At 47.9% G+C, this 141527-nt stretch overlaps 3 protein-coding genes and 1 long non-coding RNA gene across 16 annotated transcripts in view; 3 read left to right on the top strand and 1 right to left on the bottom strand.

Moving 5' to 3' along the window:
* Positions 1–16136, top strand: part of Il1rn (interleukin 1 receptor antagonist) — a 16534-nt gene extending 398 nt beyond the window's left edge. The window contains exons 1-5 of one of the 3 annotated variants that reach the window (XM_005083745.4): positions 10575–10671; positions 10823–10874; positions 12509–12597; positions 13557–13669; positions 14714–16136. In XM_005083745.4, the coding sequence (XP_005083802.1) occupies positions 10653–10671; positions 10823–10874; positions 12509–12597; positions 13557–13669; positions 14714–14929 (489 nt within the window). In that variant the 5' untranslated portion in view covers positions 10575–10652 and the 3' untranslated portion in view covers positions 14930–16136. The other 2 variants (XM_021235051.2, XM_005083743.4) reach the window with 2 other exon arrangements.
* A 14790-nt stretch (positions 16137–30926) lies between these two features.
* Positions 30927–68888, top strand: Psd4 (pleckstrin and Sec7 domain containing 4). Of its 7 annotated transcripts, XM_040745287.1 has the most exons (20): positions 30928–31142; positions 35005–35088; positions 41121–41191; positions 42460–42521; positions 54526–55560; positions 56759–56887; positions 57116–57200; positions 57611–57941; positions 60681–60857; positions 61281–61361; positions 61487–61599; positions 61806–61864; positions 62045–62134; positions 63076–63119; positions 63443–63603; positions 64620–64690; positions 64953–65116; positions 65521–65665; positions 65926–66069; positions 67256–68888. In XM_040745287.1, exons 5-20 carry the CDS (start codon positions 54637–54639, stop codon positions 67511–67513), a joined length of 2976 nt encoding a protein of 991 aa, XP_040601221.1. In that variant the 5' UTR covers positions 30928–31142; positions 35005–35088; positions 41121–41191; positions 42460–42521; positions 54526–54636; the 3' UTR covers positions 67514–68888. The 7 variants fall into 7 exon arrangements, with proteins under 7 accessions (XP_040601226.1, XP_040601221.1, XP_040601220.1 ...); XM_040745286.1 differs by lacking the exon at positions 35005–35088; XM_040745292.1 differs by lacking the exons at positions 35005–35088; positions 56759–56887 and having other exon boundaries at positions 30927–31142.
* Positions 68889–80846: 11958 nt separating this feature from the next.
* On the bottom strand, positions 80847–139377 carry Pax8 (paired box 8). 4 transcript variants are annotated; one of them, XM_013123335.3, is made up of 12 exons: positions 139278–139377; positions 138822–138929; positions 105737–105902; positions 104043–104243; positions 102712–102800; positions 102252–102377; positions 101826–102001; positions 97569–97689; positions 96886–97092; positions 89302–89403; positions 83362–83448; positions 80847–81921 (listed from the first exon to the last, which is right to left on the bottom strand). In XM_013123335.3, exons 2-12 carry the CDS (start codon positions 138844–138846, stop codon positions 81845–81847), a joined length of 1377 nt encoding a protein of 458 aa, XP_012978789.1. In that variant the 5' UTR covers positions 138847–138929; positions 139278–139377; the 3' UTR covers positions 80847–81844. The 4 variants fall into 4 exon arrangements, with proteins under 4 accessions (XP_012978789.1, XP_005083798.1, XP_021090712.1 ...); XM_005083741.4 differs by having other exon boundaries at positions 104043–104240; XM_021235053.2 differs by lacking the exon at positions 96886–97092.
* On the top strand, positions 101573–106366 carry LOC110343467. Of its 2 annotated transcripts, none has more exons than XR_002385749.2 (3): positions 101573–101719; positions 103989–104129; positions 104761–106366. It is a non-coding gene; the product is annotated as an uncharacterized LOC110343467 (long non-coding RNA). The 2 variants fall into 2 exon arrangements; XR_002385750.2 differs by lacking the exon at positions 101573–101719 and adding an exon at positions 101969–102100.
* Positions 139378–141527: the final 2150 nt, after the last annotated feature.

The raw sequence follows: 141527 nt of genomic DNA, 5'->3' as shown, positions 1-141527 counted from the left end.
GGAAAGATGTGCGCATTCAGTCAGAGCTATTGATGATAGAAAGCAGCCTTTGTCCACAAGGCTGAAGAATGATGTGGATGGGTGGGGTCTGCAGAGAACTGGAGGACTGACGCTATAACTCCAAGAGATGTTTGCCATAGAGAATACAGGCTCTGATCTGCTGCCCAAGGCTCAATAGATTCCCTAGGCCTCTTCACTGACACCCAGATTCAGGGGGTCTTGACAGGCTCTGGTCACACACTAGTGGTGGACACTTCTTAAGAAAAAGCCAGATATTATCTGTGATGCTCTGATTAAATATAACAACAAAAACAAGCCAACAAAATATAGGTTGCCATCTTTACCCAGAACACATTTGGTGCAAATAGTTCTTAGGATTTTGGTCTGAAGGTTCAGTTTCTAATTTCAGTTTAGCTTTTGCTAAGCCAACCATTTATCAGGGAAGAGGTGTCTTACTACTCTTAATGTTAAGAAACAGCTAACAAACCCTTGCTTGGACATAGACACTTTCATGGTGCTTGCTACAAGCCAAGCACTTGGCAAAACTCTCAGGTGGCTTATGGGTTTAATACTCACAATACCGTATGAGGAAGGACCTTAGCGTCCACATTTTCAGAAGAGGAAATAGATGGAGAAAGATTAAGTAACCTGCCCAAGGCCATGTAGCCAGTATTAAGGGAGAAGCTAGTGTTGACTGTGAATGAGTGTATCTCTAAGCCACTGCTCTGTGCTGGTAGGACAGCCACTGGGTGAGATCCCAGAGCAGAAGTGCTTTGTTAGGAGAATGAAAGAAACACATCCTCTCTTTGCCCCAGTGGGTGCCTTGTCTCTTGTGGAAAGTATGACAATGTTAGACTATGCTTGTACATATTTTCAAATGTTGTGAAGTAGAATGCTAGGGTCATTTTCAGAACCAGACAGAATCTTATTTTAAAATAGTTTATTTGAAAATATTTAAACTGGAAAACACACAGGTTCTACACACTGGTGAACAGGAATTGGGTCGAATTCCGGAATCAGGGCAGACAAGCCTAAGATGGACACCGCTGACCTTGGAAGAAGGAATCAGAAATGCCATCAATAGCCAAAGAGATGGGAGGTTCCAGATGTGACGAAGCAGAGAGCATGGCTCTAACAATTGATAAGTTAAATGTGTAGTTTGAGTGAGGGCAGGAACAAGGATATACGTTTGCCTCTCTGGACCTTTACTTTCTCTCTGTCCATGGAGTCTTCCTACTTACCTCACAGGTGATGTTTCTAAAGAAAGAAGGGATAAAGATGAGGAGGACACAATGGTGATGGAGATGATATGTCCTGTTTAGAACCTGCACTTGAAAATAGTTTTTAAAACTATTAGAAACTAAGTTTATAATCTTAAGAACTAAATAGTTATTTAAAAACTAAATGTCAACATCTTAAGATGAGTGGCTTACCTTGAAATGAGTCAAAGGTGACGTGATTGTTCTTTTGTTTACTGTGGTCTCTTCCTGGGTGAGAAACTCATCTGATTTTGTATACTTTCGAGTTATCTATTAGTCTGTTTGTCTTGATCATCATCTGTGCCTTTTTCTGTCTAGATATCATCTAAACTATCTATCATCTATCTAAATGGATCATGCCTCTACAAATAAGGAAAGCAAAATTGGCAAGAGACAGTCATTAAATCAACTGTGTCTAAAATTTGTGGCACTGTCCATGAGGTACAAGTTCATTTTAAGGGCTCACAATTTAGAGTGAGCAAAAGATGGGGGAGTTCACTGAGATACAGATATCCAGTAATAAAACTAAACTAGTCTCTGAAAACCCAAGGCAATTTGTCATCCTAGTCCACAGCCAGGTAAAATGGCTTTCACTATAGCCTATACAGGTTTAGAATCACTGTTTCCTTATGTCCCAATGCTTTCCCATATCTTCAAGCAATTATGAACTAACTAGCTACTCCATACATATGAGTTAGAATAAGCATAAGTAAAAGGAGAGTTCTTGCTTGTATTAATCTTGCAATGAAGCAAAGAAGGGAAACATCTATGACCTCTTTAGCAAGACTGTAGTATGGAAAAGAATGAAAGAAAAAAAAACAGAGTTCAAACCTTGCCTTAGACTGTGTCTAGAGTAAGTAGTCTTTCTGAGCCTTGAGTTTTGCTCTACAAAGTATCTGGGCACATTCCCATCATGAAAGTGGTGATATGGTGTCTACTTTTCACAGAGGAGATTGGCATTAAGAGTAGTACAAAATAGGGATCACTCGGTGGCACAGAATATTTGTGGTGACTTGAATGAGAAATGTCCCCTATAATTGACCTAGGCATTTGAAGATTTGGATCCTGGTTGGTGGTGCTGTTTGGGGAAGTTTAAGATGTACAGGCTTGCTGGGGGAAGAAGAGTTTAAAGCCTCACCCTGCTCCTAGTTCATTTCTGCTTTGTGTCTGTGGTTGAAGATGTGGGCTCTTAACTGCCTGCTCCAACCATCATGCTTCCCCTACATGATAGACTTTTATCCCCTCCAGATCCAAAATATATTCTTTTTTCTTCAGTAAGTTGATTTTGGTTATGGTGTTTTGTCATTGCAAAATAAAAGTGGCAAATCAGTAACAGAGACTGGGGTCCAGCAGATGACAGCACAGCTGTGCCCTCTCTCAGAATTCCTGTCCATGTCCATCATCTCTTGCCCTATGAAAGTTAATCTTCAAAGAAAAGAGTGAGCATGTGTAGGTGGGCTTTTTCTTCCCACCTTCCAGTTCCCAAATAACAGACACAGAGACTTAATATAACTTATAAGGCTTGGCCAGTAGCTCAGGCTTATTACTAACTAGCTCTTACATTTTAAATTAACACATATTTCTTATTTACACTCTGCCACATGGTAGTACCTTTATTAGCATGGCACGTTCATCTCCTGCTCCTTCTTTGTCTGGCTGGAGACGCTCTGACTCCACCCTTCTCCCCAATGTCCTTAGTTTGGTTGGTTCCACCTATACTTCCTACCTGGCTACCAGCCAATCACCTTTTTATTAAACAACCAGAGTGACAAATCTTCATAGTTTACAAAAACGATTTATTCCACAGCAAACAGGTACCTCTGAAAAATTGATAATTAGACTTTCAGAGCCAATTACATATTACGCCAATCCATATCACACCCACATACCCTGGAAGTAAAAGCCATCTGGGAAGACTTGACGTCAAAAAGGATTCAGAGGAGGCTTCCTGTTTGGATATGGAAAGAGAGTAAGCCTTTTGCAAAGCACTGCTCTACCGTGATTGGTTTATGCCCTACCTCCTGAATGACCTTTACTATCCAGGAGAGAAAAATGTGATCACCCTGACACTAGAAAGCTAGGGGTTGAAGCTTGAGTAGACCCTGCCAGGATAACAGCTGTCTCCAAGCCTGACTTGCTGCCTGAGGGAGCTTCCAACAAACTTTGGGGACTTATTAAGATGAGCTCAGATACCTGACAGGGGTAGCTAGGAGTAGATGGATGAAGAAAGCATAGGCTGTATTGTGAGGTGATGTGTGTGTGTGTGTGTGTGTGTGTGTGTGTGTGTGTGTGTTTCTATTTCTTCTCATATTAGTATATTTATACATGACTTGGAAAGAACAACTTTAGGCCATTATTTTAGTAAAAATTAGCCAGGTTGGGACAATACTGTCACTGCTGTGTGGTACACTTTAATGCTCAGCCATTCAAGTGTTGGCTAGAGGCTATGAGGTGATGCCGTTTCAGCTCAGACCGCATGCTTGTTCACCCAAAGCCAAATGCATGCATCTCACAAGTGCGGCTCCAACAGGCAGAGTTAATGCTCACATCAGGATTCGGGGCAGCCAGATGCTCCCGCCTCTGTGGGGCACTCCATCTGGAAACACCCTGTTGCCAACTTCCCATTCGCTGACAGTGTTGGTGCCTTTAAATCATCCTTGGTGGGAGAACTTCAGCCACAGCAATTGGGAAACCCTATAAATAAAATTTACAGGGAGACAGAGCGGTTAAACACAGCATCCTTCTGGCTTACTCACCCCATTTCACGTGTTATCTATCTTCTGAGCCAAGGACTATTTGAATAAAACAAGCCTGACAGTACTCTCCAATGCGATTTTCTTTAAGACAGATCCTAGATCCTTGGGGTAGCATTAACAGCCTTTCTCGCATTCAGCTTTTTCCATTACTTTCTACTGACTCTACCCCTAAACAGGGTGAGCGTGAGTGCTAATACTATCCATTTGGTAAGATTAGAGTCACCTAGAAGACAAACCTCTGGGTCTGTCTGTATGGGAGTTTGGAGACTGAATTAGTTGAGGCAGGATGATTCACCCATCTGCCTTAGTTATGGTCTCTATTGCTGTGAAGAGACACTGTGACCACAGAAATCTTATAAAGGAAACATTTAATTGGGGTGTCTGGCTTACAGTTTCAGAGGGTCAGTCCATTATCATCATGACAGGGAGCATGATGGCAAGCTGGCAGGTGTGGTGCTGGAGATGAGAGTGATACATTTTGCAGGCAACAGGAAGTAGACCGACAGTCACACTGGGGGAAACTTGAGCAAAAGAGACCTCAGTGCCCATCCCCCACAATAACACTCTTCCTCCAACAAAGTCACACCTCCCTATGGTGCCACTCCCTTTGGGGGGGATCATTGTCTTCCAAACCCTCACACTATCTGTGGCCATCCCCAGCCTATGCTGGGCCTGGGAATCAATATAAGGAAAACAAGGAGTTGAGTACCCGCAGTCATTGTTCCCAGCTTCCTAACTGAGGATGAATGTGACTTGCTACCTCACATTCCTTCTACCATGCATTCTCCACCACGACGTACGTGCAAACTGTGATCCTCAAGTTGCTTTAGCCAGGTGTTTAACGTAGGAATGAGAAGACAGGGAAAAGGCAGGTGCTATGTATCTTTACAAGATCTCTTTCAACCTGTGACAGAATAGCCAAGATGTAATTAACCAGTGGGGTCGGAGGAGGTGGAAGCTAGCTTTGGGCTTCTTTATCCCCTGGGCATCTATAAGCTTCAAAGTCTGCAGATTCACTGGGAGTATAGCTCAGTGGTGAAGCATGACTTTAGCATGTGAAAAGTCCTGGGTTAAATCTCTGGGGAACCTCTCTCCAAGCTGAGGTTTTGAGGATTCAGGGGCCTTGGTTTGGAGAGCTCAGAACAAACTGATTTATGCATTATGTTCTGCTTAGGAGAAAGGGTCCTGATAAACCCCATGTAGTCTGGGGTCTGATTCTTGGAGAGGTAGAAGTGAGCCAAAAGTGGAACAGCCCTCTCAAATATCCAAGTCCATTTACAAATGAGCTAAAGTCTTATTTGGATAAATGTTACCTGGGACTTCAGTGCCCAGTTTCCCAGCAGGAGCAAAACGACCCATATCAGGATGATGATAGCAGCATACACAGCCTTTAAAAAAACTCTACAGTTTAAAATATACAGTAACCCTGCATAAATATAAAAAGCAGGCATGCTGTGTTAGTTCATATAATAAAATGCCTGCTATAGTTAACTTATTGAGAGAAGGGATCTAGCTGGTTCACAGTTTTGGAGCCTCTAGTCCAAGATTGGGTGGACTCGTTGCTTTGGTGTTTGGTTTGTTTGTTTGTTTGTTTTTGTGTTATTTGTTTTGTTTTGTTTTGGGGGGAATTTGGTTTTGGTTTTGGTTTTTGAAACAGGGTTTCTCTGTATTGTTTTGGAAGCCATCCTGGAACTCGCTTGGTAGACCAGGCTGGTCTCTAACTCACAGAGATCTGCCTGCCTCTGCCTCTGCCTCTGCCTCTGCCTCCTGAGTGCTGGGATTAAAGGCATGCACCACCACCGCCTGGCCATTTTTTTGTGAGTGTGCCAGATATCAATACTGTAGAGCACTCACCTCATCAGCCAGGATGGAAAGAACAAGAAAAAGGCAGAGAAATTCCCTCTGAGAGTAAACCTCCAGTGGCCTAAGGATCTCTGGCCTGTGCTGGGTCTACCATATCTCACTAACAGCATTCTGGGAGTACTTAAACCAAATATACATGCAAGGCAGTTTGTGCATTAAAGAAAATGGAAGCCGGGCGTTGGTGGCGCACGCCTTTAATCCCAGCACTTGGGAGGCAGAGGCAGGTGGATCTCTGTGAGTTCGAGGCCAGCCTGGTCTACAAAGTGAGTTCCAGGACAGCCTCCAAAGCCACAGAGAAACCCTGTCTCGAAAAACCAAAAAAAAAAAAAAAGAAAAAGAAAAAAGAAAATGGAAAATAGGAGAAAATCTAGGAGAGATTCAAATAATGGAGTTACCAGGGGCAGCCTTTAAAAGGCCCATGCAGGGATGGGAAGGTGGCTCAGTTGGTACAATGCTTGCTGCACCAGCATGAAGAACTGAGTTCAGGGCCCCCCTACCCATGTTAAAACTGGGTATCTCCTTGTGAGCTTGTAATAGCACTGGGTAGGTAGAGGCAGGAGGAGGGTCTCTGTAGCTAAATGCATTCAGTGAGAGATCATGCGTCATAAAAACTAACGCAGAGAGATGGAGGAAGACACCCAACATCAACCTTCTCTCCCCCCTCTCTATCTCTCTCTCTCTCCATCTCTCTCTCCATCTCTCTCTCTCTCTCTCTCTCTCCATCTCTCTCTCTCTCTCTCTCTCTCTCTCTCTCACACACACACACACACACACACACACACTCAAATACATAGGCCCAGGTATAATATTTCCAAAGGTTTGGAAGACAGGATAAAATTCCATAGAGAGCTATAAACTCTACAAAAGGGGTATCAAGTGGTGATTCTAGAACCGAGAAACATCATCAACTGAAGTTGAGAAGCAGCGAAGAGTTATCAGAGACTTCCCATGTGGCCAGTGCTGTGATTAATATATCACGGGACTCAGGGTAAGACATTTGCGAAGGTGGTCCTTCCTTGCAACCTGATGCAAAGGATTCCTAAGGACCTGGTCCATGTGGGGGACACTTTCGTTTATACCCTGCTCTGTCCTTTAAGCTGCCTTTCACTGTCTGTTGTCACTCCCAACATGTGGAGAGCTTGGGTTTTCTATCTCCCTGCCTCTACAGAGCCCTTTGAAGCTGTTGTCACCAGTGTCTAGTAGCACAAGGCTCAGCCAGAGCTAGAGCTCAGAGGGAAGTCACTAGGCTCTGTTTGTGTTGACATCCTTAAGCTTTGCTCAGGAAATGGACTTTGGGCTGAGCCCCCAGAATTGAGAACAAGGCTAGGTAGACGGTGAGCAGAATTGCCAAGACCACCAACAATAACACCATGAGAAAACAACTGAGTGGAATTGAGACTAGGAGGTGAGGAAAGAAAAAGAACTTTTTCCTTCCTCTTTTTCCCCCTCTAGTGGGGAGATGTGCTCAGAATCACCACTGGAAACCCAGGAGCTTCATTCAGTACGGAAGGAAAGGGGCCTGGATGAGTAACAGGGAGAGGAGGGCTTGTACATGCTTGCACTTGTGGGATAGGGTTGTAGGGGTAGTAGGCACTGTGACTCATCTCTCCCATTTTATTTGAGGTAGAGAAATGTGTGCAATCATTACTGTTTGAGTAATCCCCACGTGCCAGAGTCAGGGTAAAAGTACATCATGTGAGAGTCTTTATTTCATTCCCATAGCGATCCACGACGTGGCTTCCGTTATTAAAATTGGTTCATGGATAATGAAACTGAGACCTAGAGTGTCTTCGCACCTCGTCTGGGATAGCACAGCTCAGACTGTGTGAGAGGATTGAGACTCGGGGTCTTCCCAGGGGCTCCTTCTCTGCACACTCGGATAGGATGGACTGCAGGCCTTTGGTGGAAGTGGGCGTGGTCCAGGAAAGACCGCGCGGGCCAGGGAAGTCTGGGAGCCTAATGTTTCAGATCTCTAGAACTAATCTCCTTCTGTTTGAATCTGGGCCGAAATCAGAGAAACATTTACCCAGCAGCTGTGATTTGGGTGCGATTTTACTTGAACCACTGTCTGAGGGCAGAGGCTAGCACATAGCTCCTCCACACAACTTGGAAAGTATTTGTCTTCCTCGATCTTCAAGGATGTTTGAGACAACACTGATTTGTTGTTTTAACGAAGTTTCACCAGTTTGCTAAAAGTTGGCTATTTGGGACATTTATTTTCGTTAAGAAGTCCCTAGTTTTTCATTGGTTGTTATATTAGTAGCTGCCAAAAGCTTGGGGGAAATAAAAAAGATCTGTAAAAGCCTGAAAATGGAATGGGGAAAAAAAGCAAATTACAAAGTAAAACACAGACAAAATATTTACAGTTTAATGGCATTCTTGTATACTACATATAAAAATCACAGCGTTCGTAAATATAACCATATTTACAGAACAATGGTATCCAAGTATTTGTGCCTCAGTTGGGGTTAAATTGTCTTGCATTTCTTGTGTTATTTTTGTTTTCCTATGAATGCATAATTGTCACCACAGTCAGGCTAATTAACATATCTACCTCCTCGCCTACTTATCCCTCTCTCTCCCCTTCCTTCTTCTTCCCTCGTTTTCTCCTTCTGTCTCTCTCATTTTCCTTCTCCTTTCCTTTCCATTGAAGGGGAAGAGACAGTGAGGCTGCTTAGCAACCACTCTCAGCACGTTTCCACGAGTAGTAAGTACCACTGCTGTTACCATACGACCCACGGATACCCAGAGTTCACTCCTCTCGTCAACTTGGCGTATGTTAGATTTCTGGAGCAGCGTAGAGATAGAAGGGAGAGAGGTACCTGACCTTCAACTGATGCTACTGTGTTGTTAGTACAGGGGGCAGCCTCTCTCCCTCAGGAAATAGGGATCTACCAGGAGGAAAAGGTGTTGTACCCTTCACGGGGGGGGGGTTTGAGGAGCTGGGAATGAGGAAATTGTTCCAGCTGTAGTAGCCTACGTGTTGTTGCTCCTGCAGTCTCTCCTTCCTGAAATTGTTTGCCCAAGGCCAGACAGACTATCGTTACTGGAGTGACTGATGACAGTTGAACAAAGCCATCTCTGCTCTCCTAGGAATCCTGCTTTACAGCAGAGGCATTCCATCTGCATAGTTCACTCCTTATTCATTCCCTATCATCCATCTACTGCCTCTGGCAACTGGCAACCTATTGCCTGCTTCTGAGTCTTAATGTGAATTGTGTTAATATGTAAGATGCAGCATTTGTACAGATAAATAAATAACTAATATAAGAGTCCCGGGCAGCTTCAGAAATACTGTAAGACAAGCATGATGGAGCTTATGATAGTTGGGTACCAGCTACTTCCCTCTTTCAGCAGGTATGACAGCATTAAGCACCTGATGACTAATAAACCTTCCAGAAACTTCAAAGCTTAATTAATTCAGCAGTTTCTGGAAGTTGTAAATAACTAGACAAGTTCATACCCATGCACCTCCTTCAGCCTGGTCTACAGAGCAAGTTCCAGGACAGCCAGGGATACGCTGAGAAACCCTAGCTTGGAAAAAAAAAAAAGAAGGTCAAATGCATCAAGATCAATGGGTGATGTAGGACAACCTGGTCACAAGACCTGGGTTTCTGGTCCCTTGCCATTAGCAAGCTCTATGACCCTTCCTTCTACTAATCTTTCTGAGTGTCTTTGTGGGAGGCGGAGATAAAGCGAACACTATGCTCCGATCCAGTTCTGAAAACCCTACAGCTGCATTCCTGTGATAGCACTGTCCCCCGGGGGAGCATAAAACAGCTCTTCACCTTTCATAATGTAAAGCAGGAAGCTCCGTACCTTCCCACCACCTGTCTAGAAAATTGCATGAAAGGAACTTAATGCTTATTAATGTCCACTTGGGGCCAAGACTTAGCTTCCTTCTTTCCTTCTACCTTCAAGGAAGACTCAGTCCTCCTCACTCTGGGATTGAAGAGACAGAGACATAAATAAATGAAGTGACTTTTTCAGGTCACATGGACGGCAGTGACAAGTGACAGAGAAGGAACCTGGATCTGTTGTTGTTTGCATGATTCATCCACCTTTCCCAGGCCACGATTCAGGAAGGAAATCACTTCTCAAAGGCTCCCAACTTTCCAGACCTGGGGCTGGGGAAGATGGCTGATTTTCAAGCACCCCTTGGGAGGGACTCCCTTCTCTAGAGCAGGGATCAGCAAACTTGTGGGCAACACGTGACCAGTCCTGTGTTTTATAAATACGCTGTGTTAGAGCAGAGTTGAATTTTCTGGCTTACATATTGTTTGTAGGTGCTTCTGCACCACGGCAGCTGAGCTGAACGTCGCGTGGAGCTTGGATGATCCACAAAACACCAAATATTTACTATCCGGTTCTGAACATAATGTTTATCCAGAGTCTGGCCAACTGTCCCTTCTCCAAAGAACACAGTAACAGTGACGTGAGACTGTCCTTTGTCCACCAGGCCCTATCACTTGCCTTCCGATGAAAAGGGGACATTTCTGCACACATCTGTTTTGTGGGAGGGAAAAATCAGCAAACAGGCTCAGGATACCTGTCATGCAAATGAGAGCGTCTGGTTTTCATCGTCCTCTCCTTCCCAGGAACACCATGAAGGGGAAATGGAGAGCTCAATTTTGGGGAAATTGCAAAGGGCAAAAGGGGGAGGAGATCAGTTACAACACACTATTGCGACACTCAGCAGGGTTGAAAGTGACAACAGCAAGGGTTTCTCTTTTTGGAAATATGAGGGTTTTTCCGCTTCTGACAGTGGGACGAGATGACAGCACCGCGGGCCGGTGAATGACTACTTTCTTTATAAGCAACCACCCTGAGCTGGAAATGGCAGTCTGTAGTCTCTGCTGCCTTGCTGCGGACTCAGGATGGAAATCTGCAGGGGACGGTACAGTCACCTAATCTCTCTCCTTCTCTTCCTTCTGTTTCATTCAGAGGCAACCTGCCGCCCTCCTGGGAGAAGACCCTGCAAGATGCAAGCCTTCAGGTAAGTCTTCCGAAGACACGGGGTTACATAAAGACACATGGCATGTGTACAGGGCACTGGATCTGAGGGACAGGATGGAAAAGGATATAGATACTTCATTCAGGAACAGTTTGATGCATACACGGCCTTTAAGGAATATGTTTTTAAAATGTTCCATGCATGGTGGCAGTCAACTGCACTCACTTTCCCAGATACCAGTAAGTGGTAAAAGAGAAGGCACCCAGGAATGATGCTAGCTTTGGGATTCTAGCAAAGAGGAATGCTGCAGTTGGACACAGTCAAAGGCTCAGACCAACAGTCTATACACACGCTGTGTCTGTGTTGACTTGGAAGATATGTCTCGTTGAAGTCCTTATCTGTAACATGATACTGGTTTAAGATATACCCCTTGTGTACCTAACGGGGTTGTGAAATTAACTGATAAGGTAACCATGTTCTGAGACCTATGTTGTGAGAACTGCAAAGTGCCTGAAAAAAAAAAGACTTAAGTTTAAAAATTGGGTCATGAGACTTAGGAGATGTTATCCACCGTATCGTAAAAATGACAGCCCTTTATTTTGATTGAAAAAATAAATAAAGAGATTGTTGGCGCATGCAATCTGTCCTTGACCCTCCCTGAGAATGAAGTCTGTGTTGAGTCACTTCCCCTTTGACCCTGTCTGCTCTGGACCCACAGCTGGAGGCTGGGTCTCTGGATAGGAGTACATGCATCCATCCCAAGGATAGTCTGTCCCACAGATCCAGGGACAACCTCTTAGCAGCCCCAAGAGAAGTTGCTAGAGTCCTTTTAGCAAGGTTATTGTGTCCCTTCAGTTTGAAGCTCACCATAGGAGAAAAGGTGTAAATACCCCTTCATATGGAGAGGACTTGATTTGTCCTTGGCCCTGCCCTGAGCTCCTGGGCTGCCCCAAGCTACCCAAAGGAGTCCCCTGACAGGTAAAGAGATAATGTATAGATTCAAGGTGATGTCAACAGGGCACTATTACCACATCTCACAGCTGCCTTTCTCACAGCCAGGGAGCCCTTCACCAAGAAGACAGGGAGTGACCACCAGGCTACTGGGTGAGCTAGAGAGGAAGCTGACCTGCTCCCAGGGACAGCTGTCCTTGCCAGAGCCAGAGCAGGTGATTGGCAAGAGAAGGAAAGGTTCTAGTTCCAGACTTCCAGGCCTAAGACTCGGAGTATCTTGGTTGTGATGTATTCTAACCTTTGAACTTACAATACTGTGACTAAGCACCAGTTTCAAGTGGCCATCTAAGTTACACATAAATGCCTGAAAACAGAAGAAAGTCTATGTGTAGCTAGCAGCTCCCCTATTGAGTAGGATGAATATAGGATGTGTTTGCATTGCCTAAGATTCTGCCAGATAGGGATGCTCTAAAGAAAATTCTGCTGAAGCACCAGGCGTCTATGCTGGGATTCTGGGGTGAGGAGCAAGAAGAAGAGGTTTTCTGTTCACCAGCTGTAAGCGATGAACCCATCTCTTGTGTAGTATTGGCATGCATCTTCTCATCTGCATTATGAACTCTCTAAGGACCACACTTCCAGCAGATCTAGAAGTACACTAGATGATGCTGAGAAAGTAGGACATAGTGCTGCACTGCCTACTACAGCTAGGCCATTTTGCTTTTCAGAATCTGGGATATTAACCAGAAGACTTTCTACCTGAGGAACAACCAACTCATTGCCGGCTACTTACAAGGATCAAATACCAAATTAGAAGGTGAGTGGTTAACAAGGAAGCTAACGTAATATGGACGTGGGGTCACTTTACCCTGCTCCTCCGGCTGTAGGTGGGATGTCCTCATTTCTGTAGAGTTTGAAATGAGAGACATGACCACCAGAGGGTACACATGGGAGTAGCCTGAAGAGTGGGGAAAGGTAGAGCCTAGGTCACAATGTCCCAGGGACACAGCTAGAGGGGTCACAGCTTCACGTCCTTGGTCCTTCTGTATTGGTAGATCACCTGTGTTCCTGTGTCATTCAAACCCTAGCCTCACTCTAGGCCAGCACTCAGGAGGCAGAGGCATGCAGATCTCTGTGAGTTCGAGACCAGCCTGGTCTACAATAATGAGTTCCAGGACAGCCTCTAAAGCCACAGAGAAACCCTGTCTTGAACCCCCCCCCAAGAAAAGTTTTCACATCTCTGTTTTCGAGAGAGGCATTGCCTGTATCTCCTCATTATTCCCCAAGCCCTTTCTCTGCTTTCCTGTCTTATTCAGCAGTTATAAGACTGGCTTTTCCTGTCTTTCTAGCAATTTAGCAGTTCTCCCATGAACTTGCTCAAGGATAGGGAGGCTGGGTTTGCTACTGCTACCTCATAGGAGGTGAGAAAGTTGGCCTGCAAGCCCACAGGCTTCCTGGAGGCCTACTCATGGGCCTTGTGAGCTTTGTGGTCTGTCTACTAACAGCATGTCTATTGACCAGGAAGACAGGCTTCCTGGAGAAAGTAGAGAAGGTTGGGAACAGTGTGGAGCAGAGTCTGGGAGGCTGGTCCTTAGGGATAACTAGGTAGAGTGTTGGGTTGGATTTCTGGTGTGGATGCAGACCAGAAAGATAGATCCTTCCTGACCTTCTGACCTCAAAATTCTAGTTAAAAGAGGAGGCAGGAAATGCCCGCAGGCTCTTCCTCGCCCTGCCTCCTCTTCTCTCTTTCTGACCCCACCTTCTGCTCTTCTCCAGAAAAGATAGACATGGTGACCACTGACCTTCACAATGTGTTCTTGGGGATCCATGGGGGGAAGCTGTGCCTGTCCTGTGTCAAGTCTGGAGATAATATCAAGCTCCAGTTGGAGGTAAGAATCTGGTTATCTATCAAAGCATTACAAAACCCAATGGCTTCTAACAACCCTGGGTGGTTTTCATAACTCTGAGTGTGTGTGTGGATGAGGGTAGCACTTTGTTCCTCAGAGAGTAGTATTCTGGGGTCACTCCTGAAGTAATTTCCACAATGTTCTTGGTTGTTATTGGATGTCCTCCCAAAGCGGTTTCTCATCCGCTAAGCCATCATTTCCATAACTCAAGCTGTAGATATTCTACGCTTCCTTGTAGCATGATGGCCAACTTCTATGAGAGATTATTCTGGAAAGATGGGCCTCAGTGTGAAAGTGCTTATTAAACTTGGACTTACATGAGTCTGTCTATTGGCAAAATTATGGACTCATTGTAGAAAGGCGCCACACAGGCACAAGGATTTAAACTCACTCTAGGAGGAAACATTTTTCATGGAGGACCACCTCTATGACACAATCACCCATGAGTCTTGTGCTGGGGCCCCTAACCCACTTGCACCTACCTTCTTTAAGCAAGACCATGTACTTCCAATCATTATATATGCTACTAGTTTTAACCCAAGTGCAAGTAGCTACAACCTTGAGTTTGTAACTAACACTAACCAATGGACAGGGCCACCTTTGGGGGTGGGCAGAGAAGAGTGACTATCTAGTCTGAATATAATACGGATGGCCAGGTTATTTTATACAACACATCATATAGGCTTTGAGACACTCTACCTTTTCTTTACAGCCCTCTTGCCTTGAAAGAATCAGGTCCTGGCCAATCACTGCCCCTCTGGCCTTAGTCTCTGCTTATGGGGCCATGCATTTGCTAGACTTACTGTCCCATGGCTACAGTAGCATAATTTTCAGTGCAAGAGATGATAGCAGGACAACCCTTTCTGTGTGTTCTATCTTAAGAATCTGGAGCCTGTATTATTTGGTCAGATTTCTGAGAGATCATGTCTCTACCATCAGAGGGGAACAGCCTTACAAGAGGTATAAAGATAGATAATCAGGACCTCTGGGCTCCCAGAAATCACATGATTACTTCCTGACTTCCAGGAAATTAACATCACCGATCTGAGCAAGAACAAGGAACAAGACAAACGCTTCACCTTCATCCGCTCAGAAGAAGGCCCCACCACCAGCTTTGAGTCAGCCGCCTGTCCAGGCTGGTTCCTCTGCACAGCACTAGAGGCTGACCGGCCTGTCAGCCTCACCAATAAACCTGAAGAGTCCCTTACAGTCACGAAGTTCTACTTCCAAGAGGACCAATAGTACTCCCCAGGCCTTCCCCCATTCCCAGGCCATCAATGACTCCGTCAACTGCCTCTCCACTCTGGCCATCACTGGGTCTGAAGATCAACTTTTGCAGGGTGTACAGTAGCAGGGGGTAGAAGAGCCCTGATAACATATTTCTGCCTTCACCCTGTTGGCTGACCCAGTCCCCATGATGCTTCCAGAATGATCTTTCAAATTGGATCATGGCAGGCCCTTGCTGAAAACCCTTTCTCATTGCCTCTGCCCTTTGAGTGAATTCTAGACCACTTGCTTGGCCTAGGTGTCTTCTTCTCCCCATACCTTCCTTTTCTTCCCTTGTTCTGCAGGTCCACAGCCCAGACCAATCAACTCGCTTGACCACACCCCTGAAGTGGCTCCCTTACCCTGTTTTATAGACTTCTGCTGGTCTGTGGAGAAGGTTTTTTATTCTCCTTGCTGTCCATTTGGTTTTTGGTGCTTGGAATGAAGCCCACCAGGGCCTCATGTATACTAAGTATGTGTCCTACCACCAACTATGCTTCCAGCTCACAGGGAAGTTTCTAAGGATCCAGAAAGCAGAAATTAAGGATCTCATAGTTATTTTATTAGGCCAGCCTTATTCCATGTGGGGGAGAGTCCTTCTTGTGGAGGTGATGTTCCTACATTTGTGAAGTGATGGTACACATGGGGAAATAGATAATAGGTTTTCCTCTTTTCCTTTTTTGCGTGAAGTCCTAAACTGAAAAATTAAAATTTAGTAGACTATTTCATCCCTATAATCCTTTTTTTCTTTCTCATTTCTTTTTTTGGGGGGGGGAGGAGGATTTCAATAGTCTGAATCCCTCTGTCCAGCCCAAATACCATCTCCACTCCAAACTCCCCCACAGCTGCCTGCAGATGTGCCCCACCATTGCTGTGAAAATGTCTGTCAGGCCCCTCCTGCTGTGGTAAATGAATCTCCTGATCATTTCTTGACCATGTTAGCACTTCTAACCTTGAACACTGGTGTGGAAGTAGCTATGGCCTCTGTTTCCTCTGTGAGCTCCAGAGAGCAGGGAGCAGTGTGTGTGTGTGTGTGTGTGTGTGTGTGTGTGTGTGTGTGTGTGTGTGTGTACTGCTTTGGCTCATGGCAGGCAATGACTATGTGTTATATGTGCTGGGTGGAAAGTTTCTTACTCCTTCCTGTGACTTTAGCTGTATTTTACAATAAAACACTGAAAATGTCTACTTTGTTGGCTGTGACCATGTGCCCAGGCATAAGGCATAGGGTTCTGGGGAAATGGGGAGGTCAAGGGTTCTTTCTAGTTCTGTGGCTACAGAAGAGTTGTCTCCTCTCTGAAAACCTTCTTCCTCATTGGTTGTCACTTCCTGGGTAACAAGGCACCAAACACTCTTGCCTTTAAGTTATAGAGTATTGTTGTCCACCATGAAACCCCCAAGTTAAAACAACACAAATACCTCTCATGGGTGAAAAAACATACAAGTATCAGATCTGCACCCAACTCAGTACTCCACAATGGCAAAGATGACAAATGAGCAGCACCCAGCTTCACCCAACACAATGGGAGAGTCTTAATAAACTGGCTCAACTTACTAAAGCTCAAACGCTTCCAGGGCAAACATCAGTTAACAAGCTAATCATCAACAAAGAGGAGACCAAACACTCCTGTGAACCTGTGGTCATGTTTTAATCTCCTGTTCGCCATGTGTGCTCGGGGTGAACTAGTTAAAACTCTCAGGGGTTCAGTTTCCCCATCTCTCCCAGCAAACGAAAGCTAATGCAGAATGAGTTGCCACCTTTAACCTTTGTAACACCTTCTCTGCTGAGTAGTAATGTGGTTGCCATCATCAGTCCTGGAGGAGCCAGTGCTCAAGGACTACTTCAAAGCTCCCTTGCTTCAAGTATGACCCGTGATTTGCAGCACTTGAGAATAAAACGCAAGCTCCCGGCTTAGGCGCTCACCTTAACCAGACCCCCAGGTAAATCACACAGGCTAAAGTTTGCAGAGCACTGCTTCTGACAGCTGTGGAGGCACACGCCTTTAATCCCAGCATTTGCAGGCAGAGGCAGGCAAATCTCTGAGTTCAAGACCAGCCTGGTCTACAGAGTGAGTTCCAGGACAGCCAGGGCTACACAGAGAAACTTTGTCTTGAAAGGAGGAAGGAAGGAAGGAAGGAAGGAAGGAAGGAAGGAAGGAAGGAAGGAAGGAGAGAGAGAGGGGGGAGGGGAGAGAAAGAGATGAGGGGAGGGGAGAGAAAGAGATGAGATGACAAGAGGGGAGGGGAGGGAAGGGGAGGAGAGAGAAGGGGAGGGGAGGGGAGGGGAGGGGAGGGGAGGGAGGGGAGGGGAGGGGAGGGGAGGGGAGAGGAGAGGAGAGGAGAGGAGATGAGAGGAGAGGAGAGGAGAGGAGAGGAGAGGAGAGGAGAGGAGAGGAGAGAAAAGTGCTGCTTTCCCAAAATGCTGCCATGCAGTGTATAAGCTCTGGCACGCTTCCCAACATGGTTAGCTTGATTAAAAATTCAGCCTTCTTCTTTCTCCACAACCCTCCAGCTCATGACCACACCGAAACCTCCACTCTTATTGCCTTACTTAGACCTCAGGTGCTCCTTAAATTCTGAGGGGAACGCTTTAGTGCCCAACAAATCCAAGGGTTTCTGTCTCATACATATATAATGCCAACTCTCAGTGTTACAGAGAATGACTGAATCTGATTTAAGAAAGCAGAGTTCCTGGCACTCAGAAAGCACCCTCCCTTTGTTTTACCCATAACGCCTTTGCTTGGGCTTTGTTTTCCAGAGCCTATATTTAGGAGGAGAAAATTAGCCACTCCACACCTCGTTAGGAATTCCTGGATTACATCAGCCAACAAAATCTGCACTCAGACCAGCTCATAAACCCGGGAAAAGCCAGGAGTTGAGCAAAGAAGATATGAACACCAGGTGGCGGTAGCACTCATGAGCTTTAGCGAGCTATGTTCTTTCAGGTTTCTAGGTGGTCCCTCACCACCAGGATGGGCCCAAGCCTGATTGATGGAAGTGAGGTCCCATACAGAAAGGGAAGAGAGCAGAAGAATCCCCAGGGTAGGTAGGAGTTGAAAAGGGGTTTCCATGCCTAGGGAACGTTCTCAGAGACACAGCACGGAATCTCTGACTCGGACTCCAAAGCGGAAACAACTATTTTTCGTAGGGCTTAATCCTTAACATAAAGATACTGAGTCTCATGGGATCTGTATCTTGGTAGCAGATGGGGTTCGTAGTGGACAAACACCTGATTATTTGGGCTATATTTAAAACAACAGGATGTGCAAACATTTGAGTTTGTCATTGACTGGAGTTTAGATCTCTTGGCTTGCACTGAAGTAAACAGCCATGTATGTATACGTGCCATCAACACAAAAACCATCTTTGGTTCTTTTATATTACACAAGAAATGGGGCACAGCTCATGGAGGCCAGACTTGGGTAGCATATCCAAGAGAGGTCTCTTTTCAATTAGGAGACAGTAAAACAGCAAGGCTGGGTGGGGGGAGGGGACTCAGACAAGTGCCTATGAGGACAATGGTCTTTTTTCCCCACCTCTAGGTCTGACCTATTGAAACAACAGAGAACCCCAGAAAACCTGGCTCAGAAATCTAAAACCAGGTCAGCTAGAGTGGTGCACCCCTGTGACCTCAGCACTCTGGAGAAGGATCATGGGTTCAAGGCCAGACTTATTAAATAGACAAAATCCCAAAAGCGGTTTTGAGGCTTTCGACATTTCACAGTCTAGTCAGTATCCCTACCTACTGCAGTGGTGGCCTTGGTCAGGCAACCCTGGCTCCCGGGTCCTCATTTGAAAGGCAAGGACTGGACTCGATCTGTGTTGCGAGGGTAACCTGACGTTTCTTATGAAAGGGTGCAATGCCTAGCTTCTGGCTCTGCATGGAAACTCTGAATCACTTGGACTAGGGGTGGCTTGAGGTATGCTAAGGCTGAAACCCTCCAGGAGCCCGGAGGTCAGGCTCCCCCAATTGTTCCTGCCTGGCAGTAGCTGTTGACACAAGGCTGGAGATGCCATCTCCCTTACGGAAAAGGCTCCTTACTAAGTCAGCCATTCATTTCCACTGTGCTCTCAGATAGACTGAATGCCAGCGACAGGGTGCTTGGCCAGCGTCTGTAAGGTCGTGGGTTTAACCCCAGTAGGAATGCATGCCTTGCCGATTCTTCAAAAGCATGGGGTATGCACCTGCAATATCACCGCTTGAGGGGCTGAGGCAGCAGGATTGCGAGCCTGCATGGAATTGAAAACTGAGATTGCCTTAAGGATAGTGAAATGTGATAATTTCCTGATTTCTCAATCGTAAGGTTGGCTAAGATCCTTGGCGTAGCAGCACAGTCTGGAGTGAGCACTGGAGAAATGAGGACTGTCGGTCATACAGGCCTGTCTTCTTCAACAGAAGGAAATAATGGTGCCTACCTGGAGTGCTGAAGCGCTGTGGCCAGACAGCCTGTGACCCTTTGCTATTGTTAGGAGCCAACCCTCTTCTGAATCCACCCTGAGAACGGTTTAGGCTTTAATCCTGGGCTGTGCCACTCAGTGAACAGCACTCACTCTTACGAAGAAGGTCCCAGGACTTAGCATCCTCCAGTAGCATCTTCTCACAGATTCTTCCCCTAGGCCCTGCCCAGCGCTCCGTTTATCAGCCAGTAGAACTCATTCTTATTGTAAAGGTCACAGTCGCTTTTTTACCCAGCTAGGGAGGTTCAGTGTAGCTATGCCCAAAGCTTTGTTGTGATAATTACCGTGTGGGGACCTTTTTCAAATGTTTTACTATGCCTAAATGTGTAAGAATAAAACATGAGGTGAGACAGTAGTGGGTTAGACCCAGTGCCTGCGGAGAGTTTCACCCTTTACCTACCGTGGATCGCCTGCCTCCCCAGCCATGAGGCTTGCGGGGTACCCAACAGCCTGTGTCGTCGATTTTTTTGGCTTGTATTAAACAATGTTAAATTGGTGTCGATTTTTGAAAATCTTGGGAAGAGCAAATAATGTTGTGGCTTTGTGTATAAAATCTCCAAGCCACAGAAGCAATTGTCAAAATGTTTCATATCAAACCTAGTTATCAGAGAGGTATGGAAAGATGGTGAAATAGAATCGGGGTTCTTCCCAGTGACAGAGAGGGAGGAGTGATGAGCAAAGTGGTCAAGACTGGGCTGGTGAAAGCCAGAGAAACAGCTGACCTGACAAGGGGAAGATCTCAGACCCCAGGCTGAGGACTAAGAGGCCAGCGTGGGGCTGATCCAGACTCCCTGAATGTGGGTGTCAGTGAGGAGACCTAGGCAATCTATGTGGTTTTTGGGTAGTAGATCAGTATTTATCCCTGGCACACAAATGGACTTTGGGTGCCCATCCCACAATGAGGGATGATCTCTCAATCTGGACACTTGGGGGAGGGCCTGGGCCCTCCCCAGAACGAAATGACAGACTCTAGAGATTCCCCCAAGGAGGGTCATACCCTCCCTGGGGAAGGGAGTGGGAATTGGGTGGGGGGTGGGGAGGTTGGGGAGGAGTGGGGGGAAGAAGAGAGATCTGGGACTGACATGTGAAGCAAGCTTGTTTCTAATTTAAATATATAATAAAAATAAATATTAAGAAAAAATATTTCATTTAAAAAAAGAATTGGGGTTCTTAGCTTAACGAAGTTAAATAGAGTAACTATGGGCTTTGGGGCTCCTGCACAAGGGGGCAAGAAAAGAACTTCAGCAAGTTTCCACCAGAGGGCAGCCTTTCAAAAGAGAACCCTGGGTAGACATTTCTAATTAGTTTTGTAAGCATTCAGGCAGTATTCTGGCCTGCCCCTGCCACCTGGCAGAATGCACTCAGGCAGTACCCTGGTCAGCCCAGGGTTCCATGACTCCCAGTCTGCATGCAGGTGCAAAGGACCCCTTCAACAGACAGACCCCGGCCTACTTAATGCTCTCTTTCCTGCTGTTCCCCCGGGACAGACAGGACTTTCCTTGTCTCCCTCTTCTCTTCCGTCCTCTTTTCTCTTTCCTTCCCCCTCCCTCCCCTTTTTAATAAAACTTCTCACTCAAGCTCTGTCTTCTAAGAGGAAACTGGCATCTCTCCCCCCTACCATTCAAAGGATCAAAGGGACCTCAGAGCATCTTTGGCCCTACAAACAGAGGACAGACTGTGTGTTCCAGGAAAAGAATTTGAAAATTACAGTTCTAGCCGGGTGTGGCTTGTAGCTGTAATTCCAGGATCCCAAAAACGGTTCGAAAGCCCCATTCGCATCAGTGGGTTATATTTATAGCCGGCCAAAAGGAAATGGCATACAGAAAACGGAAGTGATGCACACAGACCACGCGGAGTGGTTCCCTCTGGCATGGTTTTGTTTGAGCCCGGTCTGAACAACTGGCGGCCCCCTGCCCCTTTGATTGGTCGACACCCTTACAACAGTGAATCATTCGTATTCATGTTAGGCTGCGGTTTGCCACACATAGAGAAATCTTTAGAGCAGACTTAGGAAATGCAGAAACAGCTTTTTGTTAAACAGTTCAACTTAACATGAAGTAGCGTCTCCTTGTTAGTTTGAACTAGTATGTTAGGTCTTTCACTGCGTCATCTTTTATTGTGGTGACTATTTTAATCTTGCCATCATCATTTTTAAATTAAACTTTTTGAGAGAGAGAGAGAGAGAGAGAGAGAGAGAGAGAGAGAGAGAGAGAGAGAGAGAGAGAGAGAGAGAGAGAGAGAGAGAGAGAGAGTCTCACTACTGGGTTCTACCTTGAGATCCTCTGGTCTCAGCCTCCCCATCTCTGGAATCTCTTGTGTATACTGCCATGAACGTCCTTTTGTGGTTTTGTTGGGTTTTTTCTTGTTTTGTTTTTGCTGTTTTAAACTGAGTGGTCTATTGTTATTATTACTATTATTACTGTGGTTTTTTCTGTGTGGTGCATGCGTGGTATCTCTGTGTGTTTGTGCTCAGCTGTGTGCATGTGGAGGCCAGAGACTGACTTTGAACGTCTTCATCTGTTGTTCTTTTCTTCAACTGTTGGGCAAGGGTCTCTCACTGAACCGGAGTGACATGTCCGCTAGACTATTTGGCGTCCTAGCCTCAGAGATCAGTCCAACTTTGTGCTTCCAGCCGTAGGTTACAGGCAAGCACCACCATGCCCAGCTTTTAAATGGTGTTGGGTCTACACTCAGGTCTTCATGCTAGTACAAACACACTTCACTCACCCAGCCATCTCCTCATCTCCATAAGCAGATTTTTCCTTGTTGATGTATGAGATGTGTATACTTTAGACGTGCTGATGTGCATATGCATATTCTTCTGTCTCTAGCCGGTCTGTCCTGCCAGCAGGCTCCCTTATCACTCAGGCTAGCCTGGGTTTGCTTCCTTCTACACTTCCTTTCCAGCTGACTCCACTGCTGCTGATTTCTTTATATTTTTATGAATGCTTTTCCCAGTCTGAAGACTACTTACTCATATTCTATACAGGGCAGCGTTTTAAAAACCATGATGTCCCACTTACAATTATTTTTCTTCTGAATTTTTCGTCTAAGAAATATTGCCTTCCAAAAAGGTTCATTTTGTTGTGTTATTTTGTCTAAATGGTTTTTGTTGTGTCATTGGGGTTTTTGTTGTTGTTTTTTCTTTTGTTTTTGGGTTTTTTTTTTTTTTTTGGTTTTTCAAGACAGGGTTTCTCTATATTACTTTGGAACCTGTCCTGGAACTCGCTGTGTAGGCCAGGCTGGCCTCGAACTCACAGAGTCCGCCTGCCTCTGCCTCCCCAGTGCTGGGATTAAAGGCATGCGCCACCAACGCCCGGCTGTTTTGTGTAAATGTTAAAGCTTTAGATTCTACATTTACACCTGTGAGTCATTTTAGGAATAATTTTCATGTAAGGGTTATGGGGAAAGAATCATGCACAATTCTTTTATTAAATCACAATATTTGATTCATCCATTTGCTGTATAATTTAATAGCTTTAGTAACCGATAGAGCTGAGTAATAATTGTCATAAATGATAATAATATTTAAAATTTTAAAAATGTTATCACCGTGGGAGCTGGGGAGGTGTGCAGAAGTTAAGAGCACAGGCTGATCTTCCAGAGGACCTGGGTTCCATTCCCAGCACCCACTTAGTGCCTCACTCATGTCTATAGTCCAATCACAGGAAATTCAGTCCAATTCCAGGGAATTCAGTGCTCACTTCTCACCTCTGAGGACACCAGACATGAATGTGATGCAGACCTACATGCAGACAAACACACACGAATATAAAATGAATAAAAATTAAGAAGAAATTATCACCCAGAGAGGAATTAAGTGCTCATCAGAAGCAGTCTCCCATCTTCCCTTCCAGGCCCAGACATCTTCCCATTCACACTCCAACTCTGCACTTTGAACATCTGACATGAATTTCATTATGTGAAATATAGTCTTTCACAGTTGAGTACATTGTTTAGCATATTTTCAAGATTCATTCATATTACAGAATGTAATAATCAATATTCCGTTTTTTATAAAAATAGTAATTAAAGAGTAGTCATTCTTTACATGGATATACTGTATTTTGTTACTACCACAAAATTCACTATATTTCATGGCTACATTTTAGTTAAGTGTTATATTGCTCCAAACAGCAAAGCATAGATTTTGCAATGGCAAATACCTTCATTGCCCTTGGTATACATCTGATTAGAATCACTGAATCACATGAACATTCTTTGTTTAGTGTTCTTAGTCATGGCCAAACTGTTTTCCAATATGACTGCTGCATTTTACAATTCCACCAGCTGAGAATGAACATTTGACTTTTCTATAGCATTGCTAACATTGGTTACTATCTATTATTCAGTTTTGAAATTTTTCTAAAGTACTCTAGCACTGAGCTACACCTCTGGCCCTGCTTGTTATCAGTTTAGAATTATAGCCAGTGTATAGATACATCACTGTGACTTCGTTTTGCATTTCCCTGCTAACTAATTGTAGTCAGAGTTTCTTTCCTGACTGTCCCGCAGGTGTCTAGCGCCAATTAAACACACTGACGCATATTAATATATTCTGTTTGGCTGATGGCTCAGGCTTCTTATTGGCTACCTCTCTCTTAATTATTAATCCATAACTACTAATCTATGTATTTCTACACGGCCTTATCTTACCAGAGAACACCCAGTGCATCCTGTCTTCCTAGTATCTACCTGGCCTCTCCTTAGCAGCTCACTCTCTCCTTCCTCTACCCAGCATTCTCCTCGTCTGGTAGCCCCGCCTAGCCTGCACTTCCTGCCTGGCTACTGACCAACCAGTGTTTTATTCATCAACCAATAAGAGAAACAGATATACAGAAGCACACCCCCTCCTCATCAGCTAGTGAAGTGGGCATCTTTTCGTGTGTTTATTGACCATTTGATTATCTTACTCACACATATTCTGTTCAGGCTCTTTGCCTTTTCTTTTCTTTTCTTTTTTTTCCGGTGCTGGAGATTAAACTTGGGGCTTCTTGCAGGCTAAGGAAACACTGTACCGCTGGGCTACATATCTACCCTTTTTTGTGTCCAGGCAGAGCCACACTAAGTTGCTCAGCCTTTTAAGCAGGCCTTTGACACCAGCCCTGGGTGTTTGCCTATTTTTAAAATTGGATTATTCTTTTTATATTGAGTTACGAGACTTAGATATTAAACATAAATCCTGTTTACACCAGAACCACCTACTGAAAAGGCTTTTCCTTCCCTAAAAAATTATCGTGTTATTTCAGTTAAAATGTTTACCCCAATGCTGTTTTGTTAGTCTGTTTTTCTGTCATTTCGGTTTGAAATGTTTCTTAATATTACCCATAGCTTATTCTTTGACTCATACCTTGCTTAGATGTGTATTGCTCAATTTCCAAATGTCTTATGTAGTTTCCTGCTGTGTATTGTTGACTTAAAGTCCTTGTGATTAGAAAATATGTCCATATGATTTTCTCTATGGGAATTTTGAGTCCCTGGTAGTCCTGCATCTTATCTAAAAGTTTATTCACTAAAAATAGTAACATATCATGATGAGCTTTATTAACTTATATAGAAGCAGAATCTATAAAAAAAATCACCAGGAACAAAATGGGAATTCAAATGGAACAATCCATAACAGGAGATAGTGAATAAACTTTTATATAATGTAATAGAAACAAGAACATCCAGCAAGATGCATCTTGTGCCATGATATTGGTGTAAAATTTCATAAAGTCGGTTTGGTCGAGTTGGGTGATAGTGTAGTTTAGTTCTTCTGTATCCTCAATGCTACTTTGGCATCTGGTTCACTAGTTATAAGAAAGGGGTTTGGGATTCCACAGATATGGCTGTGGTTTTTCTTTCATTTCACTCAATGCTGTCAGTTTTGACCTGGTGTATTTGGTAATTCCATTGTTGGGCTCACATATATTAGGAATCTTATGTCCTCTTAGTAACTTGACACTTTTATCATTTTATAATTGACCTTTCTATGGCATTATCTCTGGATTAAATTTTGAAATTAAGCATTACATAATATACTCCCCCCATTATTTTAATTTCGACAAGTGTGCATATTTGTAGAGAGTGTATCTCTTGCCACTACAGCGTAAGTAGGTCTTGTTTTGTCATTATTGACTCCTTTTCTATACCCTATTTGTCTGACAGTGATTACTCTTATACATTCTACTGCTTTTGTTCTGAATTTAGATTGTATAGATAATGTAAGACTCCTGTGACAATATTATTCCATTTACATTTCCTATTGTGCTTGGCGATTTGCATACATTCTGCTTCAGTAAAAGTTAAAAAACTTCATCATAAAATGTTACTATTTTTAGTGAATAAACTTTTAGATAATGTAATAGAAACAAGAAAAAGTCATAGATTTATTTTTCTAGTGTTCTAATTTACATTCATATTGTCCCCCTTGTTTTTGATAAAGTATTCATTATAGTATTTAATAATTAAAAATAATAGCAAATTTTAAGTTTTATTGTTTATGTAATATGATGAATTGTTACAATATGAAATAATTTAATAAATTATAATATACTTTATTTAAATAATGTATTCAATTTTTTTAGGTTATTTTTCCTTTTTGTTGTTTTTTGTTTTGTTTTTCAAGGCAGGGCCTCTCAGTGTAGCCTTGGTTGTCCTAGAACTAACTCACTCTGTAGACCAGGCTGACCTTGAACTCAGAGATCTGGCTGCCTGTGCCTCCTGAGTACTGGGATTAAAGGCATGGGCCACCACTGACCAGCTTCTTGCTTATTATTTATGATTTAATGGATACTAAACAACAAAGTTACAGATTACTATTTAATATTTCTTTTTGTTTATCTGTAAGTATGCATATGTGTGTCTGTGTGTTTGTGCTACATGTGTGTAGTTGCTAACGGAGGCCAAGGAGAGTAACAGAGCCCATGGAGCCAGAGTTACAGGAAGTTGTGAGCCACCCAGCGTTGGTGTTGAAAACTAAACTGGGGTCCTCTGCAAGAGCAGTATGTGCTCGTAGCCACTGAACCGTCTCCAGTCCCAGACTTCCTTTTCAGCACCTTAAAAACGTCATTTCATTGTCTTCTGGCATCATGGCTTCCAAGGAGAAATAGACTCAGTTCTGTATGCAATCTATACTATTTTTCCCTCTGGGTACTTGTTAACTTGTTAGGGTTTTTTTTTCCTATTCATCTGTGTTAAGTTAGCAGCTATGAAATGTTTCAGTCTATATTCCATTTAAAAGCTGACCAGCTAACCTGTCACAATTTCATAGAAGATCATTCATTACAGCTACAGCAACAGCAGAGCAATATTGCTGAATAGGCTCCCTGAGCCCCAGTGTCTACAGCAATGTATGCTCTTCCTTAGTTAGATCTTAAACGTCACTAAAGACACATATGCCCCAGGCTTGGTGCCAGCCTTTAGTGCCACTCAGAAGAGATGACCCCTTTAGGAAGTAGAACAATAGGAAGAAGGAAGTTAGGTCACTAGGGGTATGCCCTTGTGGAAGATTTTTATCCCTTCCTGTGTCTCTTGCATTTCCTGACCACCATGATGTGAACAGCTTCCTCTACCAGCCATTTTTCATCATGATGTCCTTTCTTGTCACAGGACCAAACATATCAGGTCCAAGTGACCATGAGCCTTAACAACCATGACTCAAAAAATTTTTTTTGATTTTTCCTTATAAGTGATCTGTCTCAGGAATCCTGCTGCAGCATGAAAGATGACTGATTCAGAGTGTGTGCTGGGAATCATGCGTTACTAGAACACAGTGAATGTGTTGTAGGAGAGAAACCCCAGTGCTAGGAGGTCTTCATCTCAGAGCTATTGGAAGCCTGTGCAACCCTCCCTCTGGGTGACAATGACCGGATTAGGGATCATCATCATGGAAGCACATTAAGGTATATTTCATGCAGTACTTTGTTTTACTGGGATTCCTTATCCCTTTACCCATCACACCCATCCTTCCCCCTGAAGGTTCTATATGATGACAATCATAGTTTTGATTTTTACTTCCTTAATCCTTAAGTCCAACAGCTTGTTATCTGTGGTTTTGCTTCAGCTGACTATTGGCGGCGATGCCAAGAGTCTCTCGAAGCCACTGCTTGACAAAGCTCCAGTGCTTGGATGACCCTAACAGACCCTTCCCTGCCCTTGGTGGAATTTGCTGCACAACTCTTGCCTGTGTCTTTGTCGTGCTTAATTCCTTGCTGTTAAGGGCTCCTCACGGAAGCTGGGATAACATAACAATTCTTACAGAAGTCGATCTCAGGAAGAATACAATGTATAGTGATTCCCTGGAAGAATCAGCTATGCAAGAAGTTGAGTCTTCTGTAGAACCCATTGCTTAAGTGGTGTTAGTAAGCCTGAGACACAGGATCTGGAACAAATCCTTAAAGAAGAAAAACTTAGGGAAATTTCAGAAGCCGACAAACTGTAACTGAATTATTAGGCTTTCATGTTTTGCCTCAGAAACATGGAACTAGCATGGACAGAAAGAGATTTTGATTATAAAATTGACGACAGGGCTTGGTACCCCACTGAAGGCAAAGTAAGCAGTTTTCAGAATCTTGATGTTCTTTCACTCTTTGTAGGATTGCAATAAAGATAGAGACCACATTGAAACAAGAGTCTATGACGGAGACACAAAGGAGAAACATCTTGGCTCAGTGAACTTCCTGGCTTCCTGGGCAGATTGTCAGATCTGGGCTTCTCTGATCGTAGAAAGAGTAAAGAAAAGAACACGGTAATTCAGAAGTCAAGGAAAGGATGGTGGTTGTATTAGATATAAAAGAAAGAATTTAAGCTGGAGAGATGGCTCAGTGGTTAAAAGCACTGCCTGCTCTTCCAAAGGTAGGTCCTAAGTTCAATCCTAGCAACTACATGGTGGCTCACAATCATCTATAATGGGATCTGCTGTCCTCCTTTGGTATGCAGGCATACATGCAAACAGAACACTGCAGACATAAGAATACATAAATCTTAAAAAAATAAAGAATTTAAATGAGGAACTGAGGAGTCAAATTTTCACAGAAAGATGAGATATGCATTATAGTAGATTAATAAAGTAATATGGGAGAAGCTTGATATAACAGGGAGTAGAAAACAACTTTTGATTTATTAACTTAGTCAAACTTAGAGACATCTTGTCTAGTTTTTCTGTAATCATAAGGCTTTATGACACTGATTTTAAGGAAAAAGGTAATAAGTTAAAAGAATTAATTTTATCATAATGTTAGATTTTAGTTCTCATGAAATTTACTGTTTCCTCATATGACTTCTTTTACTTTGATATACTTATGTCATCAAGGAAGACTTTAGAAAAAGTATGTACCATGAAAAGACTTTGTAATCTGTCACGTCTGCTGCGCGGCCTGTGTCCGAGAACGTGCGGAGGGTGTCGGGGATTGACAACACAGAGACTCGTTCAACGATGTAAAGAAAACTTTAAACAGGCTCCAAAAAGGTTCAAGAAAACTTCCTAAGAAAGGCTCCCACCAGAGAAGCTTCTGCTCTCTCCTCTACCCTGGCTGGTTCTGCTCTGACCCCAGAGGTGGATGTGTGTGGGTTTTTGAAGGTGCGGTTAGTCTTTGGACAAGGTCGAGGTCAGGGCGGTTTCCGTGGGAAGGCCTTTTCCAGGAACTTATTGTATCATTTTTAGTAAACATGTTTTTACTAAACATTGTCTACAGCTGCCTACTCCCAGGCAGAAGGGGAAGTGGGTCTCTGCTCAAGGTCTGGTGTTCCCACAGTAATCAATGATTAAAGTCTATGAGGAAATGATTTCACATGTAAATAAAGCCTGTGAGAGATACAGGTTGTCAGGGCAGGACAAGGCATACCAAGATGTGCTTCCTCTCTGGCTCTCATAAAATGAAACTCAGAAGTGTCCTCCTGCCTGATTTCCCCATCACCACTCTTGCATCCGCCCACCTTCAGACCCCGCCCTCACTGGCTGTTTCTTCTTGACTACAATCCACATGCTTCTGTTTCTCTGTATGTTATGTGTGAAACACTGTGAATGACTTGTCTCTGCTATGAACAGTGCTGGGGAAATTACATTATTGGAAGCACGTCTTTGCGTTCTGTCCCTAAATCTAGGGTATATCCCTTACTCTTGAGTTGTGGTCTTTCCCTCTAGGTGTGATTATGCTGAAATTTCAGTGGGAAGCCTGAAATGGCTTTTGCCTATCTGACTGAACTGCCAGGACTTAAACTACATTCCAAGGTACAGGGTTGTTTTCTTTGGTATTTGCCTTCCAGCCCCATGTACATTCGCTCAGAAGTCTCAGGGATTTGAAAGGAGTTTGTGGGCCTATGCTGGGCCTCCCACTTACGTGGTTCCTTCCTTTGTTAGAATTTTCCATTCTCAGAGGAGTCATGTGCACAAATCCCCCCCACACACAAACTCACACACACTCTCTCTCTCTCTCTCTCTCTCTCACACACACACACACAAACACACACACACAGCGTGCCTATCAACCGGTGCATAGCTGCAGGTAGGCTGCTGCTTTTAATGTGCTTGGTTCCTCCCATCCCATGGTGCCCACCAAGTGTCTAGCATGCTCAGAGGAGATACACAAGACAGTCAGAATTTATAACAGCATCAGGCATGTCTCAAAAAAAAAAAGCAGCTGTCAGGAGCATGGCCTTTAGGTCCCGAGTGTCTCTCTCTCTCTCTCTCTCTCTCTCTCTCTCTCTCTCTCTCTCTCTCTCTCTCTCTCTCTCTCTCTCTCTCTCTCTCTCTCTCTCTCTCTCACTCTCTCTTTCTCTCTCAGTAGTATTATTTACCCGGCTTCCTATATTGAAAACTGTGAGCAATTTATGACCTGGAACCCAGTACTCCATGCATATCAGCTGTGAATCTTGCTTACAGTGCACTTTTGTCAGCTGTGTTTTAGGCAATTGGCTTTTCCGACTTCTACGTTTCTAGGGCAGCGAAAAATGTCACTGGACACACAGAAACCGTGGCATCACTTCATTCAAAATTCCACTCTGTGCTTTACATACTAACGGGAATACATGCTAGATGGTGCCAGAGAGAAGCATATTGAAAATACAGTTTCTTGCCAAGTGCCAGTCTATGTCTGAGGGTAAATTTGGGAAAATATCTTTGCCTCTCAAGTAGCGACTGTTTGCCAACATGCGACCAATCCAAACCAGTTAGTGAAAGTTCATAGTGGGTCAGACAGACGAAGTTCTGACCTCCAATAATGCATTCTTTGCCTGTGTCTACTAAATAAGTAAGAAATAATGGATTTGTGGGGATGTTCAGTTATTGTCCCGCTGCAGGCATGCAGGTTATGTGGGTCTGGCCAGTTTCCGGTTTATGTGCTTGACAAAATCAACCAGATGGGGCCGAGGAGCGCAGCTGCAGCTGTCTGAGCGTTGGTTGCACCCGGCCCAACCCCGCCGCCCAGCCCTGCACCGCGGTCAGACCAGTCGGACGGCTTCACTCCAGCCCGGCCCTCCGCGGCCCGGCCCGCCGATCGCCGCCCTTCCGGAAACCCGGTTCCACGCTGCCCGCCCCGCAGCCCTCGCGGCCCCGGCCGGCGCCTGGGCGCAGAGCCAAGGGGGCGCCGGGCTGCGGGAGCCGCAACAGGAGCCCGGCGGGACTTGGGTAAAGACACGTGCGAAGGGATCGGCTGCTGTGGCAAGAATTCAATCTGTCGCCCCTCCCCTTCCCCCCGACGGTGGCTTCCCTGACTCCAGTGTGTCTTTTCCGTGCACCGGTCAATACCAGCAGGTGAGCGCCTGAGGATCGCTGCTCTGGGGCCAGGACGTCAAGAACAAGGGTGTCTGAGCTGGAGAGAAGCTGCAGTTGACCCCGGGGCTAACAGGGACTCCAAGAATCGGGTCTAACTGAAGAGAGGGTTTGGCTGTACCCCACGGAGTATCAGTCCTAGTATGGGGTCCTTAGCTAAGGTGATGCATGGGTCTAGGCTCCAAGACCCTAGCATAGCAGGGATCAGGGCTTTGGTTCCAATCTCCCTAATGTGCCCTGGTGCCTGTGACATCCAGGGTGTTCCTCTCGGATGGTACGAGTTTGAAGTGAGCTTAAGGACTGCCCCCAGCAATACACTGGCGTATAGGTGTATAGGGCAGCTGTTTCCCACAGAGTTGGCACAGGCCCCTCTCCTGAGCTCTTCTTGGCGTCTTTCCAGAAAACAGCTGACATTCCTGGGAAGATAAACACCCATTCAGCTGATAAGTCCCCTTCCTCTGTGGTTCCTTTCTGGTCCTAGTATTCCGCCTCATTTGTCCATTTAGTCGGATGGTGATGGGGCCTGGGAAGTGTTTTTTCTAGGATACAGGATGGCTTTTGTTGCCCTGGTAAATGCATTCACCAGGCCCCTTTGTCCACGGCCTGTATGTCTAGGTCATGAGGCCAGCATCAAAGTCATGTGTGGGACATCTCCAGTCTCTTATGCCTGCAACCCTCATTAGCCCAGCCCCTTCCCAAAGCCCAGAGCTGATTGGATACAATTAGCATCTAATTGGATGTCTATGGTTCCTCTACATGAGAAACACCTCAAGGTCAAGTTTAGACAGCATGAAGTGCTGTGGTTGATTTTCTTCCCGACAGAGTGTCTTCTGTTTGTGGAGGGTAATGGGAAGAAGAGTCGTTCCTTCATTCATTTATTCAGCAGATACTTGCTGAGCAGCTACTGCTGCCAGGCACAGGGACTCCGTGAAGACATTGCTCTCCTTTAGATACAGTTGGCTGGAAAAAGGAAAGCAAACAGATGCATTATGTTATCTCAACGCGATGAGGGCTGTAAAACAAAAATAAACAAAACAGCGGGAGGAAAGGTGTGACAGGAAAATGAGAGAAGCCATCCCTTGGCTAGAAAAGACAGCCGCAGACATCCTGCGTGAGGTGGGAAAGTGGTACCATCTTCAAGGCCTACAAGTCTGCTGCACAGAACAGTGATGGGGAGTTACAAACTGCTTATAAGACCTCAGTGAGCAATGCATGGGGGGGGACCTCCCCTGAAGTCCCCAGAGCATTTCTTGTTGGCATGCTTAAATATAAGATAGAGCTACACCTTCCCAGGAGACACGTCCTGTTGTCTTATTTGTGCATTTATTTAACAAGTATTTGCCCAACAGTCTATATCTTCCAGGTTTAAAAACTCATTAATGACCATGATAGTTCTTTTCTTCATGGGTGTTGTTTTCTGGTAGAGAGGAATGGATAATAAACTATGTATTTACGAGAGTCTTGCTATCTGCCGTGTTCCACAGACTAACCTTGAACTCTTGGTCCTCCTGTGACTCCAAAGTTACAAGAGCTCCATGTTCAGCAGAGTAGTCGGTTCAGGCTGAGCAGAAAAGGTGCGACTTGGGCAGGGATTTGAGTGAAGATAAGACATAGCCATGTGACAGCCCAGGGGGAGAAGATTCCCAACCAGAGATAGGAACAAGGTGTGAGTCCATCGAACATGTGGGGAGAGTAAGAAGGAGGCCAGGGTAGCTCAGGCAGGTGAGCAGAGACAGCCAGGAGCCATTTAGAAAAGCAGGCAAACCCCCTGGCTGCCTCTAGGAAGGTTTACAAACTCTGGATATAACCCCAGGTCAGGCCTCTCAGTCCCCACCAAGCAGGGTGAGCGGTTGTACTTTTGTTCCCCTGTCTCCCGTCCCCCGTCCGGTCCCATCCCCCAACAACTGACAAAAACAAGGTAATGCTCAAAGTTTGAAGATGGTGGGAAAGCATGGATGGCTTAGGAGCTGGTAACATTGTGTCTGCAGTCAGGAAGTAGGGAGAGGGGAATACTAGCTGTGCGCTGAGAGTGGTGGGGTCTTTCTTCAGTTAAGCTTTTCTAGAATCACCCTCATACTCAGAAGTGTGTTTCATTGGCGGTTTTCAATCTAACGAAGCTGACAGAGAGTCAGTAGGAGCCAAGACCTATTCCCTCTGGCAAGAGAGGTATCTGTTCATACTCGGTACCCATTGCCAGCCCACACAAGGAGAATTAAAGTGGGAACCCTGGGATTTGAGGATGGCGGGAAAATCGTTGCCTTCTGGGAAAATTCTAACAATCTCTCTTTTTAACCTGAACTGAATTGGGTGATTCAATTAGCAGGATTTGACAAAAAAAAAAGAAAGAAAAGAAAAAAGGAAAAGAAAAACACAACAACAACAAAACTAGCTGGACAGCAGAGTAGTTGCATTACTGAGCATGTGCTCTATACCAGGCCGGTTAGCCTCACATTAGGACTTTGGAGTATATACTGTTGCTATCCCATGAGGAAGCTGGTGCTCCGAGACAGGAAGAAAGTTGCCCGAGTTTGCATGGCAAGCAAGTAAGGGGTCCGACTATGCCATCAGGGGGGTGGGGTTTTCAAGCCTCTGCTTTTACCTGTCATACAGTAAAATCGGATTCCCAGCCTCAGGCCCCCACTGCTCAGGTTCTGTCAACAAGTTCTGTGGCTCCAGCCTTTATACAAGTGTGGAGTTAGCACTTACAAAAGATTCCTCCGTAAAGTGGTGGCATCTGTGGCTCATTCCTACAAGCACTGGTCCCGGGCTGTGGAGCGATGGAGAGGACATGGGCACAGGGTCAGCTAGTCAGGTACTGTTCAGTCCTGCCCAGTGTGAGGCCCAGCCTCGAGACCGAAGTTCCATTTCCGTCTCCTTGGGGATGCTGGAGAACCCTCAGCTGACACTTTATCCCCATACGTCCTTTGGATGCCAGCCCTACTCCCAGGACTTCCTTTTCTCTAGTCTGAAACAAAAGAGCCTAGATTAGGTTATTTGTTTTTGGTTAAAGTCGATGTTTCATTTAGAACATGGTTCTGGAGCCTGAGAAATCCAAGGTTGTGTTGCCCGTGTCTAACAGGACCCTCTTATTGCATTCTAGCAGGAGGAGGGCATCGCAGAGCCAGACAGGGAAGCCAGTCAGAGTGGCCCTTATCACAGAGTTATGATGCTCATTAATTTATTCCTGAGAGCGAGAACCCTCGTCACACAATCACTACTGAAGGCTCCGCCTCTCAAATGTATGTATGACTGAGAATTAAGTTCTCAGCTCATGGGTAGAGAACACCTTCAGATCACAGTAACCGACGTGGCAATGGACTTCTTGGATTTTCACACAAAACAGTTGAGTGATAGGGAGCATAGGAAGGCGTGAGCCGCCTACGGCGCGGTAAGAAAGAGTCTCCTCAGAATACACTACACGAGGCAGCAATAAAAGCCATGAGGCAGGTCGGGGGAGATGGAGGCAACATGGCGATGTGTGCTTTATAATTATTTATTATTATTATTATTGTTATTATTGGAATACTCCCAGGAGGCAGAGGCAAGCCTGAGCTACCTGAGGAGACCCTGTCTCTAAAAGCTAAAAAAGAGAAGACATCAGGGCTGTGAGTACATTTGCCCACATTAAAAGCTTTTTTTTTCTTTTTTAAGTTGGGTCCCATGTAGCCTCAAACTGGCCTTGAACTCTTGATCCTCCTGCCTCCACTCTTTTTAAGTACTGAGATCACAAGCATGTGCCACCATGAGCTGTTTTACACAGCCCTGGGGCTCGGTAGGCAAGCACTCTACAACTGAGCTACATCCCTAGCCCTTAGCGGAGCCTCTATGCTTCTTTTATCTGTAGGAAGGAATGAATGAAGAAACCTGTGGCTGGTCACGCGTTGATCTGCATCAGTCTTAAAGGGAGGAGAAATGCAGGAAGTTCTGGGTGAGTCACTTTGTGCCCTGAGCTTAAATGATTAACAAGAGCTCCGTGCTCCTAAGACACAAACTCTTGCAGCAAAGGATAGAGATAGGGTTAAGTACAACATGGAGGTTGTGGGCTAAATTCTCTTTGAACCATAAGCACAGCTACTTTCTCAAAGGATATTTCTTCTTTTCTTTTTTTTTTTTTTCCTTTTTTTGAGACAGGGTTTCTCTGTGGTTTTGGAGGCTGTTCTGGAACTAGCTCTTGTAGGGCAGGCTGGTCTTGAACTCACAGAGATCTGCCTGCCTCTGCCTTCTGAGAGCTGGGATTAAAGGCGTGCACCACCACCGCCCAGCTCAAAGGATATTTCTTAAGGACTCATTCTGTTTGTAAACAAGCATATGTGCGCACACACACACACACAAACACACACATACACACATGAACACACATACACACATGCACACACACATGGACACACATATACACCTATACACATACATGCACACACACACACACATACACACACTCCTCCCCTTTCTTTTCTTGTTTTCCTTTTACAGATAATAAGAAATAATACTCAGGCTGGACCTTTTTGTAAAGTTGGCAGCCATTCTCAACAATTTGCCTTCAAGATGTATATATAAATGGACTTCACCATTTCTAAACAAATGTTGCAAGTCTTGTTGGATGGACATGCCATGTTTACCAAGCCAGTCCCATGGGTTACAGGTTATTGTCTCTTGTTTGCTAGACAATAATGACATAATGTGGTAGGCCTACTTGTACCTCATCTGTCTTTTAAGACCTGTGTCAGAAGTGGGGGGAACTCATAAAGGAAACTTAAAAGTTATGTGTACACTAGACTACCGGTGCTGCCAGGTCATTCTCTAGTGACACAGCATGACTTTTACTTAGGAAAGTGATGATTTCCCAACACTTTCACCAACCCAGGGTGGCTTCAACTTGTTGGTCTTGTTGGTTTCAAAATGTCACCACCTTGCAGTTTTAGTAGGTATTGCTTTCTGATGAGTCATTTTATCAGTTTTCCATGCTTTAAGCGTGTGCCTCGTATCCTCGGCGTGTTTGTTAGCTTCATATTTCTGTAACAAAATACCAGAGACCATCGGCTCGTCAAGGGGAAAGGTTTATTGGGGCACACAGGTTTTAGTCTATGGACTGTGGACCTGTGGTTCCGGACCTGTGATGAGACAGTGTATGGTCACACATGAAGCAGAGCGAAGCTGCTTGCCTCCTGCCTGAGGAGCAGGGGGAGAGAGAAGTACTGGGTCTATCCTGTCTGAAGTGCCAATGACCTAAAACCGCTCACTGCTTCCTACCTCTTAAAGATACCACTAACTAGCATTTTGTGTTGAGGACTGGGCCTTTCTTGCATGATACTCCCAGATAGAAACTGTAGGACTTGCCCTGGGCTTTACATTGGATATTGACCTTTTTGTTATTGAATTATAAGGAGTTATTTTTTTATTTTTTATTTTTTGCTCTTTGTGGATTTCACATAAGGCATCCTGATCCCGCTCATCTCTGCACCCTCCACATCTACCCTCCACCCCTGCAACCTCCCCGCGAAACAAAACAGAATTTAAAAGAAAACCAGAAACCAAAACAATAGCAAAAACGGAAAACAAACAAAAACCTCAGCATGGAAGCTGTAGTGTGGCCCCGTGAGTCACACGGTGAACTCTTTAGTCCATACATCTTTACTTGTAAGTAAGTGCTCGTTGCCGTGAGTCACTGGTCTGGTTCAAGGCCTCTGGCTTCTGCTGTACTATTGACAATGGGCACTCACTGGAACGCCTCTTGGTATCCTGTTGTCCAGTGTTGTGGAAATTCTGCAGTTCTGCATCTGCAGGTCTGGCCCCTTCACGGGCTCCAGTATTTCACAGACGAGGTGGATGTTGGGGGGTTCTGGGCTAGGCTGGCCAGCTCACGGCAGCCTTCCCTGACTGTCACCACCCAGGCGAGCCCTTCGACCCCGCCCCAGCTAGTTCACCCGGTGCAGCCTGGAACCAGTTCTCCTGCTCTCAGGTTGTCATCTCCAGGTCACCCACACTCTACCACCAGGGCCAGCTCTACTGCTTTGCCCAGGTGAGGTGCAGGGCCCACTCTCTCTATTGCCCTAAGGGGCACATGAGTGGGGATGGGGTCAGTCTCCTGCCCTCAAGGCCTGCTCACCAGCATCCCCACCAACATGGTCAGCTCTAGTGTGCTGCCCAGGGGATGTATAGGGCCTGTTCTCCCATGTGCCGCAGCCAGTGAGGGGCAGGGCTAGCTCTCCCATTCTTGTGACCCCAGGGTCAGCGCTCTTGCCTGAATTATAAGAAGTCTTATGTCTCATGTCTGTTACCTCTCCTTCCCCAACCTGTGAGCAGCAATCCCCCTGATGTGTTTATAATAGGTTTATCCTTTGAACTGGACATATTTTAGAAAAATACAATGTTGACTTACACATGCATGAATCATAAATTACATTGTGCTATACGTAATTTTTCTTAAAGATATTTTTTACTTGTGAGTGTATGTGGGGTGCCAAAACTTCCTTAGGCTTCTTGGTGGTTGGCGCCAGATTGCTGGTCCCATCATCTTCTTCTTACTTACTAAACTGGTTTGGTTTGGTTTGGTTTGGTTTAGTTTGCAATTGGATGTACATATAGCTTGCTTTTCCTGTTGGCCGTATAGCTGGAGTTTGAGAAATAATCTAACAGTCAGTCATTTTTGGATTAGCCTGAAAAGGATGAGTGGGGTATTGTGGTAGAAGCCCTGAAGGGTGGAGAAGGTTGTCTGAGAATGGGGGAAGGAAACAGCTGACCAAGAGGACAGTGGAAGGCCCATACCACAGGGTGTTTTGTTGGAGGGGTTGTTGTGGGTGGAAGGTGTCCAATCAGTGAAGCCCCCCAGGGAAAGATGATGTCATATTGGTGAGAATTTAGGGTGGGGTGAGGGCCAGATATCTGAGAGGTGGGGGGGCACCTGCAGTTCTCAAATCAGACAGGAGAGGTCACAGTACCATTAAGCCCTCCGGGCCTAAGAGGACAGGCTGGTGACAAGGCAACAAGGAAAACCAGCAACTCTGAGGCTGTGTGTTAGACAGGACCTGGGAGGGGCAGGCTCCTAGGGCAAGGTTGAGGAGGGTGCTCTTGGCACATGAGCAGGCTGCTAAGTCTGAAGTCCTGTGGCGAGTTCATCTGTGGGTAGGACTCTGGGCTGGGTAGCACTTGATGAGCTAGTGACCAGGAGGGAAACACGTGAGAATGAGATCACCCTGGAAGAGCAGAGTGAAGGGCTTGAGAGGCCTGGCCAGAAGGAGAGCCCCACCACAGCTGTGTAAGGAGTGGATGGACACGCTGGACCAGCTGAGGAGACATTTTGGGGGGGGGTTAATTTATTGAAATTAGAAACAAGCTTGTTTTATATGTTAATCCCAGTTCCCTCTCCCTCCCCTCCTCCCATGCCCCCCACCAACCCTCTATTCCATCTCCTGTCTGCTCCCCAGGGAGGGTGAGGCCTTCCATGGGGGATCTTCAAAGTCTGACATGTCATATCATTTGGAGCAGGGCCCAGACCCTACCCTGTGTGTCTAAGCTGAGAGAGTATCCCTCTGTGTGGAATGGGCTCCCAAAGTCCATTTGTATACTAGGGATAAATACTGATCAGAGGCCCCATAGATTGCTGAGGCCTCCTCACTGACACCCATGTTCAGGAGGTCAGGATCAGCCCTATGCTGGTTTCCCAGCTATCAGTCTGGGGACCATGAGCTCACCCGTGTTCAGGTCAGCTGTTTCCATGGGTTTTTCCAGCCTGGTCTTCACCCCTTTGCTCATCACTCCTCCCTCTCTACAACTGGATTTCAGGAGTTCGGCTCAGCTTTTAGCTGTGGGTGTCTGCTTCTGCTTCCATCAGCTACTGAATGAAGGCTCTAGGATGGCATTTAAGGTAGTCATCAATCTCATTATCAGGGAAGGGCATTTAAGGTAGCCTCTCCACCATTGCTTAGATTGCTAGTTGGGGTCATCCTCCTAGATCTCTGGGTGTTTCTCTAGTGCCAGATTTCTCTTTAAACCTATAATGACTCCCTCTATTATGATATCTTTTTTCTTGCTCTACTCTTTTCTTCCCCTGACTCAATCTTCTGCTCCCTCGTGTCCTCCTCTCCCCTCCTCTTCTCCCCTTCTCTTTCTCCTAACTCCTTCTCCCCTCCCCCATACTCCCAATTAGCTCAGGAGATCTTGTCCCTTTCCCCTTTGCTCTATGTCTAAAATCCAAATATGAGTGAGTACATACCATGTTTGTCTTTTTGTGACTGGGTTACCTCACTTAGGATGGTTTCTTCTAGTTCCACCCATTTGTCTGCAAATTTCAAGATCCCATTGTTTATTTTTTTCCACTGAGTAGTACTCCATTATGTAAATGTACCACATTTTCTTTATCCACTCTTCAGTTGTGGGGCATCTAGGTTGCTTTCAGGTTCTGGCTATTACAAATAAAGCTGCTATCAACATAGTTGAACAGGTGTCCTTGTTGTATGAATGTGCATCTTTTGGGTATATGCCTAAGAGTGGAGTTGCTGGATCTTGTAGTAGACTGATTCCCATTTTCCTGAGGAACCACCACAGTGATTTCCAAAGTGGCTGTACGAGTTTGCACTCCTACCAGCAGTGAAGGAGTGTTCCCCTCTCTCCACATCCTCTCCAGCATGAACTGCTGTTGGTGTTTGTGATTTTAGCCATTCTGACAGGAGTGAGATGGTATCTCAGAGTTGTTTTTATTTGCATTTCCCTGATGGCTAAGGATGTTAGCATTGTCTTAAGTGTCTTTTAGCCATTTTAGATTTGAGGAGACATTTTTAATAGACTCTCTGCCATTCTGGAATTTGGGCCTGAGTAGAAAGGGGGCATTATAGACTAGGCCTAAGGAGTTATCCCTTCCTGCCTGCCTTGGAGGATGCAAGACATGCTTGAACTGAATAGGGTATGGTTTAAGAAGCCCAGTGTGCTGGCTCAGTCCCTGAGGCTGGGAGGCCCAAGCACTGTGCCTGCAGAGGTTGCCAACCCTGAGGGTGACATGGTTGGAGCAGCTTACATCTGTCTTCACTGGTATAGTCAGCTCTGGACATCTTGGGACTTTGCTGCTCTGGGCAATGCTAAGCATGGCACTCTCAGGGGAGTTAGCGACCTCTCTGGTAGCCCAAGAAACCTTGGGTTGTCTCCCTCCATGCTGTCAAAGCATACGCCTCTTCTTTTTTATAATCCCATGCTTGCTGCTAACTCTCCACACCTGGGTCTCCAGTCAATGATCCATGGCTGATCAGAATGAATGGACGCTGTGAAGAAGACATTCTGCCTTGTCTCCAAATGGAAAAGTAAAAAAATGCTCAGACCCAGCTGTAATGTCACCTCAGTCATGTGTCTTGTCATGATTTTTGGCACAAGAGTTTTTCATCTATAGTATTTTCATTTAATAATTTTCTTTGAATGTATGAAACAGGTATTTTAGCATCTAACCTTGAGTAATACCATCTGTGAGACTACAGGTTTGCTATAGCAGTTGTGATTTTCTTAATGCATAGTCACATAAATGCTTAACTATTAAAAATGCTATGAACATAATATATATATATATATTATTACACCCACTTATACAGACATAGCCTTGGATTTGTGTATTTACAAAGAGGTAATCTTGGAGCCAAAGCTTCCTCCTAACCCTATGCACTAGACGATAAAACTGTTTCCTCTACCTTCTTACTGACCAGGAACCAAAAATGAAACGGACAAAGGACAGATTAACAGGAGTGGCTGGATTTTTAAATGATAACATTAAAGGCCTTTATACCTTAGTAGAGAAAAAGGGGGATGGGAAAAGACTTCTCTAGGAAGAATACACAACTTTCTGTGAGGAAGAAAGATACATTAGAGAGAGAAAAAGTTTGTGGTATTGTTTGTACAGGCGAGAGTGGTCTTGCTGTCCTCAGGGTCATAAAACAGTCCTGGAGAAGGGATTGGCTGAGGTTTATTTTCTGTGTTTCCTTCCAGGGGAAGACACTTTCCAAAGAAGGCATTTGTAGCTGCCTATTTCTCAAGGTTGCTGCATTCTGTTGTGTAAAGTAAGTTCTGTCTAAGAAGGCTCCATCGGTATTTGTTGAATCTTTAAATGTCTTTACCATGCACCCTGTTTGGGGAGACTTGAGTCTTTCACAGGGACCTGAGGCTCCCTGATTAGGTGAGGCTGGCTGCCAAAGACCCCCAGTGTCTGCCTCCCTAGTGCTGGGACCATGAGCAGGTGCCAGACAGTGCACCTTTTTATGTGGGTACCGGGGATTGAACTCAGCCTTCATACTTGTAGGGCAAGCAAACATTTTCCCAATTGAGGTAACTCCGTAGTGCATAAACATGTTTCTCATTTAATAATATAGTTTGAGCATCTTTCTGCTTAAATACTTTTAAGAGCAAGGTCAGTAACGGTTGCCTGGGTTCCTCCGGCTGAGGTGAGCATGTGAGTATTTTTGCTGCTGTTGAGAAATGGTGTGCTGCAGCATATGTCTAGGGGGTGCCCTTTGATGAGGGGGTTATTAACCATGGAGACCACAGGAGAGGGGCAGACAACTGTATGAAAAATCTCCCAGCCATGAGCTGAGGGCAGACAGGGAGGGGAGCCTTGGGAGAAAGAAAGAGTGAAGTTTCATGAGGGGCAGAGGAAAGCCAGGCAACCTGGCTTGGGTGCTCTGCCCAGGGGCACCGGTCCACAGACACAGGGCGTCTTTGATTTGACCAGACAGGGTAGAACAGAACTGCTTCCTCAGGTCACCTGACCCGAGCAGCCAAAGCAGAGACAGATTTTAGGAGGCTTTTTTTTTTTCCCTTTGGGCTGCCTACCAGCTCCCAAATCACAACACAGAGACTTCGTATAAGTGATTACGAATGCTCGGCCTAGCTTAGGCTCGGTTTTGGCTAGTTCTTTTAACTTAAACTAACCTGTTTCTCTTCTACTTTTTGCCTCTGGGCTTTTTACCTTTCTTTATTTTATACGTCTTTGTTTCCTTCCTACTCTGTGGCTTGCTGGGCGGCTGACCAACCCCTGTGTCTCCCTCGTTCTCTCCTCTCCTCTCTAGTTCTTCTCTTTCGAGCCTAGATTTCTCCTCCTACTTATTCTCTCTGCCTGCCAGCTCTGCCGATCCTTTCTCCTGCCTAGCTATTGGTCAATTAGCTTTTTATTAGATCAAGCAGGTGCCTTAGGCAGGTCAGGTGAAACAAATGTGACACATCTTTACATCGTTAAACAAATGCAGCATAAACACAAGTGACACACCTTTACACAGTTAAAATGATACACCACAACAGTAGATGCTTGCACTCACTTTTCTTCTTTTTGCAGGGGATTGAAAGGAACATGCTGCTACACAAGCACTCTGCTGCTGAGACACATAGCCAGGCTAGGTAAGTACTCTGCTGCTGCAATGTGTACCTAGTCTGGCTTACTAGTAGTTTTATTCATTTATTTATTTTTGGAGAGAGTAACCACTTGCTTTGTAGCCCAAGCATGTGTGAAACTTACTATCTTCCTGCTCAGCCTCTCAAGTAGCCGAGAGTAGGCCTGTGCTGCGGTACCCACCTTCACAGTCACTTCCTGACTTCCTCCTGAAGCTGAGATTAGCACCAACAGCCATGAGTGTGCTGGGGGCTTAATACTGGCATTACCTATAGATTCTGCCCCCCCCCGTTGTTTGTCCGAACTCTGAGAGATGTCCCACCACTCCCCGATTCCAAGACTCAAGCATCGTCTGTTCTGATCCCCGGGAACCCATCTATCTCCTGGCCAGTGTGGGGAGGCTGGTGTCCTCCTTTCTGTACTTTCTGAGGACCCATGCTTACAGAGCTCAGATTGCAGGCAGGGAAGGGGGCTCTGCCTGGAAATATGTCCCAAGGCTGCCTTACTGCAGGCTTCTCCAAAGGAAAGAGCTTCCCAGGGGGCAGACTTAAAGACCTGTGAGATGCATTGGGCCCCACCCCCATCACTCTGCCTGCTACTTGCCCAGAAGTTCAGTATTTCAGCTCTGCCAGCCCTAGAGTTTTGAGAAGTTCTGATCTGGAGAAAAAGCTTCAGGGTTCAACACAGGAGCCCCGCTGGCTTGGAAAGGTCTGCCCTTTACCTCAGCGTTGCAGTGAATCTGTCTGCAGCTTGTGGAAGGTAGCAAGGCGGAGGAAGGGTATTTGCTGGGCTCTGCAGTGTTGTTTACTCTCTGGGCTCCAGGAACTACTCCGACCCCCAGTCTCCTCATCTGCCTGGAACATTGGACAGTGAGACTTCATCCATAAACTCTCAAGGGGAAGTACCAGTGAATTGGGAAATCCTAGCGAGTGTCTGCAAATGTCTGTGCACAGTGAGCCTCAGGAAAGGCTGACATATTAATAATAGCGCCCTAGCTCCCTCCCCCCTCACTTCCCTCTCCTCCCTTTGGGCCTCCTAAGGGGCTCTTCTCCCAGGAGCTGTCCCCACCCCCTCCCGTACTCACTGAGTGAGAAAGAACCTGTCATTGTCACCACCTGTGCTGAAGGGTTTCCTCTGTGGGCAAACAGGAAGCCTCTCACCCCTCAGGAGCAGCGGGGACTCTGGCCATGCTGCTTATCTTGGCTGTGTGTGCTGTGTGTTGCAGAGGGTGTGGACAGGTCAGGGTGTGTTTGGGTTCTCAGGAGGGGATGGTGGACTGGGGAGACTGCATGCGTGGAAGGGGAAGGATGGCAGAGGTAAATCTCACCACTGACGTCCCTGCAGCTGGAGGCCTTCTTGGCCTCCACCAAGGGATCCTCCGCCCAGACCTCTGCTTCTCACAGTAGCAGGAGCTGAAAGTTCTAGGAGGTGCATGCAGGCTGAGGACTCCGGCAGTCAAGGAAGTCCTTCAGAGTTCTCTTTTGTCTTGAAGAGCCTCCCGGGGAACAAGCCAGCCCGCTCACCTCCTTGCCTTTCACATTGTGACCATCTGCCTCAACCTTCGCCTCCCAGTGTCCATAAATCCTCGGTGGCCATGTTCAATGAGGCTCACTCATGTTCCTTTATATCTTCCTTGACTTTCCAGTAGCCTTCAGCACGGCTGACCACTTCCTCTGTCAGAAGCAGCCTCTCTCCCATGTAGTAGCCTTGTCCTCTGTTTCTCTCACCTGCTTGACAGCCTCCTTTACGGACCTCTCTCCTCCCATCCTGGTGGGCCCCGCCACCCCTGGCTCAGCTACCTCTCTGGGGCCACAGCAGACCCTAAACTCCGGGCATGGTATTCAGTTGCCTGCCTCAATGTCACAGGTATCTAAACCCAACATTTTAGGAGTTCAACCCTTGATCTCCGTCCAAAAACCTTCCTCTCCCCAGTGCTTTCCCACGTCATCAAGCGCCGCCGTAAGCCCTGCCCAGACCCTCACAGCCGAAGTCTGGAAGTGGCCTTGGACTTCCTCCACGTTTACTCCTCAGATTCGCTGAAGCAGTCCGACTTCTCAGTTGTCCCCAGTTTAGAAGGCCCCAGTCACAGGCCTCTCCTGTCTGCCATCCTTACTCTCTCCCAGGACAGTGCCCTCCCTGACCTGGCCACCACTCCCGCCCCAGAAGCTTGCTCTCAGGTAGCCCCTGGTGGTGGTTCTTCATTTAGTAGACAAATGAGTCTAAAAACAAATGCGTGAACACTCAACTTCAAGTGCACCTTGGTCTACAGTTGTGGACCCCGTGAGCTCTGGCAGGCCCTCCCCCTCCTGTCCCTGGACTTCTTTCTCCCAGTGCCAGGCCTAAGGACTCTTACCCAGACATCAGACTTTTCCCATTGCAGATAAGAAACTGGACCTGAAGCCTACCCTGCTCTTCCGTGTTAGGCCCTCTCCACGTGGGTACAAATAACATATCTCTGCCTAGGCCTCCCCTGATCTCCGTAGCAGTGAGCTCACCCAGACACCCTCCGTGGATTCTCTCTCCACCTCTTCCTGCCAGCACTCTGGGCATGCAGTGAGCAGGCGCTGGTGAACGAGGGAGCGTGCTGGCTTATTTTCTGTCCCTAGACTGGAAGCTGCCTATGAGCAGGCAGCAGCAGGTTTAACCCCTGGCTGGCTGATTAGCAGCTTCTAATGCGAGGATGAACAGAAACACAGAAGGTGCTGGCTGGAGCACTACATACCAGGGCAAGGCCGGGACCTGGGGAGAGGTTCGCTTCTAGGTGATACATTTAGGTTTCAGGGTGTGGAGAGTTGTGAAGTCCCGAATGCAGGGGGTGTTGCAGCGTGGATGAGAGAATGGATGAGGATACGTTGAACGGGAAGAGTTTGTGAGACTAAGCTGTGCACCGCTCCTGTTTGCCAGCGTTAAAAAGTGGCTGCTTTGGGCCTCCCAGGACCAGCACGCTTTCATCTGATGTATCAAATATATAAAAGTTCCGGGAAGCTGGCAAACTGCCATGCTAATTGTGTCTTGTCTTCCTACCTTAAGCCCTACCTTATCATCAGCCTGCAGGCAGATGCAGGTCTGAAGCAGAGTCCTCAGTTTCCTCTCAGTGTGTCTCCTGGAGGAGAACCTATTCCCATCCTGGCCCCTGCCTGGCCCCACCTCTCCTTCTCTTCCTCACCCTGACCCCGCGTCACAAGCTCGGTGTGGTGGGGGGGGCATGGGTGACTTGAGCATGACACTAACCCTACCCTCGACCCCACCCTCTGCTATCAGCTCTCTAGCCTTCCTAAACCGAGTCTTGGGCTGTACAGAGCTGCTGTGTCTGGGGGACGGAGGGGAAGCCTTGCAGGCTCGGAGAACTCTAAGACTCCACACCCAGAGGAGTACGTGGGTCCAGGTAGGAGCACCTCCATGGGATTCCTTCCATCTATAAGAGGAGGACAGCTGGAGGAGGGCCTGAGCCAATGGAGGTCACCCATACAAGGCTTTGGCGTCGCCGCCACCGTTGTGGGCAGGCCAGTAAAGAGAAACCAGGGACGGTAGGTGGACAGCTAGAGCTGTGGCCAGGGTAGGGTCTTTGGATCCTCAGCAGAAAAATGGTGGAGCTGAGACTGAAAATATGGACTGTTGATGTTGAGTATGGCTTCCCACTGGCCTCTGTATCATGCTCCTAGACACTGTAGCCTGCTCCAGGGACTTGTGTCTGGAACTCAACTGTTGGGAACGGGCAATGTTTAATTCTTGTGCTCAAAAGGCTTAGTTTGAATCCTAGCGTTGCAACTTCCCATCTGGGCAACCTGAGGCGCAGCAGCCTCAGTACGAGGGAGCGAGCAGTCACGCTCCGGAGATCAGAGTGAGAACCCGCTAAGGGGGTGGTGGCGGCGGGGTGAGGGGTGGTGTTTGGAAGGATAAGGTGATGTTTCAGGTGTCATTATCAGTGGTGACACCGGACACACCCATATAAAAATTGAAATGTCGCGTGTGAGAAACAAAATGCTTGACTTGAGGCCCTTTTGTCTCCCATCGCTAACCCCTCCAGAGGACCAAGCTGAGGCAGAGACAGAACCTGGGGCAAAACCACAGGGAGGAAGGAGGAGGGGCCTGCTCACAGCCCTGGCCTCCTCTTCCCCTTTCTCCCAGGCCCTGGTGTGGTGGGGAGACGGCCGGTCTGTGGCAGGTTCATTCTGGCAGGGTGATCCACGGGCTTCCAAGGATCAGGCAGCATCGATAGGGTATGGGGCCCGGGGAGATGCTGAAGCCGGAAGTGGAGGCCCTTGTCTTGTGGGCAGGAAGTGTGGGGTACTGAGCTACTCTGAGAGCTAGGGAGCCTTGGGGAGGCGGAGGGGTATGTGTCACGGTGGTGAGGGGAACGGAAGTCGGAAGCCTCAGTCGCCACATTCGCAGCCGGCGGGCAACTGTGCAGCACCAAGCGTTCCTGGGGCAGGAGAGTCCAGGAGAGCCCCTTCTAGTCCCTGAAGGTGAGCTAGGTGAGCCTCCCCGGGGCGGGGGTGGGAGAATCTGGGTTAGGAGACCAGAAAATAGAGAGTTTTATGTGGGTGCTCGTGGTTGAGGTTAAAGATAGGTACGCTGGATGGAGACAAGTTTCTGGGCTTATCAATCACTACTTGGGTACCTGATATGAGCCTGACCTCACTGGACTCTTGTCTTCTGTCTTCCCTCTATGCTGTCTATCCTCTGCCTAACTCACTCTCTCTCTCTCTCTCTCTCTCTCTCTCTCTCTCTCTCTCTCTCTCTCTCTCTCTCTCTCTCTCTCTCTCTCTCTCCCTGGCCCTTCTGTAATGTCTGTTTCTTCCTCCTTTCCCCAGGGCCTTTAGACACCTGTAAGGTGAAGGGTGAAGAGACAAGGCAGTGTACCTTAAGTCTTCACACCTACTGTGGCTAAGGTCTCAGCTTGCCTTGACTGTAGACCCTGGAAGGCTGGAGTCCCAGGAGGCTGGATGCTCTGGGTGTGGTCACCGCACAAAAGGAGTCTGGGCTTCAGCCCTTAAGGTGCTCTCTGCTCAGCACCGCCCTATTCTGCGGCACCACCCAAAGAGGCTGGAGTTAAAAGGAGGAGTCCCTCCCCCCAACTTGTTTAGCCCTAATTTAGGACTATTTTCCTGATGTGTAAGAGGAACCACGTCACTCCTGAAAACATCCCCTGAGACACTATAAGGCCCATTAGTGTCTCTTGGAACTGGCCCTTGGCTCCTGCTTCCATATTCCAGGGCCTAAAAGTCCATAGTTAGATCACTCTTCTACTAAAAGGCTGAGAAAGTTGTCCCATCACGACCAGGACTAGGAGACCTTAGTTTGAAAGAATAGGCTCCAAGCAGGCCTGTCCCCAGCCCTCTGGGACTATGGCGCATCATACCACCTCCACCAGCTATGACTAAGAACCACTAGTGTAGAGATCATAACCCAGATGCTGGGGTGACAGGACCAAGGAACAGGAGGCCTGACCTGACCTCCTGGGGGGTCCTTCACCTTCTGAGGGCACAGCTGTTCCTGAGCTTTGAGTTAGGCCAGCTCCTCCCTCCCCACCCCCATCATCCTTTGCTCTCTTTGTGAACCTTAGCTGGTTTCACCATGTCTTATGGAGGCCACTTACCCCCCACATTTGCATGAAGGCTCCTTTGGGAGCAAGATGTGGGACCCTCCCCAGTCAGTTCTCACAGTGCTCCGGGCCCAAATTCAGGTAGAGGCGCCAATCCTGTCGCTCCATGCCAGGAAACGCCATTTGTTGTGGGTGACTTTTGATTTGTATGTTGTGGATGTCCCTCCCCCAGGGACACTGCCATTGCCTGGGCTAACATGAACAAGAGAGCTCAACTCCCCTGGCTCTGGAAGGGTCAGGGCTGTTATGGGGTGAAAGGAAGGAAGCAGGCTGACTTATTAAGTCTGTGTGCTTAAACTGGAGTGAGTGTGTGTGTGTGTGTGTGTGTGTGTGTGTGTGTGTGTGTGTGTGTATGTGTGTGTGTGTAGAGGGGGCGTCATATTCCAGACAGAAGGCACTGAGGGCTATCTCCTCCAGCAGGCTGAGAGTTGACAGTATGTGGATCTGGAAGGACCTGACAAAGGGGTGTGTGTGCAGGCGTGCAAGCATGCGTGCATTTGTTATTTACTTTTGCTTCTCTCTAGGTGGATTGCAGAGCGACAGAGTTGAGCTGCAAAGACTTAACAATTTCTTGATCACCTTCCCAGGGCCAGGCCCAGCATTAGCACTCAGACCAGTTCCATTGCGTAGCAAACCTGCTTGAGTGGCTGTTCAGTCCTGTTTCCTTATTCTACAGATGAGGGACCAGGTGAGGTTTCCCTCTGTCACCAGGCTGTTCAGTTGGAGTGTTAGGATGTGCATATAGTCTGTGAGCCTGTTCATTAGCATTCCTCACTGTCCCTCCTCAGGAATGGCTTGTCTCTGTACTCAGTCTCTCATTCATTTTGTGGTTTTCAAGACAGGATTTCTTTGTATAGGCTTGACTGTCCTGGAACTAGTTCTATAGACCAGGCTAGCCTCAAACTCACAGAGATCCGCCTGCCTCTGCCTCCCAAGTGCTGAGATTAAAGGCATGCGCCACCAACGCCCAGCTCAATCTCTCATTCTTAAACTAGAATAGAAACCTAGATCTGTAAGCCAGGAGTAAAGCAAATCCATTGTACAATCCAGGTGTCCTCTCTGCTTCCTCCTGATCTCCAAAGACAAAAAAAAAACGTGTGGGTTGTGGATGTTGCTTAGATGGTAGGTAGTCTTTGCCTAACATGCACGAATCCCTGTGTTTGATTTCCCCGCACCATATAAACATGGCATGTCAGAGCACACCCGTAATTGTAGCATTCGAGAGGCAGGAATATTAGTGTCTATCACCCATGAGTGTGAACCCAGCCAGGGGTGGTGCATAAGGACACCCTTTTGTGGCAAAACTAAAAGAAAAAGGAAAACAATCCTTGAAGCTCCAGGTTAGGGTAAGAGGGACTTACCTCCTGGTCCCCCATGTGTCACTTTCCTCCCGCCAGCTATAGGAACAACTTCGCCCCTGCAGCATTCTTCCTAAAAAAATATCCTCCTAGTGAAAATGACCTGCAACGCAGAGCTAAAGACAGAGGCAGAACGTGTATAATGAAACTGCCCTCCCACCTCGTTGCCTGGTCACTCCCCCCCCCAAATACTTAGTCTTTCCTGGCCTGGCAGAGCCCATTCTGCACCCCCCCAGAATGTGTCCTTAAACTTTCTGAGTCATCACAGAGCTCCCAATATGAAGGGCTACTTTATTTATTTAGAAGCAACAGAACCCAATTTATGAGGTGTAATCTTTTTTTCATTTATTTTTTTCCATTCCAACCACAGTTCTCCCTCCCACTCCTCCTCCCACACACCCCTTGCCTTTTCCCACCCTCCCCCACCTCCCCCATGAGCCCACTCCCAGTCCATTCACCCTCACAGGTAAGGGCTCCCATGAAGAGTCAGCATAGCCTCGTATAATAAGTGGGGGCAGGGCCCGGCCCCTCTCCCATGCATTAAGACTGAACATGGCCTCCCACCATAGGGAATGGGCTTCACCAAGCTAGATCATGTACCAGGATTATATCATGGTTCTACTGCCACTGAGCATGGCATCTCACCCTAGGGAATGGGCTCCAACAAGCTGGCTCATGCACCAGGTTTGTGTCATGGTCCTGCTGCCAGGGCTCCTCAGATAGTCCAAGCTTCTCAGTTGTCTTTTGCTGAATCCTTTCCTTGCTGCATTGTTCAGTATCTGAGATGAGATATTTCGGAAGAGATTTCACTGGTCTGATCAAAGAGTTTAGTTAGTAAAGGAACTTGTCACCAAGCCCAAGGACCAGAGTACTATGCCTGGAATTCTCATGATGGAAGGAGAGAACTAATTCCCTCAAGTTGTCCTCACTCACAAATACAAAATAAGCTAATACACGTATGAAACTGGTGTGGCACGCGCAGGAAGAGATTTCACTGGACTCGGGAGGTGAAGAAAAATCTAGAAAACTATAGAAGCATGCCTAAGACATGCATGTACTCTTGTTTCTTCATAGGGGCGGGCCACTGGTCTCAGTTTTCACCCAGGTGACTGCTAGGGCAGCTGTGATGGCCATCAGAAGGGCCGCAGCCTTCAGATCATCCAGCCCATCCATTCAGGAAGGGATACTGAACACCTAGAGGAAGAATTCTTGCACATTGACTTGTGGATGGGAAGCAAGTGCTGCTTAGTGGAGCTCTGCACCTGGGTCCAGACTCCAGCTTGCTCGCTTGTTTGCTGAGCCACTCAGAAAACTCTGTGAACCTCTCTGAACCTCAGCTTCCTTGTTAGAGATTAGTGGTGTTTTGGTTTGGTTTGCCTCATTCTTGGGGATCCTGGTAAGAGATGAGCTCATGGCTGTATAGCTGGGTAAGGAGCCTATTTGTAGGGGCTGGATAACACAAGCTATATCTTCTCCCATGGTGTTGGGTTGCCAGATAAAACACAGAATACCCAGTTAAATTTGAATGTCTGATAAATTAGTAGGATGTGTCAAGCGTGTCAGAGATACTGGGAGTGCTGGATCTTTGTTTTGTTTTGTTTTCATTCTTTTAAAAACTTTATTGGGTATCAACCCAGAGTGTTGCACATGGTAGATTAATACTCTATCATCTACATGCCCAGATGCCTTACATATTTATCTGCTAAGATTATCAACCCCACCATGAAGGTGTACACCACCCATATGGCCTGGCCTCTGGGAACTAAGGCCTTCCTTCAGGCTCTAGAACCCTATATAAAGAGACGGGACATCTCAAGTCAAAACCAGTCTTGGATTTTTTTGACCCACTTGAACTAAAGGATAATGATATTCCAAGAAATCTGTGGGTGGGACTGGAGAAAACATAATCCACCACCCTGGTAATGAGATTCCACAGTGAGCAGGAAACCCCAGGCAACCTGCCTTTTCCAAGCTTCCCTCCGGGCAGCAAGAGCCCCCTGGGTAAACCACTCAGAGTTGAAATAGAGCATTGTGGAATGCAGCCTGGTTGACTTTAATTGTTTTAAAAGAATCTTGGCCCTGTCAAACCACATACCAACCAGCAGCCTTTGTGTTTTCTGAACTCACCTCTCTTCCCCTTTACCTCAATTTCCCTTGGCCTCCTAGACCCTTCTCTCCTTAGGTCTTTCAGATACCAGACCTCAGAGATCTGCTCTGTTCTCTTTGATCTCTAGCAAACTGTATTTCCTCTCATCCTCCCCTGTCCCACCATCTTTGAAAACTTCCAGGGAGGAACACTGGATTTCTTCTAGGAAGGCAAACCCAACTAAAACCCAATATTCAATGATGTCCACGGTAGCCATGAACATACTCCGCTATTACTGCTTCATGCACATACATGAATGTATGTGTAAGTGCCTATTTGCAAAGAGACACGTGGGTTCCCTCTAGGCTTTGGTGCTCCTGCTCCCATTCCCAAGACCACACATGCACACGGCCTTTCGAATGACTTCTATGTGAGAGTGAGTGAGTTGTCCTGGATACCTGCTCAGATGGACCTGAGGCTGACACACATCTAGATGTGACGTATGGGGGTCAGGGATGAGGACAAGGGGGGAATCACACACAGGAGGGGAGCCTGGCATATTTACAGGGAGCAGGGCTTAGCTGGGAGGGGGAGGGTGTGGAGCACTGCCTTGGAGTCTGGGAGGAGGGGGGGGGGCTGAGTTGCCTCATCCTCCGGCACCTGTCGCCAGAGGGCTTCTTTACCTGCTTCTCTGCCAGCTTCAGTGTGGACCACTCGGCCCAGTGGCCCTTAACATGGATAGTCCACGTTCATCTTCCAGGATTATCTTCTACCAGGCAGGCCCAAGGGTGATGGTCCCAATTCAGGGAAGTTGCTTAGATAGGAGCGTATCTTAATATTAGTTTCCTGCCACTGTAACAAATACTTGAAAAGATAAACTCACCTGTAAAGAAAAGCCTGTGTTTCAGCTCACAGTGGTGAAGGTTCTAGACGGCGGCTGACTGGCCCCAGTGTTTTGGTTTTGTGGTGGAAACACATGGCAGAGGCAAAGCCCTTCAACGCATGGCCCAGTCCCTTTCATGGGCATGCCTCCAGTGGCCCCTCCCCCCAGAGGAAGCCTTGTAAAGTTTCTAGTGCCATCCACTAGGGCCAAGCTGGTAACAAGACTATAATGAATGAACCTTTGAGGGCACGAACTCCAGCAGGACCTGAGGTATATGTGTCCCTTCCCTAACAGAAGTAGGACTGTCTGAGGCCTCTTACAGAGAAATGAGCAGCTGCATAGGGAACAAGCTTGACATGGAGGAACTGAATTGCCCCCATGGGTTTCTTTTTTTTTTATTGAGTTATACATTTTTCCCCAGTCCCCTTCCCTTCCCCCATCTCCCCTTCCACCCTCCCTCCTGCCCTCCACATTCCCACTTTACTCAGGAGAACTTGTCTTTTTCCCCCCCTTCTTAGGCAGATCCATTTATGTCTCTCTTCGGGTCCTCTTTGTTACCTAGGTTCTCTGGGGTTGTGGCCTGCAGGTTTCTTATATATTCTCAGGACACTATACCCTGGGTAAGACCACCCCCACCCTCTTTAACGCCTGCCTGAGGTAGGAACACAGTTTGAGGTCTGGAGCCTGGGCAAGGCTCCACGGAGGTGGTGCTAGCGGAAGCCAGCTGGACCACAAACCCCTGTGACACAGGGAGAGGTTCCTTCAGCAGGGAGGGGCTGAGGAAACCATGGAGTGAAAGGTAGGAGTGTCTGAGGTTGGAGCTGGGTCACCCTTTCCAGCTATGGGCATTAAGTCAGGTTCGGGCTGTGGCTTCCTTGTTTTTGTGACAAAGAGGCAGCAGGGGTGTAGTCATCTTCCAGGAGCCGGGCTATACAGGTGGCCGTGAGCATAGGCACAGCTAACTGGGCACATAGAAGGGGCTGTCATTCTTGGCTGTATGGAGTCAGCAGTGGCCGAGATTGGGAAGGCATCTCCCGTGTTCATTTAGACCCTGTTCCCCCACCTACACACAAGCACACCTACAGCTGAGATAGAATTATGTTTGAAGGAAGTGAAGCAAACGGAAATTAAGGAAATATTGGATAGAGCTAGGGTGTGATTAACACTGGAAACACATGTCATACGTCTGTGTGCTTAGATCTGCACTTCCTGGCGACAACACAAGAGGAAGCAGGTCCCAAACCATGAGTTTCAGTGTCCAGCAGATTAAAACGAGCCAGTCAGTAAGAGGAATCTGGGCCACTCTGGCAGCCATATTACTGTGCATCTCACCTGGGTGGTGGAGATGGTAGAGACTGCTGCTCAGCGACATTCCATATGTTTCTTGGTTCACCTGCTGAGGGCCCACTTCAACTACTGTCGGGAGTGATGTACCAGAAAGCTCGCTCCGAGTTCGAACCTCAGGCACACTCGGCCTTTGATTTCTGGTCTCACCCTTCTGGAAGTCGAGACTCCCATCTTTAGCAAACAAATGCTCTGCTCCTTGGTGGGGGCGGGGGGCTGGAGCCTCCTTCATGAGGCTGAGTGAGTGGAGATTCCTTTAGTTGCTTCTGCCTTAAATTGCCCAACTACATAGCACATAGGGAAGCAGCCTTCTCTAATTCAAAGAGAAAGACCTGATCTGACCCGTGCATTCTTTTCATGCTGAGCCTCACGGGACCCCTTCAGTTAGAATTAGAAAAGGCAGAGGCAGGGGTAGGAGCAGCAGAAACAGAACACTTCAGGGCATCGAGAGGGCAGCAGAAAGCCCAAAAGACTTGTAAGCCAGAGTGTGCATGAATTGGACATGGGCTATAGAGGCAAGGAGAGAGGGAAGGCTCACAGGGGCAGCGGGTACCAGGCCAGCAGAGCCACGGCCTGTAAAACTACCGTCTCAGAATACAGGTCCTGTTTGTGGGCCTGCACCGTGCCCAAGGCCAGAACATAGGCTGCTTCCCTATGTGCTGTATAGTTGCACAATTTAAGGACTTCAGTGGATTTTGGTCCTTCTCTAATCTGCACTCACGTTGGGAATTTACAGGCTAGATGTGGATTTCCAGTTTCCACCTGGGCTTGCGCGCCCACTGATTCATGAAATGGGACTGTGAAAACGGACACTACCGAGGGCTTCTGCTCAGCCTTCACTCTGTAGATGATGGGTGACAACAGACCCTTGGAGGACCTCAGGCCCATGGAATTTCTCAACGTTCACCTGGAAGACAACCTACAGCCCTGCCCAGGGACACGTCCAAATGAAATACGTGACCATCCAGGCCCTTCTGAGCCTTGCCAGGAACACACCTGGCCCTTTGACCCCCCGGAATCCAGCAGGACTGATGCTCATCATGGTAGCTCTGGTGTGGAGACCGCTCGCCTGGGAAGCTGCTCTTTCGAGGGGGAGACCAGGCAGACTCCAGCATCGCTGTGCTCGGTGGGGGACAACTGCCCTTTGGGGAGTCCACAGCAGCAGAACCCGAGCTCATCCACACAGGTGGTGTTCTGGGCTGGCATCCTGCAGGCCCAGATGTGCGTCCTGGACCTGGAGGAGGAGCTGGAGAAAACCGAGGGACTCAAGGCAGAACTGAGGTGCTGCATCCCCCCACCCACCAAGGATTTCCTTAGTGACGTGGGCCTGAGCCCCAGCCTGCCCAAGGAGGAGGATGAGGACCCTGGAGATGACAGCAGTGAGCCTGAGGAGGAAAAACAGGCCTGGCCGAGGGAGCAGATGTCAGGCTCCTCCCCCGAGTGGGGTGCTGAGGAGGACAGCATCTTCTTTGACAATCCCCTCTTCCTGGAGAGCCCTGACTCAGACACCAGTACTGAAGGAGAATGCTTTTCCTGGGGGTGCCCAGATTCCCACCCAGATATGAAGCCTCATAGCCCTCAAGCCCTGCATTCTTCACTCCAAGAAGGCACAGGGCTCTCAGGAAGTGAGCTGGACTTGGGGAGCCACACTGCTGATCATAGGGAGTGTGTCACCCCTCCATTCTCTGTGCCTTCCTATAAGCTGCACCCCTGCTTGGCCTTAAGGTCCACTGAAGGGGCTCCTACAGTACCGCCTGATCAGGAGGGTGAGGTAAGTTAGCTGAGGGAGCCAGCTGAGGGTGGGCTGGGGACATGGTGGGGGGCAGGCGGATTCCCTCAGGCACAGGCATGGGACACTGTTCAGAAGGTAGAGTTTTGGGGCATCTAATGTAAGAGAACACCAAACTGACTAATGTGTACACAGCTGGGGAGATGACTTGGATTCCAGGATCCCAAGAGCCAGCTGGTCTAGCCAAAATGGCAAGCCCCAGGTTTAGCAAGAGATACTCCGTCTGAAAAAATAAGGTGGAGAGCAACAGAAAACACACTGTCAACTTCTGTCTTCCCCATGTTGGACACGTTCACCCGAAAGCACCACGCTCACGCACACAGAGAGACAGAGACATGGATGTAGACAGACACACATAGAGGCACCTATGTGCCTCTGTACAACACACATAGACATGACACAGACACACACACACATCCTCTTACACACAAAGATTGACTCATGTCTTAGACTTCAGAATAAACAGAAATTTTATCAGTACAATAATGTCATTTGGAACATGGATGCAATTAAGACCGGGAGTCTCCATGTCACCAACTTCAAAGAGCTAAGACTAAATGACGCTTAGTGAACAGGCAGCACCACCCTTCCTGGTGTTCCAAGCCATTCTGGGATCCTCCCCTCTACCTTCCAGGCATCCATAGCTGTCACCAAGCAGCCTAAGACGACCTTTGTCCCCAAACAGACAGCTGCCTATTTTAGGAGACTTGTCCTCTCTTTTGAGAGGTTTCAGCATCTTGTTACTTTTAGCTCAGGACCCTGAATTTTCCTGTTGTGCAGGGTCAGTAGACCTGGCCCTTATGACAATGGCATAGGAGCCTTTATATCAATCAGGGTTTGTCACAAGCTATGTGAGACCAGCAGGGGACAGTTTTCCCAGAATTCTCTGCTTTACAGATAAGGAGAACTCAAAATGGCAGAGAAGGCTGTGACCTAATCTCTCCACTCCCAGAAAACAATGGGGATCAGAGGACTGTAGTCCTCTGGAGATGCCTTGTCCCAGGACCGCCCTCCAAGGCTCTAAGTCCTTAGAGGGAAGCCTGGGAACCCCGCCCAGGAGGGGGTGGGCATCATCCACATGTGGGGCCATCTGGACAGTCTGCAAGGAGGAAAGGTCTTACAGGGAGTGGGGAAGGGCCCGGAACGATTTCGTGGACAAATCAAGGGTTCCCTCTTTCAGACTTCTTCGGAAGATGATTGTAGCCCAGGCTCACCTAAGACGACCTCTGTGGATCATGACTTGACCCAGGAATCAGATAACTTTGGATTGGACCTTAGTCCTGCCACCCTACATCCTGTGCGGCCTTGGGCAAGTCTCTTTCCCCGTATGACTTGCCTTCCCACCTGTGAAGAACCCTGACCTCACTGGTCTCCAGGGCCCTCCGGTGTGGTGCCATTCCCCTCCACCGTTCCTCTTCTGAACTGAGGACCCAGCCTGCTGTCCATGGGGTCTGGGAAGGGAGAGGGGCTTCCATGTGGTCTTGACATCATTCATTACAGTTCTTTCATTCATTCTCTCTGTTCATTTCTCTCACAGACACCCCAGAGCCTCTCGGACCTGGCTCCACCCATACTTGAGGACCATTCCAGGCCCCAGGAGCCTCTTATCTCCCAGAATGGAGGTGAGATCCAGTTGGGGATCTGGGAAACCGAGCGGTGGGAGGCTTTGGGATTCAGTGGGGACAGAAGTCCTTGTTGGATTGTACTGTGTTGGAGCCAGATATGCTTAGGATTAATTCTTCTGTGCCATCACAGATAAAATGAGCTTTCCAATATTTATAGAATGAAGAGCTATACACAAGACGCAGCACATTTCATGTCTGGGTCTTACTGGCTCAGTAAAAGTCTTGAACCCTGAGCTGTATGGGGAATGGAGTCCTGGAAACCACCAGCAGATAGACAGGGAGAGATCACTGTCTGCAGCAGAACAGGATATTCTGCCCTGTCCCAGGGAGGTACCCTGTCCCAGGGAGGTGCCCTGTCCCAGGCTGTGCCTCCAGCCCTGAGTGTGTTCATGCCCGCCTTTCCTCAGGTGAGAAGGATGCTGGCTGCTTCCAGGAGCCCATGCTCTGCACCTTGGCCCCCTGGGGGAGCCAAGCCTCTTCATTAGAGCCCAGCGGACCCAGCCCAGTGGCTTCCCAGGAGGGCAGTCCACAAATCGAGCTCCACAGCCCCAAGTGGCCACAAGATGCCTCATTCCCTTTGCTCCTGGAGAAGGATGAATCGGACTTAAGCTCCCTGAAGATAGAGGAGACAGAGGAAGCCCCAAACCTGAGGCAGGAGGCAGAATGTGAAGATGATACAGCCAGGACTGAGGAAGCGTCAGCCGCCAGATACCATGGTCGCTTGACTTCTGCCGAAGGGTGAGTCTCAGGCCAGCTGGCTCCTGGGTTCTTAATTGTCTTGTGCTAAGAATACCCTGGTTTGAGTGGAGCATGAGCAGCGCACACTGGATTTAATGTGCTAATGCTTACTTCAGTCTCCATGGCCACGTTGCATGGATTATACAGGATGACGTGAGTACACTTTCAGAGGCCTGGAATGTTCAAAAGCATCCTGAGCAGACTGTTACAGAGACTTAAACATACAGAAGCAATTAGTGTCCCCAGATAGATACCAGGAAAGGAAGAAGTCTGGGGGACCTGACTGGAGCCCTGAAGGCTTGGTTTGTAGGTATGAACCAGCGAGTAGGGATTACAGATTGCTTTTGAATTTGATGTTAAATGGAAGAAATTCACTAACGTATCTAGGCCCAGGTACTGCGTGGGATCTCAGCAAGGGGACCCTTGACTTGGACTGGGATACTACAGCAAGAATTGTGTAACCTCAGAACTGTAGCTGTAGGTAGGAATGGGCCCACAAGGAAGCCTGCTGAGGTACCTGCCTGCCTCAGTATATTACCTCAAGGCTCTCTGAGTCTACATGGGGAAAGGACTTTTCTTCTGGGTGACTAAATAGGGTTCATATTAAAGGGACTAACAGAAGCCACCTGGGGATCAGACCATGTGTGGCAACTACAAGGTGAACCCTGCTCGCATTTCAGGACCCTTGGGTGGTAGCAATAGAATGTCAGTAGGTGTCACAATCAAACAACCGTCTTTTTCGTGAATCTGGAAGCCTTGTTGGCCTGGAGCCTCTCAGAGGCTGGGTAACCACAGAAGACTTTGGAATTTGAAAAGGGATGTTCATTGTACCCAAGATGAAAGCAAATCCAACCCCAGCCCAAAGCAAGTCAATTCACCTAAAATGACAACCCTTCAGAGAAAATGAAAGAAAAGACAGTTATTACTTGGATTTTACCTGGGTAAATGGCACCAGATACGATATAAATAAATACTATATTTAACAGTATGTAGGGAATTTGATTTCCCTGGCCTCACTCATTTATACTTGACTTTCAATAGTGAAAGCATTTTTAAAAATACAGCTTTATGGGGCTATAACTCATATAGCATATGATTTATTGATTTAACATATACACTTCCACATTAGATAGTTTTCCCCCAACATGCCTTCCTATCTATACATAGTTTTAACAACAATGCTATTGACTAAGTCATTTGTTAAATCATATCCTAGGGCTTCCTCAACTGGTTTACCATATATATGATCCTCTTTAGATGTGACAATTGCCTAGCTATTTTTATTTCATCTTCATCAGCTCAGTGGACTGGCCCTTCCCCATTGCCAGTGGTTTTCCTTGTGATTCCTACAGACTTCTAGTGCTACTTTCATGGACTTCGTGAAATCCCGGTGTTTGGAATTTCACTTTTCAGTGACTCTCTTGTATTTATTTTCTGCGTGTATTTGTGTTGTATTTATTCCTGAGGGATGGGATGTTTAGGAAACAAGGAGCTACCAGCGGAGTTACCCACCCACTGACCCACTCGTTGGTGTGGAGGCTGTTGGGTGAATTCCAATGACTAGCCATTTCTCAGTGACTGGTTCAAGTTAGCCTATCTGTTCTACTTCCTAGTTGGACACTTAGATAATGAATATGTAAATTTCTACAATACCTGACATCTGGGTTGTAAGGTTTCAGGGGAACAGGCATCAGGTAGGACTAGGACTGAGAATCCTAGTTTTAGGTGTTCTCTGTGGTGTGGTCTGTTTATGCCTATCATGTAGGTCATATGGTAAGAGCTGTCAGACAGGGGAAGGGGTACATCGGAAACCTCCTCTGACTCCTCCAGTTTTTGCCATTCCTAAAGTCAGACTGACTCCCTGTTCCCAGCCTGACCCTCACGCCTTACATCCTCTATGGATCTAGAACTAAGAGTTGGGTGTGGGACTGGGGCTGGGGCATAGAGGCTGGAGGATGGCTGCAGAGAGGGAAATGAGCCTACCAGTCTACGGTAGGGTTACTACTGCGGCAACAACACACCATGACCAAAGAAACTGGGGGAGGAAAGATTCAGCTTACACTTCCACAGCACTGTTCATCATGAGGGAAGTCAGGACAGGAACAGGGCAGAATCCTAGAGGCAGGAGCTGATGCAGAAGCCACGGAGGGGTGCTGCTTACTGGCTTGCTCCTCATGGCTTGTTGCTCAGCCTGCTTTCTTATAGAAACCAGGACCAGCAGCCCAGGGATGGCCCCACCCATCATGGCAGTGTGCCCTCCACCATCAATAACTAAGAAAATGCCGTATAACTGGATCTTACAGAGGCATTTTGTCAATTGAGGCTCCCTCCTTTCGGATGACTCTAGCTTGTGTCAAGCTGACATAAAACTAGCCAGGACACTACCTCATTATGTGTGGACAACACACCACTGAGGTCCTCAAAGGGTTCCACCCACCACTCAAGATAGGATAAGCTTGAAACATCTTTGCGGCTTAATCTGGGGAAACGTGGCACCAGGTTGGCTCTAATCCCCTAGGGTCTCTTCTCTGAGATTTCCTAGTACCAGCCCAGCCCGACTTGGATCCCATCTCTCCATGCTGAGGGTCTGGGTTCAGCTTCTCCAGACCCCACCATTCAAGGCCCAAGAGCTGTAGCTCTAGCCCGGAGCTCTGGCCATCTCTTCCCATGTCCTTGGAGGACACTTGACATGCATCTCCACACAAGTGTGAGTCTGAGGACACCAATGGATTTTTCTAGGCTTCCTAGGAGCCCCATTGCCCAAGCTCAATTTCCAGAGGAAGGCTGGAGGCCATCGTCTAGAGACAAGTTGGCTAATAACAACAGAAGTGACAAGGGGGCCTGGGACCTAGCCTTGCGTCTCTATCACCTGGATGGTTTCCGGAAGTCTGAGGTGGCCTCCCACCTACGCAAGAAGTAAGGAGCTTTTGAGACACAAGGGTAAGGCAGTACAGGAGGGAACTCCCCACAGGCTTCCTCCAGTGGCCACCTCACTCTCACCTTTCCCTGAACAATATCCCTTTGTTTCTCTCCAGCCTTATCACTACCCCTCATCCCTCTATCTTCATCCTGGGGCCTTCCCATCCCATCTCCTCACGCCCACTCTTGGCCAACTCTGCTTCTTCACAGTCTCCCTTGAAATTCCCCTTGGACATCCCCGACTCCACATGGCCCCTCACAGGAGACATTGACCCGAGTAGCAGGGGCGGGCTCTCTTGGGACCTGGCACCGAGCCTGGTTATATCTTCTCTCATTTGGCTCTGGCCGCCCCGGGTCCCCTCTGTGCCTGCAGCTCAGCCTGATCCCCAGAATCAACTCTGTCTCCATTGCCCCCTACAGCAATGACTTCAGCAGGGCTGTGGCTGAGGCATACTTGTCCTTCTTCCAGTTCGAAGGCCAGAGCCTGGACCGAGCCCTGCGGTAAGGCCTTCTGGCCCTCAGAGGAGGCAGGAGTTGGGTGTGTGGGTGGTTAGGGACAGCTGCAGGGCAGCGGTCTCAAGCTCCTGGGAGTGTGGCTCTGCTTAATCCTAGCTTTCTTGGGCAGGGGGGTTTCTCCAGGCCCTGGTGCTCAGTGGAGAGACTCAGGAACGGGAACGAATTCTCTACCAGTTTTCCAAACGCTTCCATTACTGCAATCCTGGGGCCTTCCCCTCAGTAGGTATGAAGGGTGGGTCCGGGGGTGGGGCAGAAGGACTTTGGAGTAGCATAGAAATAGCCCTGTTTACTTGGGGTTCATTAGTCAGCAGTTGCTGGAGTGTGTTGGGGCTATAGAGAAATGGGGGAGGGGGGAGTCACCCTCAGTGTGGGCAGAAGCCACAGATGTCAGATTCCAATGAACCTTATGCTTGCCTCTCCCGGGGACAGATTCTATACACACCTTGACCTGCGCCATCATGCTTCTTAACACAGACCTACATGGACAGGTAAGGAGGAAAAAACATCTAGAGAGCTGATAGGGGGCTGTGGCATGGTGAGGAGAGGAAGAATGGACCAGAGGCTGGGAATATGTCAGGGCAGGGCCCTGGAATTCCCCAGTGACCACCTAGAGGTATATTCCAGTCGGGGTGGAATGTTCAAACTGTCCCGCTTCTCCATGGCCACAGAACATTGGAAAGAGCATGAGCTGCCAGGAATTCATCACCAACCTTCATGGGCTGCAGGATGGCAGGAACTTCCCCAAGGAGCTGCTGAAGGTAAGGCTCCTTCCAAAGCCAGGACCCTCCCTGCTTCTCCGTCTGCAGCCTGGAACTCCAGTTCCAAGAGGAAAGTAGAGCTCAGACAGGGCTTGGAGGAGAGGTCCTTATGAGGACAAGGGTTGCCTGTGTCCCTGTCTGGGAGTACGAGTGGTATCTTGGGATTTGTCGGCTGTGCAAACTGACATCACTAGACCTACAGAATCACACTTTATGCATCTGAAAATGTTACCCCTTTGAAGTCTGACAAGTGCTGGTGTATTGAGACATGAAGTTCCACATAAAGAAAACCCTGGTCTCAGGTTTGGGAGATGGGTGATCTTAGTTTGAGTTCTGCCTTGAGTTCTGCCCCTTGGCCAACTCAAGCTGCTACCGGGAAAAATGATCCAGGATGTCAACTGTCACGCACTATGCCTGGCTCACACACGTTTCATATGCGACTGGGTCGCTGGCTCTTTCATCTACTGAGTGATCAACCTATTGAACGTTTTCTGTGTACTGAGTACCTTGCCAGGAACGCCAAGCACTGTAAAAGCAAGCAAGACGAATTACTTCACAGTTCTAACCCAGCATCCATTCATTCATCTGCCAACTATGCATTGTGTGAGTGTTGTTCAGCCAAGTTCCTTCTCTATCAGATACCCCTGGACAGGATAGTGTGTGAGTGAGCCAAGTTCTCTCTCAAAGAGCCAGTCTAGAATTTACTAAGTGCAGGGCAGAGCCTTGGCCACTTCGATATCTTTGTGTCTCCAGTATCCAGCACAGGGATGGAATGAAGGGTGGACAGATGGATAAATGGACCGTGAATGCTTGCCTGCTCGGGAGCAGGGCAACTGTGATGGGGTAGACGGACGAGGTGTTACATATACCCCCAGATGTCTGCCGACAAAATGAATGTAGGTACCATGGACCCTCCACTCACCTGTATGCTCCTATTCCAGGCCCTCTACTGGTCCATCCGAAGTGAGAAGCTCGAGTGGGCTGTGTAAGTGAGCACTCCCCATTCCCTCTGTTTCTTGTGCTGCTGCATCCCTGCCTCTGAGCCTGTCTACCCACTGTTGCCCACCTGACACCTAGAGGTCAGGGTCCTCCTGAGCGGGTGATGCCAGAGGCAGGAGGCGAGGCCAGTTAGGGGGACAGCGCAGATGGCGCAGAGGAACTTGGGCAATGCTGGAGAAGCCAGAGCTGGTGAGGGGTGGGGTACAGCCGTGTTTCCAGGGGTTGGTAGGTTAGCTTTTGATGAGATTTTCTTTGAGGAGGCTCCTACTACATTCCTCCCCATTTCCACCCTGGTTCTCTGCCATCCAGAGATGAAGAGGATGCAGCCAGTCCTGAGAAGGACCAGCCCTCTCCTTCAGCTGGCAAGATAAGCAGCCCCTTCCTCCAGATGGCTCAGGACCCCACAGTGCCCACCTATAAGCAGGGCATCCTGGCTCGGAAGATGCATCACGATGCAGACGGCAAGAAGAGTGAGTGTCTGCAGACGGGGAGCAAAGGCGCATGTAGGGAGAGCTCCACTCAGGGACCTGTTGTGGGACAGAGAACAAGCAACCTGTGTTTCTTTTCCTGAGTGCTGGGATAAAAGGATTCTGGCTATTCCCAGGCCCCAGCGCCCCTGTGGTAAGGCAGAGACTAGACATGCACATCCGTGTCTCCAGTGAAGGAGAAAGGAGGGCTGTTCAGAGTATGAGGCCAGGGGGAGGGAGAGGTGTTTGAGTTTGGTTCTGAGGACTAGCTACAGGGACAGGCATAGGGAGGTTCTGGCAAATGACGGCATCTGAATGGAACCTTGTAAGATAAGAGGGTTTGAATTTTTGCGTGGTCTGAGCACACCCATTTCAGAGCAAAGAGTATTGCAGAATCCACTCAGGAATGATATATGGCAAGGATAAAATCTGCCCTAATCAACATTTGGGGCTCGCTCCCAGGGCTGTTGGAAGCTCTTGACCAAGGGAGCTGCCTGACCAAAGCAGAGATCGCTGTAATAGAGCCACGGGTTAGACACTATGTGGTGGCTAACACTGTCCTGAGTGGGATTCCCACGGATAAACCACGGGAAATCAGGCCCCTCCCTCTGTCCAAGTAGCTTAGAACAGGTTTTGCTCTGCAAGGCCAGGATGAGAAATTAGGAAGAGAGAGAAAGGGGGTTGGTGCTCCCTGAGAAGGCAAACACATCACACTCTGTTGGGACGGGCTGAGGGAAAACTGTTTGTTCCTAAGGATGTGCGACTGGGGAGAGCTGGTCTTCATGGACGCCCACTTAGATGTCAGTAGTTCCCTGGTTCCGTCTCTGCGCATGGAGCCTTTCAATGTCTCTCTTGATTGTACGCGTTTTCTTGTGTTAGTGTGCGCCGTGTGTTCCTGCGCTTCCTTGTGAGCCACGGGAGGTGGTGTAAGAGGTGTGTGCCAGGACTCTGTGCATACTTGTACGGAGTATATCTGGACATACTGTCACCACCCACCTTTGTGTCTCCCTTTGGGACAGCGCCATGGGGCAAGCGAGGCTGGAAGATGTTTCACACCTTACTGAAAGGGATGGTTCTCTACTTTCTGAAGGTAGGAAGGGCGTCAACATCCCAGGGCTGGGGTGAAGAAGGCTGGGAAGGAGGATAGACAAGTACTTTGTAGACTGGGGGTGGTCGCTCAGGACACCAGTTACAGAGGCCTGAGGAGGGTAAAGATGATGGGGGGGGCCACATCATTCTAGTTTTTACAGTGCTAGTTAGAACCCAGCCAATGGGGTCAAGGAGAGGACCAGAACTGCGGGGCGGATGGGCAGCTGATGACCCGTGCGCTGAGCCCTCCGTGTCTGTGGCAGGGAGAGGGCCCCTGGCTGGATGGGCAGAGTTTGGTGGGACATCTGGTGGATGAGCCCGTAGGAGTGCACCACTCGCTAGCCAGCCCAGCCTCCCACTACACCAAGAAGCCACATGTCTTCCAGCTTCGGACTGCAGATTGGCGCCTCTACCTCTTCCAGGCACCGTGAGTCCCTCGAGTGGGAGGGAAGTGGGAAGACCCCGGTGCCCCTGACACTCAATGTTTATTGGTCCTAACCCTGATGGGAGCTACTATCTTAACCAGTAAACTTTAAAGTTATGTGCTGGGAAGGTGCTAGGAATTCAGACAGAATATGTGAGCACAGCCGATTCCTATTGGCGCTACCCTCATCCTTGTATGTTAATGCAAGATTCTAGAATGCCATTAGCGACTGTTTTTGACATTAGATACAAACTCAGTTACCATCCTGGGTTTTCCTCTGGCAGGTAAAATGTAGCCACCCCCGTCCCCTCCCCCTCTCCCTCCTCCCTCACAGAGGTATGAGGCATAGGGAGGGCAGATGGTGGGACTGGGGAACCCTTGGGGACACATGACTTCTTTTCCTGCAGCACTGCCAAGGAAATGGCTTCCTGGATTGCACGCATCAACCTGGCAGCCGCCACACACTCAGCACCCCCCTTTCCAGCCGCAGTGGGCTCCCAGCGAAGATTCGTGAGGCCCATCCTGCCCATGAACCCGGCCCAGAGCTCCCTGGTACTGCCTCACCTAGCTAGCCAGAGGTGCAGGGAGGGCAGAGTGGGTGTGGTCCCCCTAAGCAGTCGCCCACCCAAGGGAAGGAGGCGGTGATCCAAGCAGAGCACTAGGCATGGGACAGATCCGGGATATGGGGAGCACTCTGCACGGGGGGGGTCGGGGGATGGGGACTGTGCAACCTGGACGGTAAGCTCCAGAGAGGCAGGGAACAGCGAGGGGGTGGAAGATGGGTCAGCTTCTACTTGGCCTTCCTCTCCCAGGAGGAGCAGCATCGATCCCACGAGAACTGCCTAGATGCTGCATCCGATGACCTGTTGGATTTGCAGAGAAACCTGCCTGAAAGACGGGGCCGCAGCCGCGAGCTGGAGGAATACCGCTTGCGGAAGGAGTTTCTGGAGCACGAGGTGAGCAGCTTGGTGTCTTCCCTCTACCAGGCCAGCAGGCCTGTTGGCTGGGTCCTCTGCCGCCCTCTCCTGGCTGTCTCTGTCTCCAAACCAGGAAGACTGGCTAGGGGCGCACCAGCATGCCTGGCCTGATGCAAAAATTGCGAGGCCCTGTGAGCACTAAGGACCTTTTGCTTGTATTCCCAAGAACAGTTACAGGCTACTTTATCCTCTGAGAACTATATGTAGCTTTTCCTAACATGAATTATCCCTCCTATTACTTCCCTAACGTCTTGGTTGCCTGCATGGGTTGTCTCAATTAACAATTCTGGGATAGGTACCAATAGTGTAATATATAGTCAGCCTACAATCCTCACTTTATAGATGAAGAAACTGAAGCATGGAGAGAATTAGTCTATTTGTCCAGGTCTGTCCATTTACTCCCTCAAGCCACATGGTCTCAGCTGGAGCTGGTTTCACTAATTCTCGTCTCCCGCACTGACCCACAATCCAGTTCTGCCAGGGCCTTGTACCCGTGCACGCTCTGGGACCCTGGTGCCATGTACCAGCTTCATAGACGGTAAAGCACTTAGGGTGGGGACCCACCAGAAAGGAAGGGTTGGCACGGCGCAGTGTGGGAACAGAGTTAGCCAGACACCAGCTGGAGGCCAGGAAGGGACGTCATCAATGTGTTTCCTGTTCATGCCCGCCTGGGCCTGTGTAGCCCATTCCCCCTCCAGCCTTCAAAGTCCCTGCCCAGCCCTTTGTCTTATTGGTTGTTTTCATGGTGGTGACTGCCCCGCTTCCCAGAGGCCTTTGGGTAAGGTAAGGACCCAGCTTGTGGCTACCACAACCCATCTGGGCCCTTTGTCTGCTTGACCCATTCATCCTATATAAAGTTCATGAAAATAATTTACACCCAACTAACCTCCCAGGCCAGGGTCCAGTGGGGCTGTGAACTGGGAATGCTATTCTACATTCCAGGACGCCAGTCCCAGAGCCCTTGAGAGTATTAGCGGGCGAGGGCTGTTCCACGGGTGCCAGCTGTTCAGGGTGGTTGGAGTCAAGCGGGCCCATGCCATGTTAGATGCTTAAGAACTGTGCAGAACTATCGGGGCATGCCTCTACCACCTAGCTTCAGACACCTGGGAGCTGCCCTCAGGAGCCGGGGTTGCACTAAAGTGGTCTGGTCACTCACGTGTTGCAGAAAACTCGGTACGAGACATACGTGCAGCTGCTGGTGTCCCGCCTACGCTCTCCTCTGGGGGACCTGGCCCTGTGGGAAGACCAGCTTGGGAGGGAAGCCGAAGGCACTCCAGAGCCGAAGCCCAGCCTGAAGAAGTCCCACTCAAGCCCATCCCTGCACCAGGATGAAGCCCCCACCACAGCCAAGGTGAAACGCAACATCTCTGAGCGCAGAACCTACCGGAAGATCATCCCCAAGAGAAACCGAAATCAGCTGTGAAGCCATCGCGGCCTCACAGACACTGACCCCTCCCTGCTCTTGGGTAGATCTGAGATGAAACCGTACATTTCCAGGACCGTGGTGAGGGACGAGGCATCGTCCCTTCTGAGACGAAGGATGGGGCTCATTTCCCCGCATCCTCCATTCTCTGGCTCTCTAGAACTTTCTCAATCCTGCCGTACTTGCTCACCGTCCACAATGGCAGCTCCTCTGTCACCCTATCCCTGACCGTTCTTGGTTCCACTTGCAGAATTTGTCCCGTATAGGCTCCATCCCCTAAAACAGAGCAGTTTCATTTCCCGGGCACATGTGAGCCTGGTTTCCAGGAGATAGCTTGAGGCGGTCTAGCCAGGACAGCCACATCACTGGGAACAGTTTTGTTTTTTGGAATAAGGTGACCTAGCAGGGGAGGGTCCCAGGAGAATAGGGTGGGGCATCTTGGGAATTCCTAGCCAGCATCTTGTGACCTAAGAAGCAGCGATATCCCAGCACTGCCCACTAGAGGGCAGCCTTCGAGTAGAGGCCATGGCAGGTTAAAGGCTCAGGGTGCCTGTGGGGCTTCGAGCTTCGAGCATCTAACATGGCACGGGCCCGCTTTATCCTCCAATCAGCTATTGCCTCCAGGGCAGATGTGAAGGCTGCATGCCCAATTGTGAATCAGCAGAGCAGAGCTTGTGGTCTGTACCAGGCCACTCAGTAGGAGCAAGGGTGGAGGCCTCTAGAGCTCTGTGGAGAACTCTCGGAACAAGGAGTCTGTTTCCTGAGTGCAGTGAGGGTGACTCTTCAAGTGTAGACCACTGTGGAGGGTGAGGGGCTGGGGGGTGGTGACAGTCCCCCCTTGGGAGTCTGCCTGGTGGTAGAGGTGGAGATTGGAGACCTGGGTTCTCAGCCTTCCACAGCCCCACCCCACCCTCGATGCCCCTCAAGGCTGCATTCCCGAGGCTGCCAGGACCTCTTTCTCATTCCCAGGGCAGCTCCCAGGAATTTGCTGCCTTGCCTTGGGAAATCCCCTTGTACTTGGTTTTGGCTCCTTCCCAGGTGTGCCTGTTCTCCATAGGAGGTTCTGGAGACTCGGGACACAGGGCCATGCCTGTGGGGGAGGAGACTGGGCTCAGGGAGCCGCCACCATTGTCTCTGTTTGACCATGCGTGCAAAGAGGTTTCTGGCCAACGGGGGCCTCTGCTGCCCACCCTCCGACCGACACGTCGCCTCTCCTGCCTTCCTGCTGGGCCACACATCCTCCCTTCCCATAATGCTTGTAATAACTCTAAGGGCTTGGAGCTCCACAAAGTGGAGCTGGTCCTTAGGGCCATGGCAGGGGAGTCTCTGGCCCATGCACCCAATGGGTGTGCAATAAATAGAGCCTACCAAAGGAGCATGTGTGTAAGTGTGTAAGAAAAGGGGGACTAGGGTAGCCAGGACTACTTACAGTGCGGCAGCCTGCATCTTCCTCTGACCCTGTGTGATGTTAGTGTATGTATGGAGAATGCTCTGTGTGTTCACGTGCGTACCCCAGTCACACAGTTAGAAACCTATTGGAGCTGAGAAACATTTTTTCATCCACCCCCTTTTCATTCTACAGATGCTATGGGACACTCTACATGGTCAGAGCCAGGGGATTTGAAATGAACAAAATGCCCCTGACCTCATGGATTGGCAGTTTCACCCACTGTTTCCCAGCTGTCGGTATTAAGATACACTTTATCTTTCCGGAGAAGCATCTGTGCCTACTCCTGCCTCACAACCAGAGACTCACTAGACCCGCCGGGTGAACGTGCACACACACACACACACACACACACACACACACACACACACACGTCTAAAAGGTCTTAGGCAACTCTGAGATCTAGCAGAGGTTAACAGCCACACCAGAGTGCAACTGTCTCGTTGTACTGAGGAGAAAACTTAGCGTAGGTAGATAGGACATGGCCGAGAACTGAGGCTTACAAGCTAAGTGGGTGTGAGGGAGTTCTTTGACCCCGTTAAACACTCATCCTGATTTCTAATACCAGAATAAAAAGTAAAGGTTTGTCCACATCATATGATACGCCTCAGCACGCTTTTGCTCATGTAGAACATCCATTTCATTTGATGCCTTTGGAGCTGGGAGTCTGTGGCTGCCTGGCTTCACCGGGTTGATGATGCCTGGCAGTCCGTCCTCAGCATGTCAACCTGGAGAGTGAGCAGAGCTGGAGGTGTGGTTATTATTGGGCTGCAACTCTAGCATGTGGCCACTAGAGGGCAGGCACGCACCGCCGAGTCGTTGGGCAGGTCAGGGGTTAAGGAGCCTGCTTATTAAGAAGGAAGTTAGCTTTGGTACATCAAACTAGCCAGAATGTCCTGGAAGGGTCATGTTGGACTGCAGCCTTTCTTCCATCTAAGGGAGCTCCGTCCCTGGGGTCCTGGGACGGCTGTATAACCCAGAGTGATGCCTGGTGGAATCTCTTCCTGGTTCTTGGGTCTCTGCTCTGATAATCCCAGCACTTCGGAAGCTGATATAGGATTACCATGAGTTTCAGGCCAGCTACATAGTAAGTTTCTGGGCTACATAGTAAGTTCCAGGCTAGCCTGGGCTTCGTTTTTCTCAAACAAAACAAAGATGAGATAAATGAGTAGGCCAATGGGGACCAAACTATGGTCCTACTTTTGCAACTTTTATGTATGTCTAAATTATTTCAAAATTAAAAAAAAATGTAAAAGAAAAAGGTAACATACAAAAACAATAGCCTACAGTCTTGAAAACTGCCTGCCTTCCCAATCCACCATAGGCCAATCTTCCTAATGGCCTGTCTACACTGCTCCCTGACAACACCTTTGCCCCCAGCAGCTCTGGCTGCCAGTGTGCCTTGCCATCTTACTGGCTCACCCACTTACCCTCCCTCCTCTTCTCAGAAGAAAGGAAGGCTCATAAATGCTGTGACTACAAGGCCAGCATGGACTTTTCTCCCTCAGTAGGCCCACTTAGCCCATTGTCTTGCCTGGCAAGGACAAAAAGGACACCAAACGCCTTCCTTGGACTCTGTTGCTTCCTGTAGCTGACACTGGGTTTCCTCCTGCCTGTGAAGAACTCCCAAGATGGCTGGGCCTTACCAGCTGCTTCTTCCTTGCCTGGTTCCCATTTCTACCTAGCTGTCATCCGTCCGTCCTCCCTCCCTCCCTCCCTCCCTCCCTCCCTCCCTCCCTTCCATCCTTCCCTAACTCCAGCCCTCTCTGAAATACCCACAAAGACTGTTGATGGCCTTCAATCATCAAGTACATTGTCTTCTCATCCAAACTCACACCAAGCAACCTTTGACCCAGTAGGCCACATGATCATGTGGCTTACACTGGTGTCCTACAGTCAGACTGCCTCAGATTGAATCCCAACTGCACGTGTTTTCTTTCGCTTTTTTTGTTTTGGTTTGTTTTGGTTTTTGGTTTTTTAAGCTGTGTGGCCTTGGGGGAGTTACTCTGCCTCTTACATTTCTGTTTGCTTCTCCACAAAACGGATAATAGCACCACTTACCTCACAGAGGACAGAGTGAAATTATGCACGTAAACACCTCAGACAATGCCTGGAAGGAAAGCCTGCCAGGTTAACTATTAGCACGAAGCCTCCGTGAGTCACACTAGGAATCCTAACCTGCCTTCTCTGGGTTTTATCCCTGTCTTCCAACAGCCGTCCTGTTTGGAGCTGGGCCTCTGCACTTGACTCTTCCTCTACTCAAGAGGTTCCATGTAATGAATTTTGGATCCAGTGTCACGTTTGGAACACAGATGAAGTGTCTCTCTTATTCCTCTGGGGTTCCAGATCCTGACCTAGAAGATGGGAATATGTCGGGGTACCAGGAGGGTCCTCAGATCTCCCATAGGTGTGACTCCAACAGAGGAGACTTATCTCCATTCTGGAGGATTCCATCTCAGACCCCTGAGTCTGTCCGAGCTCGCGGCCTTGGGTTCATACTTGAGTCACTCGCCTAAACCAATTCCATCTTTCTTAGGAGACGGTATGGGTGAGGCCAAAATCATCTGAAAGACAAGGACTGGTACCAGAGGCTGAGAATCTCTGAGCTCTGAAAGGACAAATTAGGAGAAATGCATGATGGGACAAAGCCAGCTAGAACCAACATGGCGCTCCCTCCATGAGATTTCCCCGACAGTCACTCTGAAATAAAATTACTCCCTTTCCTTATCTTTCCCCCTTCTTGTTCTCATCCATGCCCCCTACCCTGCTCTTACCTCTCTGCTCCAAGAGGAATGCAGCCTTCCAAAGCTAGGTAGGGCCTTGCTCCTGGGTCTGAATTCTAGGGTCCTTTCTCAATGCTTCCACTGTCCTTAAACTCAGTGCTCTCCACGGTGCCTGCACCCTCAGAGGTCCTCGTTGGCTGACTTGGGACTTTGAGAAGAACTTCAGGGAGGAGTCTCTAAAGGGAACCTTTAGCCCAGATTTTTCATCTGAATTTCAGACCTGGAGTTCTGTCTCTAAGACATGCCTACTCGGTAGATCTGGAAGTGCGGAGTACTATATAGATGTCACTTATTACACCCGTAATTTGACTTAGGATCTGACTCCACATACTAGGGAGAGAGTTCTTCCCTGCTTTGAAAGACAATAACTTGGGGGCACAAAACATATTTTAGCCAGTGATTCTTTGCCTCACTGATCTCTTAGTTTTCGTCCTTCAGGGACATAGCACAGGACTGGGCAGAGGAGAGATTCCTTGGTCATTAAAGTCTACAGGATGTGTGTCCCAGCCCCTCTTCCTCCTAGACCCAATCACCACCCTCACCTTAGGTTGGGTCTAGCCCGGAACTAGTATCTCCCTTGAGACCCTGACCCTGTCTGTCTCCTCCACCTGTGCTCCAACACTGAACTATGTCCCAGTGGTGATGGACAGAAGCAAGGGCATCGAGAACCTCTTTGTTCAAGATGTTCTGAATCTCTGTGCTCCCGCTGGGCAGAGCCTGGGATCAGCCACCCTGCCTGTCCCTGGTGGATGCTGCCCCAGGCAGTCCTGTGGGGAACTGGGACTTAGTTTTCTTTTATTGGGGTGGGGTGCGCAAAGGAAATCATTCCCTTCAGAGCCCCAAGTGCTATAACAAACAGTGCTTCTCCTGAACACGGAATGAGAGCCAACTATGCGACTCCACACCTGCAGTCTAAATCGGCTCTGCTACCACTCAGAACCCCCTTTCCAGCCGCGGCATTATTTTCTGTGATCTCAAAGCTTTTTTTTTTATACATATCTAACTAATGTATCACATGCATTTCCTATGAGCTGTCCCAAATCCTCCCAGGAACAAGGTAGGGAATACATTAATACTTAAAATAAAATAAACAAGCTGTGTGTGTGTGTGTGTGTGTGTGTGTGTGTCACTTTGGAAATTCCTTAAAGTCAGAGACCATGTCTGTTTATACAGCACCTGGCACAGTGTCAAATTAAGGCTTAACAAATGAATTTAGATGAAAAGAGGGAAGAGCTGCATAGACGCTGAGTCTCAGGCCTCCAAACTCCCTCTCTGTTGGAGGCCGCTTCTACACATTCTCATTCTGACCGACCGTCCAGGTCTGGCCTGTCGACCCCACCTGCGCCCGTACGTGCCATAGCCCACCTGATCCCTGCACACGCTGAACTCACAAACACTGCTTTTCAGGCAAGGCCACACTGACACCTAGCTCGGAGCGTCCGCCTCAGACAACCCTCCTAGACTCTCCCACACTGAACAGGCCCAGCCAGCTGGCTCAACCCTGGGCAGCCACACATTTCCTAGGAAAAGCCACCGGCAGAGGTGTGAGGTGTTTGAGGTTCCTGTCCCTACTCATGCCTTGGCCCTGAGGGGGCCTCCAGCCAGGCGGGGACCTGGCAGAGGGAGGGAGAGGATAAGCTGTCTTCAAAACTCCAGATGCAGCAGTTAAAAAGAGGACAGAGGCAATGATCCTTCAAATTGCCACATCTGTATAATCTGCCTTTTATTTTCTGCTTCATGAAGTTTTATTTCCTATTATTTATTCACCTCCCCGCCCTCCCCTCCCCTGCCTCTACTCCTCCTTAGCAGGCGACATGCTCAGATGGGTCCTAAGCCTTGGCCTGGGTCTGGCCACCCCCACCCCACTTAGCCCCTCCTGTCTGGCTGCTGAGGGAAGGCACCTGCTCCCCCTCCTCTAACTCCTTTGCTCGCTCACCCAGGGCATCTGGGGGCTGCAACTCTCCAAATCTCTGTGTTCCAGGCTTTAAGTAACCTTCCTCCATCCTCCAAGTAGAGCCCTGATAAAATGCATGTGGGGGGGGGGGCAGAGGTAGGGCATGTGTTCAAGGCCTTGCCACTGTCCCAGGAGTCCCGAAACCCACCGTGTTGTCTCCAGCTCCATGCTCTCCTGACCACACACACACCTTCTCTCCCTTCCTGAGCTGACCGTCTCCCACTCCCCACGCCCCCACCCCACTCTCTCTGTATTCTCTCCAGTTATGCAGGCCTGTGGTCAGGGACAATGTACCAGTAAAGACATTCAGGAAGGGACATCCTGGGTTGTGTTTTGTTTGCAGCCTGTGACTGCCCACCTCCCCTTTCCCTTCCCAGGTACAAAAACAAAGAAGCAAGTCAGAGAGGTGCAAGGCCCAAGTGCCAGAGCTTCCAGGGAGCCAGAGCCCAGGCAAGACCAAAGGGATGGCTCAAATGACCAGGTGGGCGTTTAGGAAAGGACGGTGACTTTTGTTTTTCTGGGACTGAGAATTGAGAAAGTCCTGCGGGATGGACAAGCATTCTTCCACTACAGCAACACCCTTAGCCTGACATTGGACAATGAGGGTCTTGCTTGCCTGGTGAGCCACTGATCCCTCTTTGGGTCATAGGCAGAGGAGAGCTTGCAGGCAGTGCTCCTGGGGACCAACTACAGAGACGGCCAGCCTTGCCAGAGGCCTGGGAGCAGCCGGAGAGATTTTTAGCTACTCTGTTTTCTATATGTGTTCTCTCTTGTGACTTTCATTACTTTCTTGTCTGGCTCCATGGACATGCAAAAATCTCATTTCTAAACATTTAGATTTTTCTTCCTTTTGGGATGTATGTATGATAATTCCTATTTGGCTTATCTTGGTTTTTGTTTTCTCATGTGTTTGCCAAAGGGAATGTCTCCATAGCAGGTGGTTCATGGAAGACTCCTGAATGAATGGATTGATGAATAACAGGAGTGGGAAGTAGAATCCTCATGTCCCTACTTGCAATGACCATGTCAAGTCAGTGTCCTCTGGCTTCTGCCCCATCCCAAGGTCCTTCAGAAGTCTGGTTATAATTACACAAATTGAGCCAGAGGCCAAGTCTGGGTAGGTGGAGCACCAGAAGGCACCTCAAACAAAGTTTACATTCCAAATATGGACAGCTAGATATGTTGCCACACATGTAATCAGGAGGTAGAGGCAGGAAGATCATGAGTTCAAGGTCATCCTAAGTTACATAACAAGTTCAAAGTCAGAGACCTTCCCTGTCTTAAAAAGAAAAAAAAAAAAAAACAAAGCAAAATAGACAAAAAAAAAACCAACAACCAAAAACCACAAACAACAACAAAGCATCCAGAAATGGAAATATGCTGTTTACTTGATAGATGGAATTTAGAAGAGGCTTCTTATCCAAGAAGGCCCAGTGAGACACTTCAAAAATTTGACAGCAATAACATCAAAGGTTCAAGGACAACATCATTCTGATGGAAAGTCACAAGGTTCACAGTTATGAACTGGCAACACCCTTTGGCCAGGGGACTAACAGACACCCAGGTATAACACACAGGACAGATCCTGTCCCCTCACAGCCAGAGGGGAAACAGGTGTCTTTTCTGATCAAGCTCATTTTATGGACAGTTTCTTCCTGTCCACAGCAAGTCTTCTGGGTTCCCTCGTCTCTCCAGGGGCACAAGTGTCAGGAGAGCTAACACTGCCCACAGCTGGGAGTCTCAGTTCTGAGCCCCCCAGAAAGACTCTCCAGTGCGGACTGAAAGGGATGAGTTCAAGTCACCTTGGTGGTGGAAAGATAGCCTGGTCTGGAATGTGAGCTTCCCGTCTGTGCTCCTCGTGAGGCCTGAGATCGCCAGTGGCGGTTTCTAGCCAGTATCTTGGCCTCTACTGAAAAAGTAACTAGAAGACAAACCAAAAATGCTGTATCTCTATATAAACAACTTTCTCATTTAAGAAGAGTCCCTGGAGTTTCAGCACCAGGTAGGGGTGTGTGTGTGCGCGCGCGTGTGTGTGTGTGTGTGTGTGTGTGTGTGTGTGTGTCCCCTGAAACTGGGGGTAAGGTGTATTAGCTGAGGAGAGGATTTGGGGAGATTGTGAAAAGGGCAGGGCTGTGGGAAGAGCACTCTTGGTGGGGTGGGGGGAGGGGGAGCTGGGGGGTGTCAGGGTCCCTGGTCTGGGCGGGGAGAGCCATGGCTGGGGCGGGTGCCATGCTTGTGGGAAGATGTTCTAGTTGCGGGTAGGGTAGGAGGGCAGTGCCTTAACTGAGGAAGAGCGGCCTGGCTCTGGGGAGAGGTCCATGGGAGAGAAACACTGTGGAAGAGAATGAGGGAGCAGGGGGTCTCGGCGAGGGGAGCAGGAGGGAAGGGAGGTGTGATGAGGGGGAGGGGGTTGGCTTCATGCTGTTACTAGTTTGATTTATCCCTAATGAGTTCTCAGCACATGGCTGCTCCCGGCTCACTCCAGGGGCCAGCACGGCCTCCTGTGGGCTGAGCCCGCCCCGACTTTGCAGCAACAGCGGCTGCTCGCTCAGAAAAGAGCCAATTTCCACGCTGCACAGTCCGCTTCACTCAGGGGAAATCACATTTCCCTGGGAGAGCGGCAGGCAGTGCTTTACTCCCCAGCCTGGCCCACTGCCACGGGGCACAGATGTGGAGGAGCCAGCGCTCCTCCTCCACTGGACCTCCCCCTGCACCCCAAATCTCCCGAAGCTGCTTCATGGCCCGGTGGCTCAAGAGAAGGGGGAGGTTTGCCCCAGGGGAGGGTGCCCAGAGGAAAGGGAGACCTGCGCTGCCTGCCTCCTCCAGGGAAAGCCAGGTGCTTGGACTCTTTATGGGGAGCGGAATGCAACAGAGAGATTAATGGGCGGTGCCTGTACCCAGAACCCCAGAGACAGGGACCTGCCATGCAGGTAGGACCCATCCCAAGGTCTGTGTCACAGAGGGCCCCAGAGAGCCAAAGCAATGAGAAGAAGGAGAGGGTGGAGAAGGGCTCCTGGGGTTTTCTGAGCCCAATGCAGGACCTCCAAGATCTTCTCAAGCAGAATCCACATCCCTAAAGATGTCATTCCTTCACAAACAGGAAAGGAATGACTGCTTGGAATTCAGTAGAAGAGGGACAAGAGGGAAGGAGGTGGAGAGAGAGAGAGAGACAGAGACAGAGACAGAGACAGAGACAGAGAGACATAGAGACAGAGAGAGAGACAGAGAGACAGAGACAGAGAGAGAAGGCAGGGAGCCCTAGGGGGAGGGAAGGGCCTTTCCCCAGAACCACAGAGATGCCCTGGCTAGGCTCCATGTCAGAAGGTAATTAGGAGGAGCAATGTGCTCCCCCACAGAGGGGATGCTTTCTGATTCTAAAGGCCTAAGAGTAACTGCCAGTAGGCAGCTGAGAGAACCTGAGGCCAAGGGCAGAAGGGAATCAAAGACCAGCCTGGCACAGCCATGCCTCGGCACATCCAGTGTGTTCTGCTAACTCCTGGGCCTTCTCTCCAGAGCCACTGCCAAGTAGCTCTGACTGACCCAGTAACCTCTGTACCTCCCGGAGAAGAGAAGGCTGGTGAGGTGTCTCAGAAGCATGGCCATGCCCAGACTCCTACGGCCTTAAAAAAAGTGACTATTAAGGGGTTCGGTCATGGTCTCAGTCTCGGGTCTTCTCTGGGCCAGCTGATGACCTTGTTAAAGCAGCTCCTAGTCTCAGTTTCCCCAAGTGCAAAACGGGACCAGAGCTCAGAATTAGATACATTAGAGAGTGTGTTTTGGATACAGAACAGATGAAAACAGACCTTTGGGGTGGGGAACGGGGGGGGGGAGTACCAAAGTTCTAAGGCTCAAGGAGAGACAGACGTGTTGTCCCGGCCCCCATCTGAGTGGCTGGTGGTGAGGCACGAGGTCTTCAGTGTCCTCTTCCTGTGCCCACCCCTAAGGAAATTAAGTCAAAGGATAATTACATTGATTTACACTGTAGGGGAGAGCTCACAGTACCTGCAGCGCTGACCACGCCCACTTAGGTATGTGGGAGAAGCCAGGGAAGAAAGGCGAGGAAGATGGGGAGGAGCTGTCTCTCTCTTGGATTCCGGTCAAGGTTTGGAGAGCAGAGTGCTGAGCTCATGAGCTCAGTTCTCCGCTTCTCATGTAAGTGACCTCTCTCTCTCTCTCTCTCTCTCTCTCTCTCTCTCTCTCTCTCTCTCTCTCTCTCTCTCTCTCTCTCTCTCTGTCTCTCTCTAATAAAGTATCTTTTGACCACCCCCCTTCTCGGTATCATCAGCGGGTGTCGCTTACCATCTACATTACGCAAGGGAAAGACACATTTGGAGAAAATAAGACATCTGAAGGATGGGGTAGATGGGGATGGGGGAACCTTGGTGAGTCTAGGCTGTCACTCTCTCCAGGTCTTTACTCGGGATCTGTGGACTGTGGTCAAGGAGCACGATTCCTTGAGCTTCAGATGGAGTATGTGCCTGGCACACAGAAGGCAGAAACTACATTTCCTAGTAACAACTGTGGCAAGAACGCTGGGGAAGGCGGGGAAGGCAGGCAAAGGGGGGTTTACAGACAACCTAGGGAAGGTGGGGAGAGGGGGCTTGCAGACAGTCTAAGGGCAGTGGGGAAAAGGAGGGGTTACAGACAGCCCTAGGCCTGGAGGGGCAAGTCCCAGCTTCTCTTCCCCAGCCACCTTCCTGACTCGGAGCTCGGGGACACAGACCAGAGAGTCTACGGCAGCCCTGCCTGTGTACCTGGGGCCCATTCTTCTGCAGCAAGAAACACATTCATCCCTGGTTTTACTGTCTTGGGCTTGCTGTAAGCTCCTCCCCAGGCCCCCACCCTGCTGGCAGGTCCTGGGAAGCAGGGAGGATTGGGAGTGGGGGAAATGATGGACAAGAAGTGCTGATTTGAAGCTAAGGTGGCTTTCAGGGACAGTGAAAAAATGACTGTCCCAGCTAAGGTGGAGGAAGAGAGTGAGTAAGGTGCTCTGTGCTTTGGTAGTCTTCCAGGCGAACACCCCATCCCGAGTCCTCCCGCTATTACAGGCTAGCCCTCCATAGCCCACAGAAACCAGCACCCCAGCTCCCCCTGAAGAGTGGACTAGACCTCTCAACTCGCCTCACCCACAGATCTATCCCTCACCCCAGCCCCGGTAGCCACTGCACATCCTTTCTTCTTCATATCCTCATACGCCGCAACCAGACTTCTCCCAGAGCCACCCCAGCACTGAAGGACTGTCAATCGTCCCTCACCCAGTCTATAAATGAGTGCTTTCTGACCCCAAAGGGGACTCTGGTTTGTCTCTGGATAGACTATCCAAATAGGTCCTGGAGACCACTATCTGAATAGGACTCTAGTTTGTCTCTGGATAGACTATCCGAATAGGTCCTGGAGACCACTATCTGAATAGGACTCTAGTTTGTCTCTGGATAGACTACCTGAATAGGTCCTGGAGACCACTATCTGAATAGGACTCTGGTTTGTCTCTGGGTAGACTACCTGAATAGGTCCTGGAGACCATTATCTGAATAGGACTCTGGTTTGTCTCTGGGTAGACTACCTGAATAGGTCCTGGAGACCATTATCTGAATAGGACTCTGGTTTGTCTCTGGGTAGACTACCTGAATAGGTCCTGGAGAGGACTTGCCGATGTCGGGTCACATCACATCACCTTCCAACATCTGCTCTAAGCCAAGTTTCTTGTGGTGTCTAGCTGAGCTCAGAAAAGGGAAGTTAAGCTTTGTATCAGACATATGTCAGATTCCTTTGTCATGAGAGTGACTGCTGGGGGAGGGTACATGGTATCTCGGAAGGAGTTTTGCTTATAAATGCAAGGATCACTGTGGAGGCTCATAGGACACCATGCATTTCAAAGTGATTCTCAGTTGTGGGCTGCCTTAGGGTATTCAAGAATCCGATGGTTCAGAGACATGAATGGGCTCCGTTGAAAGAGACTTCAGAGTCTTGATGCCAAGCCTACAGAGGAAATCCCTGTTATTGAAAGCTGAGCCTCTCTCCAGGCCCTGTGTGCAGTCAAGGACAGGGTTTCTTCATGGGAAGCTCATGACCAATTGGGCTCACCCCACCCCTGCCCCCTGAATGTTCCCAAAACCCCCTTTGGAGTAGACAGGAAGAGGTAACAACCTTAACTCTCCCCTTCTGTCCTCCAAACCATGGAGCCCCTGGAAGGGTTAACAAATCTTCCCTTCAACCAAACTCTGTCCTGCTATCTTCCCAGGCACCCTGCCCTCATTCCATCTGGATCCAGCACAGAGGGAGGGTTCACATAGATGCACATAGCTCCCCTCCCAAATGGTGGGGGGGAGAGACAAACACCTGTGAAGAGCAAAAGAAAAAAGAGCCTTGGTAGCAAACCCCCTGCCCATTCCTTCCTTGTACCCAGAACCATCCGGTATTCCTGAAGAGGGCCCTGTGGCATTGGTTGCATTTAGTGGTAGTTCTGGTACCTAGTTCAATCCACGGCTCCCCACTTTTGGCCACATCATCCCGTGTCTTTCCAAGCTGAGTTTTCTCCCATGTAAAAGCAGGCTAATCTGAACTTGTCCTCCTCAATGTCCCCAACGCTGTGCTGGGCACAGAAGAGAAGTTCGTCTTCTAGCTTGCTTCCTTCAGCATCATGAAGCTCGAAGCTGCTGTTTATGGGGAGCCCAGGCTGTACTTACTTCTGGATCTTCAACTCACCCCTGACACCCTGCATTTCAGTTAATGCCAACAGCAACAGCGTATGGGGAGTGTATGACTGGCATGGCACCGTGTCACGGGCTTACTTTATGCTTGCATCTACTTAGCAGATCAACTCAAAATTTGGAATAATAGATTTGGGGGGAGGGGTTTCGAGACAGGGTTTCTCTGTGGCTTTGGAGGCTGTCCTGGAACTCGCTCTTGTGGACCAGGCTGGTCTCGAACTCACAGAGATCCGCCTGCCTCTGCCTCCACCTCCCAAGTGCTCCACCACCACCAGGCTCAAATAACAGATTTACCCAGCACTGGACATCTACTAAGGCAAAGAGAGGATGCTAAGCCAGAACATCTAAAATGTCCCTTCTAATCTATATCTCAAAGTGAGTTTGTCAGTCACTTGGTTCTGTGCTTAGAGGACGTCCATCCCCAAGGTGCCCCAAAACCTGAGACCAAGAGTAATGGTTTATTGAGTCATGTGGTAATGGCGGGTTGTCTTTAAAAAAAGAAAAGAGTATCAAGGAGAAAAGCCCAACATAGTAGGGAAACAATTCACTCAGAGGCCAAAGTCTGGGGGATGGAAAGAGGGAAGCTTGACCCAAGCAGAGCTTCATTTACGGTATTTACAGTGAGGTGGTATTGGGGGAAGGAGCTGAGGAACCAGAGAGGGAATCTTGTTGCTGGCCTCAGGGTCTCTTCAGTGGCTGCGTGGGCTGGAGCTGCAGAAAGCACACTTGAATTGGCAGGGCTGTTAAGACGAGGACGTGGTGGTCCCAGATGTCATATCTTGCTCTGTGTACAGCCTTGATGTACATCCCAGGGGACAGGTTCACTGTTGCCAAAGGGTGCACCGCTTGTTGAGAGGCTAGGGGGTACTTGTAGGCTCACAGCAACAGGAAAGGGAAGGTCAACTGACACCCCCAGAAAGTCGCTGGCTGACTTGTCCAGCAGGTAGTAGAGGCTAAAGATTAGGTAACTCCTAGGATAGCTGATGGGTAGAGCGTTGGCCCTGGGCTATGACTAATGGGCCAGAAGGACTTGCTTACAGTCCATAATTACTGGAGTTGTATTGATGTGTTGATGGTGGTCCTTGTACACCCTCAGACAGGTCTCCCTCTAAGTTCTTTGTGAACCCCTTTTCTCTCCTTTGGTGGGTATCAGCCTAGGTACATTTCTCCTCTAGTTCCATCTCTTGAAGTGTGATGCATCTTGATTCCTGGAACTCCTGTCCCCCACAAAAGGAATCTTGGAGGACAGTTTGGCCTTCTCCAAGGTCATCCTGTCTTTCATGGTTCATTACATTGACCACACAGGGAGTGAGCCTCGATGCTGGAATTGTAGTTATTTTTCATGTAATAAATAAAGATTCTTTTGTGTGACTCTCTGGGGCCTGTCTCAGGCCAAGTCCTTCTGTTGCCTGGTTGCTCCCACTGTCCCCATGACAACTACAGATGGTCAAAGGCCGTAGCAGAGGTGGGCGGTGCGCTTGGCCTTGTTGTAGAACTGTAATAATACGGGGAACCTGGACACATTAAAACAACAACATTATTGCTGGTCAGAGGGGAAGTTGTCCCATGGTGTTCCTCCACATCTGCTGACCTTTAAGACAGCACACGTTAATCATTTATCTCCCCGCCCATCTGACCATCAAAGATTAACTCCTCTCCAGCCTTTCCTCCTTCTCCAGCCTCACCTTTTGAGTTTCTAGCCAGAAAAAAAATGATGCCTTCTTGCCCCTTACCCCATGCTTTGACCTTCGATGGTCTTGCTTCAAGGAGTAGGCACTAGAGAACAGTTAAATGTGGCAATTCAAAAGCTGAACACAGTGGGGATCGCTGGGATGCTCTCTAGCCTTTGCCTAAAGAATGGCAGGTAAGAGCATCTTCTTCTGAACACCCAAAAGAATTGTCTTATGGCTGGTCCAAGGGATTCTGGACTTGAGGGACTCCCACCAAGCTCAACAGGAAGGCCTTCTTGGCCCCCCCCTGCCTCTTCACCTTTGCCCTTTCTGGCTAAACTGAACAAGAGGTAGCTTGGAGTTGAACACATCTGTCTGGCTTAGAGCTGAACACATCCATCTGGCTTGGAGTTGAACACATCTGTAACAGAGTGCAGTTAAATCCCCTGTGGGTCATTTCTGGGACTGTAAGCTATGACAATAAAAGAATGGATTTTAGGGGATGGATGGTCCAGCCAGTTTTCCAAGGTGTCTATGAAACTGGACATCTTCAAGACCACTGTTTCTCTCTGACTCAGATTTGCCCTAACAACTGATAGGGCTACCACTCGAGAAGGCTCTAGAAGAGTTCGGTAAGGTTTTTGTGGATTTATTGTCCTCAAAATCTTCCCCAAACAGTTCAGGGGCCCAGAACAAGATAGGGGTGAAAATGCAGTCTCAAAGCTCACTGAAACTCACTTTCCAGATAGCAACCCTGAATACTCTTCACTTCTCAAGCTAGAACTGGATGGAACAAAGCTTTGGTGGTGACACATGACTATTTTCAACCTACTAGGATGACTAATGAGCAAGATGGCATCTTGGCCTCAACTCCTAAGAAGGAGAGCAGCTGGCAGTGTGCAGGGAACTCTTGAATAGTGTCCCGGCAGGGCCATAAGCCCCTGCAGAAAGGCCAACTACTCTATGGCTTTGCCTGACTGTAACTTCCCTTCTCTACCCTTGCCCTTCAAGACTTGATTCCTGAATTTTTCACAAGACAAAATTTAACAGGCATGGCTGTGGAAAGAGAAATACGGAAACTGTATTTCCGTTCTCTTCTTCTGTTCTCTTCCCTAAACCCACCTGATACTGTGGTCTGCTGCTGATGTCTTCTACGACAAACAACTGCCATCTCTTTAGACATTCTGTCTAACCTGAGGCCTCCTAGCTCTTTGGTCTGGCTTCATTCCCCACCACAACCCTCCCCTTGCCCACCAGAGATCCTGGACAACCCCGGGAACTTACTCAGCAGGCTGGAGTTGGGGAAGCGCCAGGCCTCGCTGTAGGAGGAGTAGGGGGTGTGGCTGTAGGCATTGCCAGAATATTCACTTCCTGTTGGAGCACACAGGCAAGAGACCTGTGAGGTTCATGACACCAGCATGCGGACTAGGATGGGGAGACAGGTCTGTAGGTAGGGCCAGCCAGGCTGAGTTCAGAAATGAATGACACTGGACAGGGCAGGAAAAACCACTACAGGGGCAGTGGAGCTCAGGAGGTCCCTCAGTGTGGGTCATTTTGGGCAGTTCCTTGATACACCACAGCCCTCCCAAGAGGCCCAGGAGGCAGATTCCCATTTTTCAGATAAAGAAAACGAGACTCTCTATGACCTGCAGAAACTCATAATGCTGAAAATCGGATGCAGTGTGGAAACAGCCAAACTCTAGGAGTCAGATTCAACTTTTACTTTTTCAGCTGCCAGGACTCTACAGAAGGGACTCTCCAGAGGGAGTGGTGGTCAGAGAGGGAATCAATTCTCAGACAAAGCCATGCCCTTGCTTTAAGCAAATTTGGTATGTGAATTTACACAAGGTGTGTCAGATTACCTCTTTCTGTCAGTTGATCCTTGGCTTTCCCAAAATAATTATGTTTGTCAAAGAACTTACTGAAGAATTACACAACAGCAATAAAGTCCAGCTGACTAACACACCTGTCACTGATGTGTAATTTAAAGCTTGCAAAGTATGTTTCTGTAACTCATGCCCTTTTCATCTCCCCTGAAGTGTTCTCCCGTACTACCAATTTATAGAGTGGGAAACCAGAGTGGAGCCTGAGGAAGTCGTTTGTCTACTTGCACTGCTGACCAATGATGGCCCATGAATTTGACCTTGGAAATGTTGATCATAAACTCCAGATAATTCCTTCAAGCATTTACCTCATTACAAATCCAGCCAGATTCTAGCCAACTCAATATTCCAAACACATTCACACAGTCTTTTGGAACCTCATACAAATGACTAGCCATCTAATTTAATCTTCACCAGAATCCCATGAGATGGTCTATATTAAGTGCTAAGAGTCATGTTCTTGCTAAAAGCAGTATCAGTACATGTTGGCTTCTTTCTATTTTCTCCTGAAACAGGTGAAAACAAAAACAAAAACAAAAAGTTCATGGCCTGGAGAGATGACTCAGTGAAAGAGCACTGGCTGCTCTTCCAGAGGACCCAGGTTCAATTCCCAGCACCCGCAGGGCAGCTCACAGCTGCCTGTAACTCCAGTTTCAGGGTATCTGACACCTTCACACAGACATACATGCAGGCAAAAATACAAAGGCACATGAAATAAATAAATTATTTTAAAAGTTCAGTGGACACTTAGATCAGTCACACAGTCAATCTCAAAGGCTGGCTGGGGCCAGCTGGGCTGCTGCCTTATTGAGGAGCAGTCATTTGTATGAGTGGAAGCCAGAAAAGATCCCGAGATAGGGGAGGGTTGCTGAACTCTCTTTATGTCTAGAGGTTCCATACCAGGCAACAAGGACTTTCTTTGGGTTAGGGGCAGACCCAAACACAGATCTGGAAGAAAATACATGTTCAAGGAAAAGGCAAAGGGCAGGAGGTGGGGGCGGGGGGGGGGGCTGATGGAGAAGAAAACTAAGAAATCAGCTAACCCAACCATTTACTTATGAATGAAGAAGCTTCTATGCAGAAGGTCTCAAGACTTTTCCCCAAGGCCACAATGCTAAATAAGAGCCTGAACTGAAGCCTGGCTGCCATGCTCCTCTGCCAGCGTTTGCTCCTATAGCCTTGGGTGGGAACTAAGCCTGTTTACTGCAGTGTATTCCAGTTTCCCTGGTTTCAGCATTCCCTTGGAGGAGGTCAATTCCATTCTGGCTGTCCAGCAAGGGCCCCCATCCTACACCCTTACTCTGGCCTCCCAATGCTGAGCACTGCAATCTCTAAAGGTGAAGGAAAAGAGTTGAGAAACACATTGTGTTTGTCCTCTCACTTTATCACTCATGCATGCATTCGCTCGCTGGGCATTTACTTATTTAATATATACTCTGCATGCCTCTCTGCCTCAGTCGTTGGGAAGCTGGGTAGAGGCTGCATCTGGGTTCATAGTACACCTTGGAGTGTGCCATTTCTGCTACTAGATCTGTCAAGCTGCGTATAGTCACAGATGCTGAGATGACACTGTGCCTAGGAAAGGCCAGTTCCCTTTGTTCTTACATAGGATGCCACTAGCCTCTTTCTCTGGCTCTTTGCCTTCATCTTCAGATTCTATTCCAATCAGGCCAATGCTGATGTGGGCAAAGTGCCTTCGAGTCAAAGCTGATACTTCTACTGACCACTTCTACAGCAGCAAGTCCCCCAGCCTCTCAGTCCCTCACTTCCTTTGGAATCTGCCTTACTCAGTCACCCACATTGCTTTGCAACGTGCCTACTTTCTTCTACCTACTCTCTTTCTGCCCCTTCTTTGTGAGAGCTCCACATTGTGTGGAAGAACCAACCCCAGCTTCATTTTAGAGCCTTCTGAGACATCAAGCTTGGCGCTTAGCTAATCATCTCAACTCTGGTATGGCCTCTGAGCCCTTGGTTTCCTCCATACCACTTTCTCTCCTGCTTTCCCACCCGCTCACTTACCACCATCATCCGTGAAGCTCCCTACGCCCAGCGTATGAGGTGCCTGTCCCATGTTTGCTGCCTCCGTTTCTCATCTACTTCATCTTTAGAGATTGCAGTGCTGGCAGGGTTTTGTTCTATTTCTCACCAAAACAAACTGAGCGTCTCTCTTGTCCTTTCCTAGCTAAAGCGACTATTGTTCACCTCTTCCACAAACTAGAGCAATGATCCCTAGCTTGTCTCTGCGTCTACAATCTATTTCCTCGCGTATGTGAGCGGCGTTCTGAAACTCGGCCCCGCTGCCACCCTTTCCTCCCCACTCCGTGGGGCCTCCCCCAAGTGCTCATGACCCTTTAATACGCTCACCTTCTCTGGCATACTGTCTTATTCAATTAGCTCTTCCTGCCTCAGGGCCTTCGCCCTTGGTCTTCTTTTGGGCTAGGGATGGTCAGCCTCAGTTTATCACTTGGCTGACCACTTTGAAAATCTTTTCAGATAGGCCTTCCTCTCTGTTCAATCTAAAGCAGTCATCTGCTCTCCCTCTGGCTCTTGGTTGCATCACCACATTTTATTGCCTTTACAAAGTTATCTTCATGTGGTATTCCGTTTATTCATTCACTGACTTGCTCACTGTGTGTCCTTGTCCACTGTCACGGATAGAGGGACCTGCCTTGTGCATTTCTGCAGGCCCGGTAGATCGCCACTAGTACTTACTAACTGAAAAGGTGGTGTGCGGATAATAGAAGTATTATTAGTAATGAGAGAACGGATGCTGGTAGAAGGGCTGTAAAGGGAGCTAGGTAAAAGTGTGGACACGTGGAAGAAGGAAAACATTGGATGGATGGATGGATGGATGGATGGATGGATGGATGGATGGATGGATAGATGATGGATGATGGATGGATGGATAGAAAAAAGCAGGGAGTGGTATGTGTGCGTATACATATATTGATGGATGAATAAGAATAAGCAGGTATATGGATAGAAAGGAAGATAGTTGGATGAAAAGAGAAAAAAGAAGGATGGGAGAAAGCATGGATAGATGGCAGGATGACTCTATCTAATCTGCTGGGCCTGTGTTATAACTGGTATGAAAGACATGGACTAGCTGTAGGGTCAGGCTGTGGCTTGCATCTTTATTTACGGTATGATGGAATACAATGTCGGGAAGCGGAAGGAGGCACAGATGTTAAATCAATAGGCACGTGTTTGAACAACACCGTCACTTAGTGTCATCCCTGAGCACATCATTTGACTCTTATAGACCTTGGTTTCCCTAACTATGAAAGTTGGATTCTACCAGCCTCCAGGATTTATTGTAAGGATAAAAGAGAAATAAAGTTACGCATTTACATGGCCAGGTATGCAGAAATGTATAATAAATTACCGCTTATTCCTTTGCAAAACTGATTGAAGACTGTAGCAGACATGCCTTATTTGAAGCCTTACATGTGCCTTCGATGTATGCAGTAGATGCTTAATGCATTAAGAGACTTCCATGGAAGGAATCCCCATTCAGTCAACTGAGCGAGCATAGGCAATGGTAAGAGCTGGATCTGCTGTTATTTCTCTACAAAAGGCATTCTTTCAGAAGCCATTTGCACACGAGTGCTCTTAGGAGCCAGGTGATTCATTTTAATGGCATTGCATTTCCTGAGAACTAACGTGGACACAGCTAACTGGAAACCCATCCACTGTGTACGGTGAGACCCGTGCCTTTCACAACTCACTTGCAATCTATGTGATGGGTGTGGTGAGTGCGCACGTGCGTGTATGGGTGTGTGACACACACAAGCACTGTACATGGACGCTTGTGCCCGAGAGAGTATTTCTTCACAACACCCACTCTAGGAGAGGTCTTCCTAGAAGCAGCCCTTCCCCAGTCTTCCTGTTACCTCCCACACCATACTCTGGCCCCAGGAAGCCCTTGCCCTGGACCTGCCCCCAAGAACCATTGGTAATTAAGAGAAAGAGAGAGAGAGAGAGAGTCTTGCTTCCTGTTACTTCCTTCTTCTCTAAGCAGACAGCAGGGAAAGGGGATGGCTTGGGAAGGGGAGGTGCAGAGAGCAGACCGGAGCCTAGGATTTTGATTGAGAGGCCCCATTATCCACACTCTTAAAAAAATAACCGAATCTTTTCCTTTTTTATCTTGACCAATCTCATTTCACGCTCCACAAGAGGGAGGGAGGGAGGGAGAGAGGGAGTCCGGGGCCAGGAGGGAGAGAGGAGTCAGAATTCTGTATTTTCAACGCCGCATTAACCACATCGCCACGGTAACCGGCAGCAACAAGTGCCAGCTCAGCAGGTTCCCAGGGAGCAAAGCCTCCTCTCCTTGCTCCCTCCCGTCTCTCTGCCTAAGAGAACTCAACCCACCTGCCTGTGCACAGGGTGCCCAGAGTAGGTGGGTGGCTGGCAAAGATTAACCCCTGCCAGGAGGAAGCAGGCTTGGTGGAATATGGATGGGACCAAGTCTTTAGGGTCAGAGGCAGGAAGGTTGGTAGAGGGTTAGTATGGGGGTGGGGGAGTGCCACACGTGGCCCTGAGTTCAGAGCCCTTCCCCAAAGCTTCAGGCCCTTATACCTCTATGGGCAGCGGAAATGGCTCCACTCTAACCACTCATCCATCCGTGGGGCTTTCCCACATGGTTCCTAGAAGACTGGGACTTTCCTAAAGAAATTATCATTGCCCTATTCATTTGTCCAGCTCCCGAAATCCTGGGTCATTGGATCATAACTGGCAGACAGACACCAAATGGACTGCCAAGCAAAATTCTAGGACATTCCAAATGAGTGTGAAGGACTCCTAGCTCATACTCTGTGGTATCCTTAGCGTTAGTAGAACCTGAGCCCTACTCAGTGTTGAGTTAGTGTGGAATGCAAAGGAAGATTATTTCATTCATTTCATCATCATCATCACGTTCATTTTCACCATTATCTTCACCATAATCATCGTCATCATCATCATTCAAATTCAGATTTTACTGAAGAGGTAAACTGAGATCCATCTGATTTGATTTACACCATGGGAGACCAGAGGTTAACTTATGCTTGTCTCACAGTGCTTGTTGTATGCTCTTCCACTTTAACGCAGTGGACGAGGAGTAAGGGGAGCTTGGACGTAAGTCTGTCTATGTGAAGGTCTTGGGAGAAGACCTTTAAGCTGAGAGAAGTCAAGGAGCCAAGAGGGCACTGGGGATTTTCCCTCGGTATTTATATGAAGGCACCCCTTTCACCTTCATTGCCCATAGGGAGTGGGACACAGCCTATCTCTTGTTACCTACTGTCTCCCTATGTTTTCAACACTCCCCTTTTGCAATGCGTATGGCCAGTCCCTCGGCCCTTACCTGCCACCATGCCTGCGATAGCAGAAGAGGCATAGCTGCCCTGTCCACTGGTGGGGATGTGGGGCGGGTATCCAGGCAGCGTGGGCCCCACCATCTCTCGCCCTGGTAAAAGACACCAAAGAGTCATTGGTTGGTGTGCAGGTGGCTCCTATGCTCACCATCCCACCCTGCTGAAGCCCAGTGAGTCTCTCCTCAGCCAATACTGCCGGAGTCACAGCCATTTTCCAAACCTGCTTCCTGTCTCCTCTGAACCCACATTGTTCTTTTCTCTACAGGGCAGAGGCTCACCAAGCAAGGGGCTCTTGCAAACGCAGTACCACTTTGTTCCCCATTCCGTAGGAGCTTTACTTTCACATATATTATTTTTCCTCCACAAAAATACCAAGGTATCGGGTGCCGGGGTGGTGTCTTCCTAGTCCTTATCTCCTGCCCAGGATAGCAGTTGGCACCAATGGACTAAATAAATGCATGAGAGGCCACTACTCAATCCATCACTCCTCACCTGGCTTTCGAAAGAGTGACAAAACCAGGCCTTGTGACATAAAGGTTGATGGATGATCCATCAGTATCCTTTGGGAAATATGTGGCAGACGTTGCTAATCAGCCATAGAGGAAGCTCCTACTGGTTGGCCTGGACCAGGTGGATACAATTAATCAGAACAGTAAGGGACATGAAGTATGTTGACTACTCCTGACATAAAAGGAAACATCACCGAGAGACGGTTGACTGTCCCACATGATCTAAGAGGCATTCTTATCAATTGTACTTCTTTAAAAAGCCGTCTTCCGTGTGTTTCGTCCCTGATGGGTCTCTGATTATCTGTGATTTGTGTCCTGCCTACATCCTAGAGACATTCCTGGGGGAGCCCATCTCCCTGTCTGTCTTTCCTACACACCAGGAAATGAAAGCTTCCCTTCTGGGAGACCTCACCTGGCCTTTGACGGTGTCCTCATCTACGCCTGCCCAACAACCAGAAACTTTCCACTGCTTTCCTCATCATCATCCCTGTTCTGCACGCCAGACCAGAATCTGCACACCCTGGTTTTCCCAGGTCTCTTCATGTGAACGTCTAGGAACAATGGCCAGTCCGCTCTTAAAATGCTCCGATGTGAGTAATGAATTATCTGGGCAAACTAGTTCTTGGTGATGCCTGTAAAATTCCATCTGAGTGATGTTGGCATTATTGGCTGATAAATTCTTCCTTGTGCAGCCGTCCTACACATTAAAGGGTACTGGGCAGAATCCCGGGCCTCTACCCACCAGATTCCAGTATGTCAGTGAGACAGCCCAAAGTGTCTCCAGACATTGCTGTATGTCCCCAGTGCGGAGGAAGCAGGGGATAAAAATCACTCCTGGTAGAGAGACCGTTCAGTCCAAATGCTTTCTGCCACCTTCCTGAGGGGCTGCCTGGAAGCGCATGTCAACCAGCTCTCCAGACCTACCTTCTCTATGTCACAGATTGTCCCCTCTTCCCATATGCCCTTCCAGATCCTTCATACCTAAACTTCTTGAAAGGGTACCCGGTTAACAGTGACAAATGGGAAGGTACCTACCATGAAGCCCCGTGAATTGTCAGCCCCACAGTGACTAACTCTCTCTTACCCATTCTTACCCATGAGGACAATTCTTCTATTCATCAGGTACTTATTGAGAAAGTTCTAAGGGCCAGGCACTTGGGAACTTACAGGGAGGGAGAGGGAGGGGGAAGGGGGGAGGGAGAGAGAGCACCAAAGAGCAAAGTTTGGCACTAAGTCGAAATTGCTCTTAGGCTAAGATGAGCTTTAGGGCCAGCCCATTGAACAATACCTGTACTTACAAGTTCTGTTCCTTTTCCAGAGAGAAGGGGCTAGGAATCAGAGGGCTAGAGGTACTCATCCTGCTTATATGACCTCCTGTTTGCCCGGAGACCAGCCACTCTGATCCTAAATCTGTTTCTTCATATGCAAAATGAAGGTGGGGTGGACATGAGTGGCCTTACACAAACTAATCCTACAACTCTGGCGTTATTAGTATAATTCAACCTGTTGCCTCATGCTCTGGGTAGACACTGATTAGTGCAATGGATACATTCTAGAAATGTCCATATCAGTGAACTTCTTGCAGAAAAAAACATCCTGTCAGAAATAAGCTGTTGGTATTCTATATTGAAAACCAGAATTAAGGATTTTTTTAGACACCTGTTTCAAATCGACCATCTTTACTGAGTATCTAGCTGTGATTGGCATTGAACTAAACAGGTGGTTTCTGTTCACCTGGCATAAGGGCATCAGCAGGACAAAGGACAGGCTGGAAGCATTAGGAAAGAAAGGGAAATGTGACAATGAGGAATAAACACAAGATTTAGCCAAAGTAAACTTTGAGTTTCAGGTGAACGAGTCAACAATATGACGCCATCACCGCCATCACTAGGGACAATGATCGGGAAAGAGTGACGTGACGGAAGGGGAACCGGGTGATGGGCGTCTGGGTGACACATTAGAAAGAGGCAGACTCAGGCTTCATACGTTTGCTTTCTTCTTTCTTACCTACTAGATGGAAGGAGAAAGCAAGAAAAGGGGGGAAAGGGAGAGAGAGAGAGAGAGAGAGAGAGAGAGAGAGAGAGAGAGAGAGAGAGAGAGAGAGAGAGAGAGAGAGAGAGAGAGGAGACTGAAACTGAGACTGAATACTAGCTATATCCAGGCAAGTCTATGAACAAATTATTTAATTTCTCCAAGCCAAAATCCTCCTATTTGCCATATAAGGATGTAATTCAGAGAGGAGCTTTTGGCTTGACCTTATTTCCTGGTTGGTGGGACTTCTTGGCACAGTGTGTGGAGGATTTTGAGGCAGGGTCCATGTCTTCCATGAATTAAGATTAGTTTTGGCTCTCTGGCCATCTATTTGATAATGCCAGTCTGCTGTTCCCTGGGCCTTTCTGGTGGGGCCAGCCTGCTGTCCCAGGGCTCCTGCCCTCCTGGTCATTTGCTGTCCCAGGGCTCCTGCCCTCCTGGTCATCTGCTGTCCCAGGTCTCCTGCCCTCCTGGTCATTTGCTGTCCCTGCACAGCTTTTTCATCTAGACTGTCTAGTATAGGGTTCCTGGGCACATACTTCAGGCCACAGTTTAACCCGTGATCTCTATCAACGGGGCCTCACCCCATGAGCACTAGCTCTTGCAAAAGAAATCACTGGTCTCTGTCCCTCTATTCAGGGGTTTTAATCTTCATTTCTCTTCAGTTACCCAATTTTCTCTCAGCAAGAAAGATTTCTGAATCATTGGCCCAGATAGACCACTAACGACTTCCCCTCATAAAACCTGGCCCTCCTGGAAAGACAAATAAATTTTTTTTCTAGAACACCACCCTACTCAAACTGTGCTTTCACAGACTGTCTTAACAGTTCCACAGAACTCTCTGCTTTAATCTCTTTTATTTAGAGAAGATGTATTTGTTTATGTATTTTATGTATATGGATGGGTGTTTTGTCTGTACGTACATCCTCACACCAGAAGCAGGAATAGGATCCCATGGGTCTACAGTTATAGAAGGTTGTAAGCCACCATTCGGGTGTTGGGAATTGAACTCAGAACCTCTGGGAGAGCAGCCAGTACTCTTAACCCCTGAGCCATCTCTCCAGGCCCTCTGCTTTAATTTCTTAAAGAACAAGATTTTGTAGTGTGGGAGCGTAGCTCAGTAGCAGCGCACTTGCATGCCTTTAATTTAATGCCCAGTATTGGAAAAACAACAACAACAACAAAAATAAAAAACAAAGTCTTCCAGAGAGTCAAGACTCTTGAACCACCCCAGGTGTGGTGACACGAGGCTCTAATCCCATCACTCACAGGCAAGCAAGATCTCTGTGAGTTCCAAGCCAGCCTGGTCTATAGTGAGTTCCAGTTCTCACTATGTAACTCTGGAGTTACATAGTGAGACCCTGTCTTGAAACAAGAAACAAAACAAAAGCAGAGAATCTTGAACAATCTAAGAAACAAAACAACAGAAACCACCAGATGGACACACCCTCTGGTCAGACATGCCCTCTTCCCCATTTTGTTTTGAAGGCTCTTCATAATCAATGTATCCTTACCATCTAATTCCACCTCTATATTATAATATATATGTATATATATAATATGTATATATGTATATATTATATGTATATACATATATATAACTCTCTAATTCCACCTTCATAATCAATGTATCTTTACTGTCTAATTCCACCTCTATATTCCAATAGACTTCCAATGGGGCCTCTTTTAAAAATGTTGACATAGGCATCAACATAGGTTGGCTGGCTATAAAGCAGGGTTCCCTAGGAAAATTCTGGCACCCCAGAACTCTCGGTAAGTATTCTAATTAGAGGTAGAAAGCAGGAACAGAAAGCCATTAGCTAGAGGAAGGAATCCAGAGGGTAGAGGTGATTTTAGACTATTTCATTTGACCCCTTTGATGTCTGCCCTCTGGGTAACCCCTTTTCAATGCCTTATCTTGTTCTCAGAGAAAGGAGAATTTATGGCAACCCAGAAATCTCCTTGGCAGGACTAAATATAATTTGTACAAAAGAATGGAGGAGGATACTGGGCTCCTTGATGATAAAAACCTAACTTCAGCTTTCCCATCAGCTGAGCTACAGTCAGCCTTAGAACAGCAAGGACAAGGATGTCCTTGATGTCACTGTGGCGGCCAGTGGGTTGGAATCCAACAGGCAACGGCTGGGTGGGTGAGGGTGGTGTTCTAAAGGGGACGAACAGGAACTGTAGGCAGACCTCATAATTTCCCAAATCCTACTGTTCCTATTTCTTGGCTGACCAGAAAACGGCTGAGGCTCAGAGAGTAGTCATCCTGGAGACAACACTCACAGAACCCTTGCTCAGGGAGAAAATGTCGAGTTTCAGTAGGTGGCAGGAGTTTCTTAGGCAGGGTCACACTGAGGAGGGGGCTAGGGAGATCCAAGCAGGACTGAGCAGGCTGATCTCAGAAGAACCCCTGACTCTCCCTCCCTCCCACCCTGATTTCCTGCAGAATATCCCGGGAATGATTTGCTGTCTGCCGCCTCCCCTTTCTCTCAGATTTAGCTCTTTCCCTGGTTAGTAGGTTACAGTTCCTGGGCTCTTAGACTCATTCCATTCCTCCATCCTGCTATGTTCCCTCGACCCCAGGAGGGCTCAGCCAAATGACGGATATTCAGGTCCAGGCCTCAGGTGGGAAGTCTCTGAAGTCAGAATTCAGCTTAAACCCTAGCAGGCATCTGCCTTGTCCCTAAACTGGAGATCTGGGTTCTGCTCTCTAAACTCTTAAGTCTTAACTTGCTTCTTGTCCTTGGATCCCTAGACCCCAGATCCTACAAGCCTGGTCACTCTGTGCTCTTCTTAGGGCCTTTGTCTCTATACCAGATTTTACCACTGTGGCCAGCCATTCAGGAGTGATTAGATCCAGTCACCTGGTTGAGGGTTTGCTAAACTGCCTATTTGTTTACCCACTGCCTGGGTGACCACCTGGTATCTGTCATCAGCCGCTTTAGCCCACAGACTGGATGACCTCCTAGTCCTTCAGCTGACTTGAAGGGTGGGCATGTCCACTAAATCAACAGACAATAGAAGCAGGAAGTATCGGCCCGATAACATATATATTGAAGAGGAAACTTGCAACTTTAAAAGGTGATGGAATGGAAGAAAGTGTGGGCTTCAGGGCGAGGAGGAAGCTTGCCCTAAGCTGTTCTAACTATAAGTTATAACACTGCCAATGTCACAGGGCAGTGGTGGCACACAGCTTTAACCCCAGCACTCAGGAGGCAGAGGCAGGTGAATCTCTGAGTTTGAGACCAGCCTGGTCTACACAGTGAGTTCCAGAACAGCCAGGGCTACACAGAGAAACCCTGTCTCAGAAAAGAAAAGAAGGAAGAGAGAAAGAAAAGGAAAGATGATCTGTGATCTGTGATGATCTGTCTATACTTCTGGCTACCGTCTGTCCTTCTCTCCCAGCAAAGTCTCTGCAGCTCATGGAAGAACTGGATCACGTGCCCTTCACCCTCAGCTGTATCCCTTAGCTGCTTCCCGGCCTCCTGTTCCCATGAGACAGACACGTGTGCCCTGCTATGCAGCCTCTGTGCTCCCACGGCAGACACAGGCCATTTCTTTCCCTCTTCTGTCGTCCATGTTCTCTGGTTGACATAATTTCACTCGGCTCACAGGTTTGTGCCTTTTAATCACTTTGCTCAAAACAAATGAGCCATCTTTGCTGAGTTCACCCTCTCGAAATTTCAAACTCCAAGTCAACACTTTTTTCCTCTCTTTGGACTCTTAACCACGGCCTCTGCACCCACACATTGCCCATCTCCTTCACCAGGGCGCATGGATGCCCAGGGACGGGAAAAAACAGCAGTTGTCAGACAGACAGGAAATGCTGTCACTTATAAGAAAGCATGCCTGGGCTAATGTCACAGGGCCTTCAGATCCTCTGGCCCAGTGGGAGCCAAAGTCACACCTGTGAACCTCTGGAGGCGGCACTCCTACTTCTGATGGAGCGACTGTGCTCTGGTTGAGGCACCTGAATTTGGCAAAGGCTTTCATTTAAAGTTGCAAGAGAGGTCTAGAATACTGGAAAACTGCTGGTTCACATGGCCCAGACTGTCCAACTCTGGGCTGTCCCTGTACCGAGTCTCCCCATCTCCCTTATTTCTGCTTTAACCTCTCAAGGCGATGGGACCGGGAAGCAGGGGACGGGGAGGCATGCCCTCTGTCATTTACTGTCCAGACTGTGTGGAGACAGCTCTCCTCGCACATAAGATGCTCAGCAGGAAACCAGCTGGTTTCCTTTGTGGGTTCTGGGACATCCCAAAGCCCCCGTTTTAATAGTCAGACATCTGAAGACTTTAAGGTGTCTCTACCTGTGCCCCAACCCAACTTTGAGTCTTTCAGACATTGCTCAGGTCCTGACTGGTTGGGATAGTGCCTTGTTTGGAAGATGCCATTGGGATTAGACACATGGGCGACCAGCCCTTGCCACGTTTCCATCTGGAGAATGTAGTTGGGCTTTTTCCTTTTCAGTATACGTTGGTTTGCTCCAGATGTCCCTAACCTACTTCAGGCGGTAAGCCAGAGCAAGGACCTCAAGGCCTCCAGCTGGAAAGTTGTGCAGTCACCAAGGTTAAGGCAATGAGATACTCTGGTGCCCTTTAATGGTGCCGCCACGCCCAGGGGTGTGAAGATAGCCACAAATGGTCGGTCACTCAACATTCCTTTTCTGGAAGTTGACCCAGAAATTGCCTCATGGGCCTTTTCCCCTCCACATTTTGTCTTTGTTTCTTCTTGAATTAAAAAAAAAAAAGGTTCGCATTTTACAGCACCTAGGTCTTCTGTATGGGTCCCCATTTTCTCAAAGGCTTTTGAAGTGATATATCCCACTTGCTGGAACCCCAGAAATGGTTTTTTGATTCCTGACTTCTCCCACAGGGAGAGACCCATGTGCTAAATAAATTAGAGACTAGGGTGGTGGTGGGCTAGATTTGAGCTGAAGATGAGAGTAGTCTCAGACCAGAAGACTTTGGGATGGCCTTCTCCCTCCCACCCCACGACACTACAGAGCCCAGGACCTCCCTTTCATACCTGAGAGGAGGGCCTGGCCCGTGAACTGCCCGTACACCGAGGCAGCATGGGGAAAGGCATTGAAGGGTGGGACCGAGGCACCTGCTGGGCCCCCAGAGCCGACTTGCTGCAGATCCAAAAAGGCGGAGCTAGATAAAGAGGAAGGGGTGGAGCTAGAACTGGAGAGCTCTGGGGTTTCCTGCTTTATGGCGAAGGGTGAATGAGGATCTGCCGGAGGGAGGGAGACAACAAGGAGAGAGGGGTGTGAGATGATGGGGCGGGAACATGCACAAACCAAGCCATGAGATGGGGCGAGGGTATGGGGACAGGCAGGCCTGGCTGCTGTAGGAGTCCAGGATGGGGAGCAGGGGTGTTCCTCAGATGGAATGAGATGGGGGAGCTGGAGGCGCTACCTCCCTGATGAGCCTTCTGCCAGTGTAGATGGATGGGGAGACTGAAGTATGTGTGTGCACAGCCCCTCCCTGCAAGGGGGAGCCAGGAGATTCAGGGGGCACCAAAGACTGAAGGCGCCACCCCCATGCTCCACTGTGAGGCCCGGTCAGCATCGCCCACTTCTCCTTTCCAGGCCAGCACCCCAAACACCTTCCTCCTGCCAGCCAGACACTTCTGCCTTCCCCTGCCCCAAGCCCATCCTGACCCTCACAGTAGGGTCCAGATGGCTCAGGAGCCTCTGGGCATCCTACCTGCCACCACCGGGTAGGTCTGGTGAGTCGAGAGGTTGCGTCCCAGGGGTGTATTGGAAGGTGTCAGGGTGGCCTTCCCATCATCCAGGGCACTGTTGAGTAAGGGCAGTGGGTACAGCCCCTGGAGAACAAAGAGAAGTCAGCAGGGGAGAGCAAGGCCCCTCCCTGAGCAAGCCTGTCTTCCTGCTGACCCTACTGTCCGTCTCTGGACTGGGTCGTAGCACCGGTGTCCCCAGGAAAAGCTCCTCGCTCATTGTCCCTTCCTTCTTGCTCTCTCTTAGCTCAACATGGCATGTTTGATGGGGCCATGCTCTCCCACTCAAAGACCTGAAAACCTCTGAGGACCTGGCTTAGGGCTCCCCCTTCCAAGCTTCAGAAGTCAAGGCCTATCACTGGCATAGAAAGCTGGGTATGTGACAGGGAGTGGCCATCAGAGGATCGTGTCCTGACTGGGTGCTGCTCTCCTTCCTGTTTCTTCGTATGTTTTGGACCCATAACATAGGACATTGCCTAGGACTGGAGCAGGGAGCGGGTGGGGCTGCTCAGAGTCTTTCTCTCTGATAACCGATTCCGACTTAGATAGGAAATGCAAGTGTATAGCTGGAGAAACTCACCCCTTCTCCTGGGGGGTAAAGCAAGGATTCAGGCTCCTGTGCTTGTACTATCAGTTGTTGCCCCTGACCGATAGCAGCCATCACTTCTTACACTTGCTCTCATTCGGAGTTTGCTGCTATCATTCTTATTGAGCAACCCAGTGAGGAGAGCCAGTGAGATTACGTCCGATTTACATTACATGTGCAAGTGGAAGCATTTAGTTTCACCTTGAAAGATCCATAGGATTCATTTTGTCTCAAAAATCCCATCAAGCACTTGGGGTCATCTTCAATAAGAGCTTATTTCAACTCCTACTTGTATTCCCTGGTAGGAGCATGGCCATGGCCTAAGGCACCCCTTGAGTAAATCATTTGTCAGGCTAACGACATGAGTACGGCCAAGCCTCCCCTTGGCTCCCTGCTGTTCTTCCCAGGGAAAGACAGCTCACACCCACTCCACACACGGGCCCCACATTTCACAAAAGTACTGTAGGAACTGTTGTACGAGACTGGAACCAAGGAGCATTCCATGGTTATATAACAGTTCTGCTGAAGACGATTGTTTTCAGTGATTTCCATTGAGCTCAGTTCTCCAAGGAGTTACAGCACTTTCTGGTTGCATACAGGGCACTTTTGGAAGCTGCCGTCAATTCTGGAGGCCACCAGGGCACCATCAGCATGTAGCAGCAATTACTGACTAAATAGCACTCCAGTTCCCTTCTTCCGAGGGGGCCTACTTAGAGGCAGGGTGGAGTTGCTCAGAGCTAGCTGATTCTAATGAAACTGAACAAAAAAACCTAATTTCTAGAGAGTGTAAGAAAAGTTTGAAATGTCTTGTGAATGTGTTGATTTGACAGCAAAATACTCACTCAAAATCAAGTTTCTGTTCCAGATCCAGGCCAAAGAGAAAAGGAGAGGTATATAGTTGGAGATTTGGCTAGTGTTGCGTTTAATATCTTAGACATGCCTATGATGACTGGATTTTTTTTTCTGGGCTTGAACTTGAATTGGGGGCAGGAGAGCATAATGATTTAGAACTGAATCGACTTAGTTTTCATTCTGCAACAATCTGCAGGGAATTGAGATCTGTTTGAATTCTCTGGGTCTTGATTTTCCCCTCCTACCTTTAAGGATAGGCGTCCTATAATCTGCTGCACAAGACCGATTAAACATTATTTATGATTTTAAATAAAGTGTTGCTGGGCACAGAGTACTCAGCAAGCACAGATGTTCAGCAAGAAGTGATACTAGACATATTTTTACTACTATAGGAAGATGCAGTAATTGCCACGTTCTTGGCCTGTCTTTAACATTCTCTCTCATTCTTGTTGATTCACATGGTGGTAGGCTTCAAATACAGAGGAAGAGCTACACAGGTTTCTAACAGCCCCTGGGGGTGACACTGCAGTGAGAAATGAGGTCACTTTCACCCTTGTTGATTTTCCAGAGAAGAAGTGTATGTCTTTGTTCCGTGCTAAGGCCACCTTGTCTCCCCCAAACACAAAGCTTTATGTGCCTGGATGAAGGAGCAGTTTCCTTTGGGGCAGCACAGACACAAATTAGCAAAAGAGCAAGGTTTAGGCTGGGTGTTCTCCACGATCCAGCCTGATGAGTGAATGAATTCAGAAGGTAAGGAATAGCTGAGGGACACTGGGTTGGGCTTCACTTTACTCCTCTTGACTTCAGAGTTAAAGAAGCTTAATGATTTTCAAATGCTCTTGTTTTATTAGTCTTTACATAAGAACACCCTGGCACACACCTTTAATCCCAGCACACAGGAAGCAGAAGCAGGTGGATCTCTGTGAGTTTGAGGCTAGCCTGGTCTACAAAGCCAGTTTCAGCCAAGGCTATACAGAGAAACCCTGTCTAAAAATCAAAAACAAAAAACAAAGAGCCAAACCAAGAGGCGGGAGAAGAACGCCCATGGGATTGCCGTGTCCAAAATAGGTAAGGGTGGATCAATCCATATGAATGAAACTCGGGTTGGCAGCCGTAAACTCTGCAATCATCTTCTTCCCCAAGTCCTCCCATGCCCTGAGTAATTCTCGTACAAATTGAAAAGCTAGGGTGAGTGGGCACCAAGTCTCCTGTAGTTCTAAGAGTCTCCCATCCTAAGTGAGATCCTCCATGCATACCCACCAGCATGGCACAAGGGTTCACTCTAACCAAGAAAGGTCCTTTGGAGGACTTCTAGATAAAGCTGGGGAAATGGCTCTAGGACCTTAGGGCTCCACCATTCTCCACGGGTAACTAGTATATATATGCACATTACATTTTGCAGGTTCACCACCATAGAACGAGCTTCCTGCAGGTTCAACACTTGCCTCCTGGAGCCATGCTCTGATTATCAGATGTGCACCCAGGCCCTCTCCCTGGGTCTGCTGATAGCCAACTTTGTCTACACCATTCACAGCTGTCATACCCAAGGCTGATAAAAATCACTGACGCATATTGCCTACCCAGCTGTGGGGGTTGGCACAGGGCCAGCAGCCCAGCCATTCATTGGCAATGTTTCAACTGCTTGTTAGCATCATCTTTGTCTCCCTCTGGTCTTAAAGGTGTACTTATAGGCTTGCCTCAAGCCAAGAGGAGTGATAGGCCATGCCCCAAAGAGTTTCCTGAGCCATATGACGAGATGGGATGAAGAGAGACAGACATTGGAACCATCGGCATATTAAACATATCTCAAGTGGTTGTTAGCATTATGGGGTATTTGTTAGCCTCACTGTGGGAATGTTCACATCTCTGTCTGCTTTCTACAGAAGCCATTCCATTATAACCCATTTCTCCATGCCTAAGATATGGAGGGGAATGTTCCCTGTAGCTGTGTCTTATCGTTCTTGGATTCTCAATCGATTCATTGTTTCATTTGTTTGATATATCTTTGTTGAGTAGCCATTAAAATCCTGGGCTTGGGACACTACTCAAAGGTAGAGGGATTGCCCAGTATGTGTGAAGGCCTGGGTTTGATCTCCATCACCACAAAAAAGTAATAATAATTAATAATAATACTATTAGGCTATGGAGATGGGGGCAGGGATGCCTCAAAAGGCTGCCCTGTCTTTAAGAAGTCTGTTGCCTTTAGACTATTAGGATGAACTGTGAAGTCAATAGAAACCAATAGAAGGCTGCAGGGGCTGGGAGGCATGCATCATAGGTGAGGGGCAGGGACAAACTCACGGAGAGGGTGATTGAGCTGAGTCATTGCAGTCAGCTGGTATTTTTCCAGGTAGAGCAGTGAGAAGAAAGGCATTCTATGAGGAGGGCACATGGTGTACCAGGGCAGGGAGGTGGGGATGAGGTCGGTCCACTTGAGCACATGAGTCACACAGAATCCTAGGCTGTGGAGGCGGGGCTAGGTGTGGTATTAAAGTCATCGTAAGAAGGGTGTGAGCCTTAACTCCAATTGCGGGCTCCATTCTATTGTTGGAGAAAGCCAGGTGTGGGTGGCAAAAGGATGGCCCTGCATGCAAGAACTAGGTTGAGAGTTCAGATTCGGGTTGTGAGAAGAGGGAGGCGGCAGCAAGACATCGTGTGCGCAGTTGGATACTGTATCAAGTGTGTACCCTGAACCCGTAGGGGCAATTTGGACTTGTTTTGATGAGTTCATACTTTGCTCTGGTCCTTGCCTAACCTGCCTATGTCCCGCACCCTGCCTTCTTACCTGCTCGCCTTTGGTGTGGCTGGGGGAGGCATAGGCCTCCGAGTAGTGCTGCCTCTCAAAAGGGCAGTCAAGCGGCTCGAGGTGGTGCTGGCTGAAGGCGTCTGTCCGAAGGTGCTTGCGGGGACCACTGCTGCTGCTCTGTGAGTCGATGCTCAGCCGACAGCTGTCCTGGTCACCTAGTGCCCCCAGGCAGGCAGGGAGAAAGCTTTCAGGGGACCCCTCTTCCAAGCTGCCTGACCAAGTGGCCAAAGCAGAGGAGCAGATGGGCTGAGGAGGTAGGCAAAGGGTCAGCATGGGCTCCTATGGATAGGGGGTTTCAGAGCCCTACCCCATCCCGGGTCAAAGGGAAGGCTTATCTTCCAATCAAAGCTTAAACAAAGTGGTCTCCTGTGCCTCATGCCACCCATGGGTCCCCAGAGAACTCACTATCATCCATCTTTCTCTTGTTGTCACTGCCAGGCTGAGCAATTCCCAGGAGCCCGTTGATAGAGTAGGTAGAACCCAAGGAATCCGACTGGGGTGACTCTGGGGGTGTCACAGCTGAGCTGGGGACTGCAAAGGAATAAGGAGAAGGTCAGAAATGGGAAACGATAGTCCCACAGCCCCCTATTGCCACCATGAGCTCAAAGCAGCAGGCCATGCTGTGGACAGAGGCCCTGGAGAGCTAAGTCCTTCCCCCCAAGGGCATGCTGGTGGGAGGGATTCCCAGGATGACGTTTGTCTATTTCCCCATGTTCTTGGGAGTCTCCCACGAGTGCGGTAGTAGACGTTATCTCGGGGTAATAATTCAGTCCATAGATGAAAATATGAGCACTCATGTGTTCTTGTGTGTCTGTATCGGTCTACATTCAAAGTTGTGGGAGCAGCCAAACCCCTGAGCACTCACTCAGTGTGTGTCCTGGGCTCAGAGACTTGGTGGCCACGCAGCTGTCCATGGGAAGGTTGAATGGTTGCTGCACTTTGGTTCGGATGATTCTGTGAGCAAGCAGAAGGACTGTTAGAGAGAGGATGACACAGGAGCTATGGCTGTCCAGGACCCAGTCACCTTTACGACAAGCCACTTAGATGTCTTACATGTGTCTCCAACTCAACGAGTCGACCACTGAGCTATGACCTCACCTCATTCACCAGTTTCTCCACGTCCCGTGTCAAGACCAGAAATACAGATGCAGCTCATCAGGCCTCTGTAGATTTGACCTTGATAGCCTCCCCAGAACTGATACCGTTTTGTGTCTCGTTGTTAATGTCTGAGCGTGTGCCCCACCATCTGCTCTGTTCCTCCAGAGTCCTGAAGTGACCACACACACACACACACACACACACACACACACACACACACACACACACTCTATCTAATTGTTTCTCTCCTTTTCAGCCAGAGTGATCTTTCTCAAGTACAAATGCCCACTGCACAAGCATTAGAGGCAGGAATCTGTTCCAGTGACCACAGGCTTCTTGGGGACAGTTTCTTCTGGCATCTTATGCTCGGTGCACCTCAGGCTCTTCCTGTCAATTGGCTCTCTCACTTCTCCTGTCCAAGCTCTCAGTTGCCACAGGCTTTTGTATGTAGTTGCAGAGTCCGTCCGACAACCCTTTTCACCTAGCTAATTCCTACTCACTGCTTCTTACTTAGGGAAAGGCCTTCATAATTTCCCTAAAACAAGTTACCAGAGGCTAGCCCACATGCCTAGCCTCGGCAGGACAAGTAGCTGCATTTTTGCAATGTTCTTGCGGGTACTCTTATGTCTGTGTTCCCCCCCCCGTTAGATTGTAAACTCCAGAAGGACAGGGTATTTCTGTGTTCTGGGAACTAATGCAGAATGAATGAATGAATGGTGTGTGAAGGAATGAATGAGTGAGTAAATGAGCGATGGAGGCAGTGAACAGATGATTGGTGAGCAAGTGACCAAGTACTCCAGTGAGAGCCAGGAAGCTTCTTTGGCAGATTGAAAGAGGATACGGTGTTTAGGGAAGGAAACAAGATACAGGACAACATTGTGTGGGGACAGAGGGAGGTTCCACAGCAGGAACAAGAGAGGACTGGGGGCGGGCGGTGACAACGTGTGCGGAGCCTGGGAGCCCCTGCTTGATTCTTCCAAGTAAGGCCTCTCCCCAGACCCCTACTCTACTCTACCCAGGCCGGGCTCTTCATGTTTCTTACAGGAATCTTCCAGAACCCAGGGGTCTAGGAGGTCCCCGGACGCTGCTGTCTCTCACCTGTTGATGGAGCTGACACTGGGCACAGTGTCATTGTCACAAACACCTTCCGCCAGGAGCCGGTCCCGGATCTCCCAAGCAAACATGGTAGGGTTCTGCCTCTTGTAGTCCCCTATCTTCTCCACCACCTTGGGGGTGGCCACCTTGGGCTTGGAGCCACCTATCACTCCAGGCCGGATGCTGCCAGTCTCGTAGTACCTACTCCAATAGAGAACCCCCCCCCAAATCACCGGATAAGCAGGTGGGGCCTTTCAACAGGGACCTGGCCAGAGCCTCTGACCCTTCTGAGTCTCCCGAGGAGACAGGAGAGGTGTAGGAGTGAGACACGCCCCTCCCCCAACTCCTGCTCAGCCTAACACTGGCTTTCTCTCCAGCAATCCACTCCTCTGGTTTGGGTAGATTCATGCTGCTACTAAAGCCAAGCCCCTCTGCAAAGACTTCCTGCTGGGTTCTCCGTCTTCTGCCCCTGGCCAGCATCAGAAAGAACACAAAGACCTCCCTTGTAAGAAAGGACACTGGGAAGTCACAGGCCTGCAGTGGCTCTTCTCTCTCTCATCCACCTTCTCTTGGCACGACTGACTCTACCCCTTTGCTCTCCTGGCCTCACCCAGGCAAGCCAGCTGTTGTCACGGACCCTTCTGCTGTCTTGCTGGGCCACTTCTGCCTTGTCCAAGTCTGAGCCGTCCCTCTCACCCTTTGCCCTCTGGTTTTCTACCAGGTTCCATGGTTCAAGTTGAAGCTGCTTCTCCCAGACTCCGAAGTCCAGCCTCACTTTGAATCCCTGGCCTGATTCAGCCCCTGAAGATGAGCCTCCTCCCCCTCCAGACCTCTCCACCCCACAAGGAGCTGGCTGACAGATTCATAGCTTGATCAAGATGCCCTCTGGCCATCTTTGGTCTTCTGCGGTCTCTTCTGCCAATGAATACAATGGTCTTTAAGAAAACGCCATTGTCATGGCCAATCAGAGCTTGTCTCCTCTCTGGGACTCCACAATCATCTGACTAATACTCTCCCTGGCCCTAAGAAAAGGCCTCTTTCCTCTAATAGCTTCAGGCAGAGAGCCAGGACTCTCCATGGCCAATCAGCCCAGCCCCTTTACTGAGGCAGAGTTTCCCTTGAATTTACATAGGGTCTGTGGGCGCCCCGCTGGCCAGTAAGGTTGACAGGACATGCAACTTTGGAATCCCCAAGTTCTCTACTTAAAGGACATTTCTGATGGAAGCGTCAAAGGCTTTAGTGTTCCTTGTCCTTCTGAACCTGTGCCCTGTGGTTCTCAGCCCTGAATGAAAGAATTTGAATGGTGTGGGTGGGGTGCAGGCTACTGCTATGCATACATTTGAGTCCATTCCCTTCTATGATCTGTGCTCTGGCCTAGACCCTGACCTTATTTATTGTGAGAGTTTAGAGTTTCCTGGCACAGCCAGGGCTGTGAGCCACCACACTGGGTCATCCCTACTTCTGAGGTTCGTGTTTCCCGGCCATCTTACAAAAGCCACAGGCCTCGCTGAGAGGCTGACTCAGTAGGGCTGGGCTGTGAATTTCACCAAACACTCTCATTGCTTCTCTAACAGGTACTCTGAAAGCTGTGGGCTGAAAAGCACAAGGTCACGTGCTGCGTGGGCCTGCAGCTGTGAGGTTGACCACAGAAAGGGAGCCTTGCCGGGAAGGTGGTGTGTGGTGAATTTCGTGCTTACCTGCCAAGGATCTTGCTGACACAGCCATGGCTGACACGGAGCTGGCGAGAGATATCACAGGGCCTTACGCCCTGGTGGGCCAGGTCCACAATGCGTTGACGGACAACTTCCGGCAGAGGCCTGCCGTTCACAAAGGCCCCTCCTAGCTGATTCAGCCCTCCATGGCCTAAAAAGACAGGGTTGTCAGGGACCATTGTCAGAACCAGGCGGCAAATGTTGGGTGAGACTTAGCCTTGAGTGAGTACTGTGTGTGACCGTGTCTGGGCACTGCATGGTTAGTTCCTTCAGCAATCCCTCTGTGTACACCCCCATCTTGCTCAGAAACACACCTCCTGGGGAGGCTGGCACAGCGGTATAAGCGCCTCCCCCATCTGTCACGCCAGGGTTCAAAAGGAGCACATCACTATCAGGTGACCCTTTAGGTCTGCTCCATCTTCAGACTCCCCACCCTTTGTGCCAAGTATGGCCAATGACCTCTTTCCCCCATTTCCTTCATTCGCAGACAAGACAGGAGTGGAGGATTCAGGCTTTTCTTAAGTTGATACACTCAGCTCACTGAGTGACACGGAGGAAAATATCCCTTCCCCCTGAAGTTCCTTTTCTTTTCATTAAAATGAAGGCAAAAGATGACATATGGTCCCTCCCCTTGTCTTCCTCCTCTTAAACTATAGAACCTTCTTTTCTTCTCCCCCTTTTCTTCCTTCCTTCCTTCCTTTGATTTTTCAAGACAGGATTTCTCTGTGTATCCCTTGTTGTCCTAGAAGTCACTCCGTGTACCAGGCTGGCCTCAAACTCACAGAGATCCATCTGCATCTGCCTTCCAAGAGCTGGGACTGAAGGTGTGCGCCAGCTTGCCCAACTATAGAACGGTATTTTACACAAACAGGAAAGAGGAAAAGGAGAGGGTCTCTGGCTGAGGAAGGTCAGAAGGGACTAGGCCCTGTCTGTGGCTGTCCCGCCTAGGCAACCCCAAGTTTTCCTCTCTCTAACAGATCAGAGAATGAAAGACAGCAAGCTGAGAACTCACTAGGACACTGTGTCAGGCCGGGGTGGGGACACTAGAGTACGTGGCAAGCCGAGTCTTAGCTACTTCCCTGGTTTGACCTCTGCCCTCTGGACTGATTCTATACTTCATTCTGACCACACAGATCTAATCAGACCTGCATCTGCCGGGTGCCTAGTGTGTGGCAGGTGCCTTAGCAGGTTTTGAAGTCCCAAGGTGAATCAAGCCATCTGTCCATTTTCACCCCTCACAGGGCTTCTTACCGCAGGAGCCTACACCAGCTAATTAGCATCCCGCATGGCCTTTTCCGGACTCTCACGCTTAGAGAGATAATTATTGAATCCGTAGACCTGACCCTGGTCTAAAAAGCACAAACAGGTTCTTAGAAAAGCCGAGACTCAAGGCAAACTTAGGTCAAGCGGAGACTCAAGTGTTAGGGGAGAGAAAGGAGACCCTGTTTGAGGCAGGGGAATGGCACACGCAAAGGCTTTGAGGTTAAGGGGTAGGTGTCCGTTAGATTTGCAACACTTCCAACTCTACGATCCACGGTGGGTTAATTTCAGAAGTGAGATGTCGAAATCCCAAAAAGAAGGCCATAAAGAGCATTTCAGTGGCTTGACTTGAACGACTCAGCTTATGTGAAGAGCAGCCAGGATCCAACAAAGCTTAGAAATCCAATCATCACTTCCTCTGTGTGGGGCCTTGATTGATGGCTGGAGCTGCAACCTTATGGTGACAGTGTCATTGTCTAGCTTAACTAGCCTTCCACACCAAGGACCGGATATGGCGATATAGCTTAGGGTGGGGAGGTATAAGAACTCTAGACATTTATGTGGAGCAGAAAGGATTGAGCCCAAATGCTTGGGACCCCATGAAGGTTACCGAAGAGCAGCCAGTATCGTGCAGGGAGTCATGAGGAGACAGCCAGTGAGAAGGGACAGCTGAGACCAGGCCAGTGTGACCAGTTAACAATACATATGGGCAAGGGTGGGAAGTGCCTTTGCTGGGCACACTGTGCCTATTATCACCCACTGACTTAGCACATTCAGAACCACCTCCCAATTTCTCCTCAGGGGCCCAAGATATCTTCAACAGGACAGATAACTTCCCTTAGAACAAACAAACAAACAAGGTCAAAAGCCTCTGTCCTGGGCATTAAATCAGGAGGAAAACTGTGCTGGCTACGCACCAAGCATAAGGGACATGGAGATCCATCTTCAAGGCACAGCTTCTGCCTACCTGTTCTAGGCCACCTGTCCTAATGAATATTTTTCCATGAGTTGGATGGTATCTTGGGAACTTTCAGTCCAGCCTAGGTGATGGACAATGTGGCTCTTACCTGCTCTTGAACTTGTTCCTCTGACCCCTCACTGGCCATGCTGCCCTTTGTGGAGAAATTTCCCCCTCACTCCCTCATCGTTGACTTTTGACTCATTGGGGTCTAGACACTGAACACCAGGGCACATCAGACAGTTATCCAAATGTACAAGACTTTAGGCAGGCCTACTTTGTCTCAGTTTTCCAGAATTTTTACTGCATGAGGCATCTATCTTGGTGCTATGAAAAGGGGTGTCATATAGGGGTATCAGAAATTGAGCATTTTGCCAGAAAACAAAACAAAAAGTACAATCTACTCATGTGTTTCTCCAATAGACATAGTACAAACTATGGTCCTAAATTATCCTAAGGACTGACACAGACTCCTTAGAAACCCAGATTCTCAGGATCATACTGAGGTTTATTGCACAGCAGCTAGTCTCATCTCTGGTTCCTGAACTGTGACTTGGCTAGGGCATTATTTTATTGTGGAAGAGCTTGGGTCAGATTGCTTCCTTGATTCTATGTGTTTTAGTCATATTGTTTGAATAGATTTGGTTGTTTGTAAGCGTAGGCATGAAACAGGGCTCGATAGCATTTCTCACTGTATCTACTGGCAGCAGTAACAACTGCGACGGGAAGATGGGCTGGCAGTGGAGAAACATTTCTTTAGCTGAAAGGCCTGATATAAATACGATGGTTTTCATTATAACATTAACATGATTGAATGCTACCACTCTGGCTTGGCCCTAACACTTGGATAGCAGTTCTCAAACTGAAATACACACCAGAGTCACTTGTAGGGTATACCGAATAAAAACCTGTTGAGTACAGTATCTCATTTTTAAATCAGTTGGTCTAGGGTAGAACCAAGAATTTGTATATGTCAGAGGTCCACAACTGTTCATTGTGGAGAGAATATATTACTTTGGGGGGTTCAGCCCTACATGGGATATATGGATCACATCCTGCCCCCCCAGGCTCAAAGATCTATGCAGAACAGGGAGAGGGGTGGAAAGATTTTAAGAGATGGGGCTGGTGGAAGACTTCAAGCTAACAGTGTTTTCTGGACGCAGCAGAGCAGGTAGCATTCGAACTCCAGGGATTGTGACAGCCTGCTCTAGACCTGCACAAGTTCAGGCCAGCCTGGAGGAGGGGAAGAACAGGAAGTCCCAAGCCTAGCTGAGGATCTATTGGTATTTGATTGCTGATAGGAAACAGAGTCAGTTCTTTAATGGTGGACATCCCAGGAGTAGCTGACCAAGTCAAACTGAGCTCAGTGTACACACACACACACACACACACACACACACACACACACACACACACACATACACCACACGGCGGGGGTGGGTGGATAAGGAGCTGAGGAGTGATCTGGGAAGAGTTAGGGGACTCCGATGGCTATGATCAAGATACAGTGTAGGAAATTCTCAAAGCACTAATGAAAGCTTTTTTAAAAAGATGTTTCCAGATTGTGTGAATGCTGAGCATACTGTGGGACCACTGGTTTAGGCTGGGCATTGAGCAATGGCTGACAAAACAAACAAACAAGATCATATTCTCTCTTCCTCCAGTCTTTCTCCAAGAATTGTGTTCATTATGTGTATTTAATGACTTTCATTTCAGTTCAACACATATTAACAAAATGCTAATGGTGATTCAAGTACAGGGCCCTGTGTGTGTAATTGAACAAGACATGAATGTTTAAACTGTTTCAGGGGACACAACCAGATTAATTAGGAATCTCCGTGTTAAGGTAGCAGTCCCTTGGAGGGGCACACAGGCAGTCAGAGAGGAGTCAAAGGAATGACTTAGAAAAAAAACCAAAACAAATAAAATGACCATAGGAAGTAAGAAAAGGCTCATTGCATAAAGTCCTGGTGCTTTCACCAAGTTGAATGCCATTTACCGCCTCTATAGATCATGCATGAAAGGAAGACTGGGAAGGGTCAACTGGCTGCATATGAAGGCGGCCTCTATGGGTTGAGGCTTTGAACTGAGTTCAGTAATGGAAGGGCCTTTGTATTTTTTGTGTCCGGTGTGGGGGAGTGGACCTCTCTAGGTGATTCACCACCAAATGCCCGGAGGTGGGTGCAGGCTTCCTTCCTGCCCTCACTGAGGGGCTGATGCCCATTGTGCTAACCTCCTTCCCATGCTGCTTTGCACTTTATGGGCAGGTGGGCCTGAAGGCCGGAAGCCAGTGGTTAAGTAGGAGCTCACTGGTTGGTCCAGAGGTTAGGTCTGGGGAAAGTGGAACCCAGGCAGAGGTTTGAAGCTTCATAAGCAAATCCTTTCGTAAGTCTAGAGGACTGTGGGTGGGGAGAGGTGGATGTGTAGGAGGAAGCCTAGCTGGATGTAAGAAAGCTCTTGAGTATGAAGGTTTTCAGACAGGGAAATGCAAGCTTCCCTCATCAGAGGGTTTAGCTTGGCTTTCAGGGAGTGGCAGGGTTGTAAGGCTTTAGGTGAAGCTTGCTGTCTAGAAGCATCCTTTGGGGGAAAATGGCCATTTCAGGAGGTCCAAGGACACTGCTCAGTGATTTCTTCTCTGCTTAGAAGGCTCTGAGAAGTAAGGGCAGAAGAATGAATCAGATCTCACTAAAAACTGGAATTGGGCGAACCGATGTCAAGCACTTAAGAGGAGAGCACACCTCTCCTGCGCCCCCACAGTCTTTGCGCCATTTCCCATCTCATCACTGACTTCTAACCAACTTCGTCTATGCCATTTCTTTATGAATCCCTCAAGGGTAGAAGCCAAGTGTTTGTTTACATAGCACCCGACTCAGAGTCCCTTTTGTGGGACCCTCAAACCTTCAAATTACATTCCAAAGTCCTTCCCCCGCCCCCATCTTCTTGATTCCTTAAAGCTCAGCCCCTACAGAACAATAGTTCAATGTGCTGTGCTGTGAAACTGATTTTACTATCTGGGACTTTTTTTTTTTTTTGCTTTAAATCCAAAGAGAGTCAACGTGGGCAGACATTTGACATTTGGCAAGGCTGTATTAAGGGATGTTGAGGCTGCCTTGGAGTACCCTTCAAATCATGCTACTTCCCTTCCATGAAGAATAAGCCTTGCTGATGCTAATGAGTCTCTGGTGTCCTCAGTCTGGTGTTGCCCTTCCCCAGGACACTGGCTTTCAGGTCTACAATGGCTACAACCTCCCAGCTTCCCCCTCTTGGCTTTATAACTTTAAGGAATAAAAATCCAAGGACTTTGTCTCAAGCTGTGCCTAAGAAACGTGTCCTAGGACCATGGGATACCACTGCCCCAAGCTGGTACACCAGATCTCTTCAATCCATGAGGTCATGCACACATTAGATCCTTGGCCTTAGAGAAAATGAGCTGTCCTGCCGGGAAGCAGCATCAAGCATCCATCCACTCGGCCCGCCTCACCCAGACCTTCGGTGTCTGTCCCTGTGCCTGCCCCTTGTCCTTCTCAGGGAAGGTAGAGAAGAGGGATAGTGGCTAAATAAGACTACTGTTTACCTTTTCTTTCTCATAGACCCCTCATGTGTCAAATGCTCTTGAAACTGACTATACAATTTACTGTTCTACTTTTTTTAAAAAAAACTTTTTTTAAGCCACTCACTGTCTACTACTAGGCTCATTTCTTGCATCTACAAATAAAATGAAATCAATCTATGCTCTCTGTAGCCTCTACCTGAGAATTCTTGCCTTGGCTATGAAACTCTTTCTTCCTGTCTTTTCAACCCAAATGCCTTAAGAAGTCATCCTACTTGCCTTTCCTGTCTCTCCCATTTCCTCCCTTCCCTTTCAGGAATCAGCTGTCTCTCAAGCCTCATGCTTGGCATATGCTCAAACACTTAGCAATGCGTGGGCAGAGGGTGCCAGAGTCTCTCTCTCTCTCTTCAAGAGGGTCCCATGGCTGTCTCCTGGTTCCTTTACATGAGCAGTCTAGGCTTTTTACTTCTCTCTACTGGGGTATAGCCCCGTTTTCTGTTTCCACAATGACTCTCAAAAGTGCTTGCTGGCCGGGCGTTGGTGGTGCAGGCTTTAATCCCAGCACTCGGGAGGCAGAGGCAGACGGATCTCTAGTTCGAGACCTAGCCTGGTCTACGGAGCTAGTTCCAGGACAGGCTCCAAAGCAATACAGCGGAACCCTGTCTCCAAAACAACAACAACAAAAGTGGTTGCTGTTCTCACTCTACACAGCTTCGCTGAGCAGCCCATTCTCTTACTGTTTTACCTGCGGCCTGTCTCTTCATAGCATTGTGAGGACAAAGGAGTCGCCCCTCCCCCTTTACATTCAACTTCCTAAAAGAAATCCCTCAAGTAATACTCCGCCCACCCCCAGGCTGCCTTAGCTGATGACAGCAGCCCCCGTGAATGCATAGAGGCTGCCCCTTCGGCTTCATCACGTGCCGTTTTCCGTCACACGCTCCATCGCTGGTCTTCTGCTACTCTCAGTGCATATACTGCCCCCGGGCCTTTTCACGTGCTGCCTCTTCCACTTAGAACTTCTGTCTTCCCCTTTTATCTGGTTAACCCTGCTGCCCTGCAGCTGAACGCGGAGCCACTGGCCTGGAGGAGCTTCGCTTGTGTTTATAGACAAGGTAGAGCCTCTGTTTAGATGTTTTCCTAGCATTCTTTACATTTATTCCACAGTGTTCATCAAAATGCAGCATCAAGTATGATGGTTTTTTGTTTTTGTTTTTTGAGAAATGTGTTTGAAAGTTCACAGTCAGGCGAAAATTTGAATGAGGAGAAGGGTGTGTGGGATGGCCCAAACACCTTTGCATAATTATATAAATGAAAAATTACCTTCCCCTGTTGCCAGACTGAAAGCCACATGAGGTCAAAAGTATTTCTGTTTTGCTCATGGTTAAATTATGCAGCATGCTAAATAAATATATCCCACAGGAATTAGCCAACTGCTTTTAGCATGTTCCATTCTCCCATACAGAATGCTCATCAGACCATATCAGTTCTATCTCTAAATATTTATACCAATATCTTCTAGCACAATGGATGTAGAATTGAAGAATAATGAAGGGGGAACAAGAGATGAAATCATCCCAACGTGATCAAGAAAAAAATATCCCCGTAGGTGACATATAATCCGGACAGGGAGGAGTGGCTACCTGGACTTACTGGTCTCCCTCCAACCTTCACCATGCAGCTCTTAGTTATGCAGCTGGAAAGCAGCACATCCAAACCCACATCTGCATGGACCACTCCCATGTTTAAGGATGTTTAAAGTAAACACACAGCATCCTTTCCTTCATGTTATGTCCATGCTTCTAAGTTTGGCAGAGAAGGCCCACCATGAGCTTTCTTTTCTCTCTTGACTCATTTACCACAGGTCTCAGCCTTAAAATTAATGTCCTAGTACACATAATTGCCATTTTTGTCCCAGTACCTAAGTCCTGCCCTGAGTCCTCATTCATGCCATATCTAGAGTGCCATTTCCTTACTTTCTTCTGATTGATTTCATTTATATCTCAAGAGTTACCCTCCTACAGGAAGTCATCCATGGCTTTTCTTGCTGGCTCACTCTAGTCCTTTCTGTTAAAGGAGCCCAGATCAAGCTCTACTAATACATTTAGCAAACTGTTAAGTGCTCAGCTACTAAATGTGCCCTGCTACATATGTCTCTTGAAGGGTGGTTTGTTGTTATTATTATTATTATTATTACTCTGTAATGCTTGGCACACAGGGATATCAAATCACGCTTAGTTAATTCACTATTGGAAGGAAGGAAAGAAAGTGGAAGGAAAGCAGGGAAGAGCAAAGAGAAGAGGGGAAGAGGACAGACCCACAGGAGGTTTAGAGAAGACTACATATTCTTTGCCTTCAACAGAATTCCATTTCCCACAGATGGTTAGATACAAGCATTTGAAGAAAGAGCTCCACAAGTCACAGCTCAGGAAAAAGCAAGGTTTTGATGGCGTCAGAAGGAGCTGGGGGAATGAATTCCGTGGCCTTTCTACTGGCTCTGACAGCAAGCCTCTGGTGTGCACACTAACTGTATGAGCTCTTCTGGGGTTCACACTTTCGTGAGGAACCAGCTTTATGACCCAATGTGGCAGCATGTTCCGAAGGAGCCTGAGGAGAAAGTAGAGCTATTGCTACAGTTTTGCACCAGTGTGGGTCTTAATTCCTCGTTAAGAAGCTTTTTATTTTTAACTCTGGTTGTAAAGGTTCCATGAAGAATGGTGGGTGACTACACAGCTCACACCTTTTGAGGCTTACAGTTCCATTAAGGAGAAGATCCGAGAGTCGTGGCTCAAGTCAAGGAGACAGTTCCAGTACCTGGGAACTCAGATAACCTGCTTGAGAAGAAAATTTTTATTCCTAACTGTGTGTAAAGTGCTACTTTGTGTCTGTCCTAGTTTAGTCAGAAAAAAAGAAAGAGAGAGAGAGAGAGAGAAAGAAAGAAAGAAGCTAAAACATTCCTGTATCACATTGCCTAGGAGCTCACCACTACCTTCAAAGACAATCCAATCCTAGGACCTGGTTTCCCCGAATTTCTTCTGGTAGCATCATTCAGAGTATGACCCAAAAGCAGAACCAGTTCCTAGGAATTTCAGCAGGAGGGTTTTAACAAAATTCCCTGGGTGTCAAGAGATATAGGAGCACAAAGGAAGAAATGAAGTATCTCTGAGACCCAGGGTGATCATCCTTAATCCAAGTTCCTCAAATATGAACTGTTTTCAAAAATCATAAACTTCTTTAGTACCAACAAGCTAAATGTTCCCGACCTGACTTCTCTGAAGGGTGTGAGTGGAAACACAGGTGCAAGGACATCTCACATAAAATGGCCTTCAGGTTACATGCATAAGGAATATAGGAAATATAAATGTCACGATGACACCAGGAGACTTGGGTCTCATCCTCAAGACTCTGTGTGTGTGTGTGTGTGTGTGTGTGTGTGTGTGTATTCCCAAATCTAGAAAGGTCTGAAATTTGAAATACTTCTGGTCTGAACATCTTGAGTAACAGATGCACCATCGTAGGAGGCAGCCACTGTCCCTAGGCTGCAGGAAGCGAAGGGACAAGCTGATGATGTCAGAGTATAAGTACTTGAGAGAAGCTCTATGGCATCTGGGGCTTGGAGCTGCAATATGACTGATGGTTTTGTCCAGATGTTGCTGGAGACATGTGACTGGCCCTAGGAGATTTGGAATCTAGATCAACTGCTGCTTCTGAGGTCATGCTGCCAACAACCACTTGGGACAAGAAGGATGTCCTCCAGGACTCTTCTACCTACCAGTTGGTCCATTCAGCTGCCCATCATAGACACACCAACTGATGAGCAGCTTCCTAGCATGTGTTTTGGCAATGATTCCTAAATGGGGTCCATTTATTCATTGATTTTCATTCTCTGAAGCTCTGTGGGACAGAGACCAGAATACGTGTCCTTCACCTCTAAGTTATGACCTTGGCATGAACTTCATTTTCTTCTGCTTAGGTATGTTGCTTGGACCTGGGCTCAGTAAACCATCCACAAAGGTTTGCCATTCCTGGGTCTGTTTTGATATCCATGTTTTGGAAGATATGGTCTCATAGATGGTTCTTTCTGTAATGGTTTCAATTTACTTTTTCACATCTCTACAAGTAGCAAGTTCCCCTACCACGTTTGCCCCTCTTGCCTGGGTTGTTTTCTGTTCTCTATTTCAGAATCCTTTGTGATGAGAAAAGCTTGGTTCTGGATGCCTTGGGGGTCAAGAATAGCACCAGCCCCCCCTTTTCCTCCCGAAGTGCATGACCGGGTGGTTACTCATTGACTCCTGAGCATTCATTCGTTTGAATGCTTGTCTCTGATCTGCCCGCTCTGCAACTCCACGCGCTTTAAGGCAGCTGGGAGAAGCAACAGCAACCCAGGGTCTCCTGCGGTCTGAAGCTCAGCCAAATGGAAGAGTATCTCCCAGTAGGGTTAGAAGGCTTCCCCTTGAAGGCAGGGGAAGATGCCCTTGCTTGGATCAGCCCAGAGGGTGAGGGTGCTGAGAAGGTTTAGTACTATTATCTCATCTCCAGTACTCAGTTATGGAGAGGGGGTTGTACCAGTGCAGAAGGGGGTACACAAGGATAAAGAACATTCTTTCAAATTAGGCTATCGATGAAAAAAGAGTCAAACTTGACTTGTATTTTACCAATATCATCTCTAAAAAAGGAGAAAAGAGAAGGAAGAAGGGAGACAGGCTGTGTTCTGTATTCAGCCCTTTCCTGGGTTACTTAATGCTTAGGAGTAACATCTACACTGAGAAACACGCTCCTTCCTGAGCCGAGCAGAACTATATAAGTGCATCTTTTCATTTAATTTGCACAATAGCCCTTGAGGTAGAAGCACATCGCCTCCATTTGACATAGGACAGGGAGAGGAGCAGAGATGGTACATAACTTGCCGGAGGCTACACATTACATTCAGGCCAGAGCTGACCCGCAAGCTGCAGGCTCTCCCTTTGATGCCCAAGCAGCAAATATTCTGCACTGCCTGACTCCTGGCAAACCCTGGCAGCAAGGTGGCCATTCCGTGTATAGCAGAGTGAACAGGTCTTTAGTGCCACCTTCTAAGTGTGTGTGCTTTCCAAACCCACTTTAAAGTCCTTTCCAGGGCCCCATATGTCAGAGGATTGGTGTTTACATTTGTCACTATTTGATTTTTTTCCAGTGAGAGTAAAACAAAAAATTCCAATTTCTTTCTGGCCCCTACTCATCCATATTGGTTTGTGCTCTGTGTATGTCTGTTTCTGTCTCTTTTCTTCTGCCAATCCAGCTGTGGGTTTCCCCCTGCCCTCAGTCTCTTCCAGTTCCTTTACTTCGTTTGTGCCCAGTGTTAATCGTCCCTCTGACCTACTGTCACTAGTCCCTTCCTATCAAAGAAAGCAGGCCCCTCCTAAAGCCACTGGTGCTCCTGCACCTCTCTCGGCCTCCCTCCCCTGACTCTTGGCCACCCCCTTTCCCTGCATAATCTCCACTGCCTGCTTGACTGCCCAGGTTTTTTATCCCATCTTCCCCTCAAAGGCATTCACAGCTCTGCTGTTATTCTTGTATTAGCACTGAACCCATTAAAGCTAATTTGTTTGCCCTAATCTCCATTTATTTTTCCCTAGTTGATATTAGATTTCCCTTTCTATTGCTCCAGCATGATTTTCCCTTTGTCTTCCTAATGGTCTACCACCACCACCCCCCTTCCTCTATTAATCTGGTTGGCTTCACTGTGGTTTCAAGGCCTTTTTCTCTCTGCCTCCCCCTAGCCCTTAGATTAACCCTGTCACCTCCCTCCCAAAAAAGGGCCCCCAGTGTTTGTATTTTCAAGGATGAGGCTGCTGTAAATGTCAACAAGCCTCTAAGCTTCCTGGGGAACCACTGATGATCTTGAGAGCAGGTCTTTCCCTCCAGCCAGGCTGTAGCTTCCTGAGCACAGGGGCCAGTGCTGGAGGTACCTGGGTCACAGGACTGTGTCGAGCCTGATAGTTACCATGCTCTAGTTTTTCCTAGGTAGGGTGAACTTTGGGCCTTTTCCAAAAATTTCTAAAGGCAGCTTCTAGCTTGCATATGTCCAGTATATTTTATTAGTAGGTTAAGTGATAGATGGGCAACTTTCTCCCTATGGCCGAGATTTGGCAGCTTCTTGAACAATAGGTACAGTACTCCACTTTCCTGAAGACGGCCTCTGTGACCACAACTCTGGGCGTAGCTGATCTACACCCTGCACTCCGGCTTCCATACACCCAAGGAGAGAGGCCCACCAGGAGCAAGGTTCAGAAATGGTCTCCCCTGCACTCTGGCTTCCATACACCCAAGGAGAGAGGCCCACCAGGAGCAGGGTTCAGAAATGTTCTCCCCTGCACTCTGGCTTCCATACACCCAAGGAGAGAGGCCCACCAGGAGCAAGGTTCAGAAATGGTCTCCCCTTGCTGCCCTTGCCTGTGGGTCTCACTCTTCTGACTTTCCCCCTGGATACCAAGAGTCCCAGAGGCAGCTGCAGCAGCTCCGCTGATTATGTGGGCTCCTTTCTGGGGAGCAGAGTCCTCCTCCCCCATTACTACTCACTGGACTCCCCTGGGAAGCCAGGTACTTTCCACTTGGACAGTTCAAAGAGGAGGTTTTGCCATAATGTCCCTGATCCTGGGTCTTTAGAAAGATCTTCTGGTGATCTATAAGAGTTCATATCCACTCTGTAGAACATAAATAACTATGAACCAAAATCATTAATTAGTTGATTAAACACGAACTTGCAACCAGGGACCTCCCAGAGTCCTGGTTGTTGTGCTAGAGGTCTTTCTTCTGGCTCCTCTGCTGAGCTTCCTGCAGCCTGTGGGTTTCTGGTACCAAGGCCTGGGCAGTGGTAGACATCCCTGAACTACACAGCAGTCAGAGCTCTGCAATCCAGAGCAGGTGAGTACACCTGCTTAGTATACACTTTGACTTCCCCAGACTCCCCTGGGTTCAGAGGCTAGTGGCTATTATGTGTTTGGTCTGTTTTTGTTTTTGTTCTGTTTTAGAAAAATGGGTTGATATTACAAGTTTTCAATTAGTTAGATTTCATTCAATGATAGTATTCTGGGAGACCTATATTGAGACAGCGTCTGAATAGATGATGGGCTTGAGAAACATACACATTAATAGCCTTTATTATGTTACCAAACCTGAAGGCTTTTTGATCCATTCACTATGGAACACTTGAACCGTCACCACCTTCCTTCCACCAAACAGCCCTGCGACATATTCACAAGGAATGCGTGTACACTAGGAGGGTGGTCAGTGTGTGCAGCGTGTGCATCTGCGTATGGGGCTAGTATGTAGTAAACAATCCAAGTTATGTTTTCATGTACTGCTAGGACACTCGGTTCTGTAGCTCTGCCACAAGGCTACATACATGAGTTTAATGAACACACATTTTAAAATCACTTTGAGATGGGTAAAGAGGAAAACAGAGAGGTGGTTAGAAGAGCCCCTAGTGGGGACAAAAAAGAAAACCCATGACAGTAGAAAGGGAGGTGACAACAGGATGTGGGGGCAGCTTGGAGCAGGAGAGGGAGGAAGAGAAACAGCTGCAGTTGGGGAAACTGCCCTGACTAAGAGGCCAGATAAATGAGGCCTTAAACACAACTCAGTCACAAAGTAGAAAACAATATGCTTTCCCCTTTTTTAACTAAACCATCGCTCAATTTCTCTCCAGCTCTGGGTTTCTTTCCCTTTGAGATCTTAACTAAGATAAGATGTGACTGACACACTTTGAGAGGAGTAAAGGGGGGGTTTGGCTACACTTAGGATCAGACACAATTAGAAAGACTGTATGTGTAAGTGGGGAGGGTGTCGCAGAACAGGATGAGAGAGGAAGACAGGTTGGAGCTGGATCCCTCAAGGCAGGACAGTAGGTCTGGCCACCCTGAGTTGTACAGGTAGGAACATGCGAAGATCTGCCTTTCTGAGTACAACACACCAAACAAAATCTTCAACGGAATTTCCTGTCTGTGCTTTCCATAACTGTCTTAGTTATGTGAAGAGACACCATGCCCACAGCAACCATTGTGAAGGAAAACATTTCATTGAGGGGGCGCACTTACAGTTTCAGAGGCTCAGTATGTTATCATGGTAGGAGCACGGCAGTGTGCACACAGACTTGGTGCTGGAGCTGACAGTCCTACATCTTGACTCCGAGGCAACAGGAAGTAGACTGACTGTCACTCTGAGGGAAACTTGAGCAAAAGAGACCCCAAACTCACCCCAACAGTGACACACTTCCTCCAATAAGATCACACCTCCTAAGAGGGCCATTTTCTTTCAGATCACTACGATAACTATGACAGCTACTAACCTAGAACCTGACACCATAGCAAAGGGGGATTGTTTGCTCTAAGGCCACACTCAAGGCTGCTGAAGAAAGTGGAAGGGGACAGAGATGAGCAGATACAACCTACAGGGTGTGGTTCCAGAGGAGGAAACCCAGAGTGCTGAGAATAAAAAAAGCATGAAGTGGCCTGCAGGAACTGTGGCCACGTGAATCTGAGCCTAGGCGTCTGCCAAGCATGTGACCCCAGAGGCCTAACACTCCAGGGTTGCCCTTGGGATCGGGGAGCTAAAGTCAGAAGCCTCCCAAGAGGAAGAAAAAGCTGTGGCCCCAAGACTGATGTAAGAAATGAGAACAGTGTACACAGGATCACAAGGGGGCCTATGTAACTTCTGTGGTGAGGGAGTAGGTTGCTGTGACGACGGTCTGCAGAAGGGACATGTACCATGCACACGCAGGCCACTTTGAGAATGTGCCTGACAGCAAAGAAGAGATGACCTGATGTCGAGACGTACTTCCTGGTAGAGCCAGGGCAGAATTTGTTTTCTGACTTGCTCATTTTCTGTCCGTGGAGGCCCCTTTGGGGATCTTGGTGCTTCTTAGTAGAAGAGATGGCATAAATTGGGTGGGGTGTATTCTGAACCAAAGAGTACCCTGAAAGAGCATGTGTTCTCTCACCAGCTTGCTTGCTTGTCATTTTTTTTCTTTTTAAGTTCAAATCCATGCTTGAGGCCTTCACAAGGGGTTCTGTCCTGGGCATCAGGGGCAAATCCCCCTCCACTGTAGAGCGGCAGAAATGATTTTGGACGACGAGTGTTGACCTCCCCTACTCTGTCAGTCTCAAACCTGGATTTCTTGAGTGGTTGGTGTCACAAGGACTCAAACAAGCTACAGGTAAAGTCAAGGTTATGGAAGGGGAAAGAGGTGCTGAGCCAGACTCTGACACATGGTACTTATATTGTGGTGAGCTGAGCCGTGCCCTGCCCATCAAATTCATATGTTGAGGTCCCAACCCTCAGAAAGAAATTTTATTTGGAAGCAGGATCTTTGCAGATGATGAGGATAAGATGAGGTCATTAGGATGGGCACTCATCTGTTATAGTCAGGCCATACACAACAGTGTAAATTAGGACACAGGGATAGGCGGATGGGGGTGGGGGAACCACGTGAAGGCTGAAGGTATGCTGCCATGATTCAAGGTACACCAGAGAGTGCCAGCACTCTGGCAGCTAGGAAGGAAGAAGAAGTAACTTTGGTAACATCCTGACTTGAAGCTAACGGCCTCCGGAACTGTGTGCTAAGAAATTTATGATGTTTATGCCATCTTGTTTGGGTATTTTGTCACCACGGCCCTAGCAAACTAATACACAAACCAGTAGGCTTTTATTTTGTTTTGCTTTCTTTTTTGTCTTGTCTGCGTATATGTATGTGTAGGTGTGTGTGTGTGTGTGTATGGTGTGTTTGTGTGGTGTATGTGTGTGTTTGTGTGGTGTGTGTGTGTGTGTGTGTGTGTATGCGTGTGTGCATTGCCATGTGACCCAGTCTGGCCTTGAACTCTGGGTCCTCTTGTGTCAGCATCCCGGGTGCTGGGATTATAGGTGTGTTTTGCCTGAATGTATGTCTGTGCATCTTGTGATACACCTGGTGACTGCAGACACCAGAAGAGGGTGTCATATCCCTTGGAACTGGAATTACAGAAGGTTGTGAGCCAACGTGCAGGTGCTGAGAACTGAGCCTGTGTCCTCTAGGAGCTAGTTCTCTTCACTGCTGAGTCATCTGTCCAGCCTCCTCGGTGGGGTTTTAACTGTGAAATGAACACAGCAGGTGGGCAGTCCCCTGTGAGATACTCTTCTGATGGGTTTGGCTGGCTCCTAGCTTCCCTCTAAAGCGTCCTCTAGTACAGCAGGTTCAAGCAAGACTCTGGGGAAAACGCATCTCTGGCATCACTGTCTCCATCCCGAGCCACACTCTGGCCTTTATTCTTGATCCTTCCATCTTGTAGTTGACTTTTTTTTTCACAGAAGAGCATTGGTAAATGGGCACAGCAAAGCCCCAACATACATCTTTTCTCTTGCCCTGTGTTCAGCAGGGTCCCTGCTAGGGTACATGGAGTAGCCTCAAATTGTACCAGCTATAATATTACCAACCAATTCCTGAAATACTAACCCACTCCCCTGAGACAAGCATGGAATTGCAGCCACGAGCTAAGTATGGTTCTTATGCTTCATTTCCAATTGTTCTATCACTTGGGATTATATTAGTTATGTTTTCATTGCTGTGGGAAAAAAACAAGAAGGGTTTGTTTTTGACTGAGAGATAGAAGATATAAGTCCATCATGGTGGGGATGGCAGGAATACGAGGTGTCTGGTCATACTGAGTTGACATTAAGGAAACAGAGGTAAGTACTTGTGTTCAACTTGCTTTCTTCTCTTTGTTTGGTCCTGAACCACTGCCTATGGGATGGTGCTGCCCAAGTTGGGGTGGCCCTTCCTTCTTCAGTTAAATCTTCCTGGAAATACTCACATGGTCTCAGAGGTGTATTTTCATGGTGATTCGAAATCAGCTGAGTTGACAACAAAAATGTACCATTACAGAGACTAAGCCTCTAATACATGAATCTTTGTGTTCAAAGCAACATTCAGTGACCTATTGAAATAATCTCTGTTAGTGTAAAGAATAGAGCTGGGTATGGGGGCTGGAAGAAAAGAGGTTAAGAAAAGGGAGGAAGGAAAAGAGGGGGAAAGAAGAGGAGGAGGGATGGGAGGAAGGAAGGAAGAGGGAGGAGGAAGAAGAGGACATAGCTTCTTTGACTTGGCACATTCTTGTTAAGCATTTAACTACACATCTACACGACAGGTAGTGACTGTAGTTTGAGTCCTAACCTACAATAATCTAGAAATCCTCTATCCTCACAGGAATGTTTGTCTTTAGTCTAACCAGGCACCCTGCCAAACAACCTAGATCCACCATGCAGACTCCTGGGTCAGAACTGCCCATGTTTGCAACTTCTAGTGGTCTTCAAAGTCCAACCTGGGTACCTAGCATTTGACCTCCCCAGGGCTGGAGAGGTGTGCCAATGGGGTAGCCCCAGCCTTGGTAGTTACAACAGGTTCTCCAGGGGGCTTCACTCCTTCTTTCCCCAGTCTCCTGGTTGTCATTTATTATAAAGAAATTGAAAAGTAATTACATCATATCACATGGAAAGAATCAGGTGTGCATCACATTGGAAAACTTTCAGTCAGTTAATAAATCAGCAAACATGTTATTGGAGAATTAAATGAAAATTATCCACACAGACATTCACGGGGCCCTCACTTCATCTAGGATTCTGTACAATGTGTTGGGCAATTGAAGGGTTTGAGAGTGTTTTTACTTTCATCAAGCTCAGAGACAGGATACCACAATAAAAAAGCTAGAGTTGGTAATGGGAGCTGAATGCTGGAAGTCAACAGAGCAGATGGAGTGGGCAGTCAGACAGGACAGTCACTAACGGTTGAGGGTATTGCCGGTGGTTGTGGTGGCATATGCCTTTAATGCCAGAACTCAGGAGTCAGAGGCTGATCTACAGAGTGAGTTCCAAGACAACCACGGCTGTCACACAGAGAAACCCTGCCTCGAACGTCCCCCACCCCAACAAAGATTGAGGGTATCTGAGAGTCTCATTGACCTAAGCAAAGTTTTGTCAAAGTTGTGGGAAGAGGGATGGTGACCAAGGGGCTGACACAGAATGGGCAAAGGGATGTGTGTGTGTGTGTGTGTGTGTGTGTGTGTGTGTGTGTGTGTGTGTGCTGAAAACAATGATGAGTTTTCTGAGGCATGGGTTTGCATAGAGAAATGCTGAGAAATATGGCAGGCAAGGTGGAAGGGAGTGTCTCAGATCCTACACTAGGAGTTGACCAAAAAAAAAAAAAACAAACCCTGTTAATAATTGGATTAAAAGGGAGCACAAGCAAGGATCCGAGATAATTTTGGAAAATCACCAGGCTAATGTTTTCTGGAATGGTGCCAGGAGAGGAGAGAAGTCAAAACATTTTGATAATGTGGATAATCTAGCTATCAAAACTACTGCCATGGTTGTTCCCTTAATAAAAACATCACAGACTCTGGCAAGAGAGCAAAAGGTACATGAGAAGTGCCAAACACGGAAATGTGAAGTCAACCAGGCAGGCACGGAAGCTTTATGAAGAGGCGGGTCGAGAGCTCTGTAAGCAGACTTTGGGGTGGCAGAATAGAATGAATGTGTCGGCCTGGCTTTGTTAAATTCCCCACGGCTGCTCTGTGCCCATCCGTCGTTCATCTTCCCATCGCTAGCTCCTTCACAAGGACACACATCCCAGAATTCCCCACCTCTGCTTGTGGGACTTCGCCTCGGGCCCTCTCTCTGCTGCGCACACAAGTCACAGTTTAGCCTGCCTCCTTCTCCCCCTTGCTCTGCACTTTGTGTCTGTGTGGACGGAAGCTTTCCCTTTCTTTGGCTGTAGATGAAAGTCTGCTTTGCCTTTCTATCTCTGGGAGGTCAGCATGATGGCAGAGGTGTCCAGTCTTGAGAATACCACCTGTGGCAGCCCTCAGACTCTCTGTCTTCAATGTTTCATCTTCAGGGACCAAGAGACTGGATTTTTGACAGGATGAGTCCTGCTGTTATTGCTGCTATCCCTTTGGTAGCTTTTTCCTGGCCCAGCAAGGGCCACTAATCCTAACTCCTTGCCTACTACATTCAAGGACTTAGTAGGTCCTTATTTATTTAACTAAATGACTTATTGCTAACTCTGCTTAAAATAATTTAGAATCGGGATGGAGAGATGGCTCAGCAGTTAAGAGCACTAATTGTTCTTCCAGAGGTCCTGAGTTCAATTCCCAGCAACCACATGGTGACTCCCAACCATCTGTAATGAGATCTGGTGCCCTCTTCTACATACATAATAAATAAATCTTAAAAAATAAACAAATGAATAAATAATTTAGAATAAAAACCCGGGGCTTGCATGACCTGAGAATATATAATTGGGTAAGGGCACATGGAGAAGATTTGGGCAATGGAATTAAATGTCAATGGGTCATGCAGATGGGTTTGCAGAGCGTGCTCTGGGCAGCCGAGGGAGCAAGGCAGAGGGAATAAATAAGGTGTCAGAGTTCAAGAGTGAGGAGATACATTACTGCTTCTGTAGGAGCTGGAACCAGCCTGAGACATGGGGTGCCGACAGAGCACCTACTGGGCAGAGAAATGGGTCAGTGAGAGGCTCCCATAGGAGAATGCAGGGCTGGAACTAGCAGCCTTCCCGGAGAGTGGACCTAGATGTGTGTGAGCTCCAGAAGGAGACAAAAGAAACCACGATATCCAATCCATGGGTTCCTGGGAGGGAATCTTCAGGGATGACAAGACCTTCAGAGGAAATCTCAAGGAGAGGCATCCTGGCCCCAGGACTTGTGACGATTAGTTTTAATTGCCATCTTGACACAATCGAGAATCGCCTGGGAAGACAGCGTCAACAAGGGATTGTCTAGATTAGTTCAGCCTGTGGATTTGTCGTGTGAAAGGGTTCGGATATCTTGATTACATAAATTGAGGTGGGAGCACCCACCCAACATGATTGGCAACATTCCCTGGATTCTGGGTTGTGTGGATGGAGGCTGAATACTAGCAGGCAGGCATTAATTATTGCACTTTGCTCTGGACTGTGGGTATAAGGTGACTGACAGCTTCAAGGGCCTGCCACCTTAACTACTCTTCCACGGAACTGCAAGCCAAACAAACCCTTTCTCCTTTAAGTTACTTTTGTCAGGATATTTTATAACAGCAACAGGAAATGAAACTAGGTGTTTACCAGGGAGACTGAGACAATGAGATCACAGCAGTTTGCACAGATATAACAGGTAAGTGTGTACATGCCTGCCAGGCTGAGTGATGCGAGGTCCTGCTCCAGTAGTCACCTTACTCTGTTTCAAGGCACCTGGGTTCCTTAAGTGAACAACATACATGAACTATATCATGTACCTAGAAAGAAGGGGCATCATTAGGAAAAATCAGAGCGAGCCCCAGAAATGTTCTCTGACAGAAAGAGGCATGTGGATCTCATTATTTCATGTAATTGGAGAGGCACAACCTCTGTGTGGACATCAGACAATACCATTCACACCAGTACCAGCTATTCTGACATGTATTAGGTCAGGACCGTCCAACTGTTCTGCAACAAACACCTTGAAGCAGTGAGCTTGACAGGACTGTTGAATCGGATCCTAGATCCTGGGTCCCAAACAACAGACATAGACGTTCTTAAGTAGAGAAACTTGTACCTTCAACTTGAAGCTGTTTTGTCTACAAATGCACTGTTCCCTGCTAGAACTTTAGGCTTTGTTGTATGGATGTGTGCACCTCTGCTCACCTACAAGAAAATGTTCTTTGAGAATTACAGACTTATGAAAGTGATAACTATTTGTCCTCCCAGTCAACCATATTGCTTGCAGTAACCATAAACACTGCTCTGCAGGTGTTTTCAGCAATCTTGGCCTCACATGTTCCTGAGATTTTCTAACTTTCCCTGTTCCCTTTCAATTTTTGTCTAATAGACACCTGTGTAAGCTTGGCTGGGGTTGCTCCAGAATTCTAACCCAGAGCAGAGGGCTAGAGATGATGGTCTCTTCTGAGCAGGGGATCCTGCCTGGACAATGCGCATTCCATGCTTCATCCTCGAGGTACAAACAAGCTAGATTCTGCAAAGAACAAGTGCACTAGTGACTTTATCCAGATCAGGGAAGATCCACCAAGAACTCCAGGGAGCTAGTGATGTTAGAGGTGGCCCCTGTCCCTAAGCCTCAACTGACAAAAATAACGCTGAACCCAAGAGTGTCTACTGAACCTCCAAGACTATCCATGTTCTTTAACTTTGTAAGGGACTGGAGTCAGGGAATTAGGACATGGCTGGATAAACCATATTCCTCTAATCCTCTATATCTATTATGATCTGAAGTCATAAGCTAAAAAAACCAAGGTTGTATGGGCTATTTCCCCAGGCATAAATGAACCCACAGTATGTAGCAGAGATCCTGGGTAGCTTGGATTCTACTTTTCCACTCTATCTATTATCATCTCCTTGCCAACTGCGGATTCATATCAATCACACCTGTAACTGCATAGCTGAGTCTCTAGGGGTCTCTGAGAACAGAGGAACTTCTCTGTCCCATTTATCACCTGTGTTCCTTGGGCAGTTTCTAAGCATTGTACATTCTTATTCCCAATGTACTTACGTGTGTAAGAAGGTAGTAGTATGTGTCTGTCTGTATGTAACTTAAATCTATCTGCCAGCATATGTGGTATGTGTATGAGTGTGTGTATCTGAGATGGAGGACTAAACTGAAAACGTCCAGGTGCCCAGACTATAAGTTTAAATAGCCACTCACTCATTCTCAGAACTGGCTGTGCCCTTGTATGAGCCCACAAGAAAGTGGCTTGTGCATCTTTATACCGCTCTGGAGTTTCAGGTCTGGTTGTATGTGTGTATCCATGTATTAGGTATGAGCATCAGGTGTGTGTGTGTTAATATGTGTGTGCACTAATATGTGTGTGCACTAATATGTGTGTCCATTAATGTGTGCACATTAATATGTGTGTTAATATGTGCGTGCATTAATGTATGTTAGCATGTGTGTGCATTAATATGTGTGTTAATACATGTGTGTTAGCATGTATGTGTGTTAATGTGTGCATCTCAGTGTCTGTGTCTTGGCAGCACTCACTGGACTTCAGTCTGTGAGGGAGGCCTTTCTGCCCATTTTCTAAACCCCGCTCCTTCAGAACAGGCCGCAGACAGCACACTCTCATCTTACAGCCTCTGCTCAACCCTCACCACACTTTAGGGTGTACCATAAGGTCGCTTGAGAGAGCTCTGGTTTTTGAGAAGAGATTCCTGATCTGCCACAAGGACTGTAGGACCTCAGTCTCCTCTCACTACGATGTAATGGCAGAGCCTCATCTGTGACTCCCCCTGACATTAACACTTCTGGGACTAGTTGGACTACTTGGTGTAATTAAATCCTATGCAGTTCTTGCAGTGTGTGTGTGTGAGTGACCTGACAGACCCTCAAATAGCTCAAGCCTAGAATGTAGGAGCCACAAAGATAAGTAGCCCATATGCAAAGTAGATTACAAACAGCCATAAAAACACAGCACTAGCATTTCTGGGGGAACTGGAGGAGAAGGAATTGTAGAAAGCTCTACAGGAGGTGTTGGATCTGCTGAAGTCTGCTCAGATATGGGCAGCAGCTGGGTCCCAACTGATTGACAGGATAAAGAGCTCCTGAGCTCACACAGTATACGCAGTTGGAAAGAGCTTTACAGCTGGGCATGTGTGACTCTAAAGGCCAGTCTCTTAATCATACCCTTTTAGCCTTTGCCAAAGGAAGCTTAGGTTCTCTGGGCTCGAATGGGTGCTGTCTGTCTGTGTGGGGCAGATCAACAAACACAGAAAAACAGTCTGCAAACAGTCAGACATTTGCAGATGCCAGTGACAGGTGGCAGCAGATGCCCATCTGAAGATGGGCCTGTGAGTATGAGAGGTCACACACAATCACCTCCTCCATTTTGAGGCTTCTCAAGCACAGAGTCGGTGTTCGAGTGAAAGAACAATTATGTCTGCACTGCATGCTACAGAAACAGCTTCTAGAGGATGGACTCAAAGTGCACCCTGGGCAGGAGCAGAATGTGCTGTGGAAGCTCAGGTATTCCCAGGCAAAGGACTCCTTCCAGCTGGCAGCGTCTCGCATTTTAGCTCTGCAGAAGTGAGCCTCTGTCCATGATCCTGGCACCTACAATTCTGTCCCATTTTGAGATATCCAGCCATATGGAGATGAAACTCCAATGTAGACTTCCCTGGAGCTTGCTGGTCCTACCCAGTCTCCCAGGCTAGCTTTCCAGAGAAGAGTGCTTCAGGGATTCACCAGGCTACAGATGGCCACAGGGATTCACCAGACCACAGATGGCCACAGGGATACACCAGACCACAGATGGCCACTGGGATCCACCAGACCACAGATGGCCACTGGGATCCACCAGGCCACAGTTGGCCAATGGAGGTTTATCCCAGCAGTGATGATGTGGTGCTCTCCAGTGGCCGCTCTAGATAAACGACCTGAGCATCCTAGTGCTCCCGACTCATCTGTTTGTCAGTGTCTGTCCTTGTCCTGCCCCTGAGTTGTTTTGTCTGCTTATTCCTTCCCTGGTTCTATGGGTCTTTTCCCTTTAAAGGGATTCCCGAGAATCCAGTTCCCTGCCCTGAGCAAGTACCTTCCATGCCTTCATGATGAAAGCCCAGTCATTTGCTTTCTTTGTTCTGGTCACAAACGCCACTGTTGCTGGCATGGTGCCATGAACATGGTAGGTGGCATTCCATGGAGGCTAGTTAAGCTGAAATAACCTGCTGGCTCTCAGATTCCAGCTGCTTCCTAGCCTGACTCTAGGGCTGTTTCTTGTCACGCCCCTCCTCCTCACTTCCACCTCCGAGTCAGAATCATAAGATGGGCCTGTGAGTATGAAGAAGTCACACACAATCGCGACCTCCATTTTGAGACTTCTCAAGAACAGAGTCAGTCTTTGAGTGAAAAGGGCGAAGCCAAGCTGAAGTCAGCAACTAGTGCTCACTTACTAAGACTTAAATGCCAACCAGGGTTTGCCAATCAGGCTCAAACTGGCTAATTAATGCGCAAAACAACAAAACAGAAAACAATAGGTGGATAGAGGGGGAGGGAGAGAAAACGGAAGAAATCAGAAAATTGGTGATTTTTCATTCCTATAAACTAAGTGGTATGGGTTTGTACTAAAAACAAGTTTCTAAGGCAATTGTTTGCATGTCCTGTCTTAGCTGCATACACAGCATAATTGCTAAAGCACAGGGGCTCTTGGGAAGATTCCATTAAGACCCTAGCACAGTGTTTCTCAACCTTCCTAATGCTTCAGCCCTTTAATACAGTCCCTCATGTTGCGGTAACCCCAATCATAAAGTTATTGTTGTTACTACTTCATAACTGTAATTTTGCTACTGTTAGGATTCGTACTGTACATACTTTTGGAGATTGAGGTTTGCCAAGTGAGATCATGACTCACCGGTTGAGAACCCTGCCCTAGAATGTTCTGGATTCCAACCTAAACTCCACAGCAGTTCGTTCTATTGAAAGCTCAGAGCTACTGCAACTAAGTTTTCTTGTAAAATGAAACAAGAAATGGTTTTCTGGCTATGACAGCTGATAGTGGCTGAGGGAATCTTAGTGGACATTTGACAAGCAACGTTTCTTTTTTACCTCAACATCCCTGTAGGATAGGCCTACTGTTTTGGCTATGTGGAATAGGAAAAGGTTCCTCCTAAATCAACAAAAGAACAAAATTTCAGCTCTTCAAGGTTTCGAGTTCTCCATTTGAAGTCTTGGAAGACCTGCTACAACAGTGTGATATCTAGAAATGTGTCCTGGACACTCAGTTCCCCGGTGGCCATGATAGGAAACTTTTCTTTTACTATGGCTAGTGATGTAGCTCAGGGTTTTTTTTTAGAGTGCTTGCCTGGCACACAGGAATCTGGGGTTTGATCCCCACTGCCTTATAATCCAGCCATTGTGGCTCATGGTTGTAACCCTAACATTCAGAAGATACAAGAAAGGGCATCAGAAATTCATGCTATCCTCTGGTACCTGGACTACTTAAATCTCTTTATGTTTTTATATCTTTACTTTTGGTTTTTCAAGATAGGGTTTCTCTGTGTAACCCTGGTTGTCCTGGAACTCACAGAGATCTACCTGCCTCTGCCTCCTGAGTGCTGGGATTAAAGTCATGAGACACTACCAACTAACTCTTAAAATCTCTCTTTTTTTAAAGTGGAAAAAATAGAAAGAAATAAAAAAGAAAAAGAAATCTTGAGTAGCTACTATGTGCCATGGTGAGGATACTGATTTCTTCTGAATATACATATGCAATATATATTTATGTTGATATATTGAATATATAAATATTCATTAGTTTTACATATACTGCTTCCTTGAAACCCTGAAACATCCCCCAATTCCATACAGATAAAGTAATCAAGGTCAAAGAGACAACAGAATTGCCTAAGGTCACACGGAAAGAAAACAGTGAGGCCCCAGGTCAAGAACAAAGTCTCCAGGGCTTACTAGCTCCCCCACCCTTGCTGCCTGCAGAACAGGGTCTTCCATGGTGGGAGGCTGGAACAGGACGCTGGCTTCACAGTCATTTCAGATGTCCCTAACCCTCTTGACACCTCACAGTTGATGTGCTTATCCCAGGGATAATAGTTCTACTATCCTCCTCAGATACTGGGCACACCAAAGAATAAAAATTACAACACAAACAGAGGGCTGGGTGTGTGCAAACACACAGTTCACAGGATGACAGCAGATGAAGCCATTCCCCTCTTAGATGCGTCATTCAGCCAGACCAGTCTGTTGCCCTGCTCTGACAGTGACATTATGTCCCAGCAGACTAATTAGCACTAACTGCCAGGTCACTCCAAGGCCACTTAGGAAAACAAGTGAAAAAGACAAAACCAATGGCCATTGTGGCTGAAGACAGAAAGAGGAAGAGGGAGGGAGAGAAAGAGAGAGGGAGAGGAGGGAGGGGAGGGAGGGAGGGCGGGAGAGGAGAAGGAAAGGGAGGGAAAGAGAAGGGAGCTAAAGATGTGGGGTATGACTTTCTTTCAGTTTCTCTGCTTAAATCAATACATCACAAACATTGTAACCAGCTCAGCAGCTAAATGAAGACGTTAAAACAAACCCCATTTTCAGCTGTTGTTAAAAAGGAACATCTGTAAAGGCTACAAAGGAGCAGGATACCCAGAGGAAGCCACGAGCAAACAAAACTAGACTTGGGGAAAGCGTCCCAGCTACATGACCATGAGACTGAATGCCCAGTACTGGCCCCTGGCAAAGTAGGAAGAAGGCCTTCCTGGATACATAGACGCTATCTCTATCACAGATGCTCACTCACCGCTCCTGAAGTGAACCCAGGCCCTCAGACTAAAAGTGGTTTTGAGCTGCTGCCGGAGAGAATTAAGTTCCCTGTGGGCTTTCAACTTCCTAAGGTGCCCAAGGGTGGCACTTCCTCATGCACAGAGAGAGATGCTGTGGTGGTTTTGTAGGGATGTCTTAAAAGAAGGCTCCCTCCTTTTGCTTTGGCTAATGGCTGACCCTCCTCCTCCCCACAGCAGCTCTCAAGAGGTGCAGGGAGAGCTGAACCCTTCCCTCACCTCTCAGGTGGAAAGGCAGAGCCACGCTGCAGGCGAACACATTTTAGTTAATTGCTAGAGACTGGGGGACGTGGAAGACGAGAAGAGCCGACAGACGACAGACGGAACCCTCTAACAGTCCCTGCTGGTTTAGGCTCTGCAGCCCCTTACCTAGTGTTCTAACTGAGTTTCTATCAAGTTTGCAAGTGTGGACCAAAACTTGCTACCAAGTTTTGATGAGCTGGATTTTGGATGGAAAGGGATTGGATTGAGATCTGCCCCTTTGTCCATGAGTTCCCTTCACTTCTGTAGAAATACGCATGCAATACCTGCCAGGCAAAGTCATGAGAACTAAATGAGATGACGGATGTGCCTGCTCTCAGTACAGTGCCACACCTGCAACAGTCCTCAGAGATGAAAATCTCAGCTTCCTGGCACTAAGCTCCGGGGTAAGCTTGGCTCTTGGGGACTGATTCTCCTTCTTTGGCCATAAAAGCAGCACTGCTTGAAGAGGAGGGGTTGCAAGGATGACTGTGCAGAACCTAGATGTAGGTGGCATTTTATAAGGCATTTGGGACGATGGAATGGGATCCTTAGGAATAAATGCAGAAAAGGGACCTAAGAGTTGATGAGGGACACCTGAACTTCCCTACCCTTATCTTGGACAAAGATGCTGCTTTTACCCAGATCCCATCCCTCAGAAAAGATCTTCAGTCGAGGCAAAGCTAGTACTCAGTGACATGAATGAAGGGTTTACCCAGAAACCTTGCCATAAAGAGCTTTTTTTCTGGCCCTTGTAAAATAAACATTTAATCATCGGGTCCCCATAAGGCCATGAGAGTGGTCGGGAGGCCTGCTAACCTGACTCCAACCACGAGCAAACAATCTTCTCTCCTCACAGATGCCTGGCAAAGCACTGTTAGTGCAGATGAAAAAAAGAAAAGTTTGAAGCCTCTTCCACCTGTTTGACTTCAGATATTCAGTTCCAGGGTTACCGCGGTGGGCTGGGGGGAATTGGGCTTTCAGCTTTCAGGAGCCCAGAGCCCCCTGATGGTTATTCTTTGTAGTTTACCTCGAAGAGACCAATCTAACATTGCCTCAGTCTTTGCAGTAAGTCCTCTGACTCCCTACTCCCTAAGAACCTGGGCTAAGTAAGGCATTGCCACCTGAATCCAGAAAGAAGTATTCATGCTTTCGGGTGTGCTCTCTTACAGTGCATTTTTGGACCCTGAAGTTTCACCTCTGAAGGAAGTGGGAGTTCCATTTATACCAAGTATCAACTCACAGGCAAAACAATAATTCAGTCTTGAATAGGAACTCATTCCGTGCTCCCTCCTTTTATCCTTTTAAATCTGTCTCTGTCTCTGTCTCTCTCTGAGTCTCTGTCTCTGTCTCTGTGTTTCTGTGTCTCTGTCTGTCTGTCTGTCTCTCTCTCCTCTCTCTCTCTCTCTCTCTCTCTCTCTCTCTCTCTCTCACACACACACACACACACACACACACACACACACACACACACACGGATCTTTTATCTTTTGGCTCTCATTCTCAGACTCTCAGAGCTCAAAGCTCCGCAGCTCAGCTGAGAACTCTGGCACTTCTTGGATTGACAGAGTGGCTTTAAAATTCTTAGAACTGAATGAAGACAGACCAACTGTGTCGAAAGAAAGTAAACACATCCATGCACCAGTCAACTCTGGCAAGCATCTTGCTGACATTACAAACTATAGCTCCTGCCTGTGCTGTGGGGATGCTCTAGGAGTCTGGGTAAGGACTGAAACCACAAAAAACCTTCTCTGCCTGGGTTAGTTGTGTCCCAGAGGAGGCATGTCACCTTTTTTTTTTCTTTCTGACAAAATGGAGCCGACTACACCAGTGTGTCTCCTTGACTTCATGCACTTCATGTTTAGTAAAGTATCAATAAAAGAGAGAGGGCAGTTTCATTCTTTCTGCTCTAGAAGGCTTCCCCTTACAGCCAATTCTTTATGTGCAGGTGAAACTTGCCTGCGAGAGAATCAGAATTTTTCACACATGCAAAAAGAGAGAATTTGATAAGGGCATAATTTGATCTGAACATTTAAACAACTTTTCCTGCAGGGAATCTATATTTCTACACTACCCTTGTGTGTGTGCACACATGCATGCGCGCGCGCACACACACACACATTGTTTTATGAAAGCCAATTAATAAATGCTAATTCATTCAGGCATATCTCCACTAATTTACTGTTTCATTTAATTGCAGGGGAATTTTCCATTACTAAACTCTCCCTTGCTGATTTTTTGCATTATTTATATATTTTTCCAGTTTCACTAATAGTGAGGTTGGTATGTGATATTATCTGCTGTTTGTATGTCTTAAATTTCATTTTCATTTGAAATGTTTCCTCATTCTTGCAGATCCACATAATCTTGGAGAAGCAGAATTAAAAGCAGACAAGATTTTATTTTTCACATAAATGATTGAAAAAGACACTGGCTGAAATTAACCTGACATGATCGCGTTTTGCATGATTATATTTCTCTCTTCCTGAGATGCACAACTCTGTGTGTGTGTGTGTGTGTGTGTGTGTGTGTGTGTGTGTGCATGCGTGCATGCTGGGGGGAAGGAGGGAGGGAGGGAGAGAGAGGTTAATTTAAGAATATCTTCATATATCAATAAATCACAAGTGTGCCTATGAGAAGCATGAATATGCAGACAGAGACAGGACTTTCGGGACAAATAAAAACAACACCCAAATCATTGTGTATGTTACTAGAACACAATGTACATTTTTCTGGTTTCTCTTCATAAAATTTCAAATCAAAACTTTGATAGCTAAATGTCCAGTATCTTAGCCAGTTGGCTGCCCAAGAGTTTGCCTCTTTTTAAACATATAAAAGAGGAAGCTTGGGGTGATGTTTAGAGATGGCTCAGGAACTGTGGTAGACAATATATGTTCACAAGAATGATTTCGATTTATTTTTTAAATCAAAGATCCTAGTCACCTGCACTGGGCCACCCTCTTCCCAAAGTAGATGGAATACTTTCGTCACTTCAGCCGTCTCCTTCCCTCCGGCTCCCCATCCCCTCCCTCTTTTCACTTTCTTTTCTGTTTCTTTATTCTTTTCTGTCTTTTTCTCTCACTCAGTACAATGTACTGGAGGTCAATGATTAAACTGTTTATTCCGAGGTTTAGGTATGAGACAGCATGTCATCCGCCATAAGTAAAGTTTCACCTTTACACCCAACTCCATCAATAATTACAGAGCAATGATGACTGTTAGTAAATCATACTCACAATTAGCTCTTAACAAAAACTGGTTTTATCTGTTCTAAGCATTCCTAGTTTCATTGATTTTACTTTAAAAAAAAAACTACAAAGCAGAGGGAACCTGATCCAAAATGAAGTAGCTACACAAAAGGCTAATAAGTATCTCCATGGAAAATGTATGCCCATAATAGTTGCCCTCATTGCAATTGGAGATTTGAGGCTGTCATAGAATGTTCTGTTTTGTTATATTAATAAATGATCTCCTTTGAACCAAAATGATTCTTAACAATTAAAATTCCATGGTATCAATTTTTATTTTGTTTCCTTCGTGTCCTTTGCCCTGTTTAGAAAAAAAAAGGCAAAGTCCTTTTAGGTATAGGTTGATAAAAATTAATTAACTTTCCTTTTACTCCAAAAAGGTCTCAAATAAACGCTTCCAATAGACATCAAAAAAGTGTCAATTAGAAATAATTACTTCTTATCAATCAGTGGGGCAATTAAAGTGACAACGCTTGAAAAGATACTTATCTTAAAACTAATTCACAAGGCAACTAAATTATCTCCTAATTAACTTGCAGAGGGTGGGAAACTAGACCATCCTGAAACAAAGATGAATTGAAGAACCCCAATACCTCTTTATGTTCCTAGACACCGGTTCACCTCTTAAGAAAATCTTTTTTTTTTTCCTTCCCAAGCTAGGCAAGAAACCTGGAAAGAAGCAGATGCTTTCCAGTTGAGTCTTTTTCATCCCTTTCCCAGGAGACAACTTAGATGTGTTTCTTTCCCTTAGTCTTCTCATCTGCCACTAGAATGATATGTTTTCAGGACAGACAGAGGGGACAGTTTCTCCACAAGTTTTTTTAAATATTATTTTTTAATGACAATCTGCTTGCTTTTAAACCAAACTCTCTTCTCCATGGAACCAATATTATTTACATTCTAATATTTAAGTGTCGCCAATCATTTCTCACGCATCTTTCAAAATATTTTTTATGCTTCTGCTTTTAGAGAATTTTGTCCCCCGGTACAACAAAAAAAAAATTCTGCGGATTCACGGAGCGCTCAGCCCAAAGCTGACTTACAGATGTCAAAATAATTTACTCACAGCACGAACTATCCTTGAGAATAAAGCTGTAGAGATGCTAAAATTAGCCTGGGATGAGTGGAGGGTGAAGGGTGAGCCGCTTCAGCCTGAGCGCCAGTGGGAAGGAAACTTTAGTTGGGTAGCTAGGATGGCTGGACCAGGGGAGCCTAGCCTGGCCTGGCTCTGGCAAAAACCCGAGAGACTCTAGAGCTCTGGAGTCTGCTCCACAGAAATTTATACCTGCAGACAGAAATCGAGGTGCAAGCAGATTTGTGGACCAGCCGCTAAACCCGAAGGAAAAATGGTCTTTTCAAAAAACAAAAACAAAAAAACAAAAACAAAAACAAGAAGGGCCAGCTAGGAATTCCTCTCTAAATAAGGGACGGGGTGTCAAGTAAATGATCAGAAAAACAGAGCAACTCTTGGCTTAGCTGTGCCTACACAGAGATCAGAAGAGAAATGGGGGACAGATTTGAACTATTGGGGTTCCTTTAGGCATTTCTCATCCTTTTAAAAATCGCGGTATATGGATGGAGAAAGCCCCTCTTCCCCTCCTTAGCCGGTTTATTTCTTCCTTTGTTTGGAGGAGGGAGAAAAAGAGGCTCTTTCGGCTTTCTCCGTCAGAAAACTACCTGGTGGGACGGGAGACAGACCGGGAAACACTCACACCCAAGGGCGATCTACATCTGAGGTGATAGGAAAAGTGCCTATCTTTTAGCAACTGGGGCAGTCGTTGATCGAGAATAAAGTAAAGGCAAATCGTGCCTTTGTCTTTTCTTCTTTTATTTTCACTTACTCTAAGGAGTGTTTTTAGAACGAAAATAAGCCAATCCGGAAAAATTCTGAAACCCTTATGTCTTAAAGCAGCGTTTGAGAAGAGTCTCGCTCATCCTCGTGAATTCGAGATCTGTGAGTGCCCACTCTTGTAACCACTGGAAAGGTCAGGAGGAGGTCGAAGGGAGTAAACCTGAAACGCCAAAAGCCTAGCCAGAGAGGTTAGCCGCAACCAGACCCGAGGCCCCGCTAGGCCTGGAAAACTACCAAGCTCCCGGGGCAGAGGCGATGCCCACTATAGTTCGCTAGTTTGACTAAAGACTAGGGGGCTAAACCTTGCTTTGGCCTTAGAAAGTCGCACCGGGGCTCGCTGAGTCTCCAGGAGCAGCCGGATCAGGGGCTCCAGGGAAGTGCGGGGAGTTCTCCACGCCGCGGTCTCTGAAGCTGCCCCAGGTCCCCCTGGGCAGCTAAGATCGCTCGGGTCTCACTTTGGGAGCCCGGTAGGGGCAGGGGTGGGGAGTGAGGATCCGGCTGTCTCCGCCGCTGCTTTGCAGCGAAGGGGGTTAGGAAACCTTCCTGAGCCCTAAGGGTTTGGCGGTGTCCCTTCCAGTGCAGTCCGGGCCCTCCCGGCCGAGACTGCGCGGCACTGTCTGACCCTGGCAGCTAAATAAAGATCTCAGCCGCGCGGCGCGCGGGATCCGACCCTCCTTATTATAACAAATGTCCCGTTTGCTGAGCGCGACTTCATATTCGCGGAGAATTCATCTGAAATATTGATTTCCTCTCACTTGACCGGCCCAAATCGATCGCGATGCGCCCCGGCCCCATAAATCGCTTTCCTCGCACCCGACCTAGCTCCATCCATCACCGCGGACCGAGTCGCGCCTCCGCCAGCTGTCCTCACTAGCGGTGCGACTGGGTGGCGGGCGTCCGTGACCACGCTCCTTCCCTGAGTACACCCTGGCCCCGGCCGCGAGCGGGCGGATCAGGCACAGCAGCAGGGATCTTGGGAGCGTTTGAGGGCCCTGGGCTGGGGCTCAGGTGGGGTGGAAAATTGGGATCTTTTGGCGGCGGGCATAGTCTGCGCCAGGGGAAGCCCTGAGCATGGGTCCCCGCCTGGCTCAAGCCAGGTAGGAAGGCATCCAGAAGCACCACAGTGCGCCACCGTTCCCAGACCCCCAGGCCCCAGACTCCTTTTTCCGTGGGATGAGACACGGGGCGGGGGTGGGCTCACAGCGCCCTAGGAGAGTCTTGGAAAGAACTGCGTGCACCCAAAGACCAAGGATTAGGGGTCGCGGCAAATCTCGACTCTGCTTGGCCTAAGGCCTGAGAGCGTGCAGGATGTCCACCCTGTCTATTGGCTGTGCAAGATGGTTGGGGGTGGGTGCAAAGCACAACCCTTGCGACCCCACAGATAACCCCTCACTGCTTCCCGCGGTTCTCAGACACCAAGGCCAGGGAAGGACAGCTTGGGCAGAGGGAGACCCAAGACCTGGAGAACAGCAAGGCAGTCCCCAGTGGAGAGCCAGGCCCGAAGCGCCCCCAGCTGTGTCCCCACACAGGTGGGTCCCTCCAGCCTGGAGCATGAGCTCGCTCACGTCCCACCCGCCCAAGCGCACACACCGACGCGCGGCGGCGCGAGGGCTGGGGGTCCTGGCCCCTCCGCGGTCCTTACCGGATCGGATCGAGTTGTGAGGCATCGCTGGGGAGTCGCTCACAGCTTGTGGAATACTCGCGGCTTTCTTACGCAGGTCCTGGCGGCGTCAGCTGCCACGCTGCTACCCTGCATAAACCCAGGGCAAAGGGCATGAGACTTGAAGCCCCAACCTCATACTCCCTCCCCATGCCAGGTCTTTTGATTCTCACTGAGTGCCAAGAGTAGGGGATTTTTGGGGGGTGAAATAAGGCCAACCTTAGTCTGGCCTAGCGAATGTGCTTGTTGGGAGGATTTATGGTTAGAAGTGTACCCAGGAAACCCCAGACTCCAGCCAGGTACCCTATCCCTCTATTGCCCCTGTCCCATCCCACTAAACTTGAGAGGGGGAAAGGCTGCTAGCCTTCTTGGAACCCTCTCCTTTCTCACAGGCCAGCTGTTTCCCAACAGTTCTCTTCCAGCCCCTAGGGAACATACCTGGCCGGCTGGCCTCAGGCCCTCTCTGCCTGGGTCTGCCCCTGAGGGTGCCCAGGGCCCAGGCGTCCCTTCTTCCTTCTGAAGTTTGCTCCCATCCACCTGGCATCGCCAACCAGTTTTATCCCGCCGAGGCCCTGGGAGATGTGTCTGGCGAGGCTCTCAGGCCGCCGATTGGCTGGCTGGGCGCAGGGGGGTGAGGGAAGGGGAGGATTTTGCAAGGGGGACATGGCTGAGTGGACTCAGGAGTTAGAAACATTCGCTGGAGCTTCTGTTTCCAGAGGAGGGAAGAGAGGGCGGCTGAGTCCTAACTCAGCAGGCCAGGAAATACTGGGGGAGTGGAAGATGAAAGTCTCTGGGCCTAGGGATGTGGTTCTTTGGGAACTCTTGGGGTCACTGACCACCAGAGTGAGCTCAAGGTCGCTCTGTGACACCCTCCAACCCTCCTCTGCCCCTGCTCATGGGGAAGGGCCATTTTTCTTGCTGGGTGAGAACATCGGTATGAGGGCGCTTTGAGTAGAAGCCCACTCATGTAAGATGGCCTTTCTTGCTGATGTGGCCCTCTCTAGGGCAGATGCCTCATCAACAATAAGCTACTTTCCTCGGGCCACCGAGACTTACCCACCGCTACGTTAAGGAAAATGGTTGCTACCAAGGCCATAGGCACTTTTCTCTCTTCTCCACCGTGCACAGCCATCAGCTGTCTCTTTCATCCTTTGAAACTGGGAACTTGGGAGAAGAGTTTAAAGGAAGCCGGCAGAGCTTAGATTTCACTTTATCCTGTGCCTTCGAAAAGCGAAGGTTTGAGCTGCCCCGTGGCGATGATACAGGAGCCAATGGCTTCTGTGATGTGGAAGGTATCCTTTGGGCAGGAGTAAGACGCCCTTAGTGGTGGCAATGGCTGCCACTCCCATCTTCATAGTTATTCTCTTTGATACTGAGTCACTATTCAAGGGGACATGGTGAGCATGTGGGAAGCAAATGTTCTGGAGAACCTACAGGCCAGTGAGTCATGCCCCCCCTCTACCCACCAGCAATCTTAGACCAGATCTCTGGATTTAGGATTACAGCTGAGAGGACAGCCCTGTGGGGCAGGAGGGACTGTTCTGCCTTGAGGGGGTAGAATAAAGTGCCAGAATGAGGAGGAAGCCAGAACGGGGGAGAGGACACTGGGGTGTTCAAGGAGATGTGTTGCATGCACCTATGTATGAAGACTCACTACTTTATCAATTAAAAAAACAGTTATTTCACAACCCGCCTATCCTTTCTCCCATCTCAATTTAGGAGAAATCTCATCGTTCTGTGAAGAAAGAGGATGTGTGTCTGTAAATGATGGTTAAAGGGCTCTAAGTGACAGCATCCAGTGCACAGTCGTTTTAAACGTTCCTGGGTTGTTATTTAAGGCTGCTCTATAGTTTTGGAGGGTCCAGGTAATCTAACATGACCATACACACTTGGTATGGCACCTAAGGACCCCATGGACTATTTTGCAGTTCTGCTCCTGCTCTTCCACTGGGGGGAAGCTGTGGGGTGAACAGGCCACAGCAGAGATCAGATCTGCCCCCTCTCCACAGGAGGCAGTACTCCAGGCTATCTGAGAAGCCTTGCCCACAGTTTTGAAAAAAGCCTCAGAAGTTCTACCAAAGCCAAAGGTCTAATAACCATGAAAACTAATGAACTTTTCTAGCCAATACTCTTTATATTGACCAATAAGACAGTAGTCTTTTCTTCCATGTTTAGGCCAACAGCAGGTTATTGCAATAATCTAATAGGAGAATGTGATGTGCACCTGCATTCAGCTACTTATCAAGGAGAAACAGGCCTACATGCCTCAAGGGCACCCCTGCTTCAGGCTGCAGGTGACATAGATGGCCAGGAGGACACTAAGCAGGGTTGATCTTCTAGAACCAACCAAGAGTAAGAACACCATGCCTTGCCTTCTAATTACTGATTTCTTGCAACCTAGACAGAAGAAGAAATGTCATTAAATAGTACCCAGGTACCTGTACAAAGCTTCTCTGGTCTCAGTTTCCTCTTTTGGAAGATAAAAATGTTGAAAGACATGTATTTACTAAAACTTTTTCTTCAAGCTCCCAACCCTCTCTTTGACTATAGTTAAGAATTTCAAAACACAGAGTTCCCTTTAAAATACCAATACTCCCACCCATTCTTCAGTTTGGGGCACACAAAGCTTTTCCCCCAGGGCTGTCAACCAGAAATCTGTAGTTTAAACCCAGTTACAAGTTTTTGGTT

Source organism: Mesocricetus auratus, unplaced genomic scaffold (genome assembly GCF_017639785.1).
Source record: "Mesocricetus auratus isolate SY011 unplaced genomic scaffold, BCM_Maur_2.0 Super-Scaffold_100004, whole genome shotgun sequence".
NCBI classification, from domain to species: Eukaryota; Metazoa; Chordata; class Mammalia; order Rodentia; family Cricetidae; genus Mesocricetus; species Mesocricetus auratus.
Note: the sequence above shows the minus strand (reverse complement) of the source record. Positions and strands in the feature narration are given on the sequence as shown.

What these genes read in the sequence shown, in the direction of transcription:
- Psd4 (XM_040745286.1), top strand. Translation starts at nt 54,637, where the DNA reads ATGATGGGTGACAACAGACCCTTGGAGGACCTCAGGCCCATGGAATTT. An exon ending in TACATCCTGTGCGGCCTTGG is followed by an intron (nt 56,888 to 57,115) that starts GCAAGTCTCTTT and finishes TTTCTCTCACAG; the next exon opens with ACACCCCAGAGCCTCTCGGA. An exon ending in TCTTATCTCCCAGAATGGAG is followed by an intron (nt 57,201 to 57,610) that starts GTGAGATCCAGT and finishes GCCTTTCCTCAG; the next exon opens with GTGAGAAGGATGCTGGCTGC.
- Pax8 (XM_013123335.3), bottom strand. Translation starts at nt 138,846, where the DNA reads ATGCCTCACAACTCGATCCGATCCG. An exon ending in GTCAGCAAGATCCTTGGCAG is followed by an intron (nt 104,244 to 105,736) that starts GTAAGCACGAAA and finishes TCTCTATTGGAG; the next exon opens with TAGGTACTACGAGACTGGCA. An exon ending in GGGCCAGGCCCTCCTCTCAG is followed by an intron (nt 89,404 to 96,885) that starts GTATGAAAGGGA and finishes GTCTTTTACCAG; the next exon opens with GGCGAGAGATGGTGGGGCCC.